At 56.9% G+C, this 137,722-nt stretch overlaps 5 protein-coding genes and 1 non-coding gene across 18 annotated transcripts; 3 read left to right on the forward strand and 3 right to left on the reverse strand.

Moving 5' to 3' along the window:
• Positions 1 to 2,349: 2,349 nt before the first annotated feature.
• GTF3C5 (general transcription factor IIIC subunit 5) lies at positions 2,350 to 16,738 on the forward strand. Its single transcript, XM_031450789.2, has 11 exons — positions 2,350 to 2,799; positions 4,410 to 4,629; positions 5,961 to 6,159; positions 9,954 to 10,149; positions 11,290 to 11,394; positions 12,437 to 12,551; positions 13,003 to 13,083; positions 13,204 to 13,301; positions 14,433 to 14,515; positions 15,180 to 15,322; positions 16,053 to 16,738. The coding sequence occupies exons 1-11, from the start codon at positions 2,647 to 2,649 to the stop codon at positions 16,208 to 16,210; spliced, it is 1,551 nt and encodes a 516-aa protein (XP_031306649.1). The 5' UTR covers positions 2,350 to 2,646; the 3' UTR covers positions 16,211 to 16,738.
• Positions 16,739 to 21,233: 4,495 nt separating this feature from the next.
• Positions 21,234 to 30,475, forward strand: CEL (carboxyl ester lipase). Its single transcript, XM_064490662.1, has 11 exons — positions 21,234 to 21,301; positions 23,883 to 24,036; positions 24,127 to 24,249; positions 24,448 to 24,645; positions 25,251 to 25,381; positions 25,528 to 25,635; positions 25,735 to 25,852; positions 27,953 to 28,139; positions 28,302 to 28,505; positions 29,552 to 29,749; positions 30,117 to 30,475. The coding sequence occupies exons 1-11, from the start codon at positions 21,239 to 21,241 to the stop codon at positions 30,397 to 30,399; spliced, it is 1,767 nt and encodes a 588-aa protein (XP_064346732.1). The 5' UTR covers positions 21,234 to 21,238; the 3' UTR covers positions 30,400 to 30,475.
• Positions 30,476 to 31,748: 1,273 nt separating this feature from the next.
• Positions 31,749 to 31,820, reverse strand: TRNAA-UGC (transfer RNA alanine (anticodon UGC)). Its single transcript has one exon. It is a non-coding gene; the product is annotated as a tRNA-Ala (tRNA).
• Positions 31,821 to 33,342: 1,522 nt separating this feature from the next.
• RALGDS (ral guanine nucleotide dissociation stimulator) lies at positions 33,343 to 81,626 on the reverse strand. Of its 9 annotated transcripts, none has more exons than XM_064490657.1 (18): positions 59,442 to 59,639; positions 49,667 to 49,777; positions 48,507 to 48,700; positions 47,906 to 48,004; positions 46,851 to 47,044; positions 46,201 to 46,625; positions 45,246 to 45,461; positions 44,830 to 44,933; positions 44,292 to 44,376; positions 42,961 to 43,029; positions 42,460 to 42,546; positions 41,964 to 41,996; positions 41,537 to 41,658; positions 41,250 to 41,345; positions 40,765 to 40,966; positions 40,354 to 40,596; positions 39,024 to 39,138; positions 33,343 to 33,645 (listed from the first exon to the last, which is right to left on the reverse strand). In XM_064490657.1, the coding sequence occupies exons 1-18, from the start codon at positions 59,622 to 59,624 to the stop codon at positions 33,497 to 33,499; spliced, it is 2,727 nt and encodes a 908-aa protein (XP_064346727.1). In that variant the 5' UTR covers positions 59,625 to 59,639; the 3' UTR covers positions 33,343 to 33,496. The 9 variants fall into 9 exon arrangements, 8 of the variants coding, with proteins under 8 accessions (XP_064346727.1, XP_064346729.1, XP_064346728.1 ...); XM_064490659.1 differs by lacking the exons at positions 33,343 to 33,645; positions 59,442 to 59,639 and adding exons at positions 36,135 to 37,191; positions 81,597 to 81,626; XM_064490658.1 differs by lacking the exons at positions 33,343 to 33,645; positions 59,442 to 59,639 and adding exons at positions 36,135 to 37,191; positions 75,229 to 75,295.
• A 1,388-nt stretch (positions 81,627 to 83,014) lies between these two features.
• Positions 83,015 to 94,285, reverse strand: GBGT1 (globoside alpha-1,3-N-acetylgalactosaminyltransferase 1 (FORS blood group)). Of its 5 annotated transcripts, XR_010382837.1 has the most exons (9): positions 94,018 to 94,285; positions 92,808 to 92,996; positions 92,160 to 92,225; positions 88,528 to 88,578; positions 88,412 to 88,447; positions 87,686 to 87,820; positions 85,880 to 86,624; positions 85,044 to 85,210; positions 83,015 to 84,638 (listed from the first exon to the last, which is right to left on the reverse strand). XR_010382837.1 is itself a non-coding variant. In XM_031450791.2 (7 exons), exons 2-7 carry the CDS (start codon positions 92,891 to 92,893, stop codon positions 85,940 to 85,942), a joined length of 1,059 nt encoding a protein of 352 aa, XP_031306651.1. In that variant the 5' UTR covers positions 92,894 to 92,996; positions 94,018 to 94,285; the 3' UTR covers positions 85,236 to 85,939. The 5 variants fall into 5 exon arrangements, 3 of the variants coding, with proteins under 3 accessions (XP_031306651.1, XP_010973714.1, XP_031306652.1); XR_010382836.1 differs by lacking the exon at positions 83,015 to 84,638 and having other exon boundaries at positions 84,776 to 85,210; XM_031450791.2 differs by lacking the exons at positions 83,015 to 84,638; positions 85,044 to 85,210 and having other exon boundaries at positions 85,236 to 86,624.
• A 32,044-nt stretch (positions 94,286 to 126,329) lies between these two features.
• LOC116152564 (uncharacterized) lies at positions 126,330 to 134,457 on the forward strand. Its single transcript, XM_064490894.1, has 8 exons — positions 126,330 to 126,500; positions 127,178 to 127,311; positions 128,030 to 128,103; positions 128,274 to 128,387; positions 128,876 to 128,971; positions 129,842 to 130,026; positions 130,535 to 130,608; positions 134,403 to 134,457. The coding sequence occupies exons 1-8, from the start codon at positions 126,330 to 126,332 to the stop codon at positions 134,455 to 134,457; spliced, it is 903 nt and encodes a 300-aa protein (XP_064346964.1).
• The last annotated feature ends 3,265 nt before the right edge of the window (positions 134,458 to 137,722 follow it).

The raw sequence follows: 137,722 nt of genomic DNA on the forward strand, positions 1-137,722 counted from the left end.
CAGGCAAGGTGAACTCTAAGCAGAACACTAAAGGATGCAGAGGAGTCAGTCAGGTGGTGAAATGGGGAACTGGTGGGGAGGGGGGTCTCTGGAGACAGGGCCAGAGCCAGCTCCTCCCAGAGAGATCACTCTTGCTTCCATAGAGAGCAGATCAGAGCAGACAAAACTAGAGGGTCACTGAATTGGGGTGGGGGGGTATGGGGTGGTCAGGATCTCAGTGGGCTCCCTAAGGTTCTGGGTAGTTTGCAACCAGCTTTGAAGATTCAGAAACTGAATTCCTTCAATACCCAGAGGAAGGGGTGCCATATTTAGCAAATAAAAATACCCCTAGCTAAACTGGAATTTCAGATAATGAATAAATGATTAGTGTCTGTCCCCAGTATTTAATTTTTAAAAGTATGTCCCCAATATTATGTGAAATTCTAACTTAATTGTGTATACACTATTTTATCAGTCAACTCTACTGATAGTGACAGTCTTCAGGACTGACTCATGTGTACCAAACTCACAGGGGGCTGATATACTCACAGGGGAATGAAAATATACATCCGTTATTCAGATTCTCCTTTCTGGAAAATCAAATCAATGCAATATACTGCTTGGTAAGCGTGGAATGAGAGCAAAGGACAGGAGAAGTTTAAAAGGATACTTCATCTCAAGGCATGGAAAATTCTGGAGAATCATCCTGGCCTCACTGCACAGAATCTTCTGTGGTGGCAGAACATGCAAGTTCCTGCTGGAAAAGGCAGGTCGGGGCTGCTAAGCCCTCAGGCCCAGCCTCCCACTGAAACACGCAGCTTCTGTCCACCATGTGCTGCTGGTTGATTCCTCACTGTGCTCTTGGAGGGGCCTTCCTTTCAAAGTTCTAGGGCTCCCAGCCAGTGACACATAGCTCACACTTGAATTACAAATTTTTCTTTTAATAAGGGACTTTGTGGTCTTTGCAGCCATTTATTTGACCTTCTGGAGTCCATCTAGAACAATGAGGTAGTCTTTTGATTCAGAAATCATTTCTCCCCCTCACCCCAAAAAGGACATTATAAACTCATCTACAAAACAGAAACAGACTCGCACACTTAGTAAACAATCTTACTGTTACCGGGGAAAGGGGGTGGGAGAGGATAAATTAGGGAGTTTGAGATTTACAAATGTTAGCCACATATTATATATAATAATATTTTTTTAAAGTTTCTGTTGTATAGCACAGGGAACTATATTCAATATCTTGTAACCTTTAATGGAAAAAATATGAAAACGAATACATGTATGTATATGAAAGACTGGGACATTGTGCTGTACACCAGAAATTGACACATTGTAATTGCCTGTACTTCAATTTTAAAAAATCATTTCAGCAACTTGGGGTACCCATATCCAAGGCGTACCCATATCCAAGGGGTTCCTTGCTCTTACTGATTTTCATCTCCTAATATTCTCAAATCCAGTCTCTTCTTTCCATCCTCACTGCCACTTCCCTGGCCGGGGCAGCATCTCTTGCCTAGATTACGCAGCCTGTCAGCTGCTTTCATCTCAGTCCCCTTTTGCCCTCTTTGGTCTACTCTCTACACAACAGCCATAGAGTCTTTTAAACGCATAGATCAGATACGGCACTCCCTGCACAAAAGCCTTCAAGGGCTTTCCATCGCACTCAGAGAAAGCCAACCCGTTAGGTACATCGTTTTTAGGATCTGTCTGACCTATGTCGACCTCCGACTCTTCGTCTCCCCTCACTTTGCTCCAGGTAGTTTTGTCTTCCGTCACTTCCTAGAATGGTCCCTGTCTCTCGCTTCAGGGTCTCTCACACAGCCGCTCACTTAATGCTTCTGTTGGGTTTGAGTGGTCCCGGCACAGCAGGCGAGGAGTAACTGTCCAAGAAATGAAGGACCGACGCCCGCATTCTGCCCCGAGCTCCCGCGCGGAGCGCGCTTCCGGGCTTTCTGTGCGTGGAGGCAGGCGAGCATTCCAAGCGCAGTTCCCCCGCGCTCGCCGTTTCCACATCAAACTCCTCGCGGCCTCCACGCGCCGCCAGAAAGCTCATCCTGGGGCGGCCAGCAGGAGCGGAGGTCCGAGCCCGGACAAAACCTCCCCGCGTACCCGGGGTCCGGAAATAATTCTTTACGGGGACCTTCCCCTGCAATACGGCGGACAGGAAGTCTTTCTCTGTCTCTCCCCCGGGCTGGAATCCGAGAAAGGGGCGGGGACCTGGCCTAGTCCTGGCTCGTTATTGGCTAAACCTATGGAGGGGGTGGAAGCTGGGGGGGCGGCTCCTCCCGACTCTTCATTGGCTAAAAAAAACTCTGCTTGGCCCTCGGGTTCTCATTGGCTAAAGTCGAGGACCGGGCGGTGTCTTACAAACAATCCGGTCCCTCTCAGGTTGGTGGGAGAGACAGGTCCTTCCCCGCCCCTCGGGCTCTAACCCGCATCATTTTAAACACAAAGTTAAGGACCGGCGGGTGTACCCTGAAGTCTTGGGACTTCTCCATGGGCGTTTGTCCCTAGAGGCCTTCTGGCTTCGCGGAACTCAGGGATTTAGAGAGACCCGAGCAGGGAAGGACCCCGGAACGATTCCTTCGCGGAACCATTGAGGCTCGGCCTTTGGGAGCGCGTGGAGGGACGGGCTGCGGCGGCCCCACCAGACGGGCCGGGATGGCGGCGGGGGCGGCCGGCGCGGGGACAGGGGTCGCGGTGCCTCTGGAGCTGCCGCGCGAGCGGCGCATGGTGTGTGTGGAATACCCGGGCGTGGTGCGCGACGTGTCCAAGATGATGCAGACCTTGGGCGGCGAGGAAAGCGTCTCCCGGGTGAGAAACGAGGAGCCTCCGGGGACCGGGGGTAGGACTGAGTCGGGGGACGACGCCGGAGGGGCAGGATGTGTGGTTTCCTTGGCAAGAAACTGAGCTTGAGGCAGGCTCGGGCGGCCATGTGTGGGGTTTGCTTCTGAGATCGCCGGGCGCTGACCGTTTTCCCCGGGAGCTGAGGGAAAAGGTCTGCAGAGGAGACCCAAAGGGGAATGTCTTTCCCATCCCATCCTCGGATGAGCCGCAGCCTCGGCATCCCTGTCTTAAACGCAGCTCAGCTGCAGCCCCCTTCCCCCCGGATGTGCTGGGCTGCTACATCTTCATTTCGCTGAGGCAGAAAGCTGGGGCAGAAATCTGAGGAATGGGCAGATGAAGAACCATTGACCTACGTGAGAGGAGGGCTAAGGATTATGTTATTAGGGTTGAAGGCAGTCATAGCTAACAACTTACTCTGTACCAGGCACAGTTCTAGGTGCTTTTACTTACTTACATTCAGTCCTCATTAGAACCCTGCCAGGTAGAAACTATCGGTGTCCTAATTTTTGCAAAGAAACCAAGGCAATGTGTTTACGCGGCAAATAGTGGAGCTAGGATGGATTCTTACGTTATACAGAGCTCTATGTGTAAGTGCATTACATGCATCAGACCTTGAAGTGTCTCCTTCAGAGAGCCCTTCTCTGCCTGCCCTCAGTAAAGTGGCTGCTAGCAGTTAATATCTACCGACTCAACCTGCTAATTCCAGTCTGAAATTATGTTTTAATGTGTTTATTGTCTGTCTAGGACCCTTGGCTCTGAGGCTGTAAACTCCATGAGAGCAGGACCTTGTCTGTTTCATTCACTCCCTTAGTTCTCACATCTATAATACTTGTCAAATGCATGATTGAATTTTCACAACATTTTCTAGTGAGTTAGGTAACATTATTATTCCCATTTTTCAGATAAAGACACAGGAAGAAAGATTGGATCAAATAAGTTCCTACATGGTACCGTGGGGATTTGAACTCATGCTTGCCTCCCTCTGAAATCTTAACTCTGCCTCCTCATCCTTTATGGATGTTAAAAACCTTGAACTTGTCATTAAGCACAAGATGCCTGCCGAGACCCAGTCAGTCATGCTTTATTCTTTTATCATGACTCACTTTACTGCGGCATTGACAGGACCCTCCCGCTAACCCTGGGGATGTCAGCCCCCCAGTTTTAGTGTGAGCCCTTTGGCAAGAGACTGGTCATTCATTCATTCCATGCCTGCTTCTGGTGCACCTCCTCTGGGCCTGGCTCACCTCTGGGATCTTTCCCACCCTAACAATCTATAGACCTGTGTTTCATGAGAAGGGATTCCTAAGTCTTGGGTTTGAAAAATGATTCCTGGAGGGTGGATATAGCTCAGTGGTTGAGCGCATGCTTAGCATGCATGAGGTCCTGGGTTCCATCCTCAGTAACTCCATTAAAAAAAAACAAATGAATCTTTTGGGAATTAAAAGCTCAGAATGAAACACGAGCCTCTGGCCCTGGTCACCTGGGTCTCCATTGGGCTTTTGTTGAGAGGGGAGCAGTTTCCTGCCTCCTGCTTAGCTGGTCACTGCTTCACTGTGTCTCCCTTGGCCTCACCACAGATCTATACTGACCCTACCAAGAGGCTGGAGCTGTACTTCCGGCCCAAGGACCCCTACTGCCACCCGGTGTGTGCCAACCGCTTTGGTTCCAGCAGCCTGCTGCTCCGGGTCAGGAGGAAGACGAGGCAGCGGAGGGGGGCCCCGGGTCTTGAGGCTCACCCCGAGGTCACAGTCGACGTGGAGGTCCTTGGCATCGTCTCCACCGTTTACAAATTTCAAGGTAACTGCAAAGTGCAGTTCTTCTTGCACTGAGTTATTTCATGGCATGTGTCCCTCATACCTGCAGGAGTGTGTGGGCCATTCACAACCTGCGGTGGGTAGGGGACAAGGGGGTGGCATAGTGCAGGCCCCATCCAGGAGATAGACTCTCCTCCCTCCAGCCAGCAGCTCCCTGCAGTCTGTGGGCTCATTGTTGCCTGGCTTTCTGCATTCTTCAGGGAACTGGAGTTCTCTGAGAAATCTTGTTTTTAAAGCCATTATTTGGGGCCAAATAAAACTAGTCAGCAGGCCTCTACTTTTCAGCCCCCGGTGTTTGGGAACCTTCTCAGTCTTGATGGCTGCTGGTCTTGCCTTCCCTCTAAAGCCTTCCCAGATGACTTCCCTCGGGACCTCATGTCCTGTGAACTCTCAGTGGACTGAATATCTCCTGTGGGGTCCTCACCTGAGTTTGCCGCCCCCAGGGAACTCCTGTGAGGAGGCAGTAGGTGTGGGGTGAGGAAGGGGAGTCAGAAAGAACGTGGGCTTTGGCGTGGTGCCTGCGCCAGCTCTGCGAGTCTCTCTGGGCAGGTAGCTCGGCTGCCCTCAGCCTTGGCCTCCTTGTCTGGGTGGCTGGAGCCCTGAGTTCCTTGAAGCCTTGGGGAGATTCAGGGAGATGATGCCTGTTTAAGGGCTGGTTCCCACACACTGGAGGCACTCGGCAGGTTACTAACAAGCCTTCAGAAGGTCTGTAGTTGCAGCTGCAGTTCTTTAGATAGACTCTGAAGAGACTAAAGACTCAGAGAGGAAGGAGGGGATAGAAAGCGTAAGGAAACCAAGACGGCCTGGGATCCCACGTGTTGGACCTTTTGAATGTCGGTCATTCTGGCGGTCATTCTGGTATCCGCTGAGAGGGCTGTCCTTCCCAGAATGAGGCTTTCCAAGTGATCGTGTTTTCTCTCTCTGACGGAGCTGGCATCTCCCCTTCCATGTGTGTCCCTGGGCCAGCAGCATCGGCCTCACCTGGGAGCTTGTTAGAAATGCAGCATCTCAGAATCTGCATTCAGCAAGATCCCAGGTGAGTCACGTGCGCCTAACATTTTGAGGCACACAAGCCTAGACGTCATCATCACATGTCATGTAACCCCCTGCCCCCAAAATACTTATTCAAGTGACTTGCAGTGCATTGGGCTGAGTTCACAGGAGCGACTCGCAGGGGTGGTTTTGGCTCCTGCCACCGTTGCCCAGCAGCCTCCCCCATGGGGCTGGCTCAGGACCCTCCATAAGGTGTGGGCGTCGGTGCGTGGCCGCTGCCAGGGCAAGTGTGATAGGGTGTCTGTCCCCCTCTCTTTCCAGGAATGTCCGACTTCCAGTACCTGGCTGTGCACACGGATGCAGGCGGCGGGCACACGTCCATGTACGACAAGGTTCTCATGCTCAAGCCTGAGAAGGAGACTTTCTTCCACCAGGAGCTGCCCCTCTACATCCCCCCACCCATCTTCTCCAGGCTGGACACCCCGGTGGACTACTTCTATCGACCAGAGACACAGCACCGGTAGGTACTCCCAGCTCCCTGCAGCATTGGGGTTCAGAGCCAGGGCCCTGCGGTCAGAGGGCTCGACTCTGCCACTCATGGGGCAGGTGGCCAGGGTGGCTGGCTTCGCTCAGGCCCATGGCCCCAGCGCCTTCAGCGGCAGAGTAGCCAGTGATGAGGGACCCTGACGAGAAGTGTCAGGAAGCAGCCCTGGTCTCTGCGCCCCACCCGGAGGCCTTGCTCAGAGCTGTCCCCACACCACGGAGTGTGAATCAGGATGGCATCTTTGAACATGAAGACCCAGCCCCGAAAGTGTGTACCTTGAGGTGCGGAGAGACAGACCCCCGCACTGAAAGGGCACCAGGAGGGAGGCCGGCTCTTTTGGAGAGCAGCCTGGCAGGGTCTGTTCCAGTTTCATGTGCTCCTCCCTGTTGGCCTAGCAGTGCTGCCTGTAGGAGCCTATCCCACAGTGACGATCAGAGCTCAGAAACACACTTGGGACATTTCCTGGTTGTTATGGGCAGCAGCAGGAAGCTGAGAGGGCCTGGTGTGGGAGAGCGCACATGGGCTGGGGCCTGTGTTCGGGTGCTGGCATGCAATCCCGAGTGAGCCCTGCCCTCCCGTGCCAGCCTCCCGCCTGTAACGGGGCTGGTGATAACGGTGCCGCTTCCCTGCGCTGTCGGGGGGCTAAAGGACTGCTGTTTTCTGAAATACTTACGACAGTGAGTGCCTGGCGGAGTCCGACAAGTAAGTGATCGGTCCACTAATGGCCTGTCCGTGCCCAGGAAGACCGCACAGCCTGCAGGAGAGCGAGCTCCATGGGCTGACGTGGCATGCGTCCAGAGAACCTTGCTCTAGCAGGTGTTCAGGCAGAGTCTGTGGCATAAGAATAAATTGGGGGGGGGGTGATTCTAGAAGCCTAGAAAAATCTGGAAGATTGGGCCCAGAATAGTTGTCTCTGGAGGGGTGGGAGGACGAGAACCTTCTCTCTCCTCCCTAAACACTTCCATCCACGGGGACTGACCGCCCATCAGGGCCCAGGCTCCCCTTGGAGCTGGCGTCAGCGGGAACACGTCAGGGGAGGCTCTGTGCTGGGCCGGGGGTTCGGAGCCGGATGGAGCCTGAGTGAAGGGTGAGCGGACCGTGGGGCCTGTGCACAGATGTGTGCCTTGAAGGCTATAAGAGAGGAGTGGGCTGTAATGGGCCGTGAGTGGGAGGGTTAGGGCCCTGGGAGGAGCTGACCTTTGAAACAGGCCTCTTGATGACAGAGCCGGGCAGGTGAAGACCCAAGGAGAACAATCCAGACACGGGGTAGGGGTTGGCACAGGAATAGTCGGCGGCATTGCCTGCAAAGCAGAGCAAGCCAAGAGCGTGGTGGGGTGGGGGTCCCGTAGGCCTCAGTACGGTGCTTGGATTCCATCCTAAAGAGAAAGATGTACTGTTCTTTCCCTTTGAAAACGTATGGGGAGTTCCACAGGTAGAGTTGTCCAATGCGCCCTCACCTGCAGCACCGGCTCCAGTGATTAGCAGCCTTCTGCCGCCTGCTCCCTGCCCTGCCCCCGCCCCCCAGCATCACAGCTCGTCCTCCAGAAACAAGTCAGTGTGGGTCTCTAACAGGGAAGGACTTTTTTTTTTAACTTCACTGGAGTACTATTATCGTAAGGAGCAAATGCGACAATGTTCTTTAATGTCACCCAGGACTAGTCCTTGTTCCATCTCCCAGTTGTCTCAAAAGTGACTCAGGAGCCAGACCAGGGCTGTGCGGGTGGCTTTGGTTGACGTCTCTCAGGCCTGTTGGGTCCATGAAGTTCCCCCGCCCCACTCTGTGATTGCAGGAGACAGAGAAAATCGAACAGTGCCGAAGCGTGTAACTAGAGAGAAGCGGGTCACACCGCCCCCCCGCCAGAAACTAGCGTGCTGAGTGAGAGTTTGCTGGGCCTGTGTTATCTGCAGTACGGGAGTTTTAAGCAGGGCGAGATATAGTCTATTTTTTAAATTTACATATTTCTGAAATATTTTGACTTTTTGCCCCACGAGCATTTTACTTTTACAGTCAGAAATAAACAGAAATGTGTACAAGAAGGAACTAGAGCCCCCCACCCTGGACCCGCATTGCTGGCCTGGCACTGGATGGCAGCGTCTGAGTCACTCTGTCCTGCGGGGCCAGCAGACAGCTGTCCCCCAGCTTCTGGGAGGGGACGAGGGCGGAGGGCCGGCTGCCCTTGACCCAGAGGCCCTGTTTTCCTCCCACGTGGTCTGTCGATTTTCCAGCACATGGAAAGAACCTGCCGTTTCTCCCAAGGCTGCTGTTGATTTTTCTGCTCTGCTGGCCTTGCTGGGGCCCCGAGGGCTGGCGGGGAGGAGGCTGGCCTAATGGGGGTCCCTCCTCCTCAGGCCAGTTGGTGGGGAGGAGGGCCAGTGGAGGCCGCCGGCTCCCTCCTGCTCCTGCTCCTGCTCCTGGTTTGGAGCCGCCAGGATCTCTCCTTGGGTGTCTGGGGCTTCAGGAGGTGTCTCTGAAAACAGGATAGTGTCGCTGTTCAGGGTGGTTTCCAGTGGTGTCATGTGTTTTGTTTTGTGTTTTTAATTGAAGTAGAGTTGATTTACAGTGTTGTGTCAGTCTCTGGTGTACAGCAGTGTCATTTATACATATACATGTATATTCTTTTTCAGATTCTTTTCCATTATAGGCTATTATAAGATATTGAATATAGTTCCCTGGGCTCTACAGTAGGACCTCGCTGTTTATCTTTTTTATATATAGTTGTGTATATCTGCAAATCGCAAGCAAATGGAGTCACGTTTAAAAAAAAGGCACAGATTTGCAATGGTCTGTACTCATGTAGAAAATTAAGGTAAAATGGAACACGTTTAAAAGGTAGTGATCACCTCAGTGTTGTCATATGACATCCAGGACATACTCTGAAATATCCCTCAGAGTGGCTGAGCAGGTCTGGGGTGCGGTCTGGATGACGTGAAATCAGCCACGTGACGGTGATTGTTGAAGCTGGCGGTGGGCTTTGGGGGCTCCTCATCCTGCCCCCCCGCTCTAGCGTAGGGGCGGCGGTCCTGACATCCCTCCTCAGAGGTGGGCGCTCTGAGACCCCAGGGCTCATCCCCCTGCGTGCTCTGTGCTCACGTGGAGGAGCCCGTTTTAACCTCTGTGCTGTGGGATGAGACCATTCGGTAGCCTCTGTCCCTCCTTTCCTTGATGACGTCGAGATGCTCCCAGGCCGGAGCCTCAGGCTCTGGCAGGCGTGGCAGGACGGTGGTTGGTGGCCCCCAGCCTCCCTGGCTCGAGTCCCAGCTCCATTCCCTTGAGCTCTGCTCTCGTCGGGTTTCCAAGCCCTGTGGCCTCAGTGACTTCATGGGAAAATGGATCCTTCCCCGTAGGATAGTTTTCAGGGTCAAGCAAGTGAGCTGTAGACGTCATTAAGTACCACTGTTGTCTGACAGCTGATCCCTGTGTCCTGTGTGTCTGTGCCCCACCTGACTTCCCCGTCCCCGCCTGATGGGCATTTAGGTTGTTTCCAGCTTTTCACTGGCTGGACTCGAGCAGTTGTGAGGCCACCAACCTCACGACAGGAGCCCTTCCCTGCATCCCAGCGTCTGGGGCCTTTTGGCCTTGCCGGGCCTCAGAGCCACCGCCCCTTCTCCCAGAGACGGGCCTGGGAACTCAGGCCCCTGCCCTCAGCGGCTGGCGCTGCGTTTCCTCTCCTCACCCAGATTGCAGGGAAAAGCACACGAGTGTGGGCCGCTGGTGTCCGGCCAGGCCCGCGCCTGGCGCTGCTGCCCCCAGATGCTCTCTCTGCCCCCAGGGAAGGCTACAACAACCCCCCCATCTCAGGCGAGAACCTCATCGGCCTGAGCCGGGCCCGGCGCCCCCACAACGCCATCTTCGTCAACTTCGAGGAGGACGAGGTGCCCGCGCAGCCGCTGGACGCTGCCGTCCAGACGTGGAGGAGGGTCTGCACCAACCCCATCGACCGGAAGGTGGAGGAGGAGCTGCGGAAGGTGCGCCCGCCCCCGCCCCGCCCCCCTGCGCGGGCCCCTCCCGTTTCCCAGCCGGCCCCTCCGTGTGGTTCTGCTCTTGCTCTGCTGCTCTGCCCTTTCTTTAAACTCAGGCATCAGCACATGGGAACTGTGCACCTCCTGTCACGTCTGAAGTGATGCCAGTATTAAGCCCTGCCTCCCCAAGGTTGAAAGTGCTTCTTAGAACTCTTAGGGGTCTCTTTGTGGTGGGTAAACCTTGTCCAGATGTGACTTCAGGGTGGCGCTCTGAGACCCAGAAGCTTTTATTCATCCAGTCGCTGGTTGCAATATACCAGACAGGGCACCTGCTGCGCGCCAGGCCCAGCGCTTCCCCCGCCTTAGAGTCCGAGTGGATGCGCGGCCCTGGGAGGAGGCAGCCTTCCGCCTTGCCCACTGGCTCTCAGGTTCTAGAAGACACAGTCCAGGGGCCGCTGTTCCTCGCGTCCCCACAGGTGGGGACAGCAGGCCTCAGGCCACATCACTGCTGGCTGATGCCTCTTCCCCTGTTGAAGTTGACTAGCCCCTGGCAGGGGTGGGACAAGGCGGTGTCATTTCTTAAAGAGACTGTGTGGACACTTCGTTGTGTTTCTAGCAGTCACTAGGTCGGTGGGTGATGGGGGCCACTCTCCGAGGCCCCTCATCGTCCTCTGGTCACAGCCCAATCCCCTACCTGCTCAGGGTCCTTCCCACCCTGGCCCTTTTGCGGTCCAGACCCCAGCCTTTGGCAGCCCTCCCCCAGGCTGGGCTGTCCCCTGCGGCCTCCATGGCGCCCCAGCTCAGGCCTCTGCCCTCTAGGCTGGTGCCGTTCAGGATCCCTGAGCTCTGGCATGTCCCCCTCATGGCCCTGTTCTGGGTCGTCTGCCTCCCCGGCTGCCCTTTGAGCTGCATGAGGACAGGGACAGTGTCCCTCAAGGTCATTTCAGGACCCTCAGGCCCTGCAACTGCACTTGAAACGTGCTGGGCGCACAGCGCACGCTTCTGAGGGAGGTGCTAAGCGCTCAGCCCCTGCTCTCTGCTGCCTCCTCCCCGGAAGGCCCTCTGGGGGCCAGACCATGCGGGGAACCTGGGGCAGGCGGGCCGGAGGCTGCTTGTGCTCATCTCAGCCCCTACCTTGACCTCCAGCTGTTTGAAATCCGACCCATCTGGTCACGTAACGCCGTCAAGGCCAACATCAGCGTCCACCCTGACAAGCTCAAGGTCTTGCTGCCCTTCATGGCCTATTACATGGTGAGTGTCCGCCCACCACCCACCTTGGCTCCCCCTGGGGTTCTGGTCCCTGATGTGACCGCTCAGAGTCGCAGCAAGAGCAGGCGGCCCTGTCCCAGCCGCACAGGCTTGTTGCAGCCCCTACAGAGGCCTCCTTGGTAGCACACCTGGCCGTCCTGGGATCGTGGCATTGAGGAGTGGTCGCATGACTTGTAAGTAAAGGAATTATACGTTTTAAATGACTTTGTATTAAGGACTTTCTAAGGACCATGCACTGGGCTGAGTGCTGTGTGTGTTTCCTGTCCTGTCTTCCTCCGGCGGGGATGGAGAAGCCTGGCTCAGGGCAGTGACTCGATGTGCCAGGGTCCTGCGGCCAGCAAGTGGCTGAGCCGCCCGGGGGCCCCGGCCTGTGTGGCTGCAGAGCCCGGGCCCCTGACCTCAGTGCCACTCCGCCTTCACTCAGTCTGCCTGGGTTGAGTGGGGTTCAGCGGGGCAGGTGCACTGTGGACTCAGTCCTGGAGGGCATGGAGATTCCCACAGGTGCTATGAGGAGGAGCCCCGTGTGGTCCCCACTGTCCCCAAGGGCCCCACGTGGAGCACTGGGGGGGCAAGTGCAAGACGTGACGTGACAGTGATGGCGGGGGTGGGGTGCACGGGGACGCCTCCCTCCTGTGCTCAGAGCCGCCGTCTGCCGTTCAGTGTTGGCTTCCTAGACAAGGGCCTCAGGAGTACTGTTCCGGGACCTTACGTCCCTCTGTCAGTACGCTAATTACATTTCTTGAGCTCTTGCTCTCTGCCGGGCCCTGTGGTGAGGGCTCCGGGGCAGCATCTCATTTAATCCTCACAAAAACGCCATCTGACAGGTGGACCATGCCTTGAAAAGGCCAAGGGACCTACCCAAGGTGACGGAGCCACACATGGCCAAGCTGGGGGTGGGGTTCCAGAGCCGTGTCCTCACCTCTTGGACTGTCCCGCTGCCCCACCTGGATACACCACTGTGGCCTGCGTCTCTGTAGGGGTCGGGGATTGGCCCCACTCGCACTCCCACCCTTTCTGTCTCTAGATCACGGGCCCCTGGAGAAGCCTGTGGATTCGATATGGGTACGACCCCCGAAAACACCCAGACGCCAAGATCTATCAAGTCCTTGACTTCCGGATCCGCTGTGGCATAAAATACGGTAAACGTGACTAGTGCCTTTGCTTCCTGTCTTTCTCTCTTTGTATCTTTCCATGTCTAGCATTTTCTTCTGCAGTAAGAGTAAATCCATATGGAGAGGATGAAAAGCCTTTCCCCTTTGGTGAGACTGTTGTGGGCAGAATAGCATAGAGATGAGGACCAGAGCTCGAGTCCTGGCTCCAGCCTGGACCCTCTGGCGGCTGAACCGCAAACCACAGTCCCCATTCGGGTACTCCAGTTACTTGTGGCTTCTGCGGTGCGGGCCGGGCCTCCAGTAAGTGTCCAGTGTCCAGCCCGCCCTGGGCCCCCGGCACACAGAGCTCCAGAACGCAGGGGGCCTGGAGTCCCCCTCTCAGGAACGGGATACCCTCGTGCGTCTGCAGTGCAGACCAGTGCTGTTTGCCAGAGGGGGCAGCGCGCCCACCCGCCTGACGTGCCTCCCTCTCCGACAGGCTACGCCTCCAGCGACATGCCTGTCAAAGCCAAGCGCAGCGCCTACAACTACAGCCTCCCCATCACCGTCAAAAAGACACGTGAGTGCCTGAGGCTCGCCCTGCTCCCTAGGGAGGGGGTGGGCGGCAGGAGGGCAGGGCGGGGGGGCTGGGGAGAAATACCCCGTATATTCCAAAAGCATTGCTGTTGTCCCCTCGCAGCCAGCCAGCTTGTCACCATGCACGACCTCAAGCAGGGCCTGGGCCCCTCGGGGACACCCAGTACACGGAAGTTGACCTCCAACAAGTACAAGCTCAAGGTGGGTGTCCCTGAGCTGGCTGCTGGGTGACAGTGAAGGGGACAGGGAGAGGCGGCTTCTCCCTGGGCAGGCCAGGCGCCCACAGCACATTCTCCAGGCCCCATGTGTGACGCCGGGAGGGGCCCTGACGGAGGTGGCTCTGCCCTGTCAGTGCCTTTGCACAACTCCCAGCTTCCAGGACAGCCTCCAAAAACAGAGTCAGAACTCGGTGTGAACCACCCGGGGCAGTGGGGGTTGAGGACCACCTGGGCGGGTCTCGGGGAGGGATCTTTGACATCGACAGCCCCAAGTGGTGCCCTCCGTGAGCCAGGCCCTGAGGTCCTGTGGGGCCGCTGCAGGGCTGGTCAGAATCACGCACTGGGAGCGTGAAGCCCGAACAGACCATCTGAACCCAGGCTGTGAGCTGGGCCCAGGGTGTGGAGTTTATGGGCCCAGGGCCCGCCCCTCACGGGCTCATGCTTTCGTTGACACAATGGCCCAGCAGAGGTGGTGATTTCCAAAGGCCTTTCCCATGCTCGGGCTGGCCTGAGCTGCTCTGGTCCAGGGCAGGGGTCGGGGGAGGCCGGGAAGGGCACGTCCCCCGCCCTGGAACCACCTGCCTCGTAGAGGGGGCGGAGCGGCGTCTTGCGCCCTCTCTCCCCAGTGCAGCCAGCTGGATCCTCAGCTGAGCAACCGTCCTCCTCAAGGACTCTCGTTCTAGGCCATATCCCCACCTCTGGAACTTGGCGCCTAGGTGGGGAAAGAAGAAGGCAAGCAGTAAAGCCCGCTTCATGCCTCAGGGGTGGACACACAGGGCTATGTAAGATGGCCAATTAGTAGAGGTTAGCGGGCAGTGAGGAGGGCTGGCTTTACAGGAAGGCCTGGAGGCAGAGCTTGGCCTCAGGCTGGAGGGACACCCGCCAACCGTGAGTGGCTGGCCGGCTCGTGGTTCCGGGGGCCGTGGGCCACCCCTCGACCCCTGGGGGTCAGAGCTTATTTTCCCCACGCCTGCTACCAGCCTTTGGCCTGACCGCCCCGCCCGAATCCAAGGAGGCGAGCCAGGCTCGCTGGGGCCTGGGACTAGGACTGGGAGCCTCCACGTGGGGGCAAGGGGTTCCCCAGCACCTTCCCGTGTCTCCGCTCCTTTCCCAGGACTCGGTCTACGTCTTCCGGGAGGGGGCCCTGCCGCCCTATCGACAGATGTTCTACCAGTTATGCGACTTGCACGTGGACGAGTACGTCCCGAGGGGCCTGCCACGCCCAGGAGGGACTGTGGGGTGTTGGTCAGGGAAGAGGAACTGCCCGGGGACCAGAACGCTTCCTGTGGCTCTTCCATTTCACGTCAGCCTTCGTCTCAGCGAGGATGCTGACTGCCTGGGAGTTAATGCCGCCGGGAGATCCCTCTGCCCAGGCGCGTGGCCCCCGGAGCGGGTCCAGGGTGCCGTGTCCCGTGTGCACCGCAGGCGGTGCTGGGCTGTGGTCTCTGCTCTCCTCTGTCTCCCACGTGGGGGTTCATGACACGGTTCCTGGTCCCCAGGGCTGGCCAGAATTCCAGGAACCTTTAGTCCAATTGTTCTCAGTGATGTTTAAAAACTGGGGACGGGATGCTGGGAATGGGTGGGGATGAGAGCAGGTTAAACACAGCCTGGAATCTGGTGGGAGCTCTGAACTCTCACCAGGGACGTGGGCACGCGCCCGCTTTGTGTGCCGTGTGGGGGTCAGGGACCCCCCGTCCAAGGGCCCCAGCGGGGGATGCGCCAGTTTCACGGGCGTGCTTCCTGACCATACTCACCCCCCCCCCCGAGCGGGCCCTCTGAGCATGACCCCACCTCTGCCACAACCGCTCACTGGCCCCTGTGAGCAGAGGCCCCGCCCTGGGACTGGGTGTCCTGCCCCCAGGTTGCAGAAGATCATTCGCCGCAATGACGGGGCTGAGAACTCCTGCACGGAGCGGGATGGCTGGTGCCTCCCCAAGACCAGTGACGACCTGCGGGACGCCATGTCCCTCATGATCCGCCAGACCATCCGCTCCAAGAGGCCTGGTGAGAGCCGCTCGGGGTGATGGGACGCCCCCCGTCCCTTGGGCCCCACTCGGGATGGAGCATGTGTCCCTCGTGGCCCCAGGTGGGGCTGGAACAGGGCGCTGCCAGCCAGGGCTGCCCCCGTACCCGATATCCTCTGGCCATATGTGGGCACGGGGCACCTGTCCTTCCCCTGGGAGCCTGGGTCCTGTCGCCCTGCGCTGCCTGCCCCTCCCCGGGTGTGAGGAAGGGGAGTGAGCCCTCGCTGGGCTGTGCGCCTGATGGGGCAGGGGGAGGGTAGGCAAAAGGGCCCCTCTCAGGGTCCCGCCTGGGCTCGGGCAGGGGGCGGTCCCAGACCCATCAACCCCCACGGAGCTGAGGGGAGCAGGGGTTTCAGCCTCCTTTAGGATGCAGTCCCCCGAGAGTCTGGTCCATAAAAGGCCTCCCACAGCATCCTGTGCACACCCGGGGAGTCCACTGGGCCCGTGAAGCCACCCAAGGCTCCTCCAAGAGGTGACTTTCAAAGCCACTGGCTCCAGTGTCCCCTGAAGTGCTTGTTAGACTGCAGGGTCCCAGGTCCCCCAGCCGGCCGTGCTCCCCAAAGCAGCTTCTGCAGAGATCGAATTCAGATGCCCGTAACTAGACAGGCGCCCAGGAGCCTGTCTGGGGGCGGGGCTGGCTCTGGTGAGACTGGTCTGGGGGCCGCCCAGGAGCCTACATTGGGAGACATGGCTTTGTGTTTTGGCGCCAGCTCTGTTCTCCAGCCCGACCAAGGCTGACGGCGGGAAGGAGCAGCTGACCGGTGAATCTGGGGAAGAAGAGGAGGATGACGAGGAGGAGGAGGAGGACTTCAAGCCGTCAGAGGGGAGTGAGAACGAGATGGAGACAGAGATTCTGGACTACGTGTGATGCAGCCCTGGGCCCGAGGCTGGGCCTCCCCGACCAGGCCAGAGTGGTGTCTGACCTGATGAGGGGGCCAGGACGAGCCCGGGCTCCCCGCGCTGCCCGTGGGGGCTGGAACAGCGGCCCCTCTGAGGAAAGCTGGGATCCCAGCAGGCAGGGGCAGCTAACCTTGTCCTGCCTGGGACCTGCTGCTCGGGGCTGCCTTCTGGCCCTGGGTGCTTGGCGACATCCGCGAAGGTGGCGCCCTGGCTTCTCACAGCCCCGAGCCAGCCCAGTGTCCAGTGGGCTGAGCCAGCACCCAGCACCTCCCTCTGGCTGAGACCAGCTGGAGCTGGAGGTGGAGACGGTGCGGTAGGGCAGGGGCTGGTTTCAGCTGGGCCTCACGACTAAAGGCAAGTACGGATGGGGCTGGAAGCCTGGTCCACGGCCACAGGTGACCGAAGAGCCTCCTTGGATTCAGACCCCATCCATTTGGTGTAGCCTGACAGAGGGCAGGCCCAGCGGGAACTGTCATTAAATACATTTTCCCAAGGAGTCTTGGTGTCTCAGTGCGGGTGTTGGAGCCAGAGAGGGTGTCCTCTTGCCTTGGGGCTTGGGCTCCGGCCAGACATCATTGGCTCCTTCGGTTGTTCATTCAGTGACCTCATGCTGGGTAACACTGGGATGGTTGAGAACAGGCCTGCGAGGCCAGGTGAGAGCAGCCAGAAGGAACTCCAGCCTTGCAGTGTCCAACAGCCTCATGCTCATCCCTTCCTGTTCCAGATGGATGTGTTCTTGAGAGGTTCATGGGAAACAGACCTGTCTTCTTCAGCTGCCCAGTGTGAAACCAGAGGCCACACGGGGTCCCTGGTGGGCTGAGCCACCCTTCCTGGGGGAGCGCTCCCCTCCCCCTGCTGGGCAGGTGTTCGCAGTCCTGCAGGGCGGCCAGAGCCAAAGATGAACCCATCACCCCCTTCTTCAGCCAACAGACCGGGCCACCTCATGTGACCACAGGTTCTAAAGTCAGTGGACGCCCCATCCTGCCCATCAGGCTCCTGGGAAGCCCCTCCCACGACAGATCCCAGTGGCTCACAGTTGGCCTGAAGTGGCCGGTCCTGGGAACCTACCTTCTATAGTCAGCCCCCCTCCATGTGCTGCTCCCTGCTGCTGGGGACAGGGCACACCCAGCTGCTCCCCACTCCCTCACCTCTGTCATCGTTTCCCTCAGAGGCCACTGGTCTCTGCTGGTGGATCTCAGCTGGGGCAGTCCACTTTCCCTGAGCCGTGCCACTGACCTCGAACCTCAGAGGGAGAGCGTCTAGGTTCTGGTCCCCTCTCCCGGAAGCCGCTGTGGTCCCTACGCAAACCTGAGAAGGGCTTTCCTGGGACAGGGACACTCCCTCTGCAGCCAAGCCCTCCCTTACCCGGAGTGCGCCTTCTCTGTGCCAACCTGGAGGGGCCACCCGAGGTCTGCCCACGTTCTTACAGAGTATGAAGTGGGTCCCCACTTAGAAACCTAAGTGCCTACACCCCCTTCCTTAAAACATTTTAAGGGAAAATTACAGGTAGACACAGAAGTGCTAACTTACTGTTGAGCCCCCAGCCACTCACCCTAGGGCTTCGCCAGTTACCTGCTGCCCAGCTTGCTGCGTGCCTCCCCCGTGGCTTTAACTTTGTTCCACGCTCGTGCTTTGCTGGAACCGTTCTCAGGAAAACGTGCATCTCTAACACATCAGGACTTTTTGTTTAAAAAACACAATAATGCTGCAATCACACCTAATAAACAGCAGTTCAGCTCGAACGCACCCGTCAGCCTGGGAGGCACGGGCGTGTGCTGGGTCCCTTTAGTGACATAAGCGTTGCCTGGCAGGGCCAGGTGGTGTCACCCTCACCCCCTGGCCTTGTTTACGGTGCTGTAACGTGGCCAGTGATGACCAGGGGGACACTTTTTAGCATCATAATGAACTCAGATTTGTTTCAGTCAATCTCGGTCTTGCTTTTTGATGCCCAGCGTATCTCGCCTCTGGCCTGAGAGCAGCCCCAGGTTGGCTCCCTGTCCTTCGGCACACCCTCTGGTCTTCCCAGCCTTCCTGCTTCTGGCCACCATGATGGCCCAGGCTCCCCCACTGCATTTCCTGCCTCAGACCCAGCCTAGTTGCCCCTCCAGGGGGCCCCTTTCCTTGGTGTGGAAGTGGTGTTTAGAGACCCCAATCTGGGCAGCAGCGGGTGCTCGTTTCTCCTGGGTTTTCTTTACCTCTAGGGCTTTGGACTACATACACAGCGCTAGGAAACAGGCATTTCTTTTTATTTCAAAGAAAAAATAAAATAATTTGTTATAAAAATAAATTATAAATTATGAGTTCATGCAGATATTTCCCAATTGAAATACTTGTTTCTTTTTCCACTGATGCTAAAAATCTTATACAACTAGCATAATTACTTTTTCTCCTACCAGTATAATAGATCATATAATAAATCACCAAGAATATGATTATTTAAACAAATGATAAACTATATAAAGCAATACATGATAAAAATAATAAGACCCCTGGAGATCATTTAGGATTGCTTTGCCCTTTCTTTTTCCTTAGGATAAATCCTGCTTGGACATACAGTCCTGCCTCCAAGTCACTGGAAGGAACTGTTTTCACGGAGGCTAGAACATCTCCTGATAAATGACCTAAAGTGGATGTTTCTCTGCCTGAAAACAAATTTTAAATGTTCCTTTGAGCCCCTTGTAAATAGTAAAAATCGTAGACCCTGATATTAATTGTGCTATGGACCTGTCATAGGTAGTCTCCCTGAGCAAAGGTATCAGTGAGGAAGTTCAGAGAGGTAAAGACACCGGTTCGGGTCACACAGCTATCGAGTGCGTCTCTGATTTGCAGTGTCTGCCTTGTATGACGTTGACACAGGTGCATTTGCCTTTCATAGAAGATGCTCCAGCCCAGAAAGAAACATTTTCAAAATGTATTTGCCTAAGGTCCATGTGCCATTAAATCAATCGGGTTGGTTTTCTGTTTTGTCAATTATATCAATTCAGAACATTGGTCATTCCAGCCTGGACTTTTTGGAAGGTCATAGATGCTCCAAGCATCCAGTGATAACCATAGCATTTCTCTGAAGAAAAACATGCCTACCCACACACACGTGCATCCAGTTCCAGGGGCTTCGAGGCCCCCATGATCTGTCCTGAAACTTCCTCACAGGTCTGCAGACCAGGACTCAAAGCTCCCAGTTCAGACATTTGGATTAAATTTTCTCCACCACGTTACCACAGTGCAGCTGAAATGTCACAGCCGCGATGCTCCTAGTTTTGTCTGATTTTCCCAGGTTTCTTTTGTGAGAACCAGGGAGTCAGAAGATTGCCTGAGAGAGGAAAAGCAGCAGCGAGGCCACAGCGCAGCAAATGCCACACCGTCCACGCCCGGGGGACCAAGGTGGCTGAGGCACACAGACCACCCCTCCGCTGGGTTGGGATCCCAGGGTTTGGAGGAGATCCATAAGAGGAAACCCAGAGCTGGGCAGTAGTTAAAGCAGTAAGAACAGAGTTTATTCAGGATTATTGCAATAAGGGGAGAGAGACTTAAGCACACGGTGGAGCTCAAGTCCAAATACAGCACGGGCAAGTGGGAATTCATAGCCACAGAGCAGGGTGAGTCCGTGGATGGAAACTTACTGGGAGTGAGCATCACAGGTGAGGGGGCTTCTGGCGAGACTGACCTAGCAGGATTCTTGCTGACGGCAGGCCAGGGTGGTCAGAAGCACCTGGGGGATGGCAGAGGGCGGGGAACCCAATCAGACATTGCAGGGGCTCAGGTATGGATGGTGGGGGATACTGGTTAAACCAAACTGGCAAGATTCTTGCTAAAACTGGACAATGCAGAGCTGGAAAAGAGTCCGGAGAGCCTGAGTAGAGTTTGGTCAAGGAAAGAGTCTTTGTCAGACCTCAGACATCGGCCAAAGCTTTCCTGGCTGAGATTAACATCCCAAAAGTCAGATCTCTAAAGCAGGATCAACCAGTGGAGGCACTGGGCAGACGCAGCCAGGAGCCCAGCGGTGAGCCTTCCTGCTAGGCTCTTCCGGGCCTTTCCGGACACGCTCCTCTGGTGTTTGCTAATCCCCTGCTCTGTGCAGGACCAGGTGGGCCCTTGCTGTTCTATAAAGAAGTAGCCACCCCCTATTATTGAAATTCAGGAAAAAACCCTCTCCCCTGCCTCCCCTCCAGCCCCCCACCCACCTCCTTCCTTTCCTCCTTTACTGTAAATAAGACTGCACTCAGTGTCCTTGAGCACACGGGGCCCCCTCCCCCACAGTCAGAATCACTTCCTTTAGAACAGACGCTCAGAACAGGAGGAGCTGGGCAGAGCTATGAGTCAGCAGGTGTGCTTCCTCGTCACTGACAGCACCCCTCGAATCCTTTGCGCCCCAGTCCCCACACCCCCCAGCTGAAGCCACGCTTGTTGCTGCCCATCCTGCAGGGCCCCTTCCTCCCAGCGTCCTGACTTCTCCCTCCTACCAAAAGCCACCCCCCCTTCCCTACCTTTCCTGCCCTCTCTCTATCCACTCTGCATCACAACAGATGTGGGCGCTGGAAACAGTAACAGGTAGACTGGCAGACAGGTGTCTATCTGTAGGTCCCTGTGGGTCTTGGTGATGGTCACAGGCCTGTGGCCCCAGGGTCTTCACTTAGGCCATTTCTGTGGCCAGAAAGCCCAGCCGTTCCTTTTCCTCAGGAAGCCCTCAGGGCTGGGCTTGAGCCTCCCGTCCTCCCATCCCAGTGCTGTCCCGGTGACAGTGAGGTCTCCCCACACTCAGGGCAGGACAGCCTCCTGATGCTCAGGTCCCCGCCTCCCACCTCACACTGCATAACCAGTGCGCCCTCAGTACCGAGGGGCAGCACACTGGCCACCCAGCAGCACCCAGCCCTTTCTGCCCTGGAAGTCACGTGCCCAGTCCCCTGTAAACCCCATCTGCTGAGTTGCAGGCAGGGCACAGGGAGGAAGCACACCCACTTCCCCAAGGTTGAAACGAAGCCCTTGTGCCGGTGTCAGAATGCAGGGCACTGGGCACCCAGCCCTTGCAGCTCCCGCCCGTGCCACCTGCCTCTGCTCCCAGGTAGGCAGTCACCTGCACAGGTACACTGTGGGCAGCAGGGCACCTGGGAGCAGCCGGCCCTGGGAAGGAAAGACCATCCCTGCACGTGTGTGTGTGTCTGCACGTGACCTTGGCCAAGCCTGAGCCCGGCTGGAAACAGCAGCTGTCTCCTGGCCTCACATACACCACCTGGAGTGCGGCCAGCCTGGAGGAAGGGGCAGAGGTTAGGAGGAGGGGGAAGAGACCCTCTGCAGGCAGCTGCCAACCCGGGCTCCCGGCTGGCTCTGGCCCCATAAATACCCGCAGGCCAAGAGGGAGGGCCACATACAGGCAGACACACACCATGGGGCGCCCGGGGCTGGCCGTCTTGGGCCTTGCTTGCTGCTTGGCAGTAGCGAGTGCAGCGAAGGTAAGCGAGCGCCCAGCAGAGGGGCCCCTCTCTGTCCGCTAGGCCAGACCCGGGAACACTGGGGACGGGGCCCAGCAGAGGGAAGACAGACAAAGTCACTGGCAGAAAGGCCCAGCCTGAGAAAGAGAAGCCAGCAGCAGCCCCAGCAGCGCTTGCTTCTCCTTTGCAGGGTGAGTCGGGCTGCCAGATAAAAGGCAGAACGCCCAGTCCAACTCGAACGTCACCTAAACCAGGAAGAATTTTTGATACATGTTCCACACAATATCTAGGACATAAATATACTTTAAAAAATCATCATTTGTCTGAAACGCAAGTGTAACTGGGCATCCTGAGTTTTTACTTGCTGAGTCAGCTGCCAGACCTGTAACAGCCCTCGGGCTCCTTCCTCTCTCTAGAGACGACGATGTCGTCCCCTTTCCCAGAAAGGGGGACAGGGGCCCAGAGCAGACAAGCAACTCGCTCAGCATCACACAGCCTCAGTGGCTGAGCAGCAGTCTGGAACCTGGGCTAGTCCAACCCTGGATCTGCCTCCTAATGGAATCTCCAGCTTCTGTTCCTCCCAAGGGGGAGGTGACTGCCAGCTGGTTGCAACAGCTCCCCTCCGGAGTGAGAGCCAGGAGGCCCAGCTAACCCTCCCGGGGCAGCTATAAAATCTACCCTCCCTTGGGTAGAAATGGGGCAAGGAAAGCACTTCCAGGAGGGAACACCAGCCAAGCCACATGCAGACAGTGCAGGCGCCGGCCAGTCCCTGCTCCCAATAAGGACTCCAACAGGGCCCCCCGAAGCTGGTCTCTCCACCCTGCTCTCGGCACCCCTGCTGCCCGGAAGGAGGTCCAGGCACTGGTCCTGGGCCCCTCCTGCCCCCAGGAGGAGGTCCCTTCGAGGGAGTTGTTCTCTGGATGCTGAGAGGACACTGGTTTCCTCCATGCTACTCCAGCAGCCAGTGACACCCCTCCCCACGCTGCCATGAAGGCCGGGGTCCCATGCCGTGGGACCCCCCACCCCCGGGGCCCTCAGGCCAATCTCCGTCACACAGATATACTTTTGAGCAGCCATCTCCAGTCCCCCAGGCCCTGATCTGGCCCTGTTCCCTCTCCCAGCAGCTGGGGAAGCTGGTCAGGAAAAACAGGGGGGGAGGGGTGCCGGCCGGGGCCTGCCTCCTGGGCCCAGACCCCCAGGCACCTGCTTCTGCCTCCCTCCTCTCTCCACTTCCAGCCATCCCCACTCCGCACCCCAGCGAGGCCAGGGGGCCCCTGTTAGCCTAGACCTCAGAGGGCAGCTGGGGCCCAGCCAGGCCTGGGATGTGGGGCTGCCCTGCTCTTGCCCACCTGGAATCTAGCACAGGTGAGAGCTGGGAGGTGTCCACCTGTGCGCTTGCCCTGGCGGGCAGACGGGAAGGAGCACCGAGGGTGGAGACCGCAGGGAGAAGGGCCTGGCTCTGAGGTCAGGCAGCAACATCCCAGCAGGGCAGCTTCAAACAAGAAAGCCTCAGTTCCCTACAGGAAAAATGGGCAGATAAGCGCCAGCCCCCAGGCCCCTCGTGAGGACAGGGCATGTTGGCCCATGTGGGACCAGCTCAGTGCAAAGGCTGCATACACAGCAGTGGTTCTGGCCACCTCAGGTGGGTCTGGGGTCTTGCCCAGCTTGGAGCACAGGGGCTGTGAGGAGACTTGGGACCTGGCTGGTTGGACACCATAGGGAGGGAGGAGAGGAGGAGAAAGAAGGGCCCACGGCTCAGGGAGCTCACAGTTGGGCACGAAACAGTCAGTATCCACAGAGCATCTCCCACTGCCGGCAGCCGGACAGGCAAACAGGCCATGAGGGAGAAAGTGTTTTCACCCATCTTACAGATGGGGAAGCTGAGGCTCAAGGTCACAGAGGGCCATAGGAAGAATCCCAACTTTCACCTCACCTGTCTCGGCCTCCTTGAAGGGCTTCCTTGAGTGAGAACACATGGGTGGGACCAGCTTTCCGTGAGATTCAGGGAGCAGGACACCCTGTGGGGCGGGGGAGGCAGGGAGCTGGCTCCTCAAGCCACATGGGCAGGCGGCAGGAGTCTTGGTCTCGGGTGCAGATGGGCCCCTTCTTGACGTTGTCTCTGGGGAGCCTCTGGGCACTCAGGGCCTGCTGGGTGGCCCCGGCGCGCTGGAGACTAACCAGCCTGAGCCTGCCTGACCTCGGCCTCCCGTCCAGCTGGGCGCCGTGCATACGGAGGGCGGCTTCGTTGAAGGCTTCAACAAGAAGCTGAGCCTCTTTGGCGGCGACTCTGTTGACATCTTCAAGGGCATCCCCTTCGCTGCCGCCCCCAAGGCCCTGGAGAATCCCCAGCAGCACCCCGGCTGGCAAGGTGGGAGGCGGGGGTGTGGTGGGCCCTGCAGCCCCGGGGGTGGCCCGGGGCGCCCGCCATCCTCACACCAGCCCCGCCGGCCGCCCACAGGGACCCTGGAGGCCAAGGACTTCAAGAAGCGATGCCTGCAGGCCACCATCACCCAGGACGACACCTTTGGGGAGGAGGACTGCCTCTACCTCAACATCTGGGTCCCCCAGGGCGGAAGTGAAGGTCAGCTCCCGCCCCCGCCGTGCCCGCCACCTCCCCCGCTCCCACGGGAAGCCCCCCAGGCCGCCAGAGGCCCGGGCCCAGCCCCTTGGTCGGGTCTGGGGGCCTCAGAGCTGAACTTCCCTGACATCTGCACAGAGTGGAGAGGGGGCACGGGAGGGGGTGCATCTGGGGTCACCGAGCCCGCTCCCCCTGCCTCAGTCTCTTACAACCTGCCTGTCATGATCTGGATCTACGGAGGTGCCTTCCTCATGGGGTCCAGCCAGGGGGCCAACTTTCTCAGCAACTACCTGTACGACGGCGAGGAGATCGCCACCCGGGGCAACGTCATCGTGGTCACTTTCAACTACCGCGTCGGCCCCCTGGGCTTCCTCAGCACCGGGGACTCCAGCCTGCCAGGTCCGCTGGGCACCGTGGGCTCGCGGCGGGGTTGGGGGGGAGGGAGGAGCCAGCGCACCCGGCCTGTGAGCTGAGCCCAGTGGGGCGCCCCCTCAGCACAGCCCCTCGACAGTCCCCTGGAAAGGCGCAGAATCCTACTTGCAGAGTGAGGGGGAGCTGGACTGTGAGCCCCAGGAGGAGCCTCTTGGCAGCTGCAGTGAAAGCGAAGAGGCTGCCGGTGGCCAGACCCAGAGGGATGCCCGGGGGGAGGCCCAGGAGGACACCCACGCCTCGGGGCAGGGAGCCACATGGAAGAGACAGGAGATGGGACGTTAAGATGGTGGCTCGGCTGACACAGAAGCCACAGACAGACAAGAGGGGTTATGGTGGGGGCGGAGCGCTGCACAGGCCTGGCCCTTCTGCTCCCCTCCCCTATCCTGAGCCCCACCCACCCAGACCCACCTAACCAGCCTCCTGGGGACCCTCCATGCACCATCCTGGGGCTCCACAGTCTCCCTGCAGTCGGGGACACTCTCACCCCACTCACATGGATTGTGCACCTTGTGTGGGCCAGGGTGTGGGCCCTGGCCAAGAGTCCAGGATTCAGGCCCCCGCCCCGCCCCCAGGTAACTACGGCCTTCGGGACCAGCACATGGCCATCGCTTGGGTGAAGAGGAACATCGCGGCCTTCGGGGGAGACCCTGACAATATCACCATCTTTGGGGAATCAGCCGGAGGCGCCAGCGTCTCTCTGCAGGTCTGGGGACCCCTGGAGGGGAGGGCCTTCCCCCAGGGGTGTGGGAGGGGGCTGACGGGGATAAGGAGCAGCTGGAGCTGACAGGCAGGGTGTCCTGGGCGTCCCCTGTGGGCCGAGGTGGGTGACAGGACCCCTGTGTGCTGCAGACCCTCTCTCCCTACAACAAAGGCCTCTTCAAGCGAGCCATCAGCCAGAGTGGCCAGGCACTGAGCCCCTGGGCCATCCAGAAGAACCCCCTCTTCTGGGCCAAAAAGGTAGGGAGTGGGGGTACCTTTCCATTCCTTCCTCCTTTCCATTCTCTGTCCTGGACCCCACATTCTCTGCCCTGACCACTGCGTCTCCCCAACCCCCAGATCGCAGAGAAGGTGGGCTGCCCCGTGGACGACACCTCCAGGTTGGCTGGGTGTCTGAAGGTGACCGACCCTCGTGCCCTGACACTGGCCTATAAGTTGCCCCTGATAGGCCTGGAGTGTGAGTGGGGGCTGCTGGGGCTGGGGTGGGGGGCATGGGGGCTCCACAGCAGGGAAGGCCGTGCTCCCAGAGGGAAGAGGAAGTGATGGCTGGCTGGTGCCCCCGGGCAGCTAGCTGCATGGTCCGGCTGTAAGGGGAGGAGTGGCCAGTCTTTCCTCCTGTCCTCCGTGGGTCTTGACCCCTTTGAGAAGCTGATGAATGTTTGGGCCCCAATTCCCAGTAATGCATATGTATGCGATCATTTGCACAAAATTTGGGTGAGATTCAAGGGGAGACCAAGAGCCTCTATACTAGACAAACTCATTCTTTCCTCCAAGCATTCATTCAACAAACATTTCCTGAACACCTGCTGGAGCATCTGGCCCTTCCAGCTCTGCTGCTCTACACTCCAGGAAGGCCAGGGGACTCCAGCAGCAAAGGCCTATGAGTGCCAGTCTCGTCAGCCCAGTAGGCGAGAATTCGCTCTTGTTCCTTCTTCTAAGATAAAGCACGATGGGGCCGTAACAGTGGCACTTTTACTTAATGGGAATTAGACTATGAGTGCCCGGCAGAACGAAACTGCAGCCAGCAACATGGCCCCAGGTGCAAACCAATGCTGTATCGGAGGGTTCTGCACCTGCAGATTCAACCAACTGCGGATCAAAAATGTTGAGGAAAAAAAAAATCCCAGACGTTTCCAAAAAGCAAAACTTGAACTTGCCTCTTCTTGGCAACTATTTACATAGTGTTTACATTGAATTTACCACTATTTGCACAGCAGTTACAATTGTATTAGGTATTATAGGTAATCTAGAAACAATTTAAAGTACACGGGAGGCTGTGGGTAGGTTACATGCAAATACAACACCATTTTACATATTTGCGACACCATTTTACATAAGAGACTCGAGCCACCGGATTTTGGTGTCCGATGGGGGTCCTGGTCGCAATACCCCAGGTTTGCAGAAATACTTCATTTCCTTTAGAGCTGAACGGGAGGGAAAACGGGCCAGACCTAATAACAGCGGAGCATCCAGCTGCCGAGAACCAGCCACTTGGTGCTCTCGGGCCAGTTCTGGGGTCTGGAGGGATGTGCAGGCCTCGTACCATTTCTGGGTAGCGCACTAGAACCCAGGCCTGAGAGGGGGCACCGCTTTCTCCATCGGTCCCCTTGGCATTTCCAGGTCTTCCTCCTTCCTGATTTAGGCCCAGCAAGACGAGGGAGACAGGAAAGGGCCACTGGCTATAGTGAGAGGACAGTCTTGGGCCCTGGACCAGTGGTTCTTGTTGACTGAAAAATGTACGTCCTAAAAGTGGAGAGTTCTGTTTTATTCAGTGGACTTTCTGAGGACTCAAGCCTGGGAGGCAGCCTCTCAGATGGCTCTGAGGGACTGTTCCAAAGAGGCGGGGGAGGAGCCAGGATATACAGGCGTTTTTGCCCCAAAGACCAGGGAGTCAGACATCAGAAGAGTATTGTTAATTAAAGAAAACCAGATATCGCAAGTTAAGGAATTCAGTGCTTTTTTATGTATGGGAAGGTGCAAAGATCTGAGCCATTGAAATCGCTCCCCTGATCTGCCCCTGAGCCGTCCAGGGCCAGCGTCCTGTGCTTTCCCACCCCGAGTCCCTCAGGGGACACCGTTGGGGGAGCTGCAGAGGCTGGGCCGCCTGTTTGTCTCCACCCTGAGTTCCCTCCGCTTCCTGTTGGGGGCAGTGGTAGCAGCAAATGACTTGATGGCCACAGCGTCCTTTTTTTACCGATTGGGCTGGCAATATTTTTCATTCACATTCTCAGTGCTGGTGAATTTGTGTCCAGGGAAGAGTCTGGAGACTGTTCTGGTTCTCACAGCTCAGGAGGGGGTAGAGGGGCTGCTACTGGTGTCTACTGGGTGGAGGCCAGGGAGGCTGCTCAACTCCCTACACAGCACAGGACGGCCCCCGCGACCTAGAATTCTCCTGCCCCGAACGTCGTAGGGCTGTGGCCGAGCAACCCTGCTCTCCAACAGAGGAGGCAGATCTCTGCCGCAGCCTCGTCAGGGCCACGTCAGCTCCTGCCTCGGATGTCAAGGGGAGGGCAGGTGGGTGCCGGCAGGGGTGAGGACCTGCCGCTCTCCCACCCAGACCCCATACTGCACTACCTGGGCTTCGTCCCCGTCGTTGATGGAGACTTCATCCCCGATGACCCCATCAACCTGTACGCCAACACCGCTGATATCGACTACCTAGCAGGCTCCAACAACATGGACTCCCACCTCTTTGCCGGTCTCGACATGCCAGCCATCAACAACCCCCAAAAGAGCATCACCGCGTGAGCTGGGAGTGTGGGGCCCAGGGCAGCTGCGGGAGGTGTTGGCAGAATGAGGGAGTCAGCACCATGGTGGGGATGGTGGTCCGCCCGTGGCCCTCTGCAGAGAGGGGTGCAGATCCCCTCCTGTGGGCAAAGGGTCCAGTGCTGGCTTGGTTCCTGCAGGGAGGACTTCTACAAGCTGGTCAGCGGGCTCACCATTGACAAGGGGCTCAGAGGTGCCAACGCCACCTTTGACTTCTACACCGAGCCCTGGGCCCAAGACTCGTCCCAGGAGACCAAGAAGAAGACCGTGGTGGACTTTGAGACCGACATCCTCTTCCTGATACCCACGGAGGTCGCCGTGGCCCAGCACAGGGCCAACGCCAAGTGAGGAGGGAAGGGTGGGGGAGGCCCACCTGGGATCAGGGAGGCCGTGCAGGTGGGTGGCTCCCAGGTGTCCGGGAGGCTTGGGAAAGCCTGCTCGGGTCCCCACCTGTGCAGCGCCGCCTGCTTTGCCCAGGCCTCACCGGGCCTGAGAGAGCCCCTCCTCCCCTCCCAGGCTTTATGAAACCCTCCTGTGAGCCTCCTGGCCTCTGCCCAGCCCTGCACGCCCTCCCACACCCCACAGTCCTTTTATCGGAGAGTCCTTGAGTCTGCCTTCCACCCCTCCGGCTGTGTAGGAGGAGAGAACACTGGGTGGTGATCTCTGTGATGGGTTTCAAGTTTGCCAACTCGCAAAATAACTTAAGCCTGTGGCCACATTTAAAAACCTCCGTATAATAATAGCCAATGAAAAATGAAAAAATAAGTTAAGAATGCTTAAAAAGTAGGGAGGAGGGAGGGCATAGCTCAGTGGCGGAGTGCATGCCTAGCATGCACAAAGCCCTGGGTTCAATCCCCAGTACCTCCATTAAAGGTAAATCCAAAAAAACCAAAGCCACAAAAAACAAAACAAACCTAATTACCTCCCTCCTCAAAAATAAAAACAAACAAATAGAAGTAGGGAGATAAAATCACCCCTAGAAGTCTAGGATGAAAGCTTGGCAAGAACTTTAGCTCTGAGCTTCCTGTCAGTGAGGCCAAAAGGCAAACATCTGAGGGCACATACTATCTTGTCCAATCACATGAAGAATACAAATTCATTTGCAGAGAAAAAAACCTTCCTTGATCCTGAATTACAAAAGGAAGATGCCTTAAATACGTTTGGTGAAGCAAAGGACAGATCCAACTGAAATCGTAGAACCTGTGAATTTGTAAATTGGCCACAGCTTTCCCTTCCCCAGGTGTAGGGACCCAGATGGTGCTTGAGTTGTGCAGGAACTCCCCAGACCCTTCCCTGATCGCCCCACGGCCTCCCCTGGGGCCCACGTCTGGGATGCGCGGCCCCAGGTGAGCACCCTGCCAACCTGGGGGGTCTCCCCTCCCCGCCCCAGGAGCGGCAAGACCTACAGCTACCTGTTCTCCTACCCCTCGCGGATGCCCCTTTACCCCAGCTGGATGGAGGCCGACCACGGGGATGACCTCCAGTACGTCTTCGGGAAGCCCTTCGCCACTCCGCTGGGCTACCGGGCCCAAGACAGGACTATCTCCAAGATCATGATCGCCTACTGGACCAACTTTGCCAGAACTGGGTAAGGCAGGGGTGAGGCCTCCTGCCGCCTTGTCCTGCAGTCCCTGTTCCCTCTCTTACACTTAACCTCCCTGAGCCTCGGTACCCCTGTCTGTGTAAGGATAAGAGCTCCTGGCTGGGCCCCAGGCTGTGCACATGCCCAGCCAGCGCCCAGGATGCAGGAAAATGTCCCAGTGGCTCCACTCGGCCTGAGGGTGGAGGACTGCCCAGACAACCCGGGGCGGTGCTGAGTCGGGGACATGGGTCTCCAGCCTCCCAGAGCCTCCAGACCCCACTCAGCCACCCAGCTCCTTTTTTTTTTTTTTTTGAGGGTTGAAGCACTTTTAATCACAGAAGAGTCACTCAGCCTTTTTGTGCTTACTCCGCAGGGACCCCAACGTGGGCGAGTCAGCTGTGCCCGCGAACTGGGATCCCTACACCCAGGAGGGTGGCGACTACCTGGAAATCAAGAAGGAGATGGACAGCAGCTCCATGAAGCAGCACCTGCGGACCAGCTACGTGAACTACTGGACGCTGACCTACCAGGCGCTGCCCACGGTGGCCGACGAGGCCTCCACCTCCCTGCCCCCCATGGCGGACTCTGAAGCCACCCCTGTGTCCCCCATGGGGGACTCTGAGGTGGCTCGGATGCCCATAGCCATTGGCTTCTAAGGTCCTTGGCCTCCAGAGGCCACAGGGTGGGGCCCCGGGGCCCACCTTCCCTCCTGAGCTCTTCCCGAATAAAGCCTCATCCTTCTGTCTGGAGTCTTTCTTTGATACCCAGCTGGAGGCAGGGGGCTCTCAGTTGTGGTTATAGCATCAGGTGCCAGGGCTAACGCATTTCCCCATGATCTGCCAGTCCTCGAGCTCCAGAAAGCCGACAGGACCATCCTCGTTTTACAGAGAAGGAAACAGATTTGGAGCAGTGAAATGTCAGAGCCAGGACTGGGATTCAGGTGTCGACCCCTCCATGCAAGTCTGCTGGCTCCGAGGGGCTGGGCTCTGCCCCAAAGGGTGGGCAAGGGTGGCAGCAGCCGCAGGCAGGAGGACAGCTGGGCTCTGCAGGCGGTGGCCTCTTCTGGACCAATGAGTCCAGCCACATCCAGGTCCTCTGGGTGCGGTGAGGGACCTCTGTGTTCTAACTATGGTCTGGGAAGAGAGACAGATTCTGCCTCCAGCTGGATCCATATCAATGAGAGAAGAAAGCATCACACTGGAAGGTCAGAAGCAAAGGATGTGAGAGGCTGGGCCCTGGGCTCTGGCAAAGGTAGGGGATGGGAGGCAGAGGTCAGAGTTGGGGAGTCTGGGAGCCTGGCCCTGGGCACATGCCCAAGGTCACCAGAGCACGATTCAAACCCAGAGACCCCAAAGCCAGTGCTCACAGCAATGCCAGGGGCATCTTCCCTTCCCGTTACCCATTCTTTAGTCTCTGTCGGGTGGGGGTGAGGGCTCAGAAAAGAGATTCCAGAGTCCTGAGCAGCTCAGCCTGGGGTGGGAGGGGCAGCAGCACCAGGGGCCCTCGGACCACTTTCCCTCTCCAGTCGCAGACAGAAGACCTAGGCTGGGGGAGCGAGTCCCGCAGTGGAGTGGTGGTGGTGGTGGGGACAAACCTGGCCCCCCAAGGAGCAGCGGAGACCGCAGGCTGGCCTGGGATCACTGCCCTGGACTCCCCGGCTTGGCCGAGGGCCTTCAGGTTTCGTGAAAGACCCCCGCGGCAGCGCGCGCTCTCCCGGCAGCTGTCCCTGCTCTCAGCTGACGGAGCCCAAGGGCGCAACACGCCCTCCTCCACCACATCAGCACCTGGCGACTCTAAGTGTTTCTACCTGCTGGGTCCACTCTCGGAACCTCCTTGGGCCTGGCCAGTCCTGGGACGTGGCACTTCTCTCCCTTGCTGGGGGAAAGCACAGCTGTGTCTGTCACTCAGGACATCACACCCCCGGGTGCCTGGGCTGCATCAGAACCCAGGTTTCCCCACTGCTATTATTATTATTGTTATTATTTTTTGCTGTTGTTGCTGTTAATGGAGGTACTGGGGATTGAACCCAGGACCTCACGCATGCAAAGCACACGCTCTACCACTGAGCTATAGTCCCGCCCACCAGCTGGGGTGCATCAGAATGGCCAGGATCTGGGGTTGTGTTCAGTCCCTGGGCTGCACGGAGAAGGCCTCCCTGGCAGAGGCGAGCCCTGCTGTGGGCCTGGGTGACACCATCGAGACAGCGTGGGGACATCTTGTCTTCACCTGGCTCTTGCCTTTAAAAGCTGTATCTTGGGGACAAAGCTGAAAATACCTGTTGCAGGCTGGAGGCTGTCCAGGGTCCTGGAGGCTCCCAGCGGGGCCAAGCATTAACTATATTAGCTCCTCTCGTGGTGAAGCCCAGGGGAAACGCGTGGGTGAGCTCGGGACAGTCTGTTTACCACCGTGATGAAAGGTGCTTCAGTATTTCAGTGGCAAGGCTGTGCCCAAGCACGCCCATGGGCTGGGAGTCTTGGTGGCAGCCCCATCCCCTGCCCCCATGCTCCATATTGCAACCTTCCCCAAGGGAAAGATTCAAAGCACCCACCTCCCTGTGACATAACCAAAACAAACTTGGACAAAGAACACAGCATCTGGGGGGCTGCAAGCTCTAAGGGCACCTGCCCAGCTACCCTTCAGGACAAAGTCGGTACCAACACGGCTGCATCTGAAAACTGGTGACTGCATAAGACAGTGGGCCTCAGAACCACATGGCTCTGACTTCACCTTGGCCAGAGAGGGATGGTGTAGGGTTCCTTCACTGGCAGGAATCAGCACCATTACGCCAGCAAAACAGCACTTAGCCTGGATTCATCAGATGCCGGCGAGGATGAACGGCCACCCTGTGCCTGACAGAGAGGGTCTTCTAGTGAGTTTCTGGGTGAAATCAATTGTAGAAAGAGTTGCAGAAAATCCTAGAGTTGCTGGAAATTCTAGTTCACAAGTAGCAGAAATGCTTAAGGAATGAGGCCAGCTGTAGCCTTAAAAGCTGCACTACAAATATTTCTCCCAGACATAAAAGCCATAGGAAAAGGAATTCTGAGGCCAGAGACAAGGATTCCAGGAGGTAAAGGGTCGATCACGGGGCCTGGGTGGGGGCCAAGGATGCACAGCCCTGCACTGTAATCTTTACTATTTCCTTCCTTCAGCTAGCTTTGGGTTCAGTCTGCTCTTTTCCTAGCTTTTTAAGGTGTACAGTTAGGTCACTGATTTGAACGCTTTCCGTATTTTTAATGTAGGTGAAATTTCTTCTTGGCACTGCTTTCACTAGATCCCGTAAGTTTTTTGATACGTAGCATTTTTGTTTTCATTCGTCTCGAGGAATTTTCTAATACCCCTGGTGATTTCTTCTTTGATCCATTGATTGTTAAAGACTGTTTTGAGGGGGAAGGTATAGCTAAGTGGCAGAGTGTGTGCTTAGCATGCACGAGGTTCTGGGTTCAATCCCCAGTACCTCTGTTGAAACATAAATTAATTACATAATAAACCTAATTCTACCCCCCACCGGAAAAGTGCTATTTAATCTCCACTTACGAGTACTCCAGCGTCCCGTCTCCTGTTCATTTCTGTTTTTATTCCACTGTGATTGGAAAAGATACTTTGACTCCAAGCTTTTAAAATTTATTAAGACTTGTTCCACAGTTTAACACGCGGTCTATGCTGACCAAGGCACCACATGCCCTTGAAAAGAAGGCGTGTTCTCTGTCGCGCTCCGCACACGCCCACCGGGTCTGACCTGCCTTACTGTGCTGTTCACGCCCTGTTTCCTTCCTGGTCTTCCGTCTGGTTGTTCCAGTCATTATTGGAAGTGAGGTCTGAAGTCTCCAACTGTCTCCTTTTCTCTCCAATTACACCCGTTTTCGCTTCATGTGTTCTGGGGATGTGTTTGCAATCGCTGCTTTCTAGATGGATGGAACCTTTACGTCAATACTGTCTTTTTCTCTTGTTACCTTTTTGACTTAAAGTCTATTGTGGCTGATAATAACATAGCCACCAAGCTATCTTCTGTTTGCTATTTTTAGAGAATATCTTTTCCATCCTTTTATTTCAAACTTTTTGTATCTTTGTAGATAGGTCATGTTTTTTAAAAATCCACTTTGTCAAACTCCAACTTTTTCAGGGGGCAATTATGTTTATTTATTTATTCTTAGAGGAGGTGCTGGGGATAGAACCCAGGACCTCGTGCACGTTATGCGTGCGCTCTACCACTGAGCTCTACCCTCCCCCTGAACTCTGACCTTTAATTGGAGAGTTTAACCCATTTATATTTACAGTGATTACTAACATGGATTTCCTTCTTCCATTTAGCTATTTGTTCTCCATGATTTTTGATCCTCAATTCTGCCATTACTGCTTTTCAAGGACCTGGTTAATTTTTCAATAGTGCACCATTGTGATTCCCTCCTTTCCTGCATATTCCTAAAAATTTTTTCTTATAGATTACCTTTGGGATTACAGTGAACATCTTAAACTCATAGCAACCTAGCCTGAATAATACCGAATTAGTCTCAGTAGTATACACACAGCCCTGTTACCTCCATCCCGCCCTCTTTTTGTTGTTGTCACAGATAACGTCTTTATACGTTCTGTTCCCATTAACATAGATTTATACCTATTGTTTTATGAATCTGCCTTTTAAATCATATAGCAAAAAAGAAGAGTTACGAACAAAAGTGCAACAATACACTCTTTTAGAACTGCCTACTGGTTACCTCTACTAGGGTTCTTTATTTTTTCATTTGGCTTTGAGTTAATGTCTAGTGCTCTTCCATTCAGCCTGAAGGGCTCCCGTTAGCATTTCTTATAGGAAGGTCTATTAATAACAAACTACTCTAACTTTGTTTATCTGGCAACATCTTAATTTCCCTTCATCCTTAAAGGATAGTTTACTGGATATAGAATTCTTCTTCTTTCAGTACTTTAAACATGCCATCCTATTGCCCTCTGGTTGCCATGGTTGCTAAAGAAAACTCAGCTGTTGATCTTATCGGGGACCCCATTGTGACAAATTCTTTCTTTCTTGCTGCTCCCAATATTTCCTCTTTGTCTTTCAACAACTGTGTTATACTGTATCTTGGGTGGGTCTCTTTGAGTTTATCCTGCTTGGAGTTCATTGAGCTTCTTAATGTGTAGATTTATGTCTTTCATCAATTTTGAGATTTTTCAGCCATTATTTCTTCATATAATCTCTCTGTTCCTTCCTCTCTTCTCCTGGGACTCTCATTATGCATATGTTGTTACATTTGATGGTGTCCCTAAAGTCCCTCGGGGTGTGTTCAATTTTCTTCATTCTTTTTCCTTTCTGCTCCTCAGGCAGAATAATTTCAATTGCCTTAACTACGAGTTCACTGATTGTTTCTTCTGCTGGCTCAAATCTGCCAGCGAATCCCTCTAGTTAAGTTTCTCCTTTCAGTTACTGAACTTTTCAGCTCCAGAATTTCCATTCGGTTCCTTTTTATTTCTATCTGTTCATTAGGTTTCCTATTTGTTCTTACATTGTTCTCTTGATTCTCTTTAGTTTTAAATTTTTTTTTTGTCCATGGTTTCTTTTAGCTCCCTGAGCATATTTAAGACAGTTGACCTAATGTCTTTGACTAGGGATGTTAAGATAGAGTTTCTGTCAAATTCTTTTTTCCCCCTTGAACAAGCCCTACTTTCCTGTTTCTCTGTATGCTTTGTAACTTGTTGAGAGCTGGATACTGAGTATTATAATATGGTAACTCTGGAAATCAGATCTTCTCCCTCCTCTGGGGCTGTTCCGTTGCTTGAGGGCTGCAGCCTTCTGTTTCTCAGTGACTCTTCCAAACCGTTTTTGCAAACCTGTGTTCCTCATGCAGTCACTGCAGCTTCCGCCCCACTGTCCCAGGGGTCAGTGTGTGACCTGACAGAGGTTCCCTTGACTGCTGAAGTTCAGCCGCAGCATCCTTCCTCAGGTACTTCCCTGGCTGCTGTGTCCGATGAGGTTCCAGAGCCCCCAACTTGTTGATTCTGATAGCTTTTTACCCCCAGGTTAACAATTGTTTCCATGGAGAGACTGACCCCAACTCCACCATTTTCTGTTAAAAATGTTATTTTTAAAATCACTTGTATTTCAGGGGTTGTTGCTATGCCATGTGAGAGTACTTCCAAATTCGAATAGCAGGGGTTCTGAGCGGCTGTCTCAGTTTGGTGTCCAGTTTAGTGACACTGAGGTGACCATCTGCTCTGTGGCAGGTGGACTTCTGTGCTTCCTTGCGTGAGCCATGACAGGCAGGCTGGCCCTTCTCACTTCTCCTGCATAAAACCACCCAGTAACCCTGCAAAATTTCCTGTTTGAACACAGAAATGTGAGAGTCTGCACCTCATTTAAATTAGCACAGGCAATGAAAGAATCAAGCCACAACACTTAGGCTAGAGTAGAAACGGAATTTTAATATAATATTCAAGTCTAGCCTTTGCTATTTACAACAAATAAATATTGTCCCTCCCCAAGTGGTAAACATTTTCTTTTCACCTTTTATACAAATATTCAATCCCCACCCCCTCCCCCCACAAGCCTCCTTCCCCACTGACCCCCGTCCCTTGTGGTCTCACACAGCCCAGGATGCAGTGGTGAATGCCACTTGCAGCATTGCGAGATTCGACATCAGTGGGCCTCGTCTGAGACCGTCCTTGCTCACAGGTTAAGAGTGTGGTCCATGAAGAGGGTCTCTCTCTCCTCTCCCGGGGGAGGGCTAGAGTGGGCAGTGGGTGAGACTCCCTCACTCTCAGTTGGCCCTGATGATGGACTCTTTGGTGCAGCCTGAGAAAGGCCAGAGTGGTTGGAGGAGGGGCCGGGACCCCCCCAAGGGCACGAGGAGAGGACTGCAGTGGTCAGACCCGGTGGATGAGTGGGTGCCCTGGGGTGCCCATGGGCACAGCTGGCAGTAACCCACACCTGGCAAGGTGTGAGGGAAGTGTACAGAGGGCAGTGCCCGGCAGCAGGCAGGGCTCCGTGCCCATTGGCAGTGCTCCTTGGCAAAAGTCAGCTAGTCCTCTGATTCCAGAGAGCAGAAGGCACCTAAGGCAGCGAGTGGTCCACGGGAGGCCAGGTCAGCCCATCGGTCACAGGCGTCAATCCCGGCAGCAGGAGAGGTTCAGGGTGAAACTGGAGTCTGGGGGTGGCCTGGGCTGGCAGGTTGGGCAGAGGTGCCCGCCTGGCTGGCCTGGGCCACTGCAGTCTGTAAGTGCTTAGTTGCCTGGCCAGCCAGACCCTGGAAAGGGTGGCTCTGGGGCTGGCCAGCTAGGGACCAGTTAGAAGATGCCCTTGGCAATCTTGAGTCCTTTCTGCTTCATTCGGGGGAGGGTAGAGCTGGCTCCATGCCTGACCTTTGCCCCCTTGGTGAAGGTCCGTTTCTTTAGGACAAAGTCATAGTTGGCGGTAGAGTTCATGGCGTAGAATACGTTGGCGTTGTCAGGGATCTTCAGCTCTGGTCAGGGAAGGGCAGGGGGGTTCAGCTGTGCTCATGGGGGCCCCACAGGACACCCCACCACTTGAGAGCCCCCACAAGGGCAGGTCTGATCCAGAGACCTGAGACTCCAAACGCCACTCCAGGGTCACCAAGGACTACCTGGGACAGACTCTGCTGAGGCACTGATGAAACCTAAGGACTCTTGTTTAAAAAAGACTCTGGGGGTTGGGTATAGCTCAGTGGTAGAGCGCATGCTTAGCATGCATGAGGTCTTGGGTTCAATCCCCAGTACTTCCAATAAAAAAATAAATAAATAAAAACAAAAAAAATTTGTTTTTTTAAATAAAAAAGACTCTGACTCCAGAAGGCCACATCTCGGGCTGGCAAAGGTCGTGCCACCCCTACACCTTTGCTACCTCCACAAAGCAGGATCAGCAGCTAGAACAAGCTTTCTAGAACCCGGACCACCTGCACCTGCCCTGAATCCTGTCCAACTCGGGACAAGGGCTCTGGTCCCAGCAAAGGACAGGCTTTGCCCCAGGCCTTCTGCGCCAGGGTCCAGGGAGGCCTCCGAGCCCCCGTGTGCTGGGCTCCCAGCAGGTACTTGCTGTTGGGTTCTCTTCCCCGCTCTCTCCTGCTGAGCCGGAATACGCGCTCTGGCCCCACCAAGTGGCTCTTACTGCAGGTCTTCAATCTCTCTTGGCCTCAGTCTTATTTTTCTGGAAGATGGGGGTCCCACCTTCCCTGCCTACCTCACCAACATGGTGCTGGAAGGTGAGGGGGGATTTAGAAAGCAACTTCTAGGCCTCGTGGGGGGTCATCGCTAAGTATCTGGGCCAATGGCTGGGAGTGGGCGATCAGCTCACGGGAAAGGAAACAGAGTGATGGCAGTACCCGCGGTCAAGGCAACTAACTCTGGGATGCGCACACACACACGAGCTCGTGTACAGACACCTGGATTAACTCCCGACCTGTTTTATCTCCATGGTAGTGATGGGAACACAGGCAAGGAGGACAGAGGAATTTGCCCGAGGTCCCCGAGCCACAGCTGTCTGGCTCCAAGTCTGCTTGTTTCTGATTCTTTCTTTCCTAGTTTTCAGAAAACCAAGCTGCACCCTGGTAGCCTCCGTGTTTAGTGTCTGCTATGGCCTAAAGTTTGCATCCTCCCTAAATTCACTGAAATCCTAACTCCTGATGGGATTAGGAGGTGAGGCCTCGGGGAGGCAATTTGGTCATAACAGGAGAGCCCCACGAATGGGATTAGTGCCCTTATAAAGGGGACCCCAGAGAGTGCCCTACCCACTCCCACCATGTGACAACACAGCGGAAGTCAGCAGCCTGCAGCCTGGGAGAGGGCCTTCACCAGAACCTGATCTTGGACTTTTAGCCTCCAGAACCAAGAGAGAAATTTCTGTCATTTACAAGCCAGCAGTTGTGGCATTTTGTTACTGCAGCCAGAAGGGACTAAAACAGTGTCATATGCGCATAGATTTTAACAGATATGATGCATTTCCCATCTTGGCCAGAAGGTGCCCCTTTGAATGGCCTGTGGGGCTCTGCCATCTGGCCTCCTAGCCCCAGGAAAAAAGCCTTTTCTCTCTTCTCCTTAACGATGCTAGCACCTAACTAGGTCTCCCACTGACTGTCCATGCCCAGGGAAGGGCAGGTAATAGGGGCCCAGCAGCCACCGGGGGCCAGCGAGGAGACATGGGGGGAGTCCAGGGCTGCCCCTGGGTAGGCCGGAGGGTGTACAAAGCCCACTCCCTCCCTGGTGGCATGTTTCCTGGGGCAGTGGTTCCCAGGACATGGTGCCCCCCCCCACCTCCCGGCCCCGGACTGGCCCTACTTACTGCGATCATCCGAAATAACCTGCACCAGCTCGTAGTCTTCCGGCTCGTCCTCGTCCAGGTTGTGTTTGTCCATGGCCTTGCGGATTACAGCCGGAGCCTTGTCTTGGCTGGTCACCTGGATGGGGTAGGGGACAGGCCATCAGGGCGAGGGTCCAGAGCAGCCCGAGGGTCCAGAGCAGCCCGAGGGTCCAGAGTGCAGCAGCTGAGGACCCTCAGGCTGTCTCGGCCCTGGGCACAGGGGCTCACAGCCTCTGGCCAGGTGCGGGGTCCAGGGGGGTTGTGCCACCTTCTCCTGCCCTCCAGGAGAGGCCTCTGTGCAGTGACGATGGGTCCTTCCCAACTGCCCCCCACTTCCAGAAAGACTGCCTCCCGAACCACCGAGGGACACTGCCTGCTTCTGTGGCTGCCCTCTTGACCCTACCCGTCCAGGGCAACAGTACCAGTGAGCCTGGATATGGACAGCGTCTAGTCCTAGCCCTGGGGGGAAGAGGGGGCTTGCTGGCTGGACACCCAGCGGCCGCCTACGAGCCAGGACCGCACTGGCTGGAGGCTGCAGGGGTGGACGGTGCAGGCCGACCCCTCCTGCCTCGACCCCAAGGGCCAGCGCACAGGCCGGTCTTGGACTTCAGGTCACACAGATGACTGTGTGAACAGGGCACCTAACCCAGTGTAGGTGGATGCAAGAGCTCGTTGCGGGGTGTGAGGGGCTTCTCTGCAGCCTGAGTTCTGGAGGATGAGAGGAGCTCCTCAGCCCCCACCCCCTCGATCTCAGTCTTCAAATTACATCCAGTGTCTGACACTGCCGGCCATCCCACAGCCACCAGCCTGGTGTGGCCACTGCATTTCCCCACCTGGACTGTGACAGCAGCCCTGCAACTGCCCCCGGGCATCTCTCGGCACCAGCCTTACCCCCATGGCGAAGGCGAAAGTCACTGCCGCCCCTCTGCTCCAACGCACAGTGGCTCCGATCTCCCTCCCATGAGGTCCAGGCCCCTGACACTTCCCGGACCTCTGCTCCTTCACCTTGCGCCTCCTCACTGCTCCTCCAAGCCCCAGGCACACTCCTGTCTTAGGACACTGCACGGTGCTCCCTCCCCCACACACAGGCGCTTTATCAGTGAGGCCCACCTCGCCCCTCTCCTGCCGCGGATGTAAACCCCTCGTCTACTGCCCTCAGCGCTGATAACCGTCGGTGCCCTGGCTGCTTTATTTCTGTGCCTGGTTGACCATCTGTCCTTCCTCACTCACTAGAAGGCCATCTCCAGGAGGGCAGGGGTGATGCCTGATGCAGAGCGCGGGGCCAAGGGCACAGCCCGCCCGCCCGGCTCACCAGGATGCTCTTGTACATGTTGCCGTTGTCCACGTCCAGGCTGACTCGGATGATGCAGCAGTCGCCCACCTGCTGGTTGTAGAGGGGCAGGGAGGAGCTGTAGTTGCAGACCCCTGAGACGGAGCGCTTGTGGGTGCGTGTGCTGGCCACGGGTGTGGTGGAGGCTGAGGAGGAGGAGGTGCTGCTGGAGGCCGAGCTGATGCCAGAGGTCTCCGGGGACGACTGGGAGGCCGACTCCCAGAACTGCGGGGGACGGCACGGTCAGCAGAAGCCCTGGGCCCGGCAGGGCCCCCCAGACCAGTGTCCAGCTCTGGGGGTTTCTAGGAACCTGTGCAGGAGCTGGGGCTTCCTGGCCCCTCTGGCGGGTACAGGGCTGGAAGGGCTGCCAGGGAGGAGGGATGGGGCCGTCACCTTCTTCTCCTGGCCATCAGGGGACTCTGGGACAAAGCTCATGTTGATCTCCTCCACGTCAGAGCTGGAGGAGCCGGCTGAGTGGACGCTGAGGGCGTCGGCAAGGTCCCCGCTGCTGAGGTAGGGGCCACACCTGAGCTGGTCACAGGACTTAGAGTGGCAGCTGCTGCTGGTGCTGAGCTCCATGCTGGGGGCCTGGCGGCTACACAGAAGGGCTAATTTACTTGGGAGAGGCCTTTCCTGGGACACGTCTCACCCCTGCCCCGCATGCTCTGTGCCAAGCACCCAGGCAGCTGCCCTGTCGGCTCCAGTGTCTGAAATCACCCCATTTTACAGGGGAAAAAAACTGAGGCCCAGAGAGGTGAGGCGAATGGCCCCAGTCACAGGGCTGTCAGTGGAGGAGCCGGGATCCCAGTGCCAGCTGTCCGGAGCCACTCTCACCCTGAGCCGGGAGGCAGCCCTCCCCGGCCCACCCCGGCACTCACTCGCTCCAGCGCTTGACGATGGCTGTGTTCTTCTTGACCTTGAGGGTGTTGCTGGCCGACTCGGAAGGGGGCTCCAGCTCACACGACAAGTTGTAGCTATGGGACAGCAGCAGCTTGGCTACCAGAAGTCACACTCGGGTCTCCCTCCCGGCACTTGCCCCGCAGCTAAAGTCCAGGTACCCAGCTGTCACCAGGCAACAGTCCCAGGCTGACTTCGATCCCATGCCATGGGCTCCCCGGAGCCGGCCCGGGGACCCCATGCTGTGCCAGCTCCTGCCCAGCCTCACCTCTCAGTCTCGCTGAGACGCTCCAGGGACCGGAACCAGGCCCCAAAGTGCTCTTCGGGCGAGATGCTGTAATTGTTGCAGGCCGACTGGAGCAGCTTGATCTGGGCAATCACTTCGAATTCCTGGGGCCAGAGGGAAGGACAGGATGGTGACGGCCTGGTGGGCAGGGCCTGCCGGGTCCTCTCTTTCCACTCTCTTCTCAGAACTGTGTTCAGCCGCTCCAGGAAGTTGTCCTTGATTCGACCTTCTGCCCCACCCTCCATGGGAGATGGTCCCCCTCCCTACCCTGAGTCCAATTCTCAGGATAAATGTAACAGGGCGGGGGGGGGGGGGGGGAGCCAGATGTTCTACGCAGGGGGCCTCTGATCTCCACCCATCAACATCCCCGACATCCGCCCCCTTCTCCCATGAGGCTGTGACCGCTCACCTTCCTCCTCTTCTCGAAGTTGATCAGTCTCCCCTGGAAAACAGACGGCCAGTGTCAGAAAGTGTCCCCTTGCCCATGACCACCCCTTGCCCCCTCTCAGGCTGCACTACCCAGAGCACACAGCAGGGGGCAGGGCAGCACGCACCAGGGCTGGGGGAAGTGGGTAGAGGCTCAGAGACCTCCCATCCAATCCTCTGAGGCCAGTTGGAGGCCTTGGGCAGAAAGGCCCGCTTGGCCACAATATGCCCGAACCTCGAGGGTCCATCCTCTCTCCAGTCACAGCCACCGCCTGGGGGAGGGGCTGTGTCCTGCTGGGCCAAACCCCCTGTGGCTCTGAGCCCCACCAGCCAGGCACCAAGCTCTGTTCATTTGCTGCTAAAGTGGGCAGGTGTTCCTGGGACACAGGGAGGCCAGGGGGCTCTCACGGGAGTTGCACCCTCTGCTAAGAGCTCAAGGCTCAGACCCCGCCCCCACCCCAGCCCTCGGGCTCACTCACATACAGATAGTCCTTCATGGCGGTGTCCAGCATCACCAGGTCTGTGAGGAATGTGCCCAGGTAGGGAACGGTGCCCTGGATGACACCCTGTGACATGGGGGAGGGGGGCTGATGACCAAGGCCCCAGGCCCTGGCCCTGAAAACCCCTCAGCCCCAGCCTCCTTCCCACTCAGGCCTCTCATCTGGAGCAGCTTGGGGATGTTTAGCCACCTCCTCCAAGTCCCCCTCCCAAACTCCCTCTAGTCACCTTCCAGCCCTGTATTTGGCAAATCCCCAAGGTTATATGGTCCCGGGCCCTCCCCACCACATCCCTGCTGAGCCCAGCTCTTCCAGTTCCCTGCTCTGGTGGCTACAGCTAGTCCGCCAGGGACACCAGCGGGTCAGGGCGCAGCCTCACTGGGGCCCAGGGGAGGTCAGGTCTAAGAGGCACGTAGGCCAGTGCGCCCACAGGAGGGGAGGGGTTGGGCCAGCCCCTCCTCTCCAGGCCTCGGGCACACTCACCGTCTCCTTTGGCCGCTTCTGGGCTCTCTTGGGGTTCATCTCCAGGGTAGCAAACTTGGAGGTCCCCTCCTGCAGGGCCGAGGACAGGGCCAGTGAGGCCTTTGGCCCCTCCCCCCTTTACTCTCCAGTAGACCTGCCCCTAGCCTTGGTCACTCGTGCACACACTCCGGCCACCCCCAGCACACTCAACTTCTAGATCTGAAGTCCCGCTCCGGCGCTCACGGGGTGTGGGAACTCGGGCCAGCAGCCTTGCCCCCCTGAGCCTACTTCCTCAGCTGGACAGTGTAGACAAGGACTACACTGGCCCCTCAGGGTCTCCAGGGATACAATGTCACATGCCCGTCACTGTCACCGTGTCTGTGCTGCCCCCCCTCTTCGCAGTCATCATTCCTCCACTTTCCAGAAGAGGAAACAGGTCTGGAGAGGGGCAGTGACTGCCTCTGAAAGGGACTCAGAGGGACTCGAGGAGAGCAGGCTCCTCCCTCCCCCCCAGGCCCTGGGTGCCTCTGTTGAGTGCTGGGTCCTCAGCTGAGCGAGCCAGGGAGAGAGGGTCAGGGACTCTGCCTGCTCCCGCCTGCCCAGCACACTGGGGTGTCCGCCCTGCTGAAGGCTTCATGTCCCCACGGAGCCCCCCGGCTGTCCCCTGCACAGAACTCTGTCTTCATCCACTCAGCAGGGCTCTCCTCGGTGCCACCTCTCACAGGTGAGATGGGGCTGCTGGGAGCACTGGGTGGTGACACTCTGGTTCCTCTTTTGCATGGAAGCTGCCGTGGAAGGACCCCTGTGAATGCATTAGCCCCCCTACACCTGTCACAGCCATCTCAGGCATTCGTACTGGCCAACTAAGGCTGGTGCTGAGAATTCGAGAAGAGTCCCTGAGCTTCATTTGTAGTGACGGCCCCGGGGCCGAGTGAGGAGTCCTCAGCACCCAGACCTGCCTCCCGGGTCTGGTCCTTTGGACCCGCAGCTGGGCAGCCCCTGTGGTGCGGGGCAACCCCTGCAGTGCCGGCCCTGCACAGCCCTTGGAGGTGAGTGCGGACAGAGGAGCAGCAGGGCCTGGCTTGGTGGGCACAGGCTGGGCTGGTCTGGGGAAGGGAAAGACCCCCTGTCCTTGACCCCATCCACCCCCCCAACCTGGGGGAAGCTGAGTGCTGAGGGGGAGGGAGCAGCGAGGATGCAGGAGACGCTAGTCCTGCTCCTCCCCCACTCCATCCCAGCACCAGGGCCTTCTGTCCCCCACAACTGCCCCTCACCTGCCCACAGACCAAACACAGCCCAGGGGAATTTTCCAAAGCAACTTGCAACGCAAGGCCACCCCCGAGCCCCCCTACCTTGATGAGCAGCTCTCTGCTCAGGGAGTAGTTGTTCTCATCTGAGAAAATCTCTGACAGCTTCTGGAAGATTCGAAAGCTGTCCCTGGAGGAGGAAGGAAGGAGAAAGTGGGGAACGTGGGGAGGGGTGCACGTGCAGAAACACTGAAGAACCCAGAGACACAAGCTCCCTGGTCGGGCGGTTTTCAAACAGGGTTCTGCTGGGCCCTGAGGGCTCCATGGGCCTGGGGGGCGAAGCAAGCTCTCGTGGGTCACCTGGGGCCCTCATTCCCCTTTTTACTGAGAGGCTTTGTGTTGGCTAGTTATGATTTCAAGTGGACAGAGTTGTACGGCTGTGACGTAAACACATGAAAATCTCCAAAGTGACTCAATCCAGGACCTGACAGATAAGGAAACTGGGTCTTGAGGCAAAACCACTGGCCTGAGGCCAATGGGCCCTGAGACCTCACCCCACCCCGGGGCCTCCCTCCAGGATGCGTTGCCCCCAGGCAGGTCCCAGGCTCCCTGTGGGAACTATTCCAGGGAGAAGCCTGCCCACCTGGAAACTTCCTCCCACGTCTTCTTCAGTCGGTGGATGGAGTTGCTCTGCAGGGCAGACAGGATAGCGTAGAGGGACGAGAAGTTCTTGAGGACTCGGCACTCCTGGGAGGGAGGGGAACAGGACTTGAGGAGCTGGAGCTCCACCTGGTCAGTTTCAGTCCCCCTCGGCTGGGACCACCCCTCCCAGATGAGACCTGAGCCCCGGGAGGCACTCCCAGGAGGAGATCTGTGCTCTACCCAGGGAAGGACTGCGAGGAGGAAGTGGGCGCACAGGCAGTGAGTGGGTTGTGTGGGTCCAGTCTGCGTGCCCCTGTGGAGGCAGGACCCCTGGCCGTTCAGGGGCTCAGACCATAGACCACAAGCCTGAGGGCAGACAGGGGTGAAAAGGGGTCCCCCGGGCCCTGGGCGGCATACCCTGGCCACCTCGATCCAGTGCTCCACCACCCTGGCCCTGTCCCGGGCCGTCACGTTCCGGTCCCCGAGGCAAGTGGTGATGACGCAGTTGGCCACACTGTTGAACTGCGTGACGGTGGCACGGACGGTGGGGGCCAGGTGCTCCTTGCCCTTCTTGTCCCGCTGGGACCAGATGGAGCCCAGGCAGTGGTAGGGTACCACCTTCTTGAAGAGCTCCTGGGGAGCAGGGGGCGTGTCACCTGGCTCTGCCATATCCCAGCTCAGGATCCACAGTGCCCCCGCCCCCTCCCCGGTCCCAGGTAGGGTGACCAGTCAGAGCTGGGGCTCAGGAAGCTGAGGATGGGGCATCTGGGTTTTGTTCCCTGCCCACTGCAGGTGCCTAGCACATGGTGACCCAGGATGAACCGGCAGGAAAGAGTTCGGCATTTTCACTCGCCCATCCTAACTCCAAGGCCCGGAAGGGGCTCACCCCTGCATGTACAGGAGGTGCTTTCAGCCCTTGATCACGCCGTAGGTCTGTCCCCCATCCAGATACATTCATGTGGGTGCCACAACCAGAGGCTTTCTCTGGTGTTCGCCATGGCCTCTGGCACACACCAGGTGCCTGTTAAGTGCTGAAGGGGGGGGGCAGTGACCCATGGAGCTGGCTGCACCCTGGTGAGCTCCCCTCCCCCACCAAGTGGGCCAGACCTCTCCCCACCCTGGCTTTCTACTGTTCCACCTCATTTCATCCACTGTCACTCTGTGCAGAGAGGTCCCATGTCCACAGTCTGGAGGGGAATCGAGGTCTTGGGGTTAGGAAACTTGCCTACATCACACGGTTTGTAATGACAGAACTCAGACTTGCAGCAGGGCATCAGCTCTGGACAGGGAATGGCAGGTCTGGGCAGCAGATGCCAGGAGGAAGGTGCACCCCTGCCCCCCCGCCCCCGCCCTGTGGAGAAGAGCTGCCTACCGCATCCATCAGTGTGAACTGCTCTGCCACCAGGTCTGGAGGGAACACCAAGAGGTGCGGCTTCTCCTCACTCAGCCCATTCTCTGCAGGCACAGGCGAAGGCCAGGGAGGTTCTGGTGCTAGAGCTGGCTCTAGCTCTAGACTTTGCAATAGAGCTGGTTCTGGCTCTGGAGTTGGGGTTGGGGTTGGGGTTGGAGCTGGTGCCAATACTGGGTCCAGCTCTAGAGCTGGTGCCGATGATGACTCGAGCTCTGGAGCTGGTGCCGATGCTGGCTCGGGCTCTGGAGCTGGTGCCGATGTTGGCTTGAGCTCTGGAGCTGGTGCCGATGCTGGCTCAAGCTCTGGAGCTGGCACTGAACTGGGTGTTAGACCTGGAGCTGGCTCTCGCTCTGGAGTTGGTTCCCGAGCCGGAGCTGGAGAAAGAGCTACAAGAGGATAAATGATCAGCAACGTTCATGTCCTTTCACGACATAAAAACACGCCACCGCCTTCAAGAGGAGCTGCAACCCAAGACCACCCCAGGATGACTTCCCAGACTCTGGTCCACCACATGGGTGGTCTGAGGCCAGCCTCTGCTCCTGGCCCAGCAGCGGCCTCTGGGGCCCCTCCCCATGTGCTCACACCCCCCCCCCCCCCGGGGATCTCCTCACCCTCCGGCTCTGTCTCGGTGAGGTCAGCATGCTCCAGCTGGGCCAGGAGAAGCTGGGCGCGGCGCTCCAGGTCAGAGCCAGGCATATTGAGCTGCACGTAGGCCACCAGCTGCTTGAGGCAGGGGAAGTCCGGTGGCTGACAGAAGTCCTCTGAGTACTGGTCCAGCCAGGTACCCAGGATGGAGGAGATGGCACTGGGGGTAGGCAGTGGTGGGGGACGGGGCACGACAGAGTCAGAGGCCTGGGCTTTCCTTCTGCACTGCCCTCCCATGGCACCTCCAAGGCGGCTGGGTGTTGGGGCCCATCCCTGCCCATCCAGAGGCCAGCCCCGCCCCAGCCCACCCAGACAGGGGCAGCCTGGTCAGCAGGTGGGGCGGGCAGTCTCCGTGGGAGGGAGCCTTCCATCCGTGGTGACCACCTCTCCCTTTCTCAGGGAACTTGACTCACTCCTGTCCGACCCCAGGCCCTCCTCACTGGAGTGGAAACTGCAGGAGGGCAGGGAGGGTCACGTCTACTCCATCACACCGGCCTGGCCGGCACACGGCAGGTGCTGCATGAGTGTGTGAGGGAGGAGGGGACGAGCAGAGCGTGGCCCCTGCCTGGCTTTCCTGGGCCTCGTGCACCTGAGCCTGCAGCTCAGCCCCGAAGGGCTGCCTTTGTCTCCGCATCGCGTGTCAGCCTCATTCCCCTGGTGACACTTTTCTCGGGATTGGGAACACGGCCGGCCCCCGAGCCCCGACTGAGCTCTTGTGAGCCCCAGCTGAGCACTCACACTGGGGCACGAGGCCGACGTGTGAGCAGCTCGCCCCTCACATCTCCTGTCCTGGGCCCCAGATCTGGGAGGGGATGGATGTTCTCAGGGGGCGGCTCTGAGCCCCCAGCCTCCCCTCTGCTCCCTGGGGACTCAGGACCCCAGCCACAGCTCCCTGACTCCTTTCCTCCCGCAGGAGAGGCCCCCAGACCTCAGCCCTGCCCAGCCCCTCCGCAGCCTCAGCCCCACAAAGTCCCCATCTTGGAGACAGGAGGCCCCCCCATCAGACCCAAAGCCTACTCACTTTCTCAGCTGGTCCTGGGGCCCGCCGTCCTGGTCGGAGTACGGGAGGATGCATCCGTATCTAGAGGAGGCCGTGAGGGCGTCACATCTACCGTACCTGCTGTGACGTCCGGTGTTACTGGCTGACCCCCCGACCAGGGTGGAACCCCGGGAGGGCAGGGGTTTCCATCTGCCCCAGTCACTGACTTACGCCAAAGGCCTGAAACAGCGCCTGCGCACAGTGGGGGCCCCGTGTGTAGCCCCGAGTCGGCCCCTTACAGCTATCTGAGTGGGCTCAGCCAGCGCCCAGTGACCCCTGCTCTGGGAGGGCCCCCGCCCCGCGACGGAACCCGGAACCTCCTTCACAAACGGAAGAGAGCCCTGCCCAAGGGCGGGGGCTTCTTCGCAGGGGAGAGGAAACCCTCAGGAAGAACCGCACATGCCCCGGCAGCCCTTCCCGCAGGGCCGGGCACAGGGTCGCGCCATGCACGCTCACCCGATGTCCTGCCAGCCCCGTGCGGCCGGGCCTCTGGGCAGCCCGGCCTTCACAGGCGCAAACGGAGCCTCGGCGAGGTGAAGTGGCACTCCCAAGTCACACGGCCAGGAGGCGGGCGGGGGCTCACCTTTTGAAGAGCAGGTCCAGGACCTGCTGCGTGGTGGTGAAGGCTCGGTAGGTGCACAGGAAGATGGTGACATAGGAGAGGTCGCTGCCCTGGAAGGCAGGCACCAGGTGTTCCACCAGCTTCTCCAGCGTGCCCGCCTTCACGGTCCGCACCTTGCACGTCTCATACAGGTTCAGGGCCGACTCATTTTCACACTGGGGTGGGACAAAGAAAAATGGATGATCAGTGGTGGCGCCATGGCCCACTGGGAGGGCAGGGGGCTGGGGCTCAGAGGACCTCCTCAGTGCTCAGTGACTGCCGACCAGAGCTGGGACACGAGTACCCCCAACAGGAAAAGGTTCTCAGCTTTCAAAGCAGAATTGGAGGTGGGGGTGATGACAAATACTCACACCTTCAGGTTGTCTTATTAGCTGAGTAATGACAGCACCTCGCTGTGTTAAGAGTATTTGCCCCCGCCAAGCCCTGGCAAAGCAGCCCCATTCTAGAGACGAGAAAACCGAGGCTTATCCTGGGGCAGGAGGGAGCAGTATATTAGGACACGCAGGCTGTGCAGGGCAGCACTGTGGAAATGGCCACGGAAAGGAGTCACATTAAGGGCCAGTGCAGTGAAAGGCTCAGTCACGGTGGCAACCAGCCTCCCTCCCGAACGTTCACATCTGTCAGGCTCCCGCTCTGACCTGGAAGGGTCACAGGGCTGCGCTCCAAGAGAGCAAGTTGCAGAGAACCGTATATAGTAGAACGAGCCCTTTCTGGGTTAAAAAAAAAAAAAAAAGCCCTAGTAAGTACGTGATGCAAGGCTTGGAGGAGGTGTGCAAGGACATTTAGGCTGACGGGTACCAGGGACAGCTGGGGGCAGTCGTTAAAACAAGAAGTACAGGGGCAAAAAAGGCACAAATGATCCCAGCTTGACACGAAGTGAAAATAGTACGAAAATGTCTTTTTTTGATGTTCACACATATATGTGAAGAGTGACTGTGCACTTGGCCAAGTCCAGGGCAGGACGGTAGGGGAGGGCTGGGGGCCCAGATTTCTCTGGGAGCAGAACTGGGGCCCCGCGGGCAGAAAGCCCTGAGAGGGAGCCCACTGGGGTGGCCAGGGCGGCCCCTGGGTCTCAGGCCTTCTCGGGGGCCCTGGGGGTGGAGGCCCCCCGCTGCACTCACCCCGAGCCGGCGCTGGCCCTTGCTGGCGCCGTGGTGCGCCTGCACCTTGCGCAGGGAGACAGAGTAGATGACCCCGCCGACCAGCTCCTCACCGATCTCCTGCGTGGGGCTCTGCAAAGACAGCGCCCGGCCACCGGGCGGGGCGGGTGTCAGGGCCAGCCCGCCTGGACTGCAGGGGGTGCCCCCGGGCTGCCTCCTGTTGTCCAGAGGAGGCAAAGATGGATGGCCACAGAGACCACCGGTCCAGAATGCAATGGACCACAGCTGGACAGCTGTGGATTAGCATTGGGGCAGGCGGGCACTGACCCCACCACTCCCCTCCTCTCCCCACCAGCCACGAGCCGGGTGGGAACAAGACGCGCCCACCAGGGTTCTGACCCCACAACAGCCTGCTCCTGCCCGGGCGCCCCCACCCCTGCCCCATGATGAGTACTGTTAAGTGGTCGTTTCACAGATGAGTACGCGGAGGCCGAGGAAAAGGCAGCTGTCCAAAGCCGTGAGGCTGCAGGTGAAGAGCAGACCCAGGACCCTCAGGCTCCCCCAGGGCCTGAGGCCTGCGGCCCCCTCACCTCATCTGCCCAGCCAACCCCCCCACAGCTGCCCAGACCCTGGAGTCAGCCTCACAGGTCTCGGGCAGTTGCAAGCATCCTCGAAGGCCACAGCCCAGGCCACTTTCTTCCCTCTCTGCTCATTCATGCTCTTGTGCATTCTTGGGCAACAGAGGAGTTCCCAGTTCCCCTTTCGTCATCACGTGCGTGGGGACAGCACAGCAGACGACAGTGCTGGCACCTGGGCTGACGATGGGGTTCCACAGAAACCCAAAACCACGGGACTCAGGCTGGGCCAGGAAGGGGGGTCATCTGGTTGCTCCCTGGACCCCGGGCAGAAAGGCTCTTGTTTTAAAAGGCAGCCATCCCTCCCGCTAGGCAGGCTGGCCTGGAGGGGGCATCAAGGCCTGGCCAAGGCCACTTGTCCCCCACCTGCCCCTGTTCAGGGAAGGGGCGAGCCTGCCGTGGGGAGGGGAGACTAGGAGCAAAGACACAGGCCTCTGAGAGTTTAGGGAGGAGGTGGGAGGCGCCAACTGGCACCAGGCCATGAATCACACGGTCAGTGCCAGTAGCTGGGAGTACGGGTCACTGCCCCAACTCAGGGTGGGCGTGGAGCTCAGAGAAGGCCCTGTGAAAGTGCCGACTCAGCCTGGGCCTCGCCGCAGCCCTTCCCTAAGGCCTCTGGCCTGAGCTGGGCCTCTGGGCAGGAACCAAGTGCCCAGCTTCCTATGAGCTGTACCCTCAGACATCAGCCCACCTGGGCAGGGGCTGGGAGCCTGGGCCTCTTACCTCCTGCCTCAAAGGCTCTGGGAGGGCTCTGGGAGGCCTGGGAGCCATCCTCCGGAAAGCCACTTCCTCTGACCTGGGGCCGCCCTCCCACTCTGGGCATCATACCAACGGGAAAGCCAGTGCAATCACACCGGGCCTCCTGACCCTTCTCTGCCTCTGGAGAGAAAGCCAGGCGTTTCCTGGAAGTTAGCAGGGAACCCACAGGCAGAGGTTCCCCGCACTGAGTGCCACCTCCTAGGCCACAAACCCCAACAGCCCACGCTTGGGGAGGTCCAGCCCTTCCGTCAAGGAGGGGAAATTCCTTCTCCCGAAGCAGAAAAACTGAAACAGATGCTGGCTTCCCCCACTGCCTCACACAGCCCTCCCCCACCTAGAAGAGGCCACAGTGATGCTGGGGGCCTGCTGTCCACCTGCCAGACCAGGGCCCTGTCCATCCCTGCATCTCCTCAGGGGTCCAACCTGCCCCCTGCAGAGGCTGCTGGCCCACCTGAAAGGGCCTGTCCCTCTCCTGGGGATTCCAGCCACATCTGGTCCAGCTGGGAGCCAGACAGTTTCCCAAGCGCCCAAGTTGCTGGCAGCAGCTTGGAGGCCCTGTGCTGGACCTGCCTGCCAGAGGGCACTGGACTTGAACCCCATGGGAGCCCCCACAGCACCTGGCTCCCAGCACGGCACCATCAAGGCCTGCTGGATGGATGGGCCCCCTGGCCAGGCCAACCCAGGGGAGGACTTGCCGCCCCTGAGCAGGTCTAAACAACGGCGCTGCAGTGAGCCATTGGCCCCACTGGCGGCAGAGCAGCTGGTCGGCCCTGCCTCAGTGTCATGTGATCCCCGAGCCCTTCCACCTCCCTGAGGGGCCCCTTTCTGCCAGCCGGGTTGGGGGGCAGGGAAGGACGCTGAGTGCCACACATGCTGGGCCAGGGGGCGTCACCGCCCTGTTGCACAGATGGGGAGCTGCTCCCGCTGGCGCGGCGCTAACCCTGTCCTCTCCGGTCCCTTTGCAGAAGCAACAGCAGCAGGAACAAATCAGACCCTTAGAGCAGTGCTGACAGCAGGCACTGCTTAAGCCGTCCACCCAGAGACACCAGAGCAGGGGGCTCTAAAGAGAGCTGCCTGGGTCCTGGGCACAAAGGGGCAGAGTGGGACATCTGCTCTCTGCTCCAGGGACAGAGAGGAAGCAGCCGACAGCCTTGGCATCTGCCCCTGGTAACCCATCCTGTTAGCAGAGCAGACAGCGCACAGGCCCAGGGACAGGCAGCCTAAAAGGAGAGTGCCAAGTGCCACCAGGGATGCTCTGGCAGGGTCTGGGGGCTCCTGGGGGAGGGAGCAGCTGAGCAAACAGCAGATGCCCCGAGGGGAGGCGTCCATAGGGCAGCACCGAACTGTAGGGGGAAAGAATGCCACGTGGGCAGCCGTGTCCTCAGGGGACAGATCCTCCAGTCCCACTCCAAGCAGGTACTCAATGAAGTTCCCAGGGCACTGCGAGCCCGTTGGCAGCTGGGCCTCGCACACCCTGTATGGCCTTCCTGCACTTGATTGTTGGGGAGGGAGGGTGGTGCGGGGCCTCCAGGGGAGCAGAGGCTGGTGGAACAGGCACCAGGGTGCCCGGCACCCACTGTTCCTGGGGGCGCCCTGTAGCCCCAGGGACAAGAAGACGGCCTGGGTGGCAGCTGCTAGTGTGTCACCTGATCAGCCTTCTCAAGGTGACGGGCCTGCAGGATGCCGTGTCCCCAACTGCCTGCAGCCAAGCCCCAATTTCCTCAAGGTAGATAACGGGGTCTCCAGGGGCCGATCCCATCCGTATTTGGGGATAGACCCCAGGGGAACTGCCGAGCCTTTCCCCAGCCCTGCCACCTCCCCCAGAGGGAGGCTCGTGACTGCACACCCGGAGGTGGCACCTCCTCCCATCTGATGACCCGTCCACACCCGTTCAGCTGTCCACTTCCTGTGGAAGCTACAACCAGGGGCCACGCGGGGCCTCTAGACCCACAGATGTCCTCAGCTGCAGACCGGTTCCTCCTAAGGAGACCTGGCCAAGGCCTGCGGCAGACGGAGGAGGACTTGAGCCCAGACCATGGTCTCTTCCCTGGGCTGCGCGTGGAGAAAGCTGGGCTCACTCAGGTGGGCCGGGGTTGGGGGAGAAGAGCAGTGGTGGCTCCAATCGCAGGGCCTCCACGTGCACAAGGTCACTGCTCTGGGGCCTTGCGGCACCCTGCTGAGCTGCTGCCCAAGTCCATGGAGTCATGAAGGTCACCCGAGGCTCTCACCCAGCCAGCTGCCAGCACCCTGCAGCCATGGGCATATGAGAACCCCCTCCAGGGCCCACCAGACCCCAGGGTACTGTCTTTCATGGAGGGCTCTGGCTCCATGGATCCCCACAGCCCTCGGCCTCAGTGAGCCTGCCTGGGAGATGAAGGAAGACCCACAGCTCTAACAGGGCGACAGTGAGGGTCACGAGAGGGGACACCAAGAGCCCAGGAACGAGACCCGAGGACACTGTTGTTGGGGAGCTGATGGTTGACACTGGGCAGGGGAAAACCTCCCAGGAAACCTGCCAGAGGCTCTGGGAACCTGGAGGAGGGCCATGTTCAAGGGAGAGCAGGTTATCCTAAATCTCTGCGGAGAGGGGAGAGCCAGGCCTGCAGCTTCCTGACCTTGGAGCCAATACACCAGAGGGATCAGGGAGCAGAGAGAGCTGCTCAGCCTCTCCAAATCCCAGGCTCCCAGGACAGTGTGAATACAAAGTCGTGCACCCATTTTACAGAGGTGGAGACCAAGGCCCAGGGGAGATGGTCAAGGAGACAGTGTCCAATTTACAACAGCCAAGACATGGAAGCAACATAAATGTCCATCGACAGATGACTGGATAAAGAATACGTCATGTGTACACACACACACACACACACACACACACACACGTATACACACGATGGATTATTATTCAGCCGTAAAAAATATGAATGAAATAATGTCATTTGCAGCAACACGGATGGACCTATAGATGATCATACTAATTGAAGCAAGCCAGAGAAAGACAAATATCATATGATATCACTTCCATGCGGAATCTAGGAAGAAGGCACTCATTCACAAAACAGAGATAGACTCACAGACCTAGAAAACAAACTTATGGTTACCAAAGGGGAAAGGGGAGGGAGGGATAAATTAGGAGTTTGGGATTAGCAGATACAAACTACTATATATAATATAGATAAACAAGGTCCTACTATATAGTATGGGGAACTATATTTAATATCTTGTAATAAACTATAAAGAAAAAGAATGCACATATGCACATGTACATATAGATAACTGAACCCCTATGCTGTACACCAGAAACTAACACGACATTATAAATCAAATAAACTTCAATTAAAAAGGCAAAAAGGACAGAGTGTCCAGAGGGAGGAGAGAACCCAGGACTCCTCAAGTCCAACTCCTGGTTCATCTCTTAGACTGTAGTATGCCCAACAAGGCAGGAGAACAAAAAGTCCAAATGTACGTGACCCTCCCAGTGTGGACAGGGCCCCACCTTGGGCCTGCCCCCACCCTCAGGTGGGGGTCCTCCACCCTGGGCCCAAGGGCATGCAGAGGACCCTGGTGAGGACTCAAGGTCAGCCCTGGATGGGGGTGGGCCACATTCCAGGTCCCCAGGCACCGCTGCCCAGAGGAGGCCTGGGCAGGGGACCATACAAGGTGCCTGGCTGGCAGAGCAACCAGGGAGCTCAGTGACCCCAGAAACTGGAGTCTGGGGACTAGCCTGTGCTGAGCCCCTGCAGAGGCTAACCCATCTCCCCAAGATCCTGCCTGGTCAGCCCGAGCCCAGCTACTCATCAGTATTTAGAAGAGAAAAGTGCCTCAGGTGGGGATGGGAGACCAGCCCTTGCGCCGGCCTCGCCCACCTCGTCCTCCTGCCCATCCAGGACTGGGTCCTGACTGTCAGGCCTGCAGGGGTCAGGCCGGCAAGGGGGCGTGGCCAGTGACAGCTGAGGAGGGTGGCCTGGCCCAAGGGGGTGTAGGCAGGGCTGGCTGAAAGTCCAGCCCCAAAAGCAACCCTGCCGGCCACAGCATCCAGCACAGGTGGGCACTCCCTGGATGCCAGGCCCTCGCACACTCCTCACGTTTAACCCTCCCCACAACTCACTTGATGGGTGAGGAAAGCTGAGTGGGGAGCTCATCCCAGTCAGGAGCCAGGAAGAGGCAGCTGGGGCAGGGCCTGTGACTCTCATGTCCCATGGAAACACCGAGGCCTCGCTCCACTGGTCACAGCCACAGCCACAGCCTCAAAGCAGAGTCCAGCCCCTGGTCACACAGATGCAAGCGAGGAACCAGAGACAGGATGCGCCTCCTCAGGTGGCCCAGCGGCAGGTCCCAGCTCCTTCGCACCCACACCTCTCCACAGACCAGGGGTTGGTCGGGGCTCCTGTCATGGGATGGCAAGGCACCCATAGGCCCAAAGCTGGCTACAGGAAACAGACTTCGGAAACACCTGGCTGACTGGGCTGGCAATGTCCTCTTGGAGCCCCGGGCATGGGCATTTCTCTGGCACCTTGTCAGAAAACACAATGGTGGCGGCCACCGCCTGTGTGGCTCGGACACCATGCCAGGCCCTGTGGGGACTGCTTGTCCAGGTGCCTGTCTTTCAATCCTCACCAGAACCCTAAGCAGAGGACTCAGCATCAAGTCCATTTTACAGATAAGGAAACTGAGGCCTAGGCACAAGAGCAGGTATAGGGTTACAGGCGGCTGAGCTGACGTTCCAGCGGGGCTCTCTTCCCTCCAGAGCCCAAGTTCTTGACTGGCATGAACAGTTCTGCCCCTCAGTTCAAAAGGACAAGATTATGCCTCTAAGGCATGACTTCAGGGCTAGCTGTTTAAACATCCAAGGGTTCCTTGGGGAGCAGAGGAAAACGTCCAGGAAACACTCACTCCCAAGAGGTCCCCCAAGGCAGGCCCTAATGCTGGGTGCTGGGCTGGCCAGGGGATGGAGGCAGGGGGTGCTCAAAGTTCTGCTTCTCCTGCACTGGGCTGCAGGTTCAACTCCCACCTCCTCAGAACTGGATAGGGGTAAGTCCCTTCTCTGAAACTGTGTGTCTAGGAACACCACGTTTCTAGGCCTGGGAGGCTGGATGCTAGAGCCTGAGACCTAGTGGACACAGCCCGGTGCCACGCCGCGGGGGCTGTCCGGGCCGCCAGTCCTCAACTGCCTGGGTGCTGCCTCCTGAAACCACACCCACCGGCTGGCTTGGAGGCTGCCGCCGGCCAGAGCTAAGCCTACTCCAGCCTTCTCGCCAGCATTGAAGACGGGGCCTGGAAACAGCCAACTTCCAGGCTGAGGATCGGGCCTCGTCCCTGGGCGTCAGCAGTCTAACATGTCCCAGGGCTGACCCCTACCACACACTTCTGCTCCAGGGCCATCCCTGAGCCTCCCGGGCAACAGCCCAGCGTGCTCAACCCAGAAGCGCCCAGGACCCCGTGCCAGCCAGCCTGGCCTCCTCTCTCTTCTTCTCCTGGGGCCTCGGGGAGTCAAGCAAGAGGGGAACCCAAGGGTCCGTGGAGGTTCGGCCGGTGGCAGTCAGTCCCCTCTTGAACTTGACAGGCTCCGCAGCTACAGAGTCAGCCAGGAAGTCCTCCTTGAAGGTTACAGTACACAGACGCAGACACACGCACCAGACACACGCGCCTATCTCTGAGCCATGCCTCTTGGCCTAAGGCTAACGAGCCCTGGAGGTTAAGCCGAAGACCCGCACACAGTGTGATCAAGAGACCAGACAACGGGAAGGAGGCGGGGAGGCTGGAGGGAGACGCTCCCCTGCATATCTCCTCCTGAAGATCAGAGAAGCCTTCCTCGGTTCATTCCACCCACACACTGCGCTCAGGGCTTGCGGGCATCCTGCCTGGGTCGGAATCCCGCCTCTGCCACTCACCAGCTCGGTGAGTTTGTGCAATCGAATTACCCTCTAGTGCCTTGGTTGGTTCATCTGCTAAATGGATGACGGATAAAGCTGACCACAAAAAGACATAAAACGCATGCAACCTACTTAGCACAGGGCCTCCCACACAGTGCTGGTTCATATCAGTTAGTATTTAAAACCTTTAGGGTCCAGCTGGGGGCTTGTTTCTTCCTCGAAGCTCTCCCCAGTGTCTTTTGGCCCAAAGCACTTTCTCCTTCCCTCTGGTCTATAGGCATCCCTACCCTCCATTGACAGAGGAGGCTTCTGGGCTGCCTGGGCCTGGTTCCATTCCTCTTCACAGCTCCATCGTCTGCCCCATCCTCCTCTGATCCCTGTGGGCTCTTGCACACAATTGGCTCCCCATAGAGAACACAGCCCATGTTCAACTCCTGGCTGCATCTCCTTGGCTGTGTGTATGTTTAGATCAGGGACTTCACTTCTCTGAGCTCCAGTCTCCTATAAAGTGGATTTGGCACCTACTCTGGAGGGTAGGTCAAAGCCAGCTGGAATGAGGGGGTGGTGTCGGCAGCCAGTAGGGACTCCAGACTCCAGAACTCCTCTGGCCTGGCTGAGGCAGCTGCCTGCCCGGAGGCAGGGGCATAGGCCCGCTGACCTCCAGAAAGCACAGAACCATGCACGCTGAGCTAGGTCAGCAGTGGCTTGGCTTAGAATCATGGTGACGAGCAGATGCCCAGATGTGCAAGGACATCTGGCAGCCCAGAGAGGGAAGGACTGGGTGGAGGTCTGGTAGGGAAATGGGGACTTGGGAAGGAAACAGAAACTGCCTGGTGGTTTCCAGACAGGACAGGGACCACAGGCGGGCCGCCTCAGCTCTGGCAGGCTACAGCGACCAGGAAATCGGCCCCAGGATGGGGGGGGGGGGGCGGGGGCGGTGTACTGGCAGGAGGGACAGGGACTTCCCCGCCCCCTCCTCCAGCGCATGGTAAATGGTCATTGTGTTTGGTTTCCGGCAGTGGCCTCCTCTCCTGCCAGGACCCTGGTTTTCCTGCCCCAGCCAGAAGCTTCCCCTTTGATTTCTAAACAGCAGACCGTGGCCTGGATCTCAGTGCTGAGGCCAGTGAGGGAGAGCAGTGGGGAGGGGGGAGAGGTGGGGAAGAGAGGGAGAGGGGAGATGAGGCAGACCCCTGAGCAGGGACAGGGCTCAGATCCGCCTCTCCCCTGGTTCTGCAGGGATGCAGGGTGGGGGAGTGCGGAGAGAAGCAGCGGCCCGCCCCTGTGAGCAGTGAGCACGCAGGCTGGACCCTCCAGCACACAAAGCCCAAGTAGCTGCCAGACCTAATGAAAGTCAGATGAGTGCTGGGCTGGTGTCAGGCCTCCCACCCCCACCCTCCCAGGGGTCTCGTTCCAGCTGCCAATGGAGACCAGAGCTTGGTTGGATGAGGGTTCCCCCACCAAGAGCTCCCTCCACCCCTTGCCTTCCCCTGACTCTGGGCGGGGAGATGCGCTCTATCTTTGGGCATCCAGGCCCTGTCTGGGCACTGGGGATGCACAGAGGCACAAGACTCAGGCTGGCAATTATAATGCGTCCAGGCCCAAAGTGATGAATGCGGGAACACCAAGGGGCCCTAACAAGCACGGGGGCTCAAGAACTCCACTAAGGCTCCGGCTCGGCCAAGACATGCCTGGAGCCCTCTGACCCAGCAATGGCTTCTGTCCAGACCCAAGCCTGGATTCTGCTACCTTGGCCGCAGGGAGTCAGAGTCAGGTGGACAGTCGGATGGGAGGGAGGGGGCACTCCCTCCCCCATGACCCACAGTACCCCCTCCTACCCCCACCCAGAGCACTAGAAAGAGGAGTCCACCCCCACCTAGTTACCCCAACCCCATCCGTGATAGGCACACACTGCCTTCTGAATCCTTCCAAATTCAGGGTGTCGGTGCATTGTCTAATCAAGCAGAAGTGAGTCACCCCGCGGCCTGAGAGGCCGTTGTCCCAACCTCCCAGCCAGGACACTTGGCCCCAGAAGCTGAAGCCCCGCCTCCCCAGCCCTCAACATCAGTGTCCACTTCTGACACCAAGGCGGGCTGTCTAGAAGGCCACTGTGGTCCCAAGGATTCTAGGGATTCACCACCTGTACTTCCTAGCCAAACTGCCTATGCAGGCCCCGGGCTGGCTACGTGAGTGAAATACGGCCCAACCCTGCTGTCGGGGAAATTCAGACTCAGTGACTGCCAACGGGAATAGGCCTACCTGGGCTGCAGGGGCGCGGGGCCGACACACCTGGGCTCGGCGAGGGCTGGTACTGGGACCGACAGAGGTGGGCACGAAGAGCCGGTTCTGGTCCCTGGATCAACTGTGTGGCAGCCCCCACGCCCACCTGGCTGCCTCGAGCTTGGCGCAAGGAGGGGGATTTCTGCGGAAGGATCCTCCCCCTTGCAAGGCCCCCCCAGGCTGGTTGGGTGGTGTGACCCGCTAAGGACGCTGGGCCCCCACCCACTCCTCCCCGGGCCCAGCTGGCTCACCCACCTCCAGGCGCGGCAGGTCGGGGTCGAGCTGCGTGAAGCTGTGCAGCACCACCGAGCAGCTGTCGGGGCCGCCCACCTCCAGGCGCACCGCGTCCCACACGCTGCGGCTCCGCCGGGAGCCCGGAAACAGCGGCTCGGCGCCGCCCGCAGGCCCGGCTGCCTCGGCCCACATGCGCTGCACCATGGACGGCTCGCAGCGGCGCGGGCGGCCGGCCGGGCCGCAGGACCCAGGGCGGCGCGGGCGCGGGCGCGGGCGCGGGCGCGGGGCCGGCCCGGCGCGCGGCGGGGGCGGCTGCGGCCCGCGCGGCTGGGCGCTGCCTGAGCTCTGCGCCCGCGGCCCGGCCCCGCTGAGGTCAAGCCGGGGGCGGGGCCGGCAGCGTGGAGGGGGCGGGGCCAAGGGGCGTGGCTAGAGACACCAGAAGGGCGTGTGTACGCGTCTGCGCGCGTGCGTCCGCGGGAGGGCTGGGCGTTTGCCTTATGCGGAACGCACGTGTATTTGTGTTGCGCGGCTGTGGGTACACTTTGTGTGGGTGCGTGCGCAGGTGCAGTGCATGAGTTGTGTAGGTGTGTGACTTGTGTACATGTTAACGTGTGGACAAGCGGTGGGTCTCCACCTCATATAAATCCCAATTAAACCCTTCCTCAGCTCTGTGGATTTGGACAAGTTGCTTAACGTCTCTGAGCCTCTGTTTCTTCATCCAAGAGGATCACACTGGGTAACTGACGTATAGCACTCAGCCGGTGCCTGTGCCTGTGCCTGGCTGCGTGCTCCTGAATCCTGGAACCGTGACTAGGTCCTCCGTGCACATGTGCATTTGGAAGTCCTGAGGGTTGTGGTGTGTGTTTAGTGGAGGGGGGAACGGGGCCTCTGCCGGCACTATTCCACCCCAAGGAGGTAGAAATGAGGCTGCGGAGAAGGGGCAGTCGGGGTGAGGGGGAGAGTCCAGACCATGCATCACCAGGTTGGGGCCTACAAACAAGAGTGAGGGGTCAAGAGAGGCAGATCCCAGCTGAGTACCTGCCACTGCTCTGGTCCACTGGTGCCATGGTGGCTTGGCACTCATGGTCTCAGGGAAGCGGTCAGGGTGGCTATGAAGATGCTGAGGGCTGGGGAGGAGGCAGAGCTAGGGAGCCTCAGCTACTCCTTCTAGAAGCCAGTGAGGAGGCAAGTAGACAGACGAATGAACAGGACCAACATACTGCTGGGGCCTGGGGCTCCGCCCTCAGCCCTCACAGAGCCCTGCCGCAGTTAGCAGCAAGCTACAACCTCCCCAGAACCGGTTAACTGGTTCCACACCACTGGGCCTCAGCTTCCCACCTGTAAAATGAGAGGGCGGGTCCAGCCCACATATTCCATCTTGCACACCCACTGTGTGCCAAGCCTCAGCTATCCGTGGACAGTGGGGCCCCAGCTGCTCCCACCCACTTGTGAGGCCACCTGCTGGGTGGTCCTCCATCGGGCACAGGCAAGGCCTTGACAAAGATGCACGGAAAACAGTTTGGTGGTTTCTAGGGATGGCATTAAAAACGCTCATACCCTCTGACTGACAAGCCCACTCTTTGGAATTCACCCTAAGGAAGCTTTCAGAGGTGTGGACCTGGATTTCTATACAAGGATGTTCATGGAAACCTTGATGACACCTCAACTGCAACTCGGCCAAACGAATCCACTCAGACACCCTCTAACTGACAGGACCCTGCACGCTGTTACATGCCGTGGTAAGACAGCGATGCAGGGAAATGCTGCTTTCACTGTGAAGTCAGAAAACCAGGATTCCGGACGTGCTTTCAGAAGTCGACCCTGCACGCCTGCATATGACTAGAGGGACATACTATGCAAAAGTAAGGGTGGTTGTTTCTGGGCGGCGCTATTCAGTTTTTCCTTTTTACTTCTTGGAATTTTCTCCTTTTTCTAAAATACTTTAGTAATTATGCACATGTCATGATAAATGCTGGGTTTTGTTTTTTGTTTTTGTTTTTGTTTTAAAGCTAGATGGGTAGATTTGGCTTGGGGTGGAGATGCCAGGGAGGCTGTTTAGGAAGCCCCAGGGGAAGGTGAGGTGGGTAGGGTGTCTTTAGAGGAAGGAGGTCCTCAGAGAGCCACAGAGGGGTGACCTGGACCCTGCTGCTGCCTTAGGCCAGCCACTCCTCCTGGAGCTCTCAGTGCCTGGGGACTCCAGCACCTGCCTGCCTCACTTTATCTCTTTTCTTTGGTCCCTTTATCTCTTTCTCCCAGGGAGGGGCTTTACAAGCAAGCTCGCACCCATTTAACAGCTGGAGAAAGGGGCCCATGGAGGCCAAGTGACTCCTGAGTGCACCAATGTCACCACCTCTCTGACCTTGAAGGTCAAGCCGGCTGGAGTTAGGAGGGCCTGAGCAGGCTGGAGAGGCAAGGAGCCTCATCACCACCCTAGACACAACACAGTCCGCCAGGCCGCCTCACCTCTGACTCCCTGGGCACCACCTACATGGTGGGAGCGGGTGGGGCCGGGGAGCGGGGCTCTGGTCGGTGTCTGTCCCCTCCCTTCCTTGTTCACCCCTGCTTTGGGCTCCCCTCCCTGGTCCTGGCAGGCTGTTCCCTGCTCCAGCTGCACGCACACGTGTACACACACACACCCCTAGTTCCCAGGTGGCAGTGTAGCATGGAGGACAGGTTCTGGCATTGAAATGCCTGGGTTGAAGCCTGGCTCCATCCCTTTCTTACTGCGTGACCCTCAGTCGGCACAGGTGGGGCACCTCCAACCACCCCCAGGGCTGGCTGGCAGGTGGAGACTTTGCCCACACCGTTAGCAACATGGGCTGCGAGTCAGCGGACGCCTCCTGCGTGCGAGGTCCTCTCCCCAGCCCACCAGCGTCTCCTCTCATCATCCTCCCCTAAAGCTGTGGGGTAGGCCTCTCACCAAGGGCAGGGCTAGCCCCCCAAAGAGGGGACCAGGACAGAACACGCCACCTAACGGGAGAACCCGTAGCCACCCAAGAAGTGCTCTTGCCAAAAACCTAACCTGAATCCAACCAGGCTCTGCATGGAGGAATTTGGCGGAGTTACAGGGGACTGAGGACCGTGTTAAGCACATGTGAGGATGCATCCCCACGAATTCCACACTGGGAATCAGCACAGGACAAATCTCTCGGTTTCTTCAACAAATACATTTCAGGGGAAAAAACCAAGGAGAAACTGTAGACTAAAAGAAAGTTGAGAGACAGTAACCAAATGCAGTGGATTCTGAATTGTGATTTGAACAGGGTAACTGTTAAAAACAAACAAACAAACAAAAAACAAGCCCTAAGAAACAATTGGGGTTGTTTGAACACTACTGGACATAGCTGACATCAGTTCTGGAGTGCGACGGTGGGATTTCAGTTACTGTTAGAGTAACATATTAAAACACTGATGGATGGAACATTGTCCCTGGGATTTATATAAAGATCGTGTGCTCTGGGGAAGGAGGGCAGGACGTGGGTCCAGTAAGAGAAGACACAAGAGTGGCCCTGCACTGGTGGTCAGTCCGCTGTGTACCTTTCTGCGATTTTCCCTACATTCATGTCTATTTGGAATTTTCCAAAAAAAGAAAAAGAACAGAGTTTGCGACTCACTCTCTGATACTGCCAAGGCTCCCAGCCATCACAGAGGAAGGGCAACACTCTCCAGACCCGGGGCCAGTGCGACACCCGGCCAGCATCACCATTTTCCGAGTCCCTCTCTCCGCGCCTGGGGCTCTCGTAGCATCCTTACAACACCAGGGTCTGGGGGCTTACAACACACAGGGCCCGAGGCAGTGGGCAGCTGGGAAACTGAACCATGCAGTTCACATGGGGCTGGAGACAGCCCTGGGGACCTCAGGTGAGGCTGAAATCAAGGCTATGCTAACCCTGGCCCTTGGAGGGTCCGCTGGGAGGAAGAGAGAGCACAAGGCACCGTAGGGAGTGTGGCACTTTACAAACTGGTGTCCCTCCTTGCCTCCCTCCTCCTGCTCCCAGCTCACCCCACCCCCAGCCATCCCAGGTTCCCAGCCTTTCCCTGGGGAGCGCATCTGCCCTTCCCCGGGGGGGCACAAGCAGCCCTGGAGAACATGGTTGTACAGACCGCTGCCGCCAGCGCAATCCTTCTAAACACAGGAAGCTTAACAGACAAGTTTCTAGTTGACAGTCGGGAAGGGAACCAGGCCTAATCTAGCCCATACGTGTGTTTTGTTTGGCTTGCAAAGTGTTTTTCAATTTTGGAGCCAACAATAAAAGGTCAGGTGATTTCATCTAAAAATCCACATTTCCCGCTGCTCCTGTAACTCTGGACAACCCAGCCAAGCAGGGTCTTCTTTCCCGCAAGACAGGAGGCTGGGCGGGAGCTGACGGGTGCTGCCCTCTCCGGCCAGGCCATGTGCTCGTGGGTTTGCCGTAGACCCCACTGGGCCTCCCCTCACTCACACCTCCAGGTTAAGATGTGCTCAGGCCAAACCACTGGGGCCCCATCTCCTTCCCACTGTCATCCCATTGGTCCCCCTGATGCAAGACCCCAAGACAAAAGACCAACAGTGACCTCAGCGTGCATCTCTGGGTCCTCTCTTGCCACACCCGGCTAGGCTCACACAGAACTGCTGTAATCCCCAGAGCCTCACGCCAGCCCCTCTCTGCCTGGCCCAGTCCTCCCACTTTGCACCCACCTCTTTGCCCTGCACATGATAGATGATTCACAGGGTCCCAGGGAATGGGGTTTGGGCCGAGGGTGCAGCTCTGGGGAGGCCTGCCAGGCACACAGTGGCTCAGAGTGAGAATGGGCTCAAGGCAATGTCCAGGTGACAAGGGCCTCGGCCATCACCTCCTCCAACCTGGGCTCAACCAAGGTGATGGAGGCAGCTGGGGGCCCAGTGAGGAATAGCAGTCAGGTACCCAGACTCAGGTCGGGCCTTGATGGAACACTTTCCATCTCTCACTGGGCAGGTGGAGGTCACCCCGCTCTGTCTTTTGTGGTCTATATTTAGAGCCTGGGGAGTTCATGGAGGGAGTGTGGCCTGGCCAGGTTCCTTGGGCATTTCCCTGACCTGACGTCACCATTCCTGGCTGCCTGGGTCCCAGGGTGGCCTCTGTGGGCGGGTGAGCACACACCTTGGCAGGAGGTGAGGCACCTGGGCTGAGTGTGGGAGTTCTTGGCACAGCGGGAGGGCCCGGCTTAGCCCCACCTCCTGTGTGGCTGGGGTCCTGGGAACTTCCATGGCTCTCCTCCTCCTTGGGAGAAGGGGGAGTCCCTACGGGCTGGAGGCCAAGCTCAGAGATGTCAGGAGGTGGGAAATGAAGCCTCCAAACGGCCAGGAGACCATCCTGGGTGGAGGGACCTGACATCATCATCCGAAATCTCTGACCTCATGGGGTGTTTCTGTCCCAGGGCAACCAGAACAAGATGAATCAACGCTGGGAGCTGTGGAAGTGGCTCAGGAGTAAGATGCTGGCAGCTTGCTGTCCCCCCTAGAGAGGTGTGCTCACGGCCCCTGACTTTACCTCTGGGGATGCTGAGGGGGGCCCTCAGAGGACTGCATCCCAAGTCCAAGGTCACCATGACAAACACCGTCCACAGGGAGACCAGGGGCCACTCTGTCCTCCACTCCCAGGGCGCTTAGTGCCCAGCACCCTGAGGGGTCCCTGATACCCCCAATGGCCACCAATCCCCAAAGGGCCTGGGGTTGGGGTGCAGGGGAGGAGAGAGGAAGAGAAACTGAAGGGGACACAAACAGGTGGAAACAGAGCCTAAGCCTCTGCAACTGAGCCTGAAACCTGAGAATAAGAGGGGAAGGTTAGGAAGGGAAACAGTCGGAGATGGGGGCGGGGGGCTCCTGTCCCTCCCAGAGCCCACACTGGTGGAATATTGGACACACACGACCGAGGAGGGGGCCTGCAGGTTTGGGAAACTCTTCAAATTTAGAGCCTAGGTTTGTGCTCAAGTCCCTGCTATGGACCTTCCTAGCCCCAGTTTCACCTCCCTGAGCCTCAGTTTCTCCATCGGGAAGATGGGGATGATGATAACAAAAACAGTAGTAGTAACACCACCACCATCCGGCTCTCAGCGTTCTCAGGAGAGCAGACGATAAAGCAACGCACAAAAGTTTCGTAATCTGAGAAGCAGCATAGGACAGGGGCCCCTAGGACAATCCCCAGCCACCCAACCCCGCCTGGGTGGGCAGGGGGCAGGCAGACAGGCTGGCCGGGTGGGCACACCTGGGTACCCCCGGCAGCATGTCCCCTGCCTCCTTTCTTACACCCAGAACAGGAGATGGCGCCTCGCCGGCAGCTCCCAGTCAAACTCCTTCAACCTGTTCTGACATGCGGGGAGGAAGTCGAGGGCCCTGGCCGTGACCTACCCAGCCCCTTGGCAGAGGCACCAGTTGCCCTGGAAACTCACCTCGGTGGCCGGTGCCGTCAGAGGTGTTGTTGGCCAAGGTGGGGGGCTCTGGCTCTGGAGAGCAGTGCGGCGGGCGATGGCCCACCGCCTGGCGGTCACCACGGAGACACAGGCGAGGAACACCCCGCCTTTCCTGCCCTGGGGCTCAGCGGGCCTGGCTTCCCGGGCCATGGTGGGACAGGAGCTGGGCCGAGGGTGGGCTCCGAGGGAGGCCCTCTGCCAGTCTGCCTGCCTGTCCACCGGCCCCAGTGGAGTCAGGCACCTGAGTGCCTAGGCCCGGTGTCACCCGCGTGGCTGTCATACCTGCTCCCGTGACGACAGAGCCAGGAATTCCCGCTTGTATCCGGCTGTGGGCCAGCCAAGGGCGGGTGGATAGGGCTCTGTCCCGAGCTGGGCCAGTAGCTCCAGCTCAGACCTGCTCTCTTGGGGTGGGCCCAGCTGTGTCCCCCAACACCCTGAGGCCCCATCCCCACTCCCCCTGCCTGGGGGGAATCACCACCCAGAGTCACAAAAGGTGGCAGGTCCAAGTTACCAAGATCACAACAGGGCTCAGGCAGCGGGGCCACCGCCAGGCACTGCCGGGAGTGCAGGAGACCCCACCGCTCTAAGCCGTTCTGGAATCCCCCCCTGCCACTCAGCCCTTAAAGCTCCTCCACCCCAGGCACCCAGTCATGGGACTTAATTTTAAACTCTGGGGACCCACCTAGGGTGGGGAACTGTTTATTTTGCCAGATAGAACAGATGGAAAAAAATCAAAAAAACAAAAAATCCCATCACCACCACTATTACCGTCATTCCAGAAAAGACAGCACCAAAAGTGACTAGGGGGGCAGGCTGTCGGAGGAACGGGCTGTTGTTAAATGAATACATTTGGCTTTAAGAAAAACTCACAACCTTGTCTCCATTTTTCTCATTTCGCTGCAGATCAGACACCAGAAGCCATGGGATGAGTCTAACATACCCACCTGACAAATGGAAAAACTGAGGCCCCAGGGGAGCTGGGACTTGCCCAAGATGTCACATGGAGCCTCCAAGTCCTGTGTCTGCGCAGCTCGGCAGAGCCCAGATACCTTCCTTCCATCAGCATTCACAGCTCAGATCCCAAAACCTGGAGACGCCAGTGACCCAGAAGCCAAGGGGCTGGGCTGCTTCCTCACCCTCCTGGGACCCTGGGGGCCAGGGGGCTGGGCGCGCAGGGTCCTGGAGGCTGAGGGGAGCGAGGGCTGGGTAGGGGCTCTGGAGCTGGCCTGCAGGCACCTCAGGCCCCCAGGCCCTGGCAGGGTGGCTGGGGCCCAGCGTGCCACCCTGACACCGAGCCCAACCAGCCCTCGGTCTGCTTTTCTGAGCGAGCGAGCATTTCACATCCTCTTCCGGTGGGTTTGTGGGGTGCAGGGGACCCGACAGGGCGGGCAGCGCAGGGCTCGGGAACCGAGACTGTTCCTGCCCCCGCCTGGCGCTGCCTCCCTGTGGGACTTGCAGGTTCCTCTTCTCTCTCAGCCTCAGTTTCCTGGTTGTTATAGGAGGTGGAGGAGCAGTGTACAGAGGTTTTCAAATTCAAATTCCTCCTCCCTCCACGGCAGGAGAAGTTAGGAGCCCCTGGGGAGAGGGTTCTCTACGGGGATGTGGGTGGGCGTCTGGGGGGTTCCAGGTGGATCATGGGGCAGCTGCCTTCCTGTCTCCATGCACCCACTCTCGAGCCTGCAGCCAGATCACAGCACGTCTTCCTGACACTGAAATCCCTCCAAAGGCTTCTGTCCAACCCACCAGAGAATCCAAAGTCCTCCCTGCCCTTGGCCCCCAGACCCTTCCGACTCACTCAGCCCTGACCACCTCCTCATGCTCCCCACTACTCAGGTACCCCCTGTTCCTTCTCCCCAGCCACCTCAGCCCTTCTGTGCACGGTGACACTGAATCCGGACCTTTAAGAAACAGCAGAAGTGACCGGGCTCTCTATTAGCCAGCTCTGGGACTCTGGGCCAGTGATGTAGTGGCCTCGGTTTTCTCATCTGTAAAATGGGCACAAGGGCATTGGAGGCTTCGGCAAGAACTCAGCACAGGCCTGGTTCACGGTCGGCACTAAGAGGACCCAGACTCTGACTGTCTCTCATGGTCGTGTGCCTGCCCGGCGGCCTGGCACGTAATAAACATTCAGGGAATGTTGGCGGCTGCCGCCCATGTGCCAGGAGTACTGTGGCCTGCTCCAGCCCCATGAGCAAGCTCCAGATGGCAGTCTGAGGTCTTCCCGGTGCTTAGCATGCAGCCCTGCAACCGGATCCCAGTGGGTAACTTGGAAGCGTCTGTTGTCTAAAATCAGCAAACATACGTTGGGCACCGAAAGGCAGCACTGGTCCCAAGAGAGGGGAGGCTGAGAGGGCTGGCAGACAAGCTCTGGTCCGCTTCCCCTGAGGATATACTGGCACAGAGGCCTCCCGGCTCTCAGTCTTGTAGCGGGGAGGCCCGTGGGGACTCCAGCAGGACCTGGGTGAGGCAGTGGGCACTAGAGCTCCGAGGGGGGAGACAGCCCCAGGCTGCCAGGGCTGACGCCACCCGTGGCCTCCTCCCCGGTGTCGCCAACTGACTGGCTTTGTGACCTCGGGCATCTCTGGTGTGGTTTGGCTGCTCTGTACGTGTTCCAGTGAGATCTCCCCAGCCTTTGGGGCATTCGATGAAACGGGAGAGGGCCTCCCCGGAGCCGTGGCCTCCTTGTCCTTGAGCCCAGTGCTGTGGCAGGAATCGGTGGGTGAGGGGCTGGAAAAGCCTTCCCAACTGTGTGGACATGTTTAGGGGTGGGGGAAAGCTTCTAGAGGCCCCTGGAGGAAGTGTGGGCGGGAGTGGTTACAGGAACCCATAGGGATCCCAGCTGCCCAGTTGGGCGTGTCTGTGTGTTAATGCCTTTGATTCGACAAGCATTTATTGAGTGCTTCCCGGGCACCAGGCCCCAGGCGTGCAAGGTGGCACATCTTCCTTCCGCCACTCCTGAGCACCAGGCTGGCTCCCTGCTCCGCTCCAATGACCTCAGCCTCCTAGCCTGTTACCTCTGCACTTCCTGGGCCCCAGCCTCCTGCACAGGTCAGCCTGGCCTCAGGGCCATTCGGGCCATTCCTCTGGGAGCAGGGCCAGGCCCAGGCAGGGCTGCCCCAGAGCAGTGGGCTCTGAGCTGCTGGTAAGGCTGAGGGCCTGAGTCACAGCCAGGAGGCAGGACAGGACCAGCTGCAGGCAAGAAATGCAGGAGCCCTGAGGAGGCGGGGCGAGCAGGGGGAGGGGCGGGGCAGAGCACATCCCCCTCCTCCCACCCGCCGGGGGAGGGGGGGTGGAGAGCAGAGGCGCCTTTGTTCCCTGCCGGCCTTGTGTCACCACATGGTGCACCACATCACTGTCACGGCCTGGAACGGAATCGGGCCATGGAGAGCCAGGGCTCTGGGGCTGGGAGCAGTTAGGATGCTCCACCTGCCCCCCTCACCACAAATTCACTTCTCGGCTGGAGTGCGCACAACCTTTTCCTGCTTTTCTTGTGCCCTTACTGTGCGTGGAGCTCTGGGTGGGTGCTGCCTCGGGGAACATTCATACCAGCCCTGAGATGCTACCCAGGCCCCCACGCTTGTCCCAGGACACCGAGGTCGTATGATCCACAGTCAGTCCCTCAATGCTCTGTCCACCATGCAGGTGGCCCTGGGATAAGGACCCTGGCCACTTACACACAAGCTCAGCCACAGCAAAACCCCGCTCACGAACATGTGTGTATACGCAGATACGAGCCCGGAATCAAGCCCTTCGAGTGAGGAGGGGTTCCCAGGGGGCCCGTGGCACCCCCCCCACCCAGGGTCCTCTCACCTTCTCAGGCTCCTGTGGGCAGGCCCTGATGGGTGCGAAGCACACTGTTTACAAACACCGTGTGGCTGTCGCTAGGAGCAGTGACTCAGAGCCAGAGTGGTGACTCCTCTCGAAGCTGTTTACTCAGCACAACATCCTGTCCAGGAAGCAGACAGGAGAGGCCTGGGGCCAGGCTTTCGAGCCTCTTTCCTGCAGCCTCCTGACCTGACTCTGGGTCCTGCTGGGGGTGGGGGGGCAGTCTGGTTCTCCCTCTCATTTCTGGGAACCTGAGGCCCATCATTAAGTCGCTCAACACACCGTCACCACCAGCCTGGCTTTGCTAGGTAGGGGTGACCTTGCAGCCATGCACGCAAGTGACCTGGCCCCCAAGCGGGGCTTAGGTCTGGGGGTGGCGGGGATGCACTTACATCTGGCATCCTTCCCTCTTGAGGTCTGCCAGAGACTCCCAGGGACTAGGGCATAGCAAACATATAGCCCAAAGGCAAACGTCCCCATGTAGAAAGCTTACAGGCAGAAGCAGCTCCTGATGCCCCCTTGTCCCCCGGATCCCGGGCTGGCCCTGCCTTTGGTGCTCCTTGGTGGGACAGAACACCTCTCCATGCAGTGTTTTTGTGAAACAGATGAAGTCACAGTAATTATCTGTTGTACAACTAAGACAGTCGAGGCCCAGAGAGGGCAAGCAACTGGCCTGTGGCCGCACAGCGGGTCAGTGCCAAGCCTAGGTACATGCCTGAGCCTGTCCTGCCCCCAGCGCAGCTTGCTTTCCTCCACTCTGCACTGGGTTAATGTGGATTTGTTCCCAGCAGCACAGGCAGGCATGAGGCTGCTGGGTCCCTGTCAGCAGGCTGAGTGGTCTGTGCCCTGTACGAGGCCCAGCTTAAGATTCTGCCGCCTCACGTCCCTGTTCACCATTCCCCCATCTCAGGGCCTGAGCCGGAGTCAACAACTCCCCCACTATTTTTCCTCTTCACCGATGTGCCAGTGTGACTATCATTTAATTGTCATAATATGTGAGGCAGGTTTGCAGGTGAGCTTGAGGGCAGAAGCTCAGAGACAGCACCAAATTCACCCAAAGCCACACAGCAGTCTACCTCTGCGGCTGGTGTTCCCAAGCTGCTCCCGGCTTTTTATAAGAGCTGAGGGTGAATCTACCCTGGAGATGCCCTTCCATGGACAAGGGGCCCCTCTTTATGGGAGGGCCAACAGGCCGGAGCCTCCGAGTGGCTTGTGGATGGCCACAGGCCCAAATAGGGAGGCTCTGTCCCCTGCTCCAGGCTGGGAGACCTGGGGACCCCTGGGAACAGCGAAGCCCCAGGAAGCATCTGTCAGGGGAACTGGGAGAGAGAAGAGCAAAGAGGGGCTGTGCTGGTTCTGGCAGCGGAGGCTTGGCCCCACCCCAGGCAGAACAGTAACCCAGCGGTCAGCTGCTCTAACTGCTGATTCACCCACCACAGGGTTCCCCTGTGCTGGCTGCCCGCCCGCCGGCCCCTTTAACCAGCCCACTGAGTCACACAGGTTGCCAAGAAGCCAAGGATCCGACAATCTGGGGCCGCCCCAGCCACTCCCACTGGCTTCCCGCCCAGCAGGATCTAGCCCTGTCAAGGGTGCCAGCCCCCTCAAGCCCCATGGTGGCCCAGGACAGGTCCCCACCCCCTCAACACTGCCTGCCCCCCCACCCCGGCGTCCAGCTTGGCAAGGAGCCCCACGCCCAACTGTAAGGATTAGAGTGGCAGCTATGAGCTGGGGCTCCGGGGAGATGGAGCCTGGGCTCAGTCCCCAAGTCTGCCACTTACTGGCTGGGGGAAGCTGATAGGTGACTTACCCCCGCTGAGCCTCATCCTGACCCAAACGCCAAATGGGGCGGGGGATAACCTCTACTTCCCAAAGCCTACATGGGGCAAATGAGATATCGGATGCACACGCTTAGGACGGGGCCTGGCACAGGCCCCATGTTCAAAAAATCCTTGTCCTCAAGTAGCCTCGGACACTCTGTAGGGAAGAATCAGTGGTTCTCCTTTTTAATTCCCAGGTCAGGGCCAACTGATCCTTTTGTAAAATGCAACTGACACGTCGCAGCAGTGTCCCACTGCCGTAATATTCTCTAAACAATTTCGATTTCTATCCCCAAGCACTGGTGATAGGGCTTGTGGCCTGCACCATCTACGGACCAGAGTGGCCCCGGGGCCCAGCTACAGCATCACAGTCAGCCCACACTGAGTTACTGAGCACCTACTAGGTGCCAGGCCCTGCTCAAGTGCCGGGAATACACCAGGGAACAAAACAGAAAAAAGTCACCTTGTGTTCCTGCAGTATAATAAATAAAGTTCTTTCCTCTTTTAAAAGTTATTAGGGCTGTAAGCTCCCTGAGAGCAGGGAACTCTATCGATGGCCTAGATCCGCCTCTGACACACAAGGGGAGCTCTCAACCAATACACCGTGGTCAGGATGGTTCCTCCAGCTTCAAGATTCCTATACTTAAAAATATTCATAGTTCAGGGCCAGTGAGTTCCTTCTGGGAAGATCACCAGGAAAGCTTCCTGGAGGAGGCAGTGAGGCTGGAGAGGAGCCTGAGGGATGGCAAAGAGGAAAGGCATAGGCAGGGCAAGGCCCTCTCTGCCAACCTGCCAGAGAGTGAAGCTGGGAGCAGAGGAGGGAGGCAAGTCCAGGCAAGAGAGTCGGAGTAAGGTGGGGCAGCCAGGTTCTCTGGGAAACAGGGGCCTGGAGGGTCCCTGAAGCGGGCCTGCCTTGGGATGTCAGTCAGGGGAGGCAGGCAAACAGCTTAGCTCTGGTTCAATCTGAGTTTTTTTCCTCCTTCCTGAATTCCTGGCTCAACAGTAATTCTTGGGGAGTGGGTCTCTGCTCATTGGGTAAGCAGAGGTTGCTCTGACGGGTCTGGCCTGGGCTAAGAAATCCCTTCGCAAAACACAGACAGCCCGGCTGAGGCTGCGGGGAGGGAGCTGAGCCCCCAGTCAGGCCCTTGTGTCCGGCGGCGCCTGGCCACTCGGGACTTCAGGGCCAGGGGAGTGGGGATAAATGGGCCCTTGTGATGAGGAGGCTGCCCGCCGTGCCAGGGACACTGCGTGCCGGGTGCTACCACCCACCCGCTGCCCGCCTGTGGGGGCCCAGGGCCTGGAAAGCAGGGCTGCCCTTTCAGAGGGGGACCTCCTGAGCTGCCCTGGCCTCAGGAAAGGACCTGGGGGTCCAGCTGGCTGCCAGGAGGTGATGGGGCTGGTGCCCGCTGCCCTCTTTCCCACAGTCCTTCTCCAGCAAGGAAGGTCTCGCAGGCCAGTGCAGTGGGGGGTAGGGGTGGGGACTGGGGTTGGGGAGGCAGGGAGGGTGCCTTGGGTTCCAGGCCCTGGGGCTGAGTGATGGTTTCGTGGCTTTTGTCCCACCTTTCTGCCACTCGCTGTCCCTCTGCCAAGCTCTGGTCTTCGCTCCTTCCTTGGTTCCTCCCACAGAAGGCAAGGCTCCAGGGCCTCCCCTCTCTGCCTCCCCCTGCTCATACCTGGGATTCAGGCAAGGGGCCCCTGGGCACTCCCAGGGACTGTCCCAGAACTGTCTAGGTCTCCACATGACCGCCAGGCAAGAGCGTGCATGCGTGTGTCAGGCCCCGGGCTAAGCACTTTATGGCCCCGTGAGCTGGGCACACTTATCAACACACTTAAAGAGAGAGGTTGAGGGGCTCAGGCACGAACACTCAGGCCTCCTCGGGTCAAGGCTCGGGCCCAGTGCTCGGGAAAAGCAAGATGTCAGTGCTTACACAAACACACACGCGCACGCGCGCACACACACACACGGGCTCCCATGACATGTGCTCTCTCTCCCGCAGGCACCAGTCTGCACCCATCCTTTCACGTGTGTGCTTGCTTGGCCACCGCCGGGCTGCCGCACACACTGGTGGAACCTGATGACACATGTCACAAATTCGCTCAAATGTGCCCTTATTCACCCAAAGGCAGGGAAATGCTCCCAAGACACACCCACGCCCATATCCGTGGACAGGTGCAGAACGGCACACCCAAGCCCAGGAGCCTCGAATGTACCCCCAACTGCCTGCAAGTCTGCCAGACCAACAACAGCCACCCCGTGTCCCCAGCCTCAGCAAGCATGTGTCTTCAGGGACACTCCGTGCCCACCCTGTGCCTGCTCCTGGCCGGGCTGGTGAGAGGGGACGGAGGCAAGTCCTCCGTGCAGGTATCTCCCGGTCCCAAGTGGCTGTGAAGGAAACTGCCCTTGCAATCCTGAAGAATTGCAGTTGTCTGCGGTGACGGGGCAGGTGGGTGGTGCTGCCAGCTCCCTGCCCTCAAAGTCCACAGCTGTCACCTCCCGGGCCACCCAGGGCCTCAGGCCAGGTGGACTGCCTCACCCTTGAACTTCAACTCTGAGCAACAAGAAGGTCGCAGGGCAACTTCCGGGTGAGCACACCCTTTGAAGGTAGGGGGTGGTGGTCAGGGGCTTGGAACTCCGGCCTCAGGGAGGAAGGACCTCGGGTAGGGCTCCCTGTATGACCTGGGCAATTTTCTCAGTGTTTCTGGGCCCTAGTTTCCCTCCCTGGAAATACATATAGATTCAACCAGGGGCTGGCCTCCAGCTCCCCAAAGGAAGTCAACACTGCATGTCGTCACAGGTGGTGGGCCAGCCTTCCTTGAAGGTCAAAAGACCTTTCCAGCCACCTGAGCAGGGCCGGCTTGTGCTGGTGCCAGGTGCTTCAGGAACATTTCCTACACCTTGACATCCATGAGTCCACGAGTGAGGAATCCAAAGCATAGAGGAGGCAAGGTACCTGTCTGGGGTGCTGCAAATCCTAGCCAGGGCTCCTGCTCTGTCCCAGACTTCTCTCTCTCCTTTGGCCTCTAGACAACCTCCCACACGCCTGAGGGGCCAGGACTTCCCTTTGAGATGGTGGTGGAGATGGTCAGGCCTGGACTCTCCCTCCTTCCCTCTGCCGCAGCCCAGACAGATGGGGGTGGGTGTGTAGGAGCAAGAATCTTGTTGGAACGGATTCATTTCAGGTGGCGGCAGCCCCAAGGGCTTAAACACCATCCTCCACCCCACACGTTCCCGCCCTCCCAGTTCTGATCTGGACAGGTCCAGGGAAAAGGCCCCCCAGGACAAAGGCCTGTGGTCAGGGTGGAGTCCCAAAAGAGGAGAGGGTGGGAGGGGGTAAGATCTTGGGCTCAGGGCCACCCACTGACCAAGGGTACTTTCCTCTCAACTGTCCAGGAGCACCCCATCCCCACCCCAGCTCCACACAGTCAGGTGTGCATACCTGGAATCTCAGGGGATGCCAGAGAAGAGATCCCGTGTCAAGAGAACCAGTTCTGGGTCCCAGTTCAGAAAGGGGGTAGGATCTGGGGTGTTCTCTGGCCCCAGCGTGGACCCGCCCCTTCTCACCCTACCGGGTAGGGGTAGCGGAAGGAAGGGCCAAGAGGCCTCAGTTCGGTTCATCGGGCACCCACCAGGCAGAAAGCCCAGGGTGGGTGGGAGCAGCGCGCCTGCACCTTAGCTCCCGCCCGCGCCGGGGGCCTCCTGCCCCTCCTCCCCGCGCCCCCGCGGGGCTGGCGCTCACCTCGTCCGCCCGCGCGCCCGGCGGCGGGACCACCAGCATGAACGCCGGCAGGGGCGCGCCGCCCGCTCTCGCCGCCCGGCCTGGCCCGGCCGCGCCCCCGCGCCCTGCTCCGGGCACTGCCGCCGCCGCGGCCCCGGGCCCGGGCCATTGTCTGCGCCGCCCTCGCCCCGCCCCCTCCTCCCGCCGCGCTCCAGCGTGGTGGGGGGGTGCGGGGGCTGGGCAGTCCCGGCGGAGATCCCCGCACGCCCCGCACACCGAACCCACGTGCCCCGCTGGGCAGGGGTTGCAGCGGGTGCGGCCGAGCCTCCCTCAACACCGGAGGGGGGGCACAAGCCCTCCCTGTCTGACAGATGGGGCCGGGGAGGCTCAGAGGGATGAGAGTCCCACCCAAGGTCACTCAGAGTGAATGGTCACGGTCAGTCTACATCCTGTCTCTCTGAGGGCACCGGGAAACGTGTGTACGTGTGTGTGTGTGTGTGTGTGTGTGTGTGTGTGTGTGTGTGTGTGTGTGTGTGTGTGTGTGTCCCCTCCTCCATTCCAACACACCGCCCTTCTGTGGTCAGGGGCTCTGGCACCTCGCTCCTTCCTGGCTGGACACAGCCCTGATCAGTGTCCTCTGTGATGCTGGGCACTAAATAGCCCCTAAGAGGTCCACAGGGCCGACTGCCTTCCACCCCTTACACTGGGAAGCAGCGTGGCTCCAGGGGTTTAGTGTCTGTTCTGGGCCACTCAGTGCTAAGCAGTGAGCTGGAACACAGACACAGGTGTCCATCTCAAACCCAGTGGCCTTAATCCGAAGACAGCCTGCCTCCCCTTGAGTACCGAGACAGATGCAGGCAGGCAGAGGAGGAAGAGGTGGCTGGCCTGGTCCTAGCCCCTCACCCTCCCGCCCCAAAGCCCCAGTAGGTGGTCTAATTTACAAGGCACTGAATGCTGAACTCACAGGCACAAGGGTAGACGGGGCCACAGGTGGGGAAACTGAGGCAAGTGAGAAGGTCACACAGCCTGTCAGTCTCAAAAGTGGCCCAGAACCAAAATCCCCTATTCCACATCTCTACCCACCCTGCAACCCCAGCCACACCCTGCCTTGCCATCCTGCCCCAGGCCCAGGTTGCTCATGGCAGCAGGATGCAGGGGATGCAAAATACAAGGTACCATGTGCTCCCCTCTCCCCCACCGCCACCACCTCTGGCTGGTATGTGGCTCCATCCACTGTGCCCTCTGACCCTGCATTTTATGACATTTTGCTACCATCAACTGTCACACGTATATCCAGGAAGTAGCCTCCATTGCTAGGAGACTGGCCTGATGCTGGGTGGCTGGCCAGCAGGGTAGGGCGATGGGCAGGGGGAAGCATGCTAGGGTTTCCCACGGGAAGACTCAGAGGGTGGGGTTGCTGGGTGGAAGTGGAGGGTGGGGGTGGATCAGACACAGAGTAGGTAAGGTCTACACACAGGCCATGGGAGAGCCCCGGCCCTGAGCCTTCCTGCAGGCAAGTATTTTGGGGACCTGGAATTGCCAAGCAACTGCTCCAGGTTACCATGAGAACTCCCCTTTCTCTGGGGCTTATCATATTTAGGGAGATACCCTCTCCTCTCCACCTCCTGGCTTGGCTGCCCTGGGAGGAGACATCCAGGTCCCATAAGCTCATTTCCCCACCCCCCAGGGAGACCACCCAGTCATGATCCTAAGAGAAGATTCTTTGAGGTTCAAAAACCCAGAACCCTGAAAAAATGCAGAGAACAGAGCCCAAGGCCTTCATTAGAGTTGGGAGAGGACGAAAGGGGTTCATTAGCTCTGTTTACGTCTCCACTCCCGCTGTTAACCACCACCTTGGGGCCTGCCCAGCCCTGACCGTTGGAAGCTCACCGTAATTGGAAGGAATTTGGCCCCCTATGCCCGGGCCCTCCCAGGCTTGTCTGCACACAGGGACATGCCCCCACCAGCCCTGCCACTACTTAACTGTGGGATACCTCCACCTTCCAGTGCTTCAGTTTCCCCATCCAGAAGGGAGGATGACAGTGGTACCCATCTTGCAGATACAAGACACCGCAGCCCAAGGTCAGGAGCAGGGGAAGTGCTCAGGGCTGGCTGTCATTACCAGGCACTTCCACAGCATGGGATGGAGGTGCGGGAGTGGCCTGGGGAGTTCTCTGCAGGGCTTGGTCCACGGCTAGTGCAACACTGATGGCCGAGTGGCCACCAAATCCAGGTCCCCGGCTCCCAGCTCAGTGCCTTCCCATAGGATCTACTGCTTATCCTGTATCCATGTTGCCCCATTCTTTCTCTATAGTCGGGAAGCTACGGGAGCTAAGATGCTCCACACAGGCCCGGTGCTCAGCTCTGAGGCCCTTGATAAATATCTGCTGTGCGAATCGATCAGTGGCCTCGGCCTTGTGAGATACAGAGGTGTCCAAGGGCCACAGTAAGAAATGGCCTCCACAAGAGGAGGGTACAGCTCAGTGGTAGAGTGTGTGCTTAGCATGCACAAGGTTCTGGGTTCAATCCCCAGTACCTCCATTAAAATTATAATAAATAAATAAATAAACCTAATTACTCCCCCCAACTCTTTCCCCCAAAAAACCCAAGGATAAAATACTGGGCTTTAAAAAGGAAGAAAGAAAAAGAAAAAAAAAAGAATAGGAAAAAAATTTTTTAAGTTTAAAATGGCCTCCACTTCCCAGGCCAGTGCGCACTTTGCTCTATTTCCCTGATGCCCAGGGGAGCCCAGGCCCCTGCTCCTCAGCAGATGGCGCTCCCCGCTTTGTGTAAGAGGACAGGGCAGAACCCCACCAGGGGGCAGTGGGGTAGCTCAGGCAGCACCAGCCCCAGGGTCTCTGGGGAAGGGACCCCTCCAGCCTCAACCTGCATGGACACCCCCGTGGCTGTCTGACTGCCCTCCGTGATCCCTCCCCAGCCCTGGGACACATGGCTGCCCCCCCTGCAGTAATAGGAGAGCTGTCTGGAAACCACCAGTGTAATCATAGCCGCAGGGCCCCTGTAAGCGACTGAGAAAGGCCGGTTCAGCTTGCAGATGAAGCAGGAGACACAAAACCAACCCATGTGGGTCTGGCCCTGCCGGGCTCCCTGGCCACACATCCAGGTCGCCACCCCGTCACTACCCCACAGCCCCGCCTTGTTTAATTTCCTCCACAGAGCGTCACTCCTGAAATGACTGTGCTCCTGGTCTGTTTACAATTGAGTGTTGTCTCCCCGCAACTGGAAGGTGAGACCTTTGTCTTTGGGGCGGCTGCTCAGAGCAACTTCGTGGCAGCCACAAGGAGGGCACAGCGCCACCTGCTGGCGCTGCGCCAGGATGCGCCAAGCTGGGGAGTCCCGTTGTTCCTGGCAGCAGCGCACCCCCAGGCTCCACTCACACCCCACAGCCCTGTGCTGGGGGCCAAGCCCCGGTGACCTTCTCAGACCCCAATTTCTCCCCCCATCTCTGTGGGCACCTGGGTACCTGGCCTTTGGGGCCACTCCAATGCCCCTGATATGGGGTAAATTTTGCTCCCCGCCAAAAGATATGCTGAAATCCTAACCTCATGCTCCTGGGAATAAGACCTTATTTGGAAACAGGGTCTTTGTAGATGTAATCAAGTTAAGATAAGGTCATACTGGGGTAGGATAGGCCCTAATCAAATGAGTAGTGTCCTTACAAGCAGAGGGAAAACTGGACACAGACATGTGCAGACGGAAGCAGAGTTTGGAGTGATGCACTGACAAGACAAGGAACATTAAGGATCGCTGGCAACCACCAGAAGCTGGAAGAGGCAAGGCAGGATCCTCTTCTAGAGGCTTCAGAGAGCCTGGTGCTACCAACAGCTTGCTTTTGGACTTTTGACCTCTGGAACTGAGAGAGAAAGAATGCGTCTTGGTGTTTTTGTTGTTGTTTTGTTTTCATTTTTCAATGGAGGTACGAGGGATTGAACCCAGGACTTCGTGCATGCTAAGCATGCGCTCTACCACTGAGCTATACCCTCCCCCTAAATTTGGCTTGTTTTGAGCCACACAGTTTGTGGTACTTTGTTATAGCAGCCACAGGAAACTAGTACCACCCCTATTGCCCGTGCGGGACCAAGCCCCGCCTCTGCTGCCTTGGCCCAGTGCAGCCGACCCAGCGCTCCAGGTGAGAGCCCAGGAACCTGACGACTGCGCAGCTGACCCTGGGCAGTGAGGATGGGACACAGGAGCACTCAGTAGATACCAGACCCAATCTTCCTCCTCATCTTCAGCATCATACCTTCCCATCTCCAGTCAACCCTAACCACAGGACACGCCCTTCTGGAATATCTCTCTGCACCCACCCGCTGCCCAAATGAAACCTGCCAATAACCTGTGGGTAATCTCAGAGACAGACTCACCCTGATGGAACCTCAGTTGAGACCACAGCCCAGCACCTAGGGAGACCTGGAGGCAGAGGCTCTCAGCTGAGTCAAGCCTGCATCCTGGTCACAGACACGGAGATGGTCAATGTTGTCCTTGTAAGCGCTAAGTCAGGGGAACACTGTCACCCGGCACAGACACTGGGTCGGCCTTCCAGACCCGGGTCCGGCCCTGCCCTCCTCCCTCCCGCCCTTCTCTCCTCCCCAGCTCTCTCCAGTCACGCTGGCTCCTGTCCCACCTCCTCTCTGGCAAAAGTCTCTTCTGTCTCCAAGTCTCTGCACCTTCGACCTTCCCCCGCTCACTGCTCACAGTCTGCAGGGCTGGTGCCTGTGGTCTTTCTGGTCACAGCATCCTGATCACCCTAGAGATCTTTAGACACCCCCCCCCCCCAGGAGCTCCCGGCCCTCCCTCCAGGACCCTGACTCGTTTCCCTAGAGCACGTGCTCTTCTCTCTCCCAGGGATTTGCTTTCCTGCTTTTGTCCGTCTGGCCCTCCAGGCTGTGTGCTCCTGGGTGAGTGCCCAGGGCACAGTAGCTGAATGAATCAATAGAGGATCTCAGAGCCCCTTCCCGCCTCTGAGCAGCTTATATTGTGGACACAGAGGCTAGTAATAAAAGGCCCTTGTTGGATCAGGGGCAGGGGGACACCCAGAATGACTCCCTGGTGTCCCTTCCCCGCTTCAGTTCCTCCATTGAGCACAGTAGGCACAGCCCGCCCCCTGGTGGTCAGCTCCAGCACTGCAGTCCCAGGCAGGAAAACCAGAAAACAAAAACACACACCTTTGTTTAGGTGTTGTCAAGGCAGCGGCTCTCCCTCCCTCAGAGGGGCAAAGGAGCAAGACCTGCTGGCTCCAGAAGTGATGTGAGCATCCTCGGAAGTCTTTCTTGTCCCCCTGTTTCCCTCCACTGTCGTGGTGTCCAGTTCACTCACAAGGCCTCCTGACCCCGACCAGGGTAATGACTCCACCCACTTCCAAATGAGGACCCCTAGGCTCCAACAAAGATAGATTTGTTCCTTGTCCCTGGACGAGTGGTCCTGCCTCATTCTGCACTACCCAGGTTCCCTGTACCCCAAGTCCCCAGTCTGCCCTCTGCTCAGAAGGACCTCGAGGAAGTAGAAAACAGTTTCCACGGACTCAGAGCACGGTGGGTCATGGATGGAGAACCAAGGCCAAAAGACTCTTTTACAAGCTGTAGGACCCTTGGGATCGCCCCATCTATGTACCCCATTTACAGTGGAGTACGCTGAAGCCTTCTGTCCTGTAGTTCCTTCCACACTGGGGTTGGGGGCGGATCTCATCCTAGTTCTATGTGCCCAGAGTGGTGGATGCAGGACTCAGAAACTGTTCTCTCCAGGCTACTCTGGGGATGGTCCCTGCCCAGGCAGACCCCTGGGCACCTTGGGGATACTCTGTCCATCAGCCTAGCATCTTTCCCCCTCATGCTTTGGGCCCTGAGCATGTTGCCAGGAGACTAGATGGCCCTGCCCCATGGTAGAGCTGCCTCCAACCTCTTTCTTCTTTCCCTCTGGTCACCTCCCAGTATCCACTCCTCCTCTGAATCTACGCCGTGGTCCCCATCTGTGACGTCAATGTGTGTGCATATACCTGTGGGCGCATCAGGATCCCGAGAGGAAACAGCCTTTTATGGGAGGGGGTGGAGGAGTCCCCCAGGATTTTAGGAGCGTTCATTCCCAAAGGAAACTCCATGGGAGTGGCCGAGCCCTCGCATAAGAGGCTGGGACCCTTCCTTCTCTTCTGGACTCTGCCCACCTCGTGGGCCCCGAGCCAGTCTCTCTCTCCTGGCCTCAGTTTCCCGGTTGTACCAGGAAGGGTGGGACACGGAACTGCGTAAGCGCGCGCTCAGCGTGGACTCGGCGCCGGGCTCCCTCCGGGATGGATGGGGTGTTGACGGGGGAGGCATGTGGTCCTCCCTCCACGGCCGACGCCGGAGAGGGCGGCCGCGGCCGGGCGGGGCACTCACCTGGCAATCTACCATCATCCTCAGCCCTGGCAGCACATCGCCAGCCCCAGGGCGGGGCCCAGCGCTCGCAGAGGCCGCTCGCCTCGGCCCGCGCGCGGGGCAGGGGGGCGCCCGGCTGCGGGGCTCATGGCGCGGCCTCCCGTCCCCGCCGGGCCCGGGACTCCACGGCCGCTACCAGCGCCGCTCCCATTGTCTGCGCCGCGCCGCGCCGCGCCGCCGGCCGCTGGGGCCCCGCTGCTCGGTTCCGCCTGGGCTCCCTGGCTCCGGCCGGGTGGGCGGGGACCGCCTCGGCCCCGCCCCCGCCCCGCCCCGCCCCCGCCCGCCGCAGGTGTCAGGGGCGGGCCCCGCCGTGTGAGCTCGGGGGCGCGCACTGGCCTCCTACTCGCGGGCAGACGTGGGTGGACCCGGCCGGGACAGCCGGGCCTCGCGTCCACGGTCGGGCGCGCACACGGGGCCTGCGCGGGTCCGCGGACCGCGCGTGCACGTGAGCCCCGGCTTGCCTTGCGCTGCCGCGCGGCGCACCCAGGGCTCAGCTAGCGGCGGGTCCCCTGCGTCCCCGCAGCCTGCTCTGTTCCTCCTGTGCACCCTAGGACCCCGAGCCACCCCAAACCCAAACGGGCAGGGGCTGGGCCGGGTGGTAGTGTAGACCTGGAGTTGTGGGAGTCACCGATTATACACCTCATCCTGTCTTGGTCCCCGTATGCCACCTGCAGGAGACAGCTCAGTGCCTGGCTGGGACAAGCAGTCCTCCAGGCAGCAGTGGACACGGAGTACAGGCAGGAAGAAAGTCAGGCCGCAACTACCCCCTCCTCTACACCCGCTCTCCTCCTCTTCCCGGCAGGACCTCTGGACACAAGGTCCAGCCTGCCCCCTGCTGCAGCCCTGGCCGGTGAAAGGGGGCTGGAGGGAGCCCAGGGAGGAGGGGCCCCACTACCGGGATAAGCTAGTGCTGGGGGTAGTTAGTGATGGTAAGGACACCTCCTGGGCGCTCAGGGGTTTTGCCCCTTTTTATGCATGAACAGTGGCTCATGTATAAAAGGTCTCAAGGTGACTCAGCTCTGAGTGACCAAGTCCAGCCGTGAATGAGGGGCTCACAATCATTGCTCTTTTCCATCACTGAGCCCTGTGCTGACCATCAGAGGCCTCGTCCTGTGCTGGGCTCCCCCTGCCAGGCAACATCCTGAGTCCAAGTACTTAGGGCACCTTCATCTCCCTGCTTTAATCCCCATCACTCCCTCCCAAGGTCAGAGTCACTGACCCCCTTTTCAATGGAGGAAACTGAGGCTCTGAGAGTCTCAGGAGCTTGCCTGTCACAGGGCTGTGAGGTAGCCCCTTGTGAGTTTGAGCTAAGGTCAATCTTACCCCAAAGGCTGTGCTTACTCAGGAGCCCGAGGAGGTGGCCTTTGGGCCCAGCCTTGGAGGTGAGTTCATCATGGATGGGGCGCTGTGGGGAGGGGCACTGCAGGCAGGGGGCCCTGAGCAGGGCAAGGGCTTGGAAGGGTCAGTGCAGGGAGGAAGGCTGTGGGGAGGTGGAGTCGGGGTGAGGGGTGCACACTGGGAGGACATCCAGACCACACAGGACGCTGAATGTTGGGCAAGGAGTACGGGGTCACCGCAGGTTGGGGGCAGCAGAGGACATGATCCAGGTGGTTTAATCAGAGCCACAGCATCTCAGTTGGAAGGAGCTTAGTGCGTGCATTATTCACGCCATTCAAGCGTGCATCCCTGAGATGCAGCCAGCGATGCAGTCTGCCTGTTTCCTCCTGTGTACAGTGTGGGCTCTGGTGGTCACCTCCCCCTCCCAGGGTTGGGCATGTTGCCTGGCAGGCCCAGACCTAGCTATTTCTCCAAGTACCTGCCTGGAAGTCAGTGCCCACAGGTGTCCCCACCATAATCCCATTTCATCCTCACCCCAGGGCCTCAGGGAGGTGACCTGCCTAACATCCCACAGGTGCTAGGACATGCTCAAACCTGTGTTCTCAGCTGCCTCACATTCACACAGTCGTTCAACAAACACTCATGGAATCCCTCTGGGGTTTCAGGGACTGGGCTAAACCTGGCAGGCCACCATCTGTGCCCTCTTGGGGTTTACCAGCCGGGGGAAGGGGTGGAGATGACTAGAACATTGTAAATGATGACACAGGAATGAGGATTTATGGGAACACTGAAAAGTACCCACTCTGGAGGGGGACACAAATCAAGGTAGGCTTCCTGGAGGAGGTGAAGTCAGGAGTAAGTATCCAGGAACTGGCCACGTGATTGGACCGGGAGGCCTGACTGGTAGGCAGTGTGAGCAGAGGTGTGCTGGGCCAGGCCCTGCGACAGGGTAATGATGTTGGGTTGTCGGGCATGGAGAAGAGGTAGCCGGCCATGAAAGGAGAGGCGGCTTACGTTTCAGGGGCCACTGCAGACATTCTGTAATTGTAATTTTGTCTATTTCTATTTCCAGGCATTCTCACCTCCTTCTGCCGGGCCAGGCCTGTCCCCCACCACCCATCCCACCTTACTTCCTCCCAACCATGGAGGAGCTCCAGCCCCCAAGCCCTTAGCATCTTTTTGGAAAGTAGACTGTACCCCAGTTTGGTTCCAGGAGTTGGGCACTGTCACTCACTCAACTTGTGTTTGAGGGCCATGCCCTGGGATGGGGACCAGGGTAGCCATAGTACCTGAGGGCTCGGGCCAAGGCTGAGAATGGCCCAGAGTGGCCTGGGAGCAAGAAGGGACCCCTTCCTGCAAGGCTGATGCTGCCCAGGTCTCAGGGCCACCTCCTTCTCCACATCACAGGCCCTCTCCCTGCTCCAACATGGAAACTCCTCGAAGGCAGGGCCTGTTCCTTCAACCTAACCGGCTTCACAACCCCTCCCTCCCCAGGGTGTGGACAGACATCCTAGGAAGGTGCTCCCCACTGGTAACACATGGGCCGTGGTCCACCCAGGCCTAACTGCCTAACCTCCCCGATGCGTCTTGTCCAGTCCGCGCTGTCTCCTCACACTGGTCAGTCTGCCCACACACCTGTAGCCTGTCCTTGTTCGCTGGCCAAACCTGCAGGAAGAGTGGGCTTGGGGCTGGCCCCAGCTTTGCCAGGGGTGGCCAGGTCAGGGGTTCCTCCTTCTCCCATTATGACCACAGATTACATCCCTCTCTGCCCCCCCCCCCCCCGCCTCTCCCTTACATGGCAAAGACGCTGCTGCCCCCAGGAGAGTGGACACTGGGCCGCCCCCACCACCACAACTCTGTCCCACCAGGCAGATTGGACCACAGCTGGGCTCTGAAGCCTCTCTAATCCTGAGCCTGCACAATGCATGGCCTGGGGGCCCCATGCCTGTCAGGGGCCTCACAGGGCTAAGGCTCACCTGGGACACAGGGGCCCTTGCAGACACATTTGCTATGTGCTCAGGGTCTAAGAGCCCACAGGGAACCCAGCTGGTGGGCTCTGCTCCAACTCACCAATGCGGCTTGTCTGGTGGCACGGTTCCACTTCACCCGTCTTCCAGGAGACTCGGGGTGAAATTCTGTCTGTCGCAGGGGCCAGCTTCAGCCCAGGTTTCCTGGAAGACTGTACCCCTCCACCAGCTGACTGTATCGGCCACTCTGGCTGACTGAATCCCTAGGGGCTGGCAGTGCAGACAGACGTGCAGGTGAAGCAACAGAGCCTAGCGCTCACCACCTTTATTAAGAACTGCCCTAACCCTCTTACAGAGAAGGCAGCTGGTGCCAAGGGAGTGTGGGCCACCTCAAGTGCAGGCTGGACTTGAAGCCAGAAAGCCTCAACCTGGTCCATTTCAAAGGCGCACTTGGGGTCCCGAGTGAGAAATTGGCTCTGTGTGGCTGGGGGACATCTCAGGACCCGGAACCCCTGCAGCCTGAGAAAAGGGGTCCAGGGTGCCTTTCACACCAGGGTGCTGGAAGTGCAAACTTAAGGGCAATAGGCAACAAAAGGAGGGGGGTGTGGGGACTTCAGTCCCTGGGTGGGGCTGAGACTCCAGAGCCCGCCCCCAAGGCACATGTGTGGGGTGAGGCCTGCGGTCCCTGTCTCCTTCTACCTCTAGTCTCCCTTCCTCCCTTTCGACCATTTTGGGGCCACGTGCTGTGTGATCTTTGCATTCTTCTAGTGTGAGCATGGCCCTTTACAGTTTGCAAAGGCCTTTACACGCCCATTTTCCCTCTGGATTCTGCTGGCAGACTGGGAGGCAGGCAGCACAGGGCTGGTCTCAGCTAAGGCTTGAGAAGTGAGGCACTGTTGCAAGTAGGCTGCACTGGGGGCTGGCGGGCTGGGTACTCACTGGGGCAAACTGGGTGCAGGGCTTGGGGTCCCCCCATCCACAGCAGCCTGGACTCTGCCGTCAGCTTCTTAGCCAGTTGGTGTCCTTGTCCAGTGTAGAAAAGCGGATCAGCTTCAGGCTGGGAGGCTGGGGCTTCCTGTCATCCCAGAGGTACTCGGGGGACAGCACTTTGGAGGGCTTGTGTGAGATGAAGCGGCGGTTCAGGTGGCTCTCCTCCTGCCAGACTGCCATGATGCCATTGGCCTTGTCCGCCAGGATGCCCATGTGGCAGCCCCTGGTAAACTCGTACACCCTGGCCACCCGCCCCCCAAAGACCGCCCCACCATAATAGAAGTCCCCTTCGCCATCAGCCACAAAGGCAGTGGAAACATGCCTGCGCTCGTAGGGGAACTGCTGGCGGGGTACAGTGAAGTAGCCTGGGTGAATGGCAGCCACCAGGTCCCCTAAGGTCTCCGGGCCCCATGGGTTCCGGAATACCATGTCCACATCGACGCAGAACAGGTAGTCCACCTCCCGGTGCGCACTCTCTGCAATGTGCTGGCTGATGGTCTCCATCCGGCGTGTGGAGATCTCCTCCCAGTGGGAGTGCCTCTTGATGGGGACGATGCTGAGGAGGCGGCCAGGGCCCAGCGGGACCCGAGGAAGGGCCATGGGGTCATCGGTGAAGACATAGTAGCGCACTCGGTAACCCTGCATGAAGAAGCGTTCGGCCGACTCCAGGAAGTGCTGGACGAATTGGGTGTACCTGGTGGACATGACTCCATCATCCACCACCACCGCCACAAGGCTGCCGCCTGGGTCCCCAGTATGTGCCAGCACCACGCGGGGCCAGGGCCTAGCTTCCCGCCTCAAGAAGTCGCTCAGGTCTGACCCTCGTGGTCTTCGTCTGCCAGATTCCTCCAATCATAGCACCAACCTCCTAAGATCGTCCTAATAATGATACTTGATGACTCTCATAGTCACGGACAGAGCTCACTTTGACTGAGTCTTACTAAGTGACAGGCAGTGTTCTAAGAGATTCTTACTTCCTTCTGGCCTCATAAACTCCCAAGAAGGCCGGCACCACAATCCCCACTTTACAGGCACAGACACTGAGGCTCAGAGAGAGGAAAGTAACCAAGCAGCAGGCAAGTGGTGTGGGGTGCTGGGTGCCGGGACCACGCTTCCCGGCCGCAGCTGATTGGGTGGGTGGTGCCCTGACCCCAGGCGGGCAGCACTTTAGGCGTTGGGGCCCCATCAGGGTCCCTCTCTCAGGAGCCCCAGGAAGGGACCCAGAGGGAAGCTGCCAGGTAATGGCTCCTAAAAGAAAGGCCGTGGGGGGGAGGGGGAGGGAGGGGAGCAGAAAGTGTGGGTGGTGGTCCCAAGAGTAGGCAGGCGTTGGGGCGAAGAGAAGGTCCTAGGGCGGGACCAGCTTTGCCTAGGTCTCTTGACCTGCCTGTGGCCTGACTACGGACCCCTGTTTATGTGACGTGGTCTGGGGGGTTTCCATTCCTTCACACCTGCCTGGACCGTTCAGGGGAAGCAGGGTGGGTGGGCGAGAGGGCAAGGATGTTTCCTGACAAAGGCTCCTGCTGCTCCCTCACCTAGGTTGCCCCCCCCCCCCCGCCGGCCCCATTCCATGCCAGGGCCAGACCGTCTTCCTCCAGGAAGCCCCACTCCTACCATCACAGTCCACAGCTTCCCGCCTGCACCTGGTTCAGAGCCTCCCTGGCACCCGGGGCAGGGCCCTGTCTCTCCCAGGACTGTCCGTCCCTGGGGCTCAGAAATGATAACCACCCTCTCCCCGCAGCCCAGCCCACCACTCACTTCCCCACGGCAAACACTGTGAGCCCGATGGTCAGGTTCAGCGGCTGGTAGATGTGATGCAGAAGCTCAGGGTCGAAGGTTCCCTCAGAGACGATGGGCGCCAACCAGGGTGTGAGTGTCAGTAGCCTGGTGTGCCTGGCAGCAGAGGAGGCCGTGGGGGCTGAGACCCTCCCCTCATGAAAGCCTCAGTCTCCTCTTGGCCCTGCCTCCCCTGCTGTGTGACCCTGGGCAGCTTCATCCCTGTCTCTGGGCCACAGTCTCCTCACAGGGAAAGTGGGGATCATGATAGCTACTCCCCAGCACGGTCAAGAGGAGAGAGTTAACACACGCCAAGTGCAGGGGATGGGGGGGTCAGGCATTTCAGGAGCCTGCTAAGTGCCTCAGAGATGGAGGTCATTAACATCATCATTACCATCAGATCACGTGCTACGAAACAGCAGGCCCTGTGCTCTGCGTTTCACAAACACCATCTCATCTGCTCCTACAACATCCTAAGAGGGGGGTATTATTATTATCCACCTGTGCAGAAAAAGCTCAGAGCAGTTGGGGAACCTGCCCAAGGTCACACAGCAAGTGACAGAGCTGGACTGGGGCCCAGGTCCCAGACTACCAGGATCCTAAGGCCACATGACACCTCCACTACCCCAACTTATAAACCAGAACTCTGTCCCCGCCACCTCCACCCCAGGTCTCTCCCTCTGCACCCAGGCCCTGCTCCACACCTACTTCTGCTCCAGCAGCTTGGGCTGAGGGTACTGTGACCTGCAACCAAGAAGGGCCAGTGGTGAGCGGAGGCAGCCCCCACCCCCGGGGCCACCCAGCGGGGATAACAGTCTGCTTACTGTGCCACGGGCTGGGACGGCTCCTCACCCTTGTACTGCAGCTTCATGTTGCTGGCGGGAGAGGTGAGGCAGAGCTGTTAGTGCCACGATCGGGGGCAGAGATGGGAAGCAGGGAAGGATGAAGCTGAGCTGAAGCCCCCCGGGGCAGGCACCCCTCCCCACCCCCCGCCCCAGGCTCCATGCAGATGCCCTTCCCCACTGCCCGGCCTGCTCCGCGGGGGCTGGGCTCCTACAGAAGCCGGCTGTCCAGGGGCGCTGTATGATTTGAGCCTGGCGCCACTTGTCGAGAAGTGGTGTTCTTTCAGACTCATTGCTCTGTAGGACGCGGCGCTGGGCGGGAGGTTTGAGAGGCTGTAAGGTCCCCATGAGCCCACTTTCTAGCCTGGGACCCTTGGGCGAGTTAATTAGCCTGAGTCCACAGCGATGGGCAGTTGTAGTGTCCACTTACACAAGCACCAGCTGAGGCGCTACCGTGAAGGTGCGTGCATGTTTGGTAGATGTGAATAACATCTACACCGGCTGAACCTACATAAAGATCATCTTCTTCAGTCTGGGGGGCGCCTAACACACTCAGCTGAAAGACCTTAAGGATAGAACTGAGGTTTCCCTGAAGAAGAAGAAATTCTGTTGATGGACAGCCGTGTCAGCTCCTGCCCAGAGTTCCCGCTCGTCTTCCCGACGGCCTGCTCTGTGGATTTCAGACTGGCTTAGCCACCCCCACAGTCACGGGAGCCACTTTCTTTCAATCAATCAATTGATCGATCTGTCGGTGTCCCTCCCTCCTCTTGGTTCTGCTTCTTTAGTGGATCCCTGACTGATACACCCACTTTTCCTCATCTGTAAAAGGAGGAAGCATCCTTAACCCTCAGGGCTGCCGTGAAAATTAAAGGAGCCATGGAAGTCAGGGGCTGTCAGCCTGTGCTCAGCACGGAAAAAATGGTCAGAAAGACCAGTACCCTGGCTTATTCTTGTCAGGCAGTCAGTGTGGTCAGCCTCCACCAGCTTCAGCCCAGGCCTACCTGGGTGAACTAGAAGAGGGGTGCCAAAGGAAGGAGGTGGCCGGCGGCAGGCTCAGACACAGGAGGCTACAGGTCATGCAACTCCGGGTTCTGCCACTAGGTGGCTGGAGAGACCCGGGGCCAGACATCTCACTCCTCCGGGTTTAGTTCCCTCACCCTTAAAATAGGGACAATACATTCATTCTCCAAGCAGAATTGAGGCCTGCAGAAGGGAAAGGCTGGCCCAAGGCCGCCCAGAAAGCAGGTCAGAGCCAGCTCCAGCAGAGGCCCGAGGTCGGCCATAAGGCTTAGACCACCTGAGGATGCGGTGCCTGTCTGCTTGGGTACCTTCAATATGTCACATAGGATGGGATGCCCTAGGCCTCTTAGAGCTTTCCTACTTTTTCCAGTCTATGCTGTGTGTGTGTGCGCGTGCGCACGCGCGTGTATGTGTATGGTAAGATACACATTACAAGGATTTAATATTTTAACCATTTTAACGGTTCAGGGCATTAGGTACATTCACATTGTTGTGCTACCATCACCACCATCCATCTCCAACTCTTTCATCATCCCAACCTGAAACTCTGTCCCCATTAAACACTCACTCCCCATCCCCTCTCCCTGAGCTCCTGGTAACCATTATTCCTACTTCTGTCTCTATAAATTTGACTATTCTAGAGCGCTCATATAAATGATACCCTGTAATATTTGTCCTTCTGCCATCAGTCTCTACTCTTGAAGCAACAATGTTTTTAAAGTCAATCCATCAAATTGGCCTTCTGATCTAGTTTCACAAAGACAAGCACATTTCAGGTGCCTGCTCAGAAACTGATGGGACTGACAAGATGGCCAGAAGTGAGAAGAGGGAAGGGGCCCATGTTCCCCACTTCCCTGGCCTTCAGCGCCTCCCCTGTCCCCATCAGCTTCAACACACCCCACTCTGGCCACATTAAAGAGTTGGACATAAGAATACCAAGGCCACGGATGAGCTACAGCCAAAAAGAGGAACTTCACATTTCCAAACCTCTGAAGGTAATAAAACTAAAAGTAAAGGGGAGATCCAAATGAACAGAGGGGCAGCTGTGACCATTTGAAACAGACAAAAAAATCTCCAACTTCAGTCTATTTAAAAAAATAACTCAGGAGAACCAAAAGACAGACAAACTGGAAAGAAAAAAAATGTAGCAATTACTTGCAACCAAGGTGACAGAGACCCTGAAAACAGGCCAAAGAAGGGAGGTGGCTGAGCAGGCGAGTCACAGAAGAGGAAATTCAGTTAAGGGAAAGCATGGGGGAGATGAGGACCTGGTAGGAATCAAAGAAGTGAAATTTAAAAATTTAAATTAAAAAAATAAGAAAAAATTAAATCAGATGGCATTTCCCGTCTCCATCTCCGGAATCAGCAAGATGGTTTGGTTTTTGTTTGTTGTGATGCCTGATACTTCCAGCACCTGCCCAGATGCAGGCAGCTGCTGGGGGTGGGAGTGGTGTTGTGTGAGTGAGTATGGCCGAGATGGTCCCTCTGGGGACAACCTGACCAGATGGATGAAGAACCCAGCCATGTCCTCTGGCTCAGGAAGGAAATATACCAAACAAAAGGATCCTCAAGATGGAAACCGCTTTATAATCAGAGCTTTACAAACTAATTTAGAATGCTAGGAGACTGGAAACAACCCAAATGCCCCAAAGCTGTTGGTGGAAAAAGGAGAGGGGTTCAAGAATCAGAGCCCAGCCCCTGGGTTGAATAAAATGATGGTGACCAAACTCTGACAAATAAAGCCAATTCTGGGAAAACAGGATAAAAATTGCAAAAACAGCATGGTCGCAACTGTTTTCAGTAGCAAGTAGCCTTTCTGCTTCTATTCAAATCTATCCAAGTTAGCGCAGCAATCAACAAGTTGATGAACTTTGGAATCAGAGTATGATCAGACCAGGAGGACACAAGAGGGTTTTTTTTTTTTTTGTCTTTTCTGTTTTCCAGCTTCTTAATTTCCATATTCTATGTTTATAAGAGTAAAACACACCTTGTTGTTAATTAGTAGTCTCTGATCCAGATTTTAAACGTTTCTTTTGCTGTCACGAAAAACAAAAGACCATGGGGCCAAATGCACCCTTGAGACTGTCCCAAACCATCTTCTCCACTCTTAAATGTCAAAAAAATCAGGCTTGTGGAGAAGACGGGTCCCGTATCCATTTGTTTCATGAATTCACATAGAACACAAAATTGAGCAAAAAGGTCAAGTCCTAAAAGCATTGTTTACTGAGTATTTCCAATGGGTCGGTCAGGTGCAACACCGGATTTGTACAGGCATCATTGCAGCCCATGCTCCAGGTGGCCCGGGAAAGGCACCTCTATCATCCCATTTTACAGATACAGCAAGTGAGGCTCAGAGCTATGCAACAAGCTCCAGGTCACACCATGGAGGGGGTCCTGCAGGGACACCCAAGGACTGAAACAAGGGAATTTCACTCCACATTTAGGGCAGTTCACAAATTACCTAAATATTTATCGCACTGATCAGAATCATGAGCTTATGACCTAAGAACCTGCAAAGTGACCTTAAAAACCCTCCCAACTCCCCCACTCTGGGTAGCTCACAGCGCCCCCAAACTTCCTACCCAGATACTTACAAGATCGATGGGCAGGGGAGATAATAGGGGACGTACGAGACCGGCAGTGAGCTCTCCACATACACCCTGGGAAGGAAAAACACCTGTTTGACTCCACTCTGCCCCTGAGGCTGAAAACTCACTTGTTTGTGGGAGTGAAGGCTCCCAGGACTGCACCTGGGGATCCCCCATCACTCCTTGGGTCTGGCTGACCTCAGAGGACAAAGCCTCCTGGCCTTCTGCAGTGCTGTCATTATGCCCCCATGCGGCCATTCATTCCTGGGGCAGGAATGTTCTGGATGCCACACCCTGCACATAAGGGGCTGAAGGTGAGGGGCAGCCCCGGGAGCTTTGCAGAAGGAACACCTGGGGTGAATTTTGGGGCACAAACAGGAGTTCCTCATTAACACGGCGAGAAGAATAGTCCAGGAAAAGGAAAGAACAAGTGCAAAGGTTAGGAGGCCAGTACAAGGCAACCCCCCCCACCGGCTCTGCCCCCATAAGCCAGACTAGTTCAGTCTTAACCGGGGCTGGGGTTGGGGGACAGGTGTGCTAGGAGAGATGGGTGGGACCTGGGAATCCTGTGAAGGGGTCAAGGTTTGAGGGGTTGAGATGCGGACAGAGGGGGTGTCTGAGGTGGGGAGGGAGGGCTCCATGGGGCATGCTCACCACAGACAGTAGAGGGCCATGCCCACCAGCAGGCAGAATCCCAGGCCCAGGGCTAGCCTGGGGCAGTGCATCTTGGGGTGCAGCATCTGAGCCTGGGAACCTGCAGAGACTGAGTGTGCCTTGGTGAATCAGCCCACCTCTCTCAGGGCTCTCAGGCTCTAGGCCTGTGTCTCCAGGGTCCGGAAACGCCTGCAAAGGAATGTTCCTTATCCAGGGAACAGTGGCCCCGTCCTTGCTGCCTTGCCCTCCCCTGGGTAGCCCCACCAGGGGAATGTGGATTCCGGGTATCTCCTCGTCCTGCTGGACGCCCCGCCCCCGGCCCAGATCTGGCAGTTCCGGTAGGTTGACCCGGCGACAGAGGCTCAGCGCTCAGCCGAAGCCTGCAGCTGTGCCTTGGGAGAGGCGCTCGGGTCCGGACGATCGGCCCCCGGCCTCGGCTCCCCCAACCTCCTTACGCCGCGAGCAAAGGGCGGCCATCCTAGGGACTAGAGCAACAGTGCTGGGGCCGGGCTTGGAGGATTCCCGGGGGAAACAGGACACCAGAAAGCAAGCCCAGAGCCGGGACAGCGGGGACACACCAGGCCTGGGGACGGGAGCGCTGCGCAGAGAGGGGCGGCCGCGATACCCCTAGGAGGGATGGGGGGTCGGGCAGGGGTGGCAGCAGTGCATTCCTCCGGGAGGCGGGGCCTGGGCTTTCCAGGGGACCGCCGGAAAGCACCTCAGCTCTCACAGCTCGGCGGTAACCTGGGGCAAGTCACTCTCCTTCCCGCTCCGCCACAGCCTCAGTGTCCTCCTCAGTTATAGGGGTCTTGGTGGTGGTGGTGGAGGGGAACAAGACGCACTGCCCCTGATAGGCGGTAAGGGCTGTAAAGCCGCTTGGTCCCGCCCGGGTCACAGTGAGCCTGGGACCCCCGGCAGCCCTGCGGGTATCCGCCCGGGATCACATAAAGCTCCCCGGACCGGAGTTTTGAGGCTTTGGCCCCTGTTCACTCAGTAGCCTCTAGCAAGCCCGTCCCTCTCCTCCGTCTGCGGACCCGTTTCCCTACCGGGCTTGGGGCGCAGCGTCCGACCCTTAAGGCCCCGCCTCGGGCGTCGGCTCCGCTAGATCCTGCCTCCTGCCCGGCCCAGGCCCCCGGGGCCGCTCTGCCGACGCAGAGCCAGGCCCGAGCTCCGTCCGCCCCAGCCGGGGATCTGCATCCAGAACGCACACCTGGACTTCCGCCGACCACTGCGGGCCCGGGACTCGCGTTGCTCGTTGCTCCTCCTCCGGCCGGGCGCGGGGCGAGGACAAGGTGCGGCGGAGGGAGCGCGACTGTCCCTGCGGGCTGCAGATTCACCCCACTGAGGCCGGACCAGCCTTAGGACGGATCCTAACGGCGCACCCCGGCCGGGAAATCAGGGATTGCCGGGGTTCCGGCGAAATCCGGCGGCCGCGCAGCGCTTCCAGTACCGCTCTGGGTAGGGCCTGACTCAGGGCCGGTCGGGGGCGGAGCCTGGTGGGATTCTGGGGAGGGAAAAGGAGCCTTGCGCCCCGCCCGCCCATTGGCCGCAGCCCCACCGACCAGACTTGCGCCCCGCCCACTCACCGCTGCCCCGCCTATCTTCCCGCACGCCCCGCCCACCAGCTGCCGCCCCGGCCCCCCGGGTCCCAACGCGCAGGGAGTCCTCTGGGCTCTATCCTGCGTCTGGGCTGCGGTCTCCGAAGCAGCGGGCCCGGCTTCCGGGCGAGTAGTGCGCGTCCGGCCACTGCTGATGGGGATGTGGGCCTGAGAAATAAGAGAAAGGATTTGGGGGAAAAAACTACTGTTTTTAGAAGAGTTGGCCGTACTTTCCAACCACGGCCTGTAGGGGTAGTATTGACCCTGGTTCACCCCAGGGATTCCAGGAGCCCCAGGGAGACCCTCTTACACGTCTCCAAGCATAGGCCAAGCGCAGGGCTGGAGGCCTTGGAGGTAGAGGCCTCTGCTTAGGCGTGGTGGTGGTGGTGGGGCATTCAGAGGGACAAAAAGAAGGTACCCTGATGGTAAATAAGGGGCCAAGCAACAAGGGCTGGGGAGGAACTTGGTACAGACCATGTGGGACTTTTATCAGGAGGTAACCCCATTGGAAGTCGGGGAATAGGTGGACAGAGAAACAGTATGGAAGACAGAACAACCATCAAGGCTCAGAGAGGTTATAGGTTTGCTTGAGATCACATTGATGCAGCTTGAAGTTACAAACCCAGATCTTCCTGGCGCCTGGGCACAGCCTCCCAGGTCCTTTGCGGACGTCATTGCCCGTGTCTTTGGGATTTCCCTTGAGGACCCTAAGTTCCTGGCTTGTTTCCCCAGAGTCTGCAGGGGCCTGGCACAGGCCTGGGGAGCTGGTGACTGTTGGCTGAAAGGTCATGACTCCATTTTTAGATGCAAACACTAGTTTCCCAGGATCTAGTCTGGGACCAGCTGATTGGTTTTTCTCACTCAGTTTGTGTTTTCGCAAAGTTCTCTGGTGTACCTTCTGGATACTGGTCCCATCCTGACAATAAAGAGTTGGGCGGGATGGGGCAGACCCAGCCCTGTGGCCCTGGCAGACATGCCAGCATTCTGCCAACGGGCAACAGCTGTCCCCTGACCCAGCCGACAATCTCTGTTATCCCCATGCCCGCTACCCTCCAGGAGAGAGGACAAAGTCAGCCTCAGGGCAGCCTCGGGGTAAAATGGTGAGGGAAGATAAAAGGTTCCTGAACTCTCCTCCTGGAGGGTGACTCGGCAATGGGACCCCGATACCCTTCCCTTTGGTTCAGTTTATCTACTTCTAGAAACCAGAGGAAACGACTAGAGACATGTTTCAGCTGCTCATGTGCGTGGATGGCCATCTCTGCCTGTCCCTGAGAGCCCTGCAGAGGACACCCCAGGGTCGGGCCGGGGGGGTCTCAGGCGGAAGTCCTCAGTGCCCTTACCACCGCTTAGTGGGCCGTGACCGAGCGTGTGGGGTAGCTGGGACTTTTAAGTAGAACAGAAAACATGAGACAGCAACCCTCCCAAGAAGAGCCAGTGCTTCATGGACTCTGTGTGCACGCGTGTGCATGTGCGTGTCCTGCGTCAGATGTGGTGTGTGTTCCAGCTGGGGGCAGGCCCAGGGGACAGGCCACAGTGTGTCTGGTGTGCGGGGGAGGGGGCTGAGGTATTCCAGGCCCCAGGGCCTCTGACATCCCTGCTCAGGGCTCCATTTTCCAGGAAGAGGCCGAACCAGCCAAGCCTTGTGCCTTTGGGCTGGAGGGACACGGCTTTAACCCCAGTGCTGTTCCTCATAGGCCAGGAGGATCTTGGCACCTCAGTTTCCCACTTAGAATATAGGGGAACCATTGTCCCTACCTCAGAGGTTCTTTTTTTTCTTTCATTCTTTTCTAATGAAATATAGTCAGTTTATAATGTTGTGTCAATTTCTGGTGTACAGCATAATGTTTCAGTCATATATACATACATACATACATACATTCATTTTCATATTCTTTTTCATTATAGTTTACTACAAGATATTGAATACAGTTTCCTGTGTTGTTTATCTATTTTATATATAGTAGTAGCTGCAAATCTTAAACTCCCAATTTATCCCTTCCCACCCCCTTTCTCCCCTGGTAACCATAAGTTTGTTTTCTATGTGTGTGACTCTGTTTCTGTTTTGTAAATAAGTTCATTGTCCTTTTTTTTTTTTTTTTAGACTCCATATATGAGTAGTATCATATGGCATTTTTCTTTCTCTTTCTGGCTTACTTCACTTAGAATGACAGTCTCCAGGTCCATCCATATTGCTGCAAATGGCATTATTTTATTCTTTTTTATGGCTCAGTAGTATTCCATTGTATAAATATACCACAACTTCTTTATTCCATTATCTGTCGATGGCCATTTAGGTTGTTTCCATGCCTTGGCTGTTGTAAATAGTGCAGCTGTGAACATGGGGTGCATGTACCTTTCCGAATTGGAGTTTTCTCTGGATATATGCCCAGGAGTGGGATTGCTGGATCATATGGTAAGTCTATTTTTAGTTTCTTTAGGAATCTCCATGCTGTTTTCCACAGTGGTGACACCAAACTGCATTCCCGCTAGCAGTATAGGAGGGTTCCTTTTTCTCCACACCCTCTCCAGCATTTATTGTTTGAGGCACGTTCTTTTTAATCAGAACTTCATTTCCCCCTTGCATTTGCTGACAGGGAGCACAAGTGATCCCAGAAGCCTAGAGGCTCTCCTGCGCTAGATGCTCCCCTTTCTCACTGCCAGCTCATCCATCAGCTCCTCACCCTCTCCTTCTCCCCAAGCCCCTCCCATCTCCCCTCTTCTTGGATGACCTGGCTGAGGACCAGTTCCCCTGGGGCAGAAATCCAACCTGGCCAATCTCAGAGAGCCTGCCTCTCTCTTCCAACACATGGTCCACTGGGACTCTTGAACCTGAGGAACAGAGGATTCGCCTACCTGGTAACAAGGAGTGTGACCCTGCTAGCAGTACCCTTGCCTTTCTAGGAGCACTGTTATGCCTGACAGCCTCCTGGGGAACCAGAGCGCTGGGCAGGGGTCAGGTGGAGGGTACCCCATCCATAGCTTTCCTCATCCTCTGAACTGGCCTCACTTCCATTCCCTTCCCACCAGCAGTGAGTCTGTCCTCTGTGCTGCCCCTGGGGCCCTGATCTGCTGAACCAATTGCACTAAACCTTCTATAGGACACTGGTGTGCCAGGCATTCTATTAAGTGCTTTCTCTGTACTAACTCATTAATCTTCACCCGATCCCTACCTTTAAAAGGTAATCAAGGCCCAGAGAAGGGAAGTGATCCGCACAAAGCAAGCAGCAGAGTCAGGGTTTGGACCTGAAAGATCTGGTGCAGAGGCGAACCTCTTAACCGCCCCACTCTGATCCAGCACTTGCTGGAGCCCAAAACTCATTCTTGCCCAATATCGTGGCTCCTAAAAGAGCTGTGTTTAGCTTTTTCTGCCCTCCTCAAGCCCCCAGCTCTTTGCCCCAGTGCTCTGAGCTGTGCCCTGGAGTGCAGCTTCTGTTTTGGTGCATTGAGAACTAAGAAGGGGCTGAGATTTGACCCACTTGCAAACTAACTGAGCCTGTCACCATTTCCTAGATGCCTAAGACTACACGGATTCCAGGGTCAGAGACAAAGGACTTTACACCTCTCCCCATGGCAGAGAGCCACGTTTCTTGTTCCCAGGGGCCCCTGTGTTCTCCCAGTCCTATTCTGGTGATGGGATGCTAAAAGCTTCCCAGGAAGTTTGTCCTCTTCCAGCTGTCGTGGAACTCCAGGTGCCCTGCTTAGACTTCTTGTCTGACTCATCATCTCCTGAGCACAAAATCTGCTTGGAGGCACGTGTGCTGGGCGTGAAGACCTCATCTGTCAGCCCGTCAAACGGCGTGTTCATTGCTATGCCACCAGCATTTAGAGCTCTGCCTGCATGGAGCACACCCTCAAGAAATGTGGGAAGTTGCAAAAAAAAAAAAAAAAATGTGGGAAGACGGAGAGTGGGTACAGCTCCGTGGTAGAGCGCAGACTTAGCATGCATGAGGTCCTGGGTTCACTCTCTAGTCCCTCCATTAAAATAAAATAATAAATAAACCTGGTGACCTATCCCCAAGGGAAAAAAAAGGAAAGAAATGTGGGAAGAAGGAATGAAGGAGTCCAAGCAGCACAGAACCGCCTTCACCTCGTCTGTCCCCTCCCCATGCTGCGGGGCTGGTCTCCGTGTCAGGAGACTGGCAGCCCCTGCCCGTGGCAGAGCTGCCTCCAACCTCTTTCTTCTCTCTTGTCACATCCCAGGGTCCACTGGGACTCCCAGCAGGACATTTAGTGTGTGTGTGTGTGTGTGTGTGTGTGTGTGTGTGTGTGTGTGTGTGTCCACGTGTCAATGCCCAGAGGAAAGGGTCCTGATGGGAGTGGGTGGGCAGGGACCCTCAGGATCTCAGGATCTCCCATTCCCAGTGCAAACCCTATGGAACGGTTGAACCCTGGCCTGGGAGGCTGGCACCCTCCCTTGTCCCCTGGACCGTGTCCACCTCCTGTGGCTGGGGCGACTCCCTGCCTCTCTCCTGGCCTCAGTTTCTTAATCGTCCCACGAGGGCTTGGTTAACGACCTGCTTAACAGGCTCAGCGTACACGCTGCACTGGCTCACTCTCCTGGGAGGCTGGGAGCTCAGGGCCCCGCCCCTCCACCCACCTCGTGACGGGAGGCGTCTGACCCCGCCAAGGGGGCGGGGCCTCTAGATGTCACGTGGGAGCCTGCACCGCCCCAACAGTCTCACCGCCCGCACGCGCGGTGCCAACGGCTCCTTTCCCTACTGGTCCTGATGGTACTCCCAGGCCTCCTCTCCTTAGGCAGGTCATTGTCGGCCACTATGGCGTTCACATACCATGTCCCTGTGATCTGAGCAGATGGGGGTCCTGAGCCCCTGAGTCCACCCCAGCGTGGCCCAGATTCCCCTCCTCACCCAGCGCCCCAGCCCCCCCAGCGCCCAGCTGCAGCCCCTACTAAAGGCAGTCTGGGTTCTCTCGTGTCCACACCCCTCGCTCAGTCAGAACAAGCCCGGAACTCAGGGCTCCCGGCCCCGAACAGAGGCAGGGAGTGCCTGTGACCCCACAAATCTGCTCTCCTGCTCCATCTGACCCCTTCCTGCAGAGAGCACAGGGTCATAGCCGACCTTCAGTGACCCTTCCTAAGACAGGGCCCCTGGGACTGCCGCCTACAGGCAGTCCACCTGTCCCTCCACCTGCCCCCGTCGCCCTCCCAGGCTCACATCCTGTGTCTCCAAGGGGAAGGACAGGGGGTCCTGTGCCTCCAGGGCAGCAAGCAGGCCGAGAGTGATGATCAGGAACAGGGCCTTCATCTCCGGGGCTCTGCGCTCGCAGCTGCCAGCAGGTCACCTGGGGTCTGGGTGAGGCTGTGCCGGCTCCACACCAGGCTGCAGTTTATACCCATCTGAGCTGCTGGCACCTGAGCAACTGGCACAGACCACATCCCTCCCACACAGCATCCCGGCCAGTTCTGCATCGGGAAGGCGGCACGTGGTTATTGTTGGACTCTGCTGAGTGACCATTAAGAGCCACCCCGCAACGAAGGACCCATAATGCTGCAGCCCCGCCCAAGGGCGCAAACTCTCAGGTGCGCCATCGGCAGGGGGTCGCTGTCAGCACGGAGGGGTGTGCGCTCAGCACGGAACACAGGCCTTGGCTTCCTGGCCCTCCCTCCCACCCCGACCTCCCAGAGCCCCAGCTGGGATCTTCAGCACGGCTTACCTGGGAGGAGAGAGGGACTGGCCTTTAGCGCTGCAGGCCTGCGGGGTGCACTTGGCTAAGGGCCCCGGGGTCCCGGGGACCAAGCACCCCCCCCCACCCCCCCGCCCTGATGCTCTGCGCTCCTGGCTCCGGGCCTGGGATGCAAACCCCAGAGCTGCCTGGGGGCGGGGCACTACTTCGTGGCCTGGGCTCAGTCTCAGTGCCGTCTCCTCAGGGAGTTCCCCGCAGGCCCAGGGAGGAGCGCCTTGGCCTCCCCGGGGCCCCTGGCTCAGGCTCCGGGCGCCGGCCGTTCCCGGGAGAGCGCGCGGTTCTCTCCGGATGGGCCGGCTCGCTTCCCGCACGCGTGTCCACGGCCTGGCGCCCCCGTTCCGACCGCAATTCCTCAAAGCAGGGGCTTGACTCCTGCGGTTCGCTGGCTGGTGTGGGAAGAGCTCCGGCCCCCTGGCAGGGGGTCACTGGATATTTGGCCCTAAAGGAATAAGCCCGCGACTCGCCTCCGGAGCCTCAGTGGACTCCTCTCCAGCGGGGGCCCCTTAGCTCCCGCGGCTCTGGGTCACGGCGCGGGCTCCCCGGAGGACGAGTGACGGGCCTTCCCAGCCCGCAGGAGGCTCAGAGCGCGCGGGTCCGGAGAGCCTGTCCAACCCCTGAACTTCATGCTTCTAGAATCCCGGCCACCTGGGAGCTTCTCCCCCATCAGCTCTGGCCCCCACATCACCCAAGACAGGCCTCGCGTCTTACTCCTTTCGGATAAACGGGCTGGAAGAGTCCAAGGCGGCCCCGTGCGAGTCTGTGCGGACGTCGCGGCTGGGCCTCCTTGGGCCCCGGCTCTGCTGGCCTCGGCCCCGGCCACGTCCCGAGCAGGAACCTGGGCTGCTTCCTCCCCGGCCCTGCAGTTCCGAGCCTGAACACCCCCCCCCCCCGAGACCCACGGCTGACGCGGGCCCTGCGGGCAGGTGCTGGGGTCACACATGGTGTCTTTGTGCCTCTATGGCCCGAGGTTGGATGCTGCTGTAGGCTGTCCACCCCAAGCACTGGCTAAATAGTAAGAATTGGCCCTTTCTGTCCCCCTGGGGCTTGCACTGAAGGCGCTGGCATGATCCGGGAATCACTCCAGCTTGGAAGGTGCGGCCGAGCAGAAAGCCCCCGCCTCGACCCCCGGGGTGGGCCGGAGGTGAGCGGCCGCGCTGAGTCTCCTCATCGACAGGAGAGCTTCCCCTGTTCCCTGCGCCTCCCGGCGGTGCCCAGGGAGCACGCAGTCAGGTTGTTATGTGGGAGTCACTGCTCTCAGCATCTGTGACAGGGACCAGTTTAATTCATCCTCGAGGAAACACTGGAACAACACGCAGGTCTCACCGAGAGAACAAGGGTGCCCCCGCCCCTGAACCCTCTGCCTGGGGTGGCTGAGCTTTCCAGGGCTCCCGTCCTCCACCCCTGTGCCCTGTGCCCCAGCAGGCTGAACGCTGCCCAGTTCTCCAACTGTGTGCTTCCTGGACACTGGATGTGCGCCACTGAGGGTGGACCCCACTGGCAGATGGGGGGGGGCAGGAGGGGGGACACAGCCCTGCCGCAGTGCCATGGCCGGGACCTTTCTCTGGTTCTGCACCCCTTCGTGATGTGGCTGCCGGGGGCTGCCCCCTCCACAGCCCCGGCTCTCACCGCTCTGCTGAGTCTTGCCTTCGAGTCTCGGTGCTGCCACCTCCCAGGTGCCTCACTGAAGTGGACAGTGTCTTGCTTTCCTTGGTATTTGGGTATCAGAAGGTTTTGACGGCCCCACCTAGCAAACACCAGACCAGAGGGCACGCCGGCTGGGGCTGAGGGGCGTGTAGAAGGGAGAGGGGAGGCAGGATGCCTACACAGAGGGTCCAAGAACGGCTGCTCAGCGGGACTGCGGCTGCTCCGCTAGCCGTCCATTCACATCACTTGAGGGGGAATGGCCATCACCACCCTGGAGCCTCAGCTCCAGCGCTGGCCAGAACCATTCAATATGGGGCAGGGGTGCATCGGAGCAGGGCGAGGGGTGGACTGTGATTGATGGCGCCGATCCCCCCTCCAGCCCCTCCTGCAGCTGGAGGACACAGTCCCTGCCCCCGACAGGACCATGGCTTCCCGTTTCACCTGCCTGCATCCTTCCTTCTGTGTCTCCCCTGACACACGGGGTGAGAGCGGATGTGCAGGCGAGTTAACACACCCAGTGCAACGGATGGGAGCTCAGGGCTACCCGTCCTGGGCTCCTTGCTCCCCAGTGGGACATCTGACTGGTCCCACCCGCTTCTCGGAGGTGCTCAGGAGGACCGAGTCCCCGTGCCCACAGTGGTGACCTCCTCATGAACACGCATTTGACTGCATGTTCTCCCTCCCCGTCTCACTTGACCTCAGACTACTGGCTTCTAGAGCTGTGAGAGAATGAATTTCTGTGTTTTAACCCATGTCATATGTGGCACTTCGGTACAGCAGCTCTAGGAAATGAATACAAGCCCTAACACGTTCATGATTCTGCCAAATGTAAAGGACTAAGTACACAAAGCAGACCAGGGATGGGCAGAACAGATTAAAAGCCATGATACAACTACGTGCTGTCCTCAGAAAGCTTACTGCCGCTCTCACAATGAAGGCAGGATGGAAGTACAAGCACAGAAAATGTCAGCAAGCGCTTATGGAGCCGCTGTCAGTGGGCTGCCTCTGTGATGCAGCGTCAGTGCGCTGTCCTCCGCTGTCTGCTCTGCAGTGATGGGGCCGGACCCAGCAGACACTCCTCTTTTGCACCTGCTGCGAGTTAAGCTTTGTTGGTAGGAGGCTTAGGACGAAGGGGCCTCCTTCCTGGGCCCGGGGTGCTTCCATTTCATTCTTTCTCTCTCTCCTGCTGGATGACTAACAGCGGCACCAGTCGGGGGTGTCCACTTCCACTCAGCACGCTGATGCAGGGAATCCCCAGGGATGGCTTCCTGCGGAGAGTCAGAGGCACCTGGGCAAGTGGATTCCCGGTGAGCCCTGTAGGTTTCCCAGCCTCAGCGCACCCGCCCCTGGGAGAGGAGAGAGGCCTCCTGCTTGCCAGTCTCAGCCTGTGCTTCCCTACCTGCCTGCCTCTGTCCTGACCGTGGACCAGCTCTGGCCCACCGTGACCCAGCGAACTTGCCCACCATCCCTCGGGCTTCAGTCTCCCCTTCTTCAACAAGGTCTGGACCCAGCCCTGGGGAGGGGCCTTCTCCCCAGCCTGACCCTTCCTTAGCCGCTCTGCTGTAGCCCTGGGCTCTTCTCCGTAGTTCTTCACAGTTCATTGTTCATCCTACGGACCATCCCTGCCCAGCCTATTGAATGGCTTCTGCGTCCTGATCTGAAGGCTGATTCATATAATTATGTATTATTTTAAACAGTGATAAGTGCCAAGGGGAGAAGTCAAAGTGGAACGGGTGGAGTAGGAAGTGTGGGGACAAGGGGGCGGTTTATATTTTAAGTGACGGGCCTGAGACGGCCTCCCCAGGGAGACATTTGCACACACTATAAAGATATCGGAGGAAATGAGCCATGAAATCGGCAGGTGGAAGAGGCTTCCAGGTGGAAAGAACATTCAGTGCAGATCTTCAGGTGGGAGAGTGTCGGGTGTGTTCCAGGGAGACAGGGGAGGGCAGAGGGCCTGGGGCAGGTGACGAAGGGAAGACGGGCCACAGGTGAGTCAGACAGGTGGGTGACCAGTGGTGTCGGGAGGGCAGGCCCCCATGAGGACTTTATCATGTGCTCTGAGAAATGGAGACCCCACAGGGACAGTTTGCAAAGTCCAGGTGTGCCTTATGGCTTTAAAGGGTCACCCCAGTTGCCGCATTGAGGATAGAATGGAGGCAGAGCAAATACAAAGACGGAGAAACCAGCCAGAAAGATACAGCCATGATCTAGGCCAGAACGATAGTGCAACAAGGTCTACCCAGCCATCGGGAGTAACAGGGGTGGACTTATGTGCCCACTGCAAAGAGAAAACGGGTCCAAATATACGAAAGGATTGTTTCTAGACATTGGCCAGCAGACAATGCGAAGCTATGATCCTGAGGAGAAACAGGTGAGATGAGCCATTATCCCTGCAGCTGTAGGTCAGGAGGGGATTTCAACACCGTGGCACAGAGGAGAGAATCCCAGCAGAGCAAGGCAGCCATGCTGAGCAGAGGAGACAAAGACTGGGCTTTGGGGCTCTGGGATGATGAGAGTGAGTTGAGCAAAGAGCCCGAGAAAAGGAAGTTAAGCACAGGAATTACCCGAGAGACCCACAGAGCACCTCACTAAAAACCAGCCGACATATGCACTGCGTGAAGCCCCTCCAGCCAAAGGTAAACAACTTCTGGGTAGAGAGCATTTCCAAGGAACTGTAAGTCAAACCACACCCCCAAACACAAATGCAAATGTTAGTTGAGGTGCCAAGACAATGGGGAAAAATAGTCTTTGGCACCAGTGGTGCTGGGATACCTGGATATCCACATACCACAGAAGGAAGTCAAATCCTTACCTCACACCATATGTAAAAACTAAGCCAAATGGATCAAAGATGTGAGACCTAAAACTATAAAACTCTTAGAGGAAAACATAGGATTAAGTCTTCATGGTTTTGGAACAGGCAATGGTTTCTTACATATGCCTCACCCCCGCAACCTACAAGCAACCAGAGAGAAATAGATCAATTGAACTTCACCAAAATTAAAACCTCTGTGCATCAAGGGACACTATCAAGAAGGGAAAAGACCATCCTCAGGCTGGGAGAGCATGTTTACAACGTCTGCGTCTCTGATAAGAGGCTACTATGCAGAGCAGACAGTGAGCTCCCACAGCTCAGCGCTGAGAACACAAGCAGCCCGGAGAAAACGCGCAGCGCTCGTGGATGGCGTCCCTCCCGAGAAGACACGCAGGTGGCAGCAAGCACACGCGGAGACAGCGACGGAGCAGCGGACATTTGGGAAACGCAAATCAAAGCCACAGGGGGATGTCACTTCACACACACACTAGTGTGGCTCTGACAATAATTTTTTAAAATTCAGATAATGGCAAGTGTTGAAGAGGATTCAGAGAAACTGGAATCCTCCCTCCTTCACTCCTGGTGGGAATATAAACAGAGCAGCTGCTTAGAAACATAGGTTGGGAGTTTGCACTTCCCCGTGTCTCCCCAAGAGAAATGGAAGCACGTGTCCACACGAAAGCCGGTACGCGAGTGTTTATAGCAGCATCACTCCTGAGAGCCCGAAGTGAAAACAACTCAAATTCCCATCAGTCGATGAAGTGATAAACAGAAGTGGGCTATTCATATAATGGAACACTATTCAGTCATAAAAATTAATGAAGTATTAATACACATTACAAAATGGGTAAACCTTGAAACATTATGCAAAATGAAAGAAGTCAGACACAAAGTACCACATTTTGTATGATTCCATTTATAAGAAAAGTCCAGAATTGGCAAATCCACAGGGACAGAGCATCGATGACTGGATGCCAGGGGCTGGGGGAGGGAGGCGTTGGGAGTGACTACTAACAGGCACAAAGAAGGTCTTCAGGGCGATGAAAAGGTTTCTGGAATTAAATAGTGTTGATGATTGCACAACCTTGAGAATATACTACCTACCGAATTGTATGCTTTTTTAAAAAATCAAGAGTTTATTTTTTTAATGCAGTTTTAAGTTAACAGCAAAAATCGAAGGGAAGGCACAGAGATTCCTCAGAGACTCCCTAACCCACAGATACACAGCCTCCCTCATTCTCAGTATCTCCCCCAGGGCGGTCAGTGTTTTATGACTGATAAACCTTCGTTAACACATCATGATCACACAAAATCCATAGTTTACCTGAGGGTTCATCCTGGGTGTTGCACACTCTGTGGGGTTGGATAAAGGTCTGGCACGTATCCATCACTGTGGTATCACACGATTTCAGTGTCCTAAAACCCCCCTGCACCCGCCCCCATCCATCTCTGCAATCACTGAGCATTTTACCAGCTCCCTGAGTTTGCCTTTTCCAGAAAGTCCTAGGATGGAATCACGCAGTAACCAGGCTTCTCTCACTTAGTAATACGCGTTTGATCCCTTCATGTCTCCATGGCTTGAAGGCGCATTTCTTTTCAGTGCTGAATAATATCCCACTGTCGGGATGAACCGATTTATTGATCCTTTCACCTACTGAAGGACGTTTTGGTTGCTTCCAAGTGCTGGCAATTATGAATGAAGCCTCTGAAAACATCCGTGGGTGGGTTTTGTGTGGATGTAAGTTTTCAACTCCTTTGGATAAAAACCAGGGAACAGGACTGCCAGATCATGTGGTATGAGTTTGTTGACTTTTGCAAGAAACCGCCAAATCATCTTCCGAAGTGGCTGAACCCCGCTGTGCTCCCACCAGCGGTGATGTGAGTGCCTGCTGCTCCGCATCCTCACCTGCGTTTGCTATGTCGGCGCTCCAGGTTTTGTCCACTCCAGTAGACGTGTAGTGGCATCTCGTTGTTGTTTCAATTTGCATTCCCCTGGTGACATATGATGTGGACAGTCTTCTTTAGGGAGGCGGGGGGGCGCTGGGCAGGAGGGTCTGAAAGGCTCGTTGAGGTGGCGGCTGCTGCGACCAGAGTGACAGGAGCAGCCGCCTGCCCGCGTCTGGGAGCAGTGAGCTGGTGCCGGCGGGGTGGCTCGTGAGGACGCTCGAGGTGGCTAATGCATTTCTTCTGGAACAGAATGCAGAAGCTTCCCTGCAAAAGGGGAAGCCAATCGTCACCACCTGTGCCCGGGAGCCCCTCCCCTGTCCATCAGAGGTAGATGGAGACAGAGCTCTGTGCAGGAGCGGGGGAGAATCCGGAGGGCTTCCTGGAGGGAGGGGCAGCGTTCCTGGCCTTGGATCAAACCTGCAGGAGACACCCCAGGGGCTGGGGCAGCAGAAGCTGCTTGGCCAGGCCCCCAGGAGAGTCCTGGGCCTTTCCTCTGCGGCCCATTGGGTCTGGGGGCTGGGACACACACCGAGCACCTAGGGGAGGGGGCCCTGGTCAGTGGTGGTGCCGCAGGTGGTGAGGGCCGTGGGAGGGGCCTCTGGCTGGGAGGGGCCCTGCGCAAATCGCTGTCCCTCTGTGGGCCTGGGTCTCTGCATCTGGACTTGGAGGGTGGTGATGTTGTGCCCAGGCCTCACAGAGCAGAGATGAGGTTCAAGGGCAGAGAGGAATGGATGGTAGCAGTGTGCTTGGCTCCCCTAGGAGGGTGAGGGCCAGAGCCAGGGCGACCGTCACACGACAGAGTCCTCGGGAGACCCTGGGAGGCAGGGGGAGCTCCCCTCACACCTTCAGAGGAGGAAAGCGGCTCAGGCAGACCAGGCCCCAGGCCCACGCTCACACCCGCCAGCGTGGGGTTGATCTAGATCCATGGCCGCGGCCGGAGGTGGGGGCAGCACTGGGACCAGCTGGCTCGGGCCAGACGTTCTGAGTCAGGGGCCAGAGGCACGTGAAGGTGGGGAGGGAGGCCTCGCTGACCTTGCCCTCGACCTTGGCGGGAGGGGACCTCCACGACGGCCAGCCTGGAGAGGAGCCCCCAGAGAGCCCAGAAGAGGCAGCAGCGCGAGACGTTGCTGTGGCTGTCGGGGAGGGGCTCCGGGGTCAGGGGAGGGGGCCCCTCCCTCCCAGCAGGAGGCCTCATGTTGGGGGGGGCGTCCTCCTCAGCCCTGACTCCTGCTGCCCCAAGGCCCGAGTCCCGTCCATCAGAAGTGACCAGAGCAAGGGCCTGGGAGAGCCAGGGGCAGGATGGGTGTGGGTGGGCAAAGCTGTGATGGGCCAAAAGCTGGCCCTGTGCTGATGACATGAAGTACAGACCCTCAGATTCCTCCCCAAATTCAGAAATGTGCAGGGTCAGACGAGTTGCAGGGCCTCAGCGCACCCTCCACGGGTTTGCTCTCCCTTCACAAGCTTCACGTCTCTTGTCCTTCTGTCTGAGGACAGAGCCTAGGACGCTGGGCGCCGGCTCTGCACAGACCCCGGTGCTGGCGCCGCTGGGCTAACTGTTCTTTGTAAGCATCTGGCCAAGCGGGGCTCTGACTGCAGGTGCCAGAAGGCTCTCCAGTGGGTTTATGTGGAAATACAGTTCAGGGCCATGGTCCTGTGGCTCTCACAGCTCGTAGGAACCAGGACAGTCAGACTGGACGACAGGAACCAGGGGGCAGAGGTCACAGGGACACCCAGCCCCACCCTAGGAAGAGCCCGGGCAGCCGTATGTCCAGGGCTTCAGGTGCTGGGCTGCGGCCACAGACGCCACTGGTTCAGGACACGCCCTGGGTGACTTCCCGACGGCACCTGGTTGTAGACACCTGTCCTCCAAACTGTGAGAGAACTTCCTGTTATGTGAACCACCACCATCATGTGGGTGCACACAGACACACACGGAGACACACAGACACACACAGAGACACACAGACACACGGAGACACACAGACACACACAGAGACACACAGACACACAGACACACACGGATACACGCAGACACAGACACATACACACAGACACCCGAGACACACACACAGAGACACACAGACACACGTAGACAGACACACGGACACGCACACATACGCACAGATACACAGACAAGCACAGACACACACTCCCACGGGCCTGGACCAGGCCCTCCGTGCAGAGCCACCTCCTGCCTCTCCCGAGCGGACCAGCCCCGCATCCTCATCTGCCGGACGGCAGGGCGGCCTCCCCAACGAACCGTCCATTTCACAGACCAGGGTTGTTTTTCTAGTTCGTGCTGGTTCCCTTCCAGAGCCCCTGGGAAGGATCCGTTTTCTCACCTTTTTCAGCCTCTAGAGGCCACCGCCTTCCCAGGGCTGGCGGCCCCTTTGTCCACTGTCAGGGCCAGCAGCGTCCAGCGCAGTCACCCCACAGGCGTCACTCTGACCCTGTCCCATCCTCCTGTCCCCCCTCTCTAACCATCCCCCTGCCCCTCCAAACAGGTGAGACTGCTCTGGGCCGCCTGGATGATCCGGGATGGTCTCCCACCTCAAGGGGAGCTGACCCGCCCCTCAGCCCATCTGCACCTGCAGGGGTCCCTGCCGTGAGTCTAACACACCGACGGGTCTGGCCTGGACCGGCCGCGAAGGGCACCGCGCGCAGCGCTGCCAGGGACCAGCGAGACGGTGATTCCGAGGGCCTCTCGGTGGGCGGGGCACATGCCAGGCTAATTCCATGGAGCAGATGTTCCCTCCTGCCACACGAGTGTCACTGGTGTGTGAGGAGCCATTAAAGGGGACAAACAGCGTGGCTGACCCCTCAGGAGCAGCGGGAAGACCCCCGAGAAGGGGGCCCGAGCTTTGTCGTGACCACACGGTGATGCATCCCCAGCAGAGGGGCTGCAAGTTCAGGCTGGAGGGCTCAGAGAAGGTTCTGGGTCTGGTGGGGATGGGGCCACCCACCACTGGAGTAAGAACTGTGTAGCCGGGGGAATGTTCTGGAATCTCCCCCGACCATGCACACACACACACACACATTCTCGCCTGCAGCACAGACACAGCACAATACGCACACAATGAAACATACACACCCTCGCACGGACACCTGTGCCCATGACACGCACATGTGCATCCATGCACACAGAAGGTCATGTGTGCACACCTACGTGTGCATGTGCATACTCAGATGCACACGCATGTCACACAGACATGAGGACACACACACATGCACACAAACACACATGCATGTACACGTGCACAGGGGCGAGATGATGCCATTGCACTTTGGTAGAAAGTTCTGGGTGCAGAATGGGGGGTGGGGAAAGCAGAGACCACCCAAGGTGCTTCAGTCAGTGGCGCTGCACCCAGGAGCCTGGAATGAGGGGGGAAGGGGCAGGAACAGAGGGAGGAGGTAGATTCAGGACACACAGGGTAGGGGTTGGGGGCAAAGTGTTCGGGCTGCGTGGGCAGCAGAGGAGAAGGTTCCAGCGAGGCCTCCCAGGTCCACACTGGGGCCCTGATGGGAACACAGGAGCCCGGGGACATTTGTGGGGAAGATCAATCCAGCCTGCCTTGGGGAGGGGCTGCAGTGGTGTGACGGGCAGCCTGGTGAAGGCGTTCAGGGCGTGACGCTGAGCCTAGGGTTCAGGAGGTCTGGGAGTAAAGCAGGGCATGGGGCCATCAGCTCCGAGGTGGCAGCTGGAGCCAGGACGTGGATCAGCTCTCCTGGGGGAGCTCGAGGGACCAGGGCTGGTGCAGGAAGGCCCTGTGGCAGGGGGTGGGGGGCGGGGAGCATAGGGAAGCCGGTGTTTTATCTCCTGGCTCTTAATCCAGTGGGGCCCTCCTTCCCTTTCTGATGACAGCCTCCCAGATAAGGCTCTCAGAAGGCATCCCGCTCGAGAGTAATGAGCTAATTACCCGAAACTGAGAACATCCATTCACAGGATCCAAACAAAACAATTGGATCATCACCTACACAGCAAAACTGAGGGGCCTTTGGTGAAGGTGGTGGGTGGGGCGGGATCCTGTCTCCTGGACAGACTGGAGTCGGAGGATAAATGAGAGGCCAGGAGGCCAGGGGAGCGCTGAGCAGACATGAGGCCCTGAACATGCAGCTGTTTGTCCTGGTGGTGGAACTGGGTCTGCTCTCTGTGTTGGGAGCCGAGGGGCACGGCTTATCCCCGCTGACACTAAGGAAGTGAGAGCCTTCGGGATGGATGGACGAGGGGACGAGGGTGTCCCAGGTTGGCACCTGTGCTGGGCTAGAGTCTCAATCCTATTGCTCCCAGCCCCAGGTGGAATTTGGCCAGAGTACCCTTTCTGTGTCTTCAGTGACCATGATGTCTCCAGGCAGAGGAGGGGACACTGAGTGACACCAGGGCAAGCTCACTCCCCAGGGCAGCAGGGCTCAGTGAGGCCGTGGACAGATGGTGCCTGATGTGGGGCCCAGCCCAGCCCCTACGAGGGCTAGTCCACCCTGAGACCCACTTCTTGCCCCGTCAGATTGTGGGTACCAGAAACTTGCTCTCTGTCCATCAGACAGGACTCCGATCAGAGTTTCCACTTTGCCATGAGAGCCTATATGTGAAGACCTATATCAGAACCATTTACCAATTACTTGACTGTTGCAAACTCAGGGGTGATTTATGGTGAGAGTCAGGGCCCTGGAAATGACCCGCCACATCCCAGGCCCTGTCACCCAGGCTGCCAGGGATCAGCCTCCCCAACCCAGGCACATCTCGGGGTCCAGGTGCCCCCACACTCCCTCCAGTGACCAGTCAGCATTTGGTCCCCCTTCCTGACCACAGGGCACCTGTCCTCCCACCACCCTCTGGGCCCTCACACCCGCCTCCCATCCCCAGAAGCTGGTCAGCTTGCCAGCTCCGCTGGGGGCCAGACCATCCCTCTCTTTTCCGTTTCCCTGTTAAACGTTCCCTAGCGAACCCCTGTCCCGAGGTCCTCCCTCCTCACTGACAAAAATGGCCTGGGCTCAGTACATCCCACGTGTCCCCCACAGCCCTGAGGCCCCGGGTTCCCCTGAACACAAGAGACAGGTGAGGTCAAAGAGTGTGGATCCCAGAAGCCACACCCAGGCCAGAGCTGGTGCTGAGGCTGGGTTTGGGGATGGCGGGGGAAGGAGGGCAGTGTTCACCCTTGACCTGGCCACCGCCAAGCAGTGGTGATTGTGCTACTGACCTGGGCCCTTGGACTCCGTGATCAATAGAAATTGACAAGAGGCCAGACGAGGAATCCAGGCAAGACTTTACTGGGACACCCGCTGAAGCAGAGGGAGGGAGCGAGAACAAGAGACAGGTGGTCCCTCAAACGGGGTGAGAGTTGGGCAGACAGGCGGGTGGGGCAGGAGGCATAGCCTGGGTGGTCGCCCGCCCCCTTGGCTGGAGCTGTTTGTGGGAGTCATGCCCAGTACCCCGCATTTGCTCCTGGCACCTTAGCAGTGGCATTTGGTCTGTGGCCTCTTTTGTATTTTATTGTTCATAATTTGCCCCAACTGCACATGTGTGCAGTTATTTTTAGTGCCTTCTAGTTTCCCTGTGTTCTGTTGCTTGAGGAGATGTTTCTCCGGGTGCAGGCACTGCAGCACAGGGTCCCACGTCCCAGGTCCTGGCCTGTCTCCATGGGGTCGTTGGGCCAGCTGGTGCTCAGACAGTACCATTCCTGGGCCAACGCCCCAAGCTTTGTACACTCTCAGCACCCTCCTCCTGTCATGTCCCCCAACACAGGGCTTTGACCTGATCCTTCAGGTGACTCTCCTCGGCAGCCCAGTCCCCTGTGTCCCCACGTGTAGAGCCCTGTCTGTGCGCCTCCCAGGAGCCTGGCTGGCCCTTGTGCTGCTGGACGCAGGGGCCGTGATGTGACCGGGCTCTGGCCCCCTCAAGCCTTCATGGGAAAGCCGAACCATGCCAGGCCTCCCTGCGGGCCTTGGCACCTTCCCCGGTCAAGCCTGCCGCTGCTCACGGACACCTCCGCCCAACTTTTAGGAAACTGGTACATAGGATGCTGGATGCAGAACATGCCAATCCCTAAGGAGAAGAGGGGCCACCAGCTGCCTCCCTTTGAGTTCGTGATGAGCCGTCTGGACAAGCTGGAGTTCAGGATGAACCTCATGTAAGCACCTCATTCATCTGCCTGCCTGCTCCCACATGCAGGTTCCCGGCCCCCACCCCCACGAAAGGGAAACAGGCCGATCTCCCCCAGCCCTCAGCCCTTCGCTCCATGTCAGCCCCTCCACACTGAATAGCACACCTGAAGCCCCATCAGTGATTCCCTGGCTCCTGTGTCCTCACTCCTGTGACCTCCATGGAACCAGAGGGGACCTCACCCAGCCAGATGTGAGCCCAACTTGAGCCCTGTCCCTGCGGGCATCACGCACTCACTCCCGGGAAGACCGCGGCCTGGGCACTGGCTCCCACGTAGGGACAGAGGCCTCGGCTCATGGCTCTGTGGTCAATGAGTGGACCAGGCGGGAGCCAGGGGGATCCGGGGTGTGGCTCCAGGTTTGTTCACCTCGGGAGGCGCACTTGAAGAACTTGAGATGCGATCTTACCAAGGCCACTCCAGGGTCTGGACACACAGGGAGAGAGTGGCTAGAGGCTCACTAGCTTGGTGAGAAATTGCCCCAGGTTGTCCTGAAAGCCAGTGTAGGCTGGTCCTGGCCCTGCCCTGCCCAGGTTCCCTCCCGGCTGGGGCCACCCAAGCACCCAGGGAGGGGTGGGGATCCACCGGGAGTGGGCCCTCATGGGAAGGCTAGGGGCCTTCAGGGCTGGTGGGGCCGTGGCCAGGCTGTGTAGGGTCCAGTGAGGACCTGGGACCCTGCCCAGCCCCCTCCTGGAATAAGCTTCACCTGCCTGAACAAGGTGAACTTGTGGCAGCCCCCTCGCTCCGGGGCCTCTGGGTGGGGCTCCAGGAGTCAGGCAGGCAGAGTTGAAGAGCCCAGGGGCAGGGAGAGGAGCAGGTGCAGGCCTGACCTGGGGCGAGGGGCCCCGAAGGTGGGGCGGGGAGGGACCAGTTTGTGTCGTGGGGAAGTTCCCCTGCTCCTGTGTTCCAGGAAGCCCATCGGATGCACACAAACTGCCCCTGCGCAGAGGGTCTGACGCCGACACCTTCAGCACCTGTGAGTGGCCACAATGCCCGTTCCCTCTCTAGGCAGACGGGGGTGGCGTGTGTGGCCCTGATGGTCCTCGTTTAGCCCATGTCGCCCGCAGGATGGAGGCACGGAATCTCTATCCACCTCCTTCCGGGGAAGGCGCACGCCATCGTGCTCTCCAGGGGCAGAGTGGATCAGACCTACTTCCAGGATGACCATGCTCATCGGTGCGCCCAGCACTTTCTGAGGTCAAGGGGCGCTGGCTTGGGGGTGCTGTGGTCCCCACTACTCAGACGCTCTCCGCGGAAAAGGAATTTGCAAGCTCTCGCGACCCCTCTAGTCTACTATTTCACGTTACCTCGCCTGCTTCCCTGCGCCGGCGCCCAGCAGGCCCCGCCCACCATCGGACCCCGCCCACCAGACCACGCCCCCATCAGACCTCGTCCCCGCCCATCAGGCCCCGCTCAGCATCCCCCCTCCCCTCGCCCCTCCCCGCTTCCGAGATCCTCTGTCCTTTCCTTCCTCAGCCGGCGTCTGGTGCGGCCCTGTCCTGGACCAGGGGTTCCTAACAGAGCCCCAGGGGACACTGGGCAATGCCTGGGGACATCTGTGGTTGCCATGACTTAGGAGAGGTGGTCCAGGCGCCTGGTGGATGGGGGCCAGGGATGCTGCTCCCCAGGCGTCAGTGCCCATGACAGCCCACCCCGCCAGTCCTGCCGAGGTGGAGAAACCCTGCTCTCGACCTTGGACAGCGATGACCCCGGGAGAGCCACAGCCCCATTTTGAGGCCGCACACTCTAACAACCTGTTGTCACGTTTCTGTCAAAGTTCTCCGTGTGTCCAGTCCAGATTCCGCCGGTCATGCTTGTCATTTCATCACCCCCAACGTGCCCTGCAGGGACAGTCCCCTCACACCCCCAGCCCCGAGCAGGCTCTGTGCCCCCAGCGTCCCAGCCCAGCCGAGCCTAGAGGACACTGTCTGGTGCCTCCTGGGACTGCAGAGCACAGCGCCCTCGGTGCCGCCCAGCCCCTTGGTGCCCCCAGGTCCCCTCACTGCCCCCACTCCAATGGCGTTTCACACGCTCCACTGTCTGTCTCCTGCTCAATTTGCCCGGTTGCCCCTGGGGACAGCAGGCAGGAGTCCCCTTGGTGCCTGGAGGCCCTGCCTGAAAGAGGCCCCTGGCAAGGCCCTGCCAGGACCCAGCTGCATCCATCTCACCTGCAGGCTGCTCCCTAGAGGCCAACCCGGAAATCCCTGAGAATCTTCGAGGAGTTTGTGGAGAGCAAAGGGCTAAACAAAACAGAAATCGTCAGCCCCCCCGCACGGAGGTAAAGAGACTGGATTTAGCGCCTCCCGTCTTTCAGTCCTGGGAGAGGAGGCTCAGCCCAGGGAGCCTGGGTGCTGCTTTTACCCTCGCAAGCAAACGTCCTCAGGGCTGCATCCACTTTGTGCAGGTGACCCCGGGAGAGCCACAGCCCCATTTTGAGGCCACACACTCTAACAACCTGTTGTCACGTTTAGGGAACACTTAGTTCAGGGACTCGCAGGACATCACTGCCGGCACCAGCTCCAGCCTGGGGAGCCACCCGTTCCTCTTCCAGCCAACACCATGCTCAGTAGGGACTGATGAAACTGTTTCCAACTCAGGCCCCATGGGACGGTGACACTGTGACCTTTCCCCTGGAAAACCCAAGGCTTTCCTGGCATCACCCCCCACAAGGTCCCTCAGAGGACAAATCCTATGTGATTCCACTTATGTGAGGTCCCTAGAGGAGCCAAAGCCCTGGGCACAGGAAGTAGATGGTGGGGCCAGGGCTGGGGGAGGGGGAGTGTTTAATGGGGACAGAGTGTCAGTTTGGGAAGATGAGAAAGTTCTGGAGACGGACGCGGTGATGGTTGTGCAACAGTGTGAATGTGCTTAATGGCACTTAAAAATGGTTAAGACGGTAATGTTTATGTAATGTCTATCTTCCCATCATAAAAAAATTAAAAAATATTCCACTGATAATTTTTATTGGGGAAATTGACGTTTTTATACTGGGTTTCCCTGTACAGAGTCTTGGGCCAGATCGTCATTCGGTCAAGTTGCTAGGGGCTCTCCAACAGTGTTCTGAAGTTTTCCTGATAAAGGCCCTGCATTTGCTGCTTATGTTGTTCCAAGTGTTTTATTATTTTGTTGAGATTCCAAATTATTCTTTGCTTTCATTCTAACTTGTAACTGTCTGTTGCTTACATATGTAGGAAAGATAATGGTTCCTAAACTACTTTGGTTTGTATTCTTATAAGTAGCTGAATCTCTGTTGTTTACAGTTGGTCTTCAGCTGATTTTCTTGAGCTGTGTAGGTGTGCAGTCAGGTCACCTGCCTGTGGTGGCGGATTTACTTCCGTCTTCCCTTACACTTCTGTTTTCCCCTCTTGTCTGATTGTCTTCACTAACAGGCTGGCACAGTGCTAAGTAGTAGTGGTTTTAGTGGGCATACTCTGATTGTTCCTGAAATTCAGAAAATCTGTCCGTTGCCAGACACACACACGCACATTAAATGAAGACTCCGTGATAAACTCAACAGATGCTGAAAAGCATTTGATGACAAGCTTCCCACTACCACAGCACCAAAACCTCCTAGAAAACTGCAAATAGAACGTGTCCTTAACCTTGTAAAGTTTGTTTTGCAAAAACCCAAGTTACCATCATGCTTAACTCTGAAATAGCAGTTCCCCGAGCTGGGCAATGAGTCCAGAATGCCCATTTGATCTCCGTGGGTGCCATCACACTGGGGTCGCTGCCAATGCAATGAGACAAGAAAAGGGAGACCATAGAGATCAGGTTAAGGGAGCGCAAAGGGGTCACTACCGCTTACATGATTATCGACATAGAGGAACAGAGAAAAGTCAGCCGGGAACCGCTGGATGGAGTACAAGGTTTTCTAGTACAAGATGGCCATGAAGAGGATTTTTTCACAACACGCATATCCAACCAGATAGTTTACAGAAGAAAGATATGAGGTTTACATCGGCAAAATAACAAAGTACTAAGGAGTAAACCTTACAGAAAATGTGCGAGACTGTGATAGGAAAGAACAAATCTGCCTCCATATTGGATCTGCTCCTTTGGCTCCAACCCTGCGCCCTGTTTCCTGTGCTGAGTCTTGCTGGTTCTGCGCCTTTTGTGAAAGAATGTTGCCTAGAGAGCCTGAAATATACAAGATAGCCCCTTCTCAAGGCTCTGACCTTTAAGGGTACATCTTCCCATTCATATACAGATAAAGAGTTGCAGAACCTTCCCCGGCGCATCTGGGATGGGCTGTGGGTGAGGGGGCCCTCCAGTCCTGCAGGGGACCTGGTGCTGGGGTGGGCTCTGCAGTGATGATTTGGCCAGAAGCAGGAACTTTTTTTTAAGTGTGCAATAACATCATTTAATGCAACCCTGTACAAACCACATGCAATTACTATCTTAATCTACACACTTTCTTTCTGTGGGTTTTTCCTCCTCAACAAAGTTGAGAATACAAAGCGTTCCTTACAGTTGCTGCCAAACAGGCCACTGAGGTGTAACCATCTCCCATTAACTAATGGATTTGAACTTGATCCACCAGTTTGCAACCTGTACTTCAAAAGGCGGATCGTTGCAGTAGATGTGATAGCTGACTTCTTCCAAAGGGGGTTCAGGATTGGCTGTAACGAACTGGGCAGCACCCTCAATTTCTTTCCTCACTTTAACATCAATTTCCTTTAATTCTTCAACTTTGGCAAGATTGCTGTTCACCATCCTATCCTTGAGAAGCATAATAGGATTCCTCTTCTTCCTTTCTGAATTTTTTTTTCACTTCTCCAACAGATTAATTTTTTCTTTAAAGGAAGGGATTTTGAAGAGAAAAAACATGGGCAGAGAGGTAAACAATTAGAAAATAAATACAAATGTAAGCTGTTTTGCTAATTGTATTATAATCATCACAAATTAATTTGGGAGCTGCTGGAGCCCAGGAAACACGGGGTGAGGAGTGTCTGGACCCCGTGACTTCATCCTCTCACTGGTGGCTGGGTGGGTGGTGAGCGCAGGGCGGACAGGGGAGCTGGGGCCTCCGAGACCTGAAGGAGCACACGGAGAGCCACGATGTTAGGAAACCCTCTCCGTGCTCACCATCTGCAGGGTGGCCTGTCACTTGGTTTCCCAAGATCCAAATGGTCCCAGGTAACGCTTATGATTTGCACTTTAAATCCACCTGGGTTAACAGACAAGCATTATTTCAAGAGTGGGAAATTCTACAGCCTAGTGTTTGCTAGACGCTCACTGCCTCCCGTGTTCATGCTCGGGTCCTCGGGGCCAGGGCAATTCCGGTCAGGAGCCCCGTCTGGGATGAGGGATGCAGTAAGGGTGGTTCAAGTTCAAGTGTCACCATGTTATGCTGTCACTGCCTTTCAAAGAGGGACAGCAGGTGTGTCAAGGAGATCTTTGCCAAGAAGACTGAGTGTGCAGCCAAGTTCAACATCAGTGGTCAGTGCCCAGCTCCCGAGGGCTGCTTTGAGCTCAGACCAGGGAGAGGTGGGGCCTTTGTCCATGGCCAGAGCTACAGGGCCTCCTGACTCTGACTCACAGGGAGCACTTTATCTCAAGGGGCTGGCGAGGCCCTCCCCAGATGTGGAGGTGTCTGAGTGCCGGACAGGAGCCTTCCGTGTGTGGTTCCTTCCAGCCTCACGCCAGAGCCAGGGCAGCGTGAATCTCCTCCAGGACTGTTCTGGGGGGGGATCTGTTCTGGCTCAGAAAGAGTGGGGCTGCCTCCAGCTCAATCTAGAACACTGAAGCTCACTCCTTACTGAGCTCCTGGGCCTCTTTGCTGGGTGATGGAGAGACACAGGGTCTGTCCTGATGGAGGGACCAGAGCATCATCTGATGAAGAACACGGAGCATCTTCTTTTTCTATGGAATTCTCCATGACCATGTGCAACATCTTGAGTTTTTCAGTGAATTATAAAAATACAAAAGTGGAGACAAAGTGGCCTCAGAACCTCTCGTCCACTTGTGGACAATTGCCTTAAAACTTGAACAGAAGGATGCAGGAGAAACTTCTTGTGGATGTTTCCCTGCAAATTCTCTTTGTTTCTTGCACCTGGGACTTGCTCGGGGTCATCCTGACCCTCCTCCTCTCTCCAGAATCCCGTCACTTCCCAGGGGCCTATGTCCTCTGCCTCTTTCCACCCCAGCACCACACCCCCTTTTCGTGCCGGCAGTGCCTCCTGCCCTCACGCCTCCCTCCTCTGAGCTCAGAGTCCACCTCCAGCGCCTCCCCTCTGCCCGCCGTGGCCGCATGCGCACCTGGCCCCCCACCTTCAGCAGGTGCTTTGTATTGCACCGCTTTGCCCTCCTCCGCCCCCTCTCGTGCTGCCTCCAGCAAAACACCGCCTGTGCCAGCTTCTGCCCCAGGGTGGCCGCGGACGCGGGGTCCAGTTACTTGCAGGGAACACTCAGCAGCACCTCTGGCGCAGAGACTTCACCTGCACGTAGGCTCTGCTCGTCTCTCCCAGGGGTGGGGCAGAGCAAAGCTGTCCTGCTCCACCCCGACTGCGAAAACCACCGGCTCTTCTGCACAGAGAACACTGTCGCCCCGAAGTGCCAGCTCCTGGATCCAACACCGATGTTCCTGAGGTCACCCCGAGTGAGAAGGGTGCTGAGGACCCCTGTCCAGTCCCTGGGCTCCTGGAGAACAGGTGTTCAGCGTCCTGTTGGCCCGTCCTGTTGGCCGAGTTTTCCTCCGGTAGCGCGCTAAGTCCACTGACATGGGCCAGAAACTGGGAGGCGGGAGCTGGAAAGGGGGCCCGGAGGGTGGTGGCCCGGGCAAGGCTAGGCTTAATGTTACTGGCTTGGTTGAAGGCTTAATACTAAGTAAAGCTTTGGTTGAATGGTGGTGTTTAATAACAGGGCCACTAAAACTCTAACGTATTTAACCAAATGCAAGCTCGAAGAAGAGGTTGCATCAGGTCAGGCAGAGGCGTCCCCAGTCCTCTTCTGAGGGATTTCGTATGAGCTTCTGTAGACATACTTCTGATCAGCACATCAGCCACGCTGGGCGAGACCCGGACAGCCCGGACCGGGGGGCTTCCCCCTGTGAGCACGCACACCCTCCTGGCGCTGCCCTGGAGGGAGAGGAGGGGGCTGGGCAGAGGCGGGTGGGCAGGGAACCTGGAGGGCAAGCGGCTGGGCCCTGCAGACCACCCTGGGAAGCGGGGCTGCACCAAGCGCTGTGGATCCTGGCATGTCAGTCGATCTGAGCTCTCAGGGGCCCCAGGGACTGAGCCCGCCCCAACTGCCAGGACCTGAAGGTGGACGGAGAGGTCGCAGAGAAATTCGCCAGAGCCCGTGAGCTCAGCACCAGCTTCAACCCGACCCAGCTGGAAGGAGATGGACGACCCAGGCCCTCCCCTGTGTGCCCCGGTCGCAAAGACACAGTCCTGGGCTGTCTTCCTCCTATGGTGACCCAATTCTCCCCAGGCCTCCCCGGAGTGGTGGGGGCACAGAGCCACCGAGGTGGGTCCCCGGTCCCCACACCCCTGCCAAGCCCCCCTGGGCCTGGGCTCCACATCCTGACTCTCCCCTCACAGGCCCTCCCGCCCTCCCTCCAGAGCAGAGCCATGGCCAGGTGCGCCCCTGCTGTTCTTACCCTCCCGAGGTACGGGCATGGGGTGGGGGTCTCGGTGGGGCCTCAGCTCCCCCAGTCAGGTCCTGTCCCCCACCCCCAGCACTCACCACGGGGATGGCTGGAAGCTGGGGAGGAGGCAAGTGTCCTTCTCCCAAGGAGGAGCCATCCTGCACCCCCAGCCAGGGAGGGGCTGGCGAGGGTCCAGCAGGTTCCCCTGGAATCACAGGGGAGCCCCGTGTCCATTTCAGGGCCTGGGAGCCTTGGCCCCTCTGGGGACAGACATGTCACCCCCACCTCCACCATCAGTGGAATCAGGAGGGACTGGGTCCAAGGTCACTCCTGCTGGGACCTGGGATCTCCTGCTCTGGGCTGTTCCTCCTCCAGCAGTAAAGACATAAACCAGCGAGCACTCCTGCCTGAGTCTTTCCTGGCCTGTGCACATGGATGGAGCCACGGGGCAGCTTCAGAGGGCGACGGCAGGGGCCGGGACCCAGGGTGTCTGCGTCATGGGCCTCGTGACACCTGGGCATCAGCACACGTCATCCGGGTCTTTTAAACTTTCGGGAACCAGGTAGCAGTGCTGCAGAGGCACCTGCCAGTTAATGTCGCGAGTCCAGCCAACACCGAAACTCCACAAAAACAGGAAATGAAAAATTACTCTCACTTAATGTAATAAATACCTAATAAATAAATAAAAACTTAAATAAGTTACTTGCAGATCAAATTCTGCCTCTTTTACAAACGCAGCCCCCTAACCCTGAAGGCCATGTTTCAGGAACACAAGGGTAATTGCTGGGAGGAAGACGGTTGATACCAAACTTCATCTGCCAAAAATGCATTCATCTTTTCCACGCTAAAATGAAAGGGAGACATTCCCCCTGGATAGAGGAACTGGACAAAGAGGCCAGAGGTTAAAGGAAACTTGTTCTGCACACACTTCTGAGCAGCACAGATGGAAAAGGGGTATCTAGCAACAGAAATAGGGATTTTCAGTATTACTGCATTTTGTTATTTAGGGCCAACCACTCTTTTTTAGGGGGGCAGGTAATAGGTTTATTTATTTACTTATTTGAGGCACTGGGGATTGAACCCAGGACCTCATGCATGCTAGGCAAGCACTCTACCACTGAGCTGTACCCTCCCTGCTGAAACAGGGATTTTTAAATAATAAGAACAATTTACATATAACATAATATACGCTCATATTTATATATGTATAATTATATATGTTAAAGATTTTAAAATATAGATGAAATGGATCCATTAAAAAATATATCATATATCAATACAGGCTAAAAAAGAGAACTTGGAAAGAACAGTAACTCTAGCAGATGATGAGGAGTTCCCGATCTTCTCAGTCAATGGGTGGGAACCACCAAACCAGCATCAGGCACATCCTGGCTCACACAGTGTGTCCCAGGCACACAGACGGATGGGGATTCCGGGCTGTCCTCCGACAAAGCTCCTCGAGGACGATGCAGGAGGAGGAGCAGAACCATCACCTTTTGGAATAAAGACACAAATACCCAAATAATTTATTAACAAGTTGAATCCAACAAAGTATTCAATATATTGTGACTAAAACCAGAAGGATCAAAGAAGTGTCCCCATTAGAAAATATATAATTAAGGTTAATGGAGAAACGCCCATCTAAGCACCTTTAATTGATGGAAATATATACACATATTTCAAAAACATCCTGTCCCACTCATGAGGCAAATCCTTTACACACCAGGAGGGTCATTCCTCACAAACTGGCTTTGCTGCCTTAATGAATAACCCGAAAAATCTCAGTGACTTAAAACATCAAAGACTTGTTTCTTGTTTATGTGAAAGCTCTTTTGCAGGTTGGCAGCGGTGTCTGCACCTCGTGATCACTCAAGGATCCAGGTGATCGAGTAGCCACCACTCACGAGGTTGCTGGTCACCATCCAGAGGGGAAATGTGGACATCCAGAGGGCCACACAATCCATCCAGTGCTCTATCCCAGAAGGCACACATACCACCTCCCTTCTCAACCTGTCGGCCAGAAGTTGTCACTCAACAGGAAGGGAGCCAGAAAGTACAATCCTGCCTAGGAACAGCAGGGAATATCCTTAAACTCATAATTAAAAAAAAAAAATTTTTAACCAGCTAACACCATACTTAACGATAAGAGACTAAACACTTTCCATGAAGACTGAGATGAAGGCAAGATTGTCCTCTCCCATCATACTGAAGGTCTTAGCGCAGTAAGACAACAAACAGAGACAAAAGGCATAAGCGTTGGAAAGGAAACCTCTAGCATGACTCACGAAGCAAAAAAGAGAGAAGACACAAATGAGTCATATCAGGAATGAAAGAGGGGCTATCACTACAGACCCTGCAGACATCAAAAAGATAATAAGGGAATTCTGTGGGCAACTCGGTATAATAAATTTGATGACATGGATAAAATGGTCCAATTATTTTAAAGAATACAAACTAGCAGGACTCATCCAACGTGAGCTAGATAATTTGAATAGCCCTAAAACTATTAAGAAAACTGAATCCCTAATTTTAGGACTCCCCCAACGCCATGTCCAGGTCTAGGTTATTTCATAGGAGAATTACACCAAATGTGTAAAGAATTAGCATGAGTTCTACAAACTCTCTTGCAGAAAATAGATTAGGAAACACTTCCTAATTCATTTTGTGAAACTAATATTACCAAAATATTATTGGTAATTTGGTATGCCAAATATTGGTATATTGGTAAAGTGGATACCAAAACCACACAGATTTTTTTTTAAGGAAACTCCAGACTAATGTTTCTCATCAATATAGACTCAACAATCCTTAATACAATATTAGCAAATAGATTTTAGCAATATATAAAAAGAATTATACACCATACCCAAGTAGGATTTATGCCAGGGATGCAAGAAAAAGGATTCAACAAAATTCAACACTCATTCATGATTAAAAAAAAAAAAAAAACTCAGAAAAACAAGAATAGAGGGAGCTTTTTCAACTTGATAAGTTCATCTACAAAAAACTTATATTAACATTGCACTTAGTGGGGGGTGATTAACACTTTCATCAGCGACGAACAATGAATGATCAAGAATGTGGGAAGAATGTTCCTCTCACCCTTCTCACTCATCCTTGTGTGGCAAGTTCTAGCCAGAGCAATAAGGCAAGAAAAGGTAATGAAAGGCATACAGATCTGAAAGGAAGAAATAAAAGCACCTCTATTTGCAGATGACATGACTGTCTATGGAGAAAACCTCACAGAATCTAAAACAAACAAACAAACAAACAAAAAATATGAAAACAAAACCCCAAACCTCCTAGAACTAATGACTGAGTTCACCAAGGTGGCCAGATACAGGAAAAACATACAAAAATCAGTGGCATCTTTACATACTAGCAATGAACATGTGGACCCCAAAATTAAAAATACAATACCATTTATAACCACTCCAAAAAAAGTGGAATACTTAGGTGTAAATCTCATGAAACTTGTATAGGATCTGAAGACTGAAAACCACACAGTGCTTGCCAATAAAAGAAATCAAGGAAGATCTAAATAAATGGAGAGTTCATGGACTAGAAGACTAAACAAAGCAAGGATGTCAGTTCTCCTCAAAGTGACATGCAGGTTTAACGCCATTCCTATCCAAATCCCAGCAAGGTTTTTTGTAGACATAGATAAGATTATTCTAAGATTTATATGAGAGGGCAAAGGATCTTGACTACAGAAGAGCAAAAATTAAAAGAATAAGATGGGAGGAGTCAGTCTATCACATTGCAAATCTTATTATACAGCTACAGTAATGAAGACGCTGTGGAATTTGCTGAGGCATGAACCACCGATCAGTAGAACAGAGCAGAGGACCCAGAAAGGGATGTGCACGAATGCGCCCAGCTGACGTGCAGTCGTCCAGACCGGGCATCCTAAAAAGCATGCTAAAGCCTCCCTAGTTTGTACACAAGATGAGGCTCATTCACTCCTGGCATCTTCCCAAGCTCAGCCTCCCTCCGTGCCCGGGTGAGGCTCCCCGCAAACAGCAGCCATGACCAGAGAACACCCCTCCCACTCCAGAATGCCTGTCCCCTTGACTCTTGCTACCACAGACAGCCCTGCAGCAGCACCTTTCATGGCTCACTATCTTAAAAAAAAAAAAAATTGAGGTCTCTTTTGTGCTTTGAATGCTGTAACTTCTGAACACCCTGAGCAAGGCGCTGGGCCTCACTTGCAAGTCACCAGTAATGCCCAAATGGACGGGCCTCCAGAGTTTCCACAACCTCGTCACTCTCCCAGTCACTCCTGTCAAAGAGAAAGAGATGGGTGACTTCGTAAAGCAACCGGACACCCGCAGGACACTGTGATGCTGTTGAACCTAAAGGGGAAACAGGAATGCTGCTGTGCAGACACACCCCTCGCACCTCTCCAGGGTTTTCTCACTTTGAGTCTGGAAGAATTTAACTCTTGCCCCTCCAGAAGGAGCCGCTGCGCCCCCGCACACCTCCAAACCCACAGAAACATCAGTGGGAGGTTTCACCCGAGGGGCTCAACCATCCTGCCTTAACCTGCCTGCGTTGTAACCCAGGAACCTGCACATGTGGGAGGGCTCAGAGCCCTCCAGCTTTACAGGTGAGCCTTGTTAGCGCGTGATATGGGCGGTCTCGGTCTCCAGTCGCAGGGACAAGCCAGCCCGCGTTAACTAGGGCTTTCTGAGTCAGCCTCTGACACGTTAGCCTCTTGACCGTCCTGGGTCTGCCGAGGCCAGGCAAGCACGGGGACCGCCAGCTGTGAGAGATGCAGGTGGAGTCCGGCTCAGAATCACACAGCAGTGCCGGGGCCCCGGCCATCCTGCTCACCACCCCGGCCCTCTCCCAGGGCCCACCCCCAAGACACAGTGGCTGGACCCCTCCCAGGACTGGGGAAGGCCCAGAAGTGGGGAGGGGGCCATCATTTGAGGTCATCTAAGGTCCCAGAACACACCCTGGCTGCCGGCAGGGACACTCCCTTGGCAAGGGGCTCTAATGACCTCTCTGCAGCCTGGCTGCCAGGTTTGGTCTCCCTCTGTCCGTGGGTGGTGGTTGATCCCAGAAAGTGAAGGCCAAGGGTGCCTCACTGCTGGACACAAGTGGATGTGATGATGGAAAAGCCAGCAAGCCTGCCTGGCAGACAAGGCTGACAGTCCCAGGGGCTCCCAGGGCAAGAGAGGCGGTGACACCAGGAAAGGGCTCCCTCAGGGTGGACGCCATGCAGGCCCAGAGCTCACAGGACACACTGGTGTCACTGGCTTGTGTGATCTGGGAGCCAGATGAGGGAGGGGAGGGAAGGGAGGAGGAGGAAGGCGGGGGGCTGGGGGCGCAAGGGCATAGTCGCACCTGGGTGAAAGCCCCGTTCCTCCCACTTTCCGGATCCAGCTGCCTCCGTCTGGAGCTCCTCTGTGTCCTTCAGAGAGGCTGCTCTGTAAGCCTGGTGTTTGCTGTTTCCGCAGAGTTCTTTAAATTTTCAGCTTGTGGATGTTTTTCAATTGTTCTTTGAAAAGGATTTAAATCTTGGATACTTCCTTCCATTAAAGAGGTCAGCAGAGCACATCCGAGGCTGAGCTGCACCCCACGGGCCAGCACACACAGAGTGCAGCCTCTGAGCCTCTGAATTCAGGAAGGGGCTGTGGGGGGGGGGGCAGGCGAGAGATGCTGGCTGTAATTGGGGACAAGTGGGAGCCAGTGAGCTGACCACATCCCAGGACCTCCATGCCAACCTCGGCCCCAGGACAGCGGGAGGGGAAGACAAGGAGGGTGTCGTGGCCTTTCTGGCTCTGTAGGATGGATGGACAGACAACCCTGGGTGGAGGGCGGGCCAGGAAGGGCAGCTGAGCCCCGAGGAATGAGCAGACCCGCCTCCCAGGGCTCCCAGGACAGAGCTATGTGGTCAAACTGCCCTGACAGCCTCAGCCCAGGCCAAGCATCCTTCACTCCTCTGTACGCAAGGCGGGTAACATAGAGGCCTTCACACCCACGGAGATGATTCCAGAATTTTCCAAGAGTCTGGCTAGGACATCTGGGTTGGCCCAGGTAGCAAGTCAGTGCTGGAGGATGGGGACAGAGAAGGGGCACCAGCTGCCTGGCCTCTCCTCCCTCTGGGGCCCTGCAGTCAAGGTCCTGGAGAGTGGGCCCCTGCTGCTGCTGATCCTCAGCCTGGGCCTGGCCAGAGCCCAGGAGACTCTGGAAGATGTGCCAGTGCAACCAGGCTTTGACGCCCAGAAGGTAACCATGCGGCTCAGGTCCCAGACTCAGCCTTGGGATGGGGATGTGGGACAAGTGTCACACGGAGGAGGCACTTCGGGGCAGGCGGGCAGGAAGCGGGCAGGACACTAAGGGAGAGGGATGGACGAGGGGCGTCTGTCCGCCCAGCTAGAGGCAGGGTCTCTGCATTCCTGCACCACCAGGGAAAGTAGATGCAGCGCTCTGCTGCTGGGGATGGGCCCGGAGGCCTGGCCGAGCACTGGCAGCGTCACTGCTGGGACGACAGGAGGGTGTCCTGAGGGTGATGAGGGGCTCAGAGTCGAGGGGCTCCTTCCCCTGCTTGACCTTGCCTGCCCATCAACCATCACTGTGCTGGGCGGGGGGCAGCGAGGGCAGTCCCAGGGCGTCCTTCATCCTCCCTGGACTCAGCCGGGGCACATGGACCCCACAGTGGACAGCGTTTGGACCAGATATGGGAGGAGCTGAAGGAAGTGGGGGAGAGGCTGCAAGGAAGTGGACCACGTGTCCCCAGCCCAGAGCCCGCGGGCACTCGCCAGTACCCCCAGGGCCTGTGATCGTCCCTGGCAGTGCTCGGCACCAATGCTGGGGGCCGAGAGCAAAGACCCTCCGGGGGGGGGGGGCTCCAGGTGCCACTCGGCCAAGGACCCTCACCCGCCCTTGCGCCCGCACCCCTGCAGGTGGAGTGGCGCTGGCTGACCGTCCAGCTAGCCGCCAGCCACTCACCCCTGGCCGCCCCAGATGACCCCCTGAGGCTCGCACTCCACTCCATTTGGAGCCGGGGCGAGGACGTGGAGCTTGTCTTGTTCTGGACGTAAGCGTGTTCCCCGCAGCCCCTCGGGGTCCTCCCAAGGGACAGCACGGCAGTCAGACCTGGGGAGGACCCACGGCAGCGCTGGGGCTCGAGCCCCTGCCTAGGCGGTCTCAGGCTCAGCTTCAGGGCCTCCGAAGCCTCAAAGTGGGGGTGGGTGGGACAGACAGCTCTGTTCCCCCCAACTGCTCATGCCCGCCCCAGAGGCTAGGGGACCCTGGCAGGGCTGTGCTCCCAGCACTGGCTGGTGGTCGGGAGGGTCTGCAGGGGGCCACACGCTGACCTTGTGAACTCGAGGACGCACCCATGGTGTGGACAGCAGTTACGGCCACAGACAACCCCTACCTGGAGACCTGAAGCCGCCAGCCAAAGCCAGCCTGGGTCCAACCGCCCTGGGAGGCTTCCCTCCATCCCAGAAACAAGGAGGCCGCCAGTTCCTCACTCCTGCCCTCTGGCCCCTTCAGCCCCATCCCGGCACCTCATGGGTGGGCCCCCTCCATGCCCCGAGGAATGAGCAGACCCGCCTCCCAGGGCTCCCAGAGCTGAGAATCTGACCCTCCAAAGCCCAGGGGGCCAAGAGCCTTGGGAGATGGAGGGACCTCAGCTGGGGGTGTCCCCAACGCACCCCCTGCAGCAGACCTGAGCCCGCACCAGGCCAGGGGCCAAGAGACAGGGAGGGTTAGGAGGGTGACCACCAGTAATCCCCTTTCTCTTTTCCCAGAGGAGAAGGCGTGTGCCAAGGACTAAATGTCACCGTCCATCCAACGGGGCTCCTCGGCCAGTACCAAAGCGCCTGTGAGCAGCCCAGCCCCCTGGGAAAGATGGGGGGGCGGGGGGCCCTTGTGCCCTAGACTGGTCATGGGTGTGTGGGTGACATCCTCTTGGTGGTGACACGCTCTCCGCGGGGTGGGATGGAGCCGGGACCAGAGGGGAGGATGGCTGGTCACCGGCCTCGGTCCCCGCAGTCAAGGGAGGCGGCACCATTCTCCTGCACTTCGTCAGCACTGACTATAGCCACCTCATCCTCTACGTCCGCTTCCAGGACGACGGCGAGGTCACCAGCCTGTGGGCACTGCTGGGTAGGTGCTGGCTCCCCGGTGCTGGCTCCCCGGTGCTAGCCAGGCAGCACCTGGGCCCAGCAGTGGGGGATGTGGGGCCAACATCTTCCACACCCGCTGTCCTGAGGAGGGCAGAACCCATGCAGCCATGAATGTGGATGTCACTGAGCCACATGGGGCTTAGAAAGTGGAAGTGCCACGGTGAGAAGGCGGGGCCCCGAGGACAGAGTGGAGGGTGGGCTGTGCAGGGTAAGCAGCCGTTGTCCTGAAGACTGGCTGGGGCTCCCCTGGGGTCCTCACCTGAGGGAACATGCCTGACGTTCCCTTTCAAGGAGGGCTGTGTCTGCGGTGCCGAGAGCGGACGCAGCAGGCGAGGGGACAGGGCGCAGCCACTGTAGCTACGGCTGAAGAGCCGCGGGTCCCAGGCCCGGCAGGGAGCTGGGAGGGGGGGCCTCATCCAAGAAAAGCCCTGGGTTCCTGGCCCCTCACTGCAGCCGCTTGGATTTCAGCCAGAAGAATGCTGGAGGATCCCCAGTGGCTGGGACAGTATCTTGCGTACGTCTCCAAGTTCCATCTACAGGAAGGCCCGGTCTTCAACCTCGATGGTGAGCACCACCGTCCAGCCATTTCCCCTGTACCCAGGAGAGGGGGCTGGGGAGGAGGTGGGAAGCCCCCACTAGCAATAACCACCCAAGACCAGAGTAACCAGAAACACGGCCAGCCTGTACTGGGCACCCAGTACAGACAGGCCAGTGACAGGCACTTCACCTGCCAGATCTCATGAAGCCCCTATAACGAGGTGGTGTGGGCACAACTGTCATCTCCATCCTGTGGATGTGGACACCCAGAGAGATTCAGAAACACAGCTGAGGTCACACAGCCGGGAGGAGGTGCTGTGAGGCACCGGCCTCTCCCTGTACCCCTTCCCTGTGTATCATTCAGTCAATCAACAAACACAAAGGCCAGGCCCTGTTCTGGGAGTTTGGATGCACGTAGAACAAGAGAGACATTCTTCAGCCCTTGTGTGGGTTACCCAGGGACACTGCAGTTGGTCACTAATTCATTAGAGACAAGGCTGTAGGGAAAAGAGGCCCCTAGAGCTGGGGAGTGCAGCCAGGGAGGCTGCCTGGAGGAGGAAGCATGTGAGGCATGTGGCAGGAGCAGAGGTCGGGGGAGGGAGAGCCAAGGAGCGGGTAGGGCTGTGGGGTCTTGCAGGTCATTGTGGGTGGGAGGAGGCAGGTGCGGGCTGCTGTTGGCGGTGCTTGACAGATCCCAGAGCTGGGGGTGGTTGTGTGCGGTGTGTTTGATTAGTCGGTTGTCTTGAGCTGAATGAACGAAGGCCTTAGAATCTGACCTTGGTCTCTCCCCTCCACAGACCAGTGTCCCCCACCTGAAGCCTCGGTTGGAGCCACCCCCTGAGTTTTCCTGCCCCGCTGGCACGCCTCCCTCCCTCCCCCGCACCCTGGCTCACCCAGGATTCTTCCAAACCCCTCCGCCCCCTGGAGGCCCCTCCAGCCTAGAGCCCGGCCCCTCCATCGCTGTGGGTTACCAGGTCCCACCAACCAAAAACCAAGGGCCGCAGTCTCCCAGCCTGGCCCGCGGGCTTGAGGACATGCTGGGTGTTGGAAGTGGGCAGATGGCCTCTCAAGCTCCCACCATGGTGAGCACAGTGTTGCAGGCTGGCAGATGGAGCCACCTGCCAGGTCCTTCAGGGACAGGGACCTTGCGAGGGCCGGGCTGGCACTGACCTGCCTACACCTGGGAACTGCTCTGGGCTCCGTGAGCCAACATAGCACATCCCTGCCCAGGTCAGAGGGGCACTGAATGACCACAGTGCCAGCCCATGCTCCCCAGACGAGCCAGGTAAACAAACACAGGCCCATATACCTGCGCAGTTGGTGAGCTGACACAGGTCTCCACCCTCTCCTCCGAGTCAAGGGCCCTGCCTGGTGGTGCCTGAATTGGGAGGTGCCTACTTCAGCCAGTGAACCAGGGGCCACCCACAGCAGGGCCGGCTCTTAGAAAACTGGGTCAGGGCCTCAGTACTCACCCCCTGGAAATGCCAGAGGCAGGTATGACCAGATCCAGCCCCAGAAACGCCTTCGGCAAGAACAAGGCCTCCCGAGGGGGGGGGGGCATCTTCCACCACGGCCACTGCGTGAGGCCAGCACGAAGGCAGGGACCCCATCGGCCACCTGTGCGGACTCCACCTGCGGCCCACGGGCAAGTTGGGGGTGAACAGGTGCTCAAAGCACGGAGGCCTCCCTACAAACCAGCAGCCTCCAAAGAAAAATGTAAGGGACACGTTAAAATCACATTTTAAAAAATACATCCTTGCTCTGGGACACTGAAAAAAAATGACTTAAATAAATAGATGTGTGGCATTCCTGCAAAGTCTTCAATATCACACATAGTTAACGATCTGAAGTTAACCTTTATCTATTTCAAGCAGCTTAATCAACATTCCAATGGGACAGTTTCCCCAAATTGCAAACCTGAATCTCAAATCCACAAGAAGGAATCAAAGTTTTAAAACATTTTAGAGAAAAGAAGAATGCAAACGGATCTAGCATTCCACCACAACTAAAAATCATCCATTAATCTTATTGAGTCACTTCTCTTGCTGCTTTCAAGACTGTTTCTTTGCTTATGATTTCCGATAGTTTGATTTTGGTTTATCTAGTTGTGGATCTCTTTGAATTCATCCTATCTGGAATTTGTTGAGCTCCTTGAATTGTTGAGTCTTTCTTCTGTCTGCTCAAATCTACTGCTGAACTCCTCCAGTAAATTTTTTATTTCAGACATTGCACTTTTCAACTCCAGAATTTTTATTTGATTCTTTTTTTTTTTAATGATTTCTACATCTTTATTGATACTGTCTTTGGTAAGACATTGTCCTCATACTTTGGTTTCCTTTAGTTCTTTGAAGATATTTAAAATGACTTATTTAAAGCTTTAGTAAGTTCAGCACCTGGGCTTCTTCAGGCTCAGGTGTTGGACTTACTAAATGGTTTCTATTCATGGCTTTCTTTCTTGTGTAGAGACCACACTGTCTTGTTTCTTTGCATATTTGGTAGTTTTTGATCAAAAATAAATAATTTAAATAATATAATATGGCAAGTCTGTAAATCAGATTCTCTCCAACAGAGCAGAGATTTCAATGGCCATAAATGACAAATAATACAGATTTTATAAAATTAGTTTGGAAAAGTCATTAAACAAACAAATGTAACAACAAAAAGCAAAAATAAACCCTGGGGAGGGAGAGAGAATCTGACTCCAGGCCCTTATAGAGCTAGAGAAAGGCAATCAGTCCAGGGCAAGTTAAAATGCCACAAACCTCACTTTTCTTACTGAGAGCTGTTTTTCTTGAGTAAATGCTCCCCGGAGTAGTGTAAGCCCCTGGTTAATTTCCAGCTTTCAGAAAGAGTTGATTATAACAATTTTGGCCAGTTTTCTCATTAGTTTACAGAGGAGAAAAACTTTGGAAGTGATTACTGCGTCGTATTAGTGACATACCTCAAGAGATACTTTATGCCCATGATATTGGCATCACCAAACATCAGAAAGCAAGAAGACTTTGCTTATCAGCAAACAAATCAATAAATAACATAAGTAGGTTTTGCATAAACCCATGAAGACAGTGTTTCATGAATCACAGTTCATGATTAATCTAACTCTGAGCACCTGAGGTCCATTTGGAAAACACATGTATGGAAAAGGAATCCACAGAAGATTAAGTACATATGAATGGTAGACACATTAATATGATAAAATACAATAATAATTACAGAAATGTAAATTGAATTTGGATATTTTCACTAATAGTTTTGCTGAGAATAAAAGATTTTATGACAGTTTATCCACTGTAGATAAGATAGTAACGTGGTAAATTATTAAAAGGAAATTTAGCAGCTTACATCAAAATTGTAAAAGTCTGCTGTCTTTGACCTAATGACTCTGAATGTTTCAGGAATTTAACCTGCAGATAAACTCACATGACAGTGTAAGAATATATATGTCCAAGGTTAGTCACTGGAACATTACTGGCAAGAACCCCAAACTGTAAACAATCTAAAGCCAAGAAGGGATTAGCTAAGAAGTATGGCATATAACCATAAAGCAGAATATTGCGTATCTGCCACTGAAAATGGGACCCTCTCCTGAGAGCTGAGGCCACAATCAAGAGAAGCTGTTCACGGCATTTTCAAGCTGTCTCCAAAGGGATTCTCTGTTTCACTGAATAAATCAGGAAGGTTCAAGCAAGTTGACTGGGTCAGTATTAACTCCAATTTATGGAAACCTCCCAGGATGCTCTAATTTGCCGCTTGGGAAAAAAGAAAAAAAAAAACAACTCATCACTCCAAATTGAGTTCATGTGTGCATGCATGCGTGTGTGTGTGTGTGTGTGTGTGTGTGTGCGTGTGTGTGTGTGTTTGTAAGCACACAGTTTTGTTCTTATCGGGGATTAAACCAGTCTGAGAGCTGAAGTTCCTCTCCTTGATTATCCCTGGGTGTGAAGGGAAAACCAAGTTATAACAAGTGATCTATTCATTCCACAAATATTTACCAGCCCCTCGGGGTGTGGTGGGGGCTCTTGGTGCTGTTTCCACAGCTGTGAACCAGCTCCCACCCCCCAGGCACCTGCGGCAGAGAAGCAGCCCAAATAATCCCCGTGGTGGTGCTAACGGGGGTGACCGGACCCTAAGGAGCCGATGGCTGAACGTGGCACCTTCAGCCCAAATGTGGGACCAGGGGAAGCCGCTTGGAGAGAAGACATTTCACCTGGGTCTGGAAGGGAACGGGTGGTCAGGAAAGAGGTGTGGTTGAGAGGATTAGGAAAAACAAAACTAAAGCAGGTTAGAGAATGTGTATCCAGACAGATGCAGCCCCTCCGCGATCCCCTTCTCGGCGGCAGCCCCACCCCGCTGGCTCCAGGTCCGCTGCCCCATGGAGCTCCTGGTGCAAGATCGCAGTCCCGCGTCCTGACTCTCCCTTGCTCAACACCAGACTCCTTGCACTTGCACGCACACGGTACACACAGGCTAATCCACACGGGGACGTGCACGTGTAAAGACTATTTCTGAACTGACAGGCGAAGAAGTTGACAGCGGTTGCCTCTAGGGACGCCAGTCTGCGCTTTTCTGTTCCTTCTGGTTCTGCCACCACCGGAATCTCTCGACTCCTGCCAGCTTTGCTTTCCAGGTTGTAGAATCTTCACACAGCAAAGATTCTCACCCTCAGAGATGGATCTTCTGGGGGATGGTTTGCCAGACACACACAGGACTCTTATTTAAGAAGCAACAAATAATGTTTTCAATGAAGCATGTCCCAGGTGTTGCATGGGGAATTGGAGCTGAAAATTATGCGTTATCAGAACTTCAAGGCTACCTGAGCATCCCGTATTTTTATTTGCTAAATTTGTCAACCCTCATGGTAAGTGGTTTATTCTTTAGATCAGTGGGAAAAAAGATCATTTACGTTTTGAATTTGAACAAAGACCTATTGCAATTGGAATCACAAAAATTCAAGGATTCAGATCCATTTATTTACTTTCTTTTAAACCAAATGATTACCAAGCACCTACTCTATGCCGGGTCTAATTTGACAGCTCCGGGGTACATGACAAAACCCACACCACGGATTAGTGTGCACCCCTTCTGCCGAGGAAAGCCCGTCATTACTACCCCCAAAATAGTAATTTACGCTGAGCCCTTCCCTTAAGGTAAAACAACCCCGCAGGAAGACAACCAGAGCAGTGGGGTTCATTTTTTTCTGCCTTGATCTTGCATTATTAATGCATTTTTCTTATTTCTCCTCCTTTTAAAATAAACTTTACTTTTAGAGCCATTGTACAGAAGAATTGTGAAGGTGGTCCCTGGACCCACTGGCACCCAGCTCCCCCATCATCAATGGCTTGCGTTTCTAGGGGGCATTTGTTACCATTCGTGAAGCAATGGTGACACTCTTAATGACTCAGCTCCTCGCTTCAGTCAGATTTCCTCCACTCATCCCCAACGTCCTTTTCTGTTCCAGGACCCTGTCCGGGACCCACGTGACGCACGTCTGCTTAGGCTCCTCCCAGCTGTGAGTCTCTCTGCATCATGACCTATTCCAGCGGGTGTGACCTTGAGCACCTGGCTCTGAGTTTGCACTTTCAGGCCCCCCCACGGGAAAGCTGCTCTGTCTCCTGCTCTCCACGCTGTAATCTCTGTGCAGAAATACCACGCAGCCCATGAGCTCCACCTTCTGGAGGAGAGTATCTACTTGGAATCCTTATGCAGGGCAGTTTTGTCTCTTCTTTCCCATTCATTTCCTTGTTTCTTCAGTCATTTAGTTACACCAGCGCGGACTCATGTCCACATGAGTGGACATCTGTTTTATACTTTGTGCCATCATCCAATACCACTTTATTTTCTTGCTCAGATTCTTCCATCTTTATCCACTGGGGACTCTTCCAGTCGGCTTCTGTGTTCCTTTGACGTGCTGCAGGCTCATCCTATGCACTTCCGTCTCAGTCTTAGAATCAGACATTTCTCCAAGGAGCCTTGGTTTGGGGTTTTGCTTTGTTTTGTAGAATCATATTAGAAACCAAGGTCTGGGCTAGGTGTGCTTGCTGCTACTGGGGGCGTCATTCTTTCGAGGCTGTCTCAGCTGGAAAAGCAAGGAAAGAAACGTGTGTATTCATTCGTACCAACCTGTACAAAGGTATCTATAAATACTTCCATGTGTGACTCTGTGCTCCGGGAAGTTAAACAGGAGCTCATACTGGTGTCTCCAGTTCCAACCCATAGACACGTGGGTCCACCTACCCTCCCCTGCTCACCTATAAACCTTCACCCCACCAGTGACAAGCAGGTTCCCACACCCTGTTGTCCACTTACTTAATCGTTCCAGTCGAGGGTTCAGAGTCGCTACCTTGTACTCCCAGCGGGAAATGGCTTTATCAACTAGAGATGGTCTCATGTGCAGCTCCGTTGCTTTTACTCTTACAGACTCCACTCGCTTCCAAAGTGACCTCAGTCAGTGCCTTCCTCCGCCCTCAGGGAATTTATTTCCGGCGTGTTTGATACAGTTCAATTATTTTGTCACTTATAGCATTCCTTCCCCGAATTCCCCCAACCTCCTAAATGATTGTTTCATTTATCTCTGTTAAGACTCACTCTTTGTGATATAAAGTTCGATGGGTTTTGAAAAAGGCGTGGTGCCACGTGCCCACCATTGCAGGGGCACGTGAAGCAGTTCCGCTGCCCCCAAACCCTCTGTGCTCACTGACCCCCCCCCCACTCCCAACCTCCTGGCAACCACTGATCCCCTTACTGTCTCCACAGTTTTGCCTTTTCCAAAATGTCTTGTAGTTGGGATCATACAGTAGGTAATCTTTGCAGATTTGCTTCTGGCTTCTCTCACTTACCAACATGCTTTTAAGTTTCTTCTATATCTTTTCATGACTTGATAGCTTATTTCTTTTTATTACTGAAGAACATTCCTTTATCTGGATGTACCCAGTTTATCCATTTATCTAATGTAGGACATCTTGGTTGCTTCCAGATTTTAGCAATTATGAATAAAGCTACCATAAAATCTTGTGCAGGTTGTTTGTGGACAGTTTTCAAGACACTTGGATTAATACTCAGGAGCCCCATTGCTAGATCATTGCTGGATCACTGTACTGAGCTTTGTAAGAAGCCATCGCACTGTCTTTCCAAGTGGCTGTGCCATTTTGCATTCCCACCAGTTCCTGTGGCTCCACATCCTTACCAGCATTTGCTGATGTCAGTGTTCTGAATTCTGGCTGTGCGAACAGGTGTGTAGTGGTATCTTCTTGCTGTTTTAACTTGCAATTATCTGATGACAAATGATGTTGAGCATCTTCTTATGTGCCTACTTGCTATCTATATGTCTTCTTTGGTGAGATGTCTGTTCTGATTTTGCCCATTATTCAATTAAGGTTTTTGTTTCCTTATTGTTGAGTTTTAAGAGCTCTTTGCATATTTGGGGTGCAGGACTTTATCAGATCCATGTATTGCAAAGGTTTAATTTTTAAAGACGTTACGTCTCATGCTACAACTTCTTTTCAAACAGCACGTGGGGAGATCACACTGCTTACGAAGGAGACCGCGGGGCGTAGGCACAGAGGAGGGAAGAACTGGGGTTTTTCTCTAGGAGAGAAACTGAACAGGCCACAGACGTGTCCCCAGCTCGCACACAGCCATAGCGGTCACTGGTCAGACACAGATGGAACTCTGGGAGAGTTCACAGTTTGTGTGTAGTAGCAACCGGCTGCTATGGCCACGCTTTTTTTCTCCGTCACGACCTTGCTTATGTAAAGTGTGTTATCCCTGACACGTGCTGTTTGGTCTGCCTTCTCCACCTGGGATGGGACGAGCCCTCCAAGAGGACAGGCAGGATCCCTCAGCATCTGGAACAGAGTCCAGTGCCCAGACGGTGCTTGAACAATACTTGTTGAATGTTCTAAAATAAAAGAATTACAGTAAGTAGACTTCGCTTTGTCTCATAGAGAGGAGAGGTAATATCTGATTAAACTGTTAATATCTTTGGACAGAACTCAGAGGTTAGATCTTCTCTGTCGACCGCTGCAGGCCGTGATGCATCAGAATGCTGTATTTACCTGAAATAACGCTCAAGCAACATGAGTGACGGAAGACACAGAATCAATAGCAGCTGTGTTCTTTCCGAATGCATTGTCTCCTAGAGGAGGAAAGAGAAGCTGGTTCTAAATAGTGAAGAGCCACGCGTCTCCTACCTCCCAACAACGGCTCACTTACAGACATGGGCACCAAGCCCGTGTCTGCTCCCAGGGTGCTCGGCCCCGGGGAGAAAGCCAGTGGGGGCTGGCGACGCCTCCGTTCTGCTAGAATCTCCTGGGGTGCCGGCCACTCCTGTGGGGACTGAGTGCACAATCTCGGACCCTCCTCCTCTTCCTTATCGACGACCACCTTGACCTCGTAAAAGACGTGCGACAGCCTGTCTGGTCCACAGCGGTGAGGTCATGAGGAGGATGCAGTCTGTCCCCAAAGTCAACGTTTTACTCTTTTCTCCTCACAGAGATGGTGAGAGTCCCAAGACTATGGCAGTCTAAGGGCACGTGAGGCTTCTGGAGGGCACACGCTCGTGTACAGAGGTTAAAATCTGAATTAAAGGCGTCAGGTTGTAACGTGGAACCTTTGGCTCCAGCCAACGCCCGAGCTTATGGGGCAAGTTCTACGTGGGCACGTCTGTAGGGCTGTGCACTGGAGCAGAATGGGGTCTCCGATACGTCGTTTCTGGCACTCACTTAATGCGCACTCTGCTTTAGATCTGCACTGACCATTTCAGCAGCCACGTGTGGCCGT

The sequence above is a fragment of the Camelus dromedarius genome, chromosome 10 (genome assembly GCF_036321535.1).
Source record: "Camelus dromedarius isolate mCamDro1 chromosome 10, mCamDro1.pat, whole genome shotgun sequence".
In the NCBI taxonomy this organism is placed as follows: Eukaryota; Metazoa; Chordata; class Mammalia; order Artiodactyla; family Camelidae; genus Camelus; species Camelus dromedarius.

Bases quoted from the DNA above. Each gene is read 5' to 3' on its own strand.
- GTF3C5 (XM_031450789.2), top strand. From the start codon at position 2,647: ATGGCGGCGGGGGCGGCCGGCGCGGGGACAGGGGTCGCGGTGCCTCTG. The intron at 10,150-11,289 runs GTGCGCCCGCCC...CTTGACCTCCAG, and splicing joins TGGAGGAGGAGCTGCGGAAG to CTGTTTGAAATCCGACCCAT. The intron at 15,323-16,052 runs GTGAGAGCCGCT...TTTTGGCGCCAG, and splicing joins CATCCGCTCCAAGAGGCCTG to CTCTGTTCTCCAGCCCGACC.
- CEL (XM_064490662.1), top strand. From the start codon at position 21,239: ATGCAGGGCACTGGGCACCCAGCCCTTGCAGCTCCCGCCCGTGCCACC. The intron at 21,302-23,882 runs GTAGGCAGTCAC...CCTCCCGTCCAG, and splicing joins CCACCTGCCTCTGCTCCCAG to CTGGGCGCCGTGCATACGGA. The intron at 25,636-25,734 runs GTAGGGAGTGGG...CCCAACCCCCAG, and splicing joins CCCTCTTCTGGGCCAAAAAG to ATCGCAGAGAAGGTGGGCTG.
- RALGDS (XM_064490655.1), bottom strand. From the start codon at position 59,624: ATGGTGCAGCGCATGTGGGCCGAGGCAGCCGGGCCTGCGGGCGGCGCC. The intron at 45,462-46,200 runs GTAGGCAGCTCT...CCTGCTCCCCAG, and splicing joins AGTTCACACTGATGGATGCG to GAGCTCTTCAAGAAGGTGGT. The intron at 40,597-40,764 runs GTGACGGCCCCA...CGTCCCCCGCAG, and splicing joins CTGATGGCCAGGAGAAGAAG to TTCTGGGAGTCGGCCTCCCA.
- GBGT1 (XM_031450791.2), bottom strand. From the start codon at position 92,893: ATGCTGCACCCCAAGATGCACTGCCCCAGGCTAGCCCTGGGCCTGGGA. The intron at 88,579-92,159 runs GTAAGTATCTGG...CTCTCCCGCCAG, and splicing joins CTCCCCTGCCCATCGATCTT to CAACATGAAGCTGCAGTACA. The intron at 86,625-87,685 runs GTGAGTGGTGGG...CATGTCCACCAG, and splicing joins ACAGTGTTTGCCGTGGGGAA to GTACACCCAATTCGTCCAGC.
- LOC116152564 (XM_064490894.1), top strand. From the start codon at position 126,330: ATGGGGACAGAGAAGGGGCACCAGCTGCCTGGCCTCTCCTCCCTCTGG. The intron at 128,972-129,841 runs GTGAGCACCACC...TGGCTCACCCAG, and splicing joins CCCGGTCTTCAACCTCGATG to GATTCTTCCAAACCCCTCCG. The intron at 130,609-134,402 runs GTGCTCAAAGCA...TTTCTGTTCCAG, and splicing joins GGCAAGTTGGGGGTGAACAG to GACCCTGTCCGGGACCCACG.